We start from the raw sequence: 144179 nt of genomic DNA on the forward strand, positions 1-144179 counted from the left end.
AGAGTAGTACAGTACATTTACAGAACTAATTTTAAAAGTGTCAAATGACAGTACACAAACCATACAAGCCTAGCCACATATAATTGTAATGTAATGTCCTAGGCAGAAAATAGGATTTTAATACCTACCAGTAAATCCTTTTCTCTTAGTCCGTAGAGGATGCTGGGGATGCTTCAAGAACCATGGAGTATAGACGAGATCCGCAGGAGACATGGGCACTTTAAGACTTTAAAAGGGGTGTGAACTGGTTCCTCCCTCTATGCCCCTCCACCAGACTCCAGTTATAGGAACTGAGCCCAGGGAGACGGACATTTCGAGGCAAAGGATTTATTGTTAAACCACGGTGAGCATTTTACCAGCTCACACCTCCAGTATGCCGCAGAACGTGGCCTTCAACAGAACACCAGCCGACGGCATGAAGAATATGCAGCAATACGCTGACATAACCGTAACACAACCTATGTGTGTAAACACAACCAGTAACAGCATAACGCATGCTATGGCCTGAATATAATCAGCAACAGGCTGACTTAAACACAACACACCATGGGGTATATTTACTAAGGTCCCGATTTTGACCGAGATGCCGTTTTTTCTTCAAAGTGTCATCACGGTAATTTACTAAGCAAAAATCACGGCAGTGATGAGGGCATTCGTAATATTTTGGAAGTCCTAGGAAAAAAATCACGAATCAATACACCATCGGTCAAATACGCCTGCAATTTGCTAGAAATCGGGAATTTACTAAAAAGTGCAAAACACAAACACTGCCGACAATAGCCAAACACTGCCGTGATAAAATACAAATCGTGAAAAAGTGCTAAAAAAAAACAGACCTGCTTTTTTATCCCGTGTTTGTATAGGCATGCACGGATCCATGAGATCCGTGCATGTTTTTCAATGGGAAGGGGGGGGAAATGTTATACATTTTCTGAAAAAAAATTGCGTGGGGTTCCCCCTCCTAAGGCAAACCAGCCTCGGGCTCTTTGAGCCGATCCTGGTTGCAGAAATATGGGGGAAAAATGGACAGGGTTCCCCCATATTTAAGCAACCAGCATCGGGCTCTGCGCCTGGTCCTGGTTCCAAAAATACGGGGGACAAAAAGAGTAGGGGTCCCCCGTATTTTGGAAACCAGCACCGGGCTCCACTAGCTGGACAGATAATGCCACAGCCGGGGGTCACTTTTATACAGTGCCTTGCGGCCGTGGCATCAAATATCCAACTAGTCACCCCTGGCCAGGGTACCCTGGGGGAGTGGGGACCCCTTCAATCAAGGGGTCCCCCCCCCAGCCACCCAAGGGCCAGGGGTGAAGCCCGAGGCTGTCCCCCCCATCCAATGGGCTGCGGATGGGGGGCTGATAGCCTTTGTGATAAGTGTTTGATATTGTTTTTAGTAGCAGTACTACAAGGCCCAGCAAGCCTCCCCCGCAAGCTGGTACTTGGAGAACCACAAGTACCAGCATGCGGCGGAAAAATGGGCCCGCTGGTACCTGTAGTACTACTACTAAAAAAATACCACAATAAAGACATTACACACACACCTTGACAGTATAACTTTAATACATCCATCCACACCTCCATATACACATACTTACCTTATGTTCCCACGCAGGTCGGTCCTCTTCTCCAGTAGAATCCATGGTGTACCTGTAGAAAAAATTATACTCACATAATCCAGTGTTTTCGGCTCCTCGGTAACTCCTTTTGTAATCTACGTACTTGAAAAAATAAAAAAACGAATACCCGACCACGAACTGAAAGGGGACCCATGTTTTCACATGGGCCCCCTTTCCCCGAATGCCAGAAACCCACTCTGACTGATGTCTAAGTGGGTTTCCTCAGCCAATCAGGGAGCGCCACGTTGTAGCACCCTCCTGATCGGCTGTGTGCTCCTGTACTGTATGACAGGCGGCACACGGCAGTGATACCAATGTAGCGCCTATGCGCTCCATTGTAACCAATGGTGGGAACTTTCAGGTCAGCGGTTGACCGAAAGTGACCTCACCGCTGACCTGAAAGTTCCCACCATTGGTTACAATGGAGCGCATAGGCGCTACATTGTATCACTGCCGTGTGCCGCCTGTCATACAGTACAGGAGCACACATCCGATCAGGAGGGTGCTACAATGTGGCGCTCCCTGATTGGCTGAGGAAACCCACTTAGACATCAGTCAGAGTGGGTTTCTGGCATTCGGGGAAAGGGGGCCCATGTGAAAACATGGGTCCCCTTTCAGTTCGTGGTCGGGTATTCGTTTTTTTATTTTTTCAAGTACGTGGATTACAAAAGGAGTTACCGAGGAGCCGAAAACACTGGATTATGTGAGTATAATTTTTTCTACAGGTACACCATGGATTCTACTGGAGAAGAGGACCGACCTGCGTGGGAACATAAGGTAAGTATGTGTATATGGAGGTGTGGATGGATGTATTAAAGTTATACTTTCAAGGTGTGTGTGTGTGTTGTCTTTTTTTGTGGTATTTTTTTAGTAGTAGTACTACAGGTACCAGCGGGCCCATTTTTCCGCCGCATGCTGGTACTTGTGGTTCTCCAAGTACCAGCTTGCAGGGGAGGCTTGCTGGGCCTTGTAGTACTGCTACTAAAAACAATATCAAACACTTATCACAAAGGCTATCAGCCCCCCATCCGCAGCCCATTGGATGGGGGGGGACAGCCTTGGGCTTCACCCCTGGCCCTTGGGTGGCTGGGGGGGGACCCCTTGATTGAAGGGATCCCCACTCCCCCAGGGTACCCTGGCCAGGGGTGACTAGTTGGATATTTGATGCCACGGCCGCAAGGCACTGTATAAAAGTGACCCCCGGCTGTGGCATTATCTGTCCAGCTAGTGGAGCCCGGTGCTGGTTTCCAAAATACGGGGGACCCCTACTCTTTTTGTCCCCCGTATTTTTGGAACCAGGACCAGGCGCAGAGCCCGATGCTGGTTGCTTAAATATGGGGGAACCCCTGTCCATTTTTTCCCCATATTTCTGCAACCAGGATCGGCTCAAAGAGCCCGAGGCTGGTTTGCCTTAGGAGGGGGGACCCCACGCAATTTTTTTTTTACATTTAAACTTTATTTTTGTTTTTAACAAAGTGCACAATGAAGCCCAGCACGGATCTCTCAGATCCGGCCGAGATTCATTGTATTAAAGTCGGCAGTGTTTTACAAGTCACTCACGTAAAACACTGCCTAAAAAAACGAATGACATCGACATCGGAAAACCCGAAAATGCAGAATACGGCAGCTTAGTAAATTAGTCGTAATCAATTCAAAAAGTTGCATATTTACACTTTCAATGTCATTCGTGATTGAACTTTGACCTCAAACGGGAAAACACGAATCTTAGTAAATTTACCCCCATGTGTGTAAACATACCCAAAGACTGCAGACACAGTACGCACTGGGACGGGCGCCCAGCATCCTCTACGGACTAAGAGAAAAGGATTTACCGGTAGGTATTAAAATCCTATTTTCTCATACATCCTAGAGGATGCTGGGGATGCTTCAAGAACCATGGGGTTTATACCAAAGCTCTAGAACGGGCGGGAGAGTGCGGATGACTCTGCAGCACCGATTGACCAAACAAGCGGTCCTCCTCAGTCAGGGTATCAAACTTGTAAAACTTGCCGAGACCCATCGGCAGCTGCCCAGGATGAGCCCACCTTTCTGGTAGAATGGGGCTTCACCGATTTCGGTAACGGCAATCCAGCCATAGAATGAGCCTGCTGAATCGTATTACAGAACAAGTGTGCAATAGTCTGCTTGGAAGAAGGAGCCCCAAACTTGTTTGGAGCCCATAGGACAAACAGAGCCTCTATTTTCCCCAAGTCAAGCCGTTCTGACGACTTAGATTTTTAAATCTCTGACCACATCGAGAGACTTCGATTCCGCCAAGACGTCAGTAGCCACTGGCACAACAATAGGCTGGTTTACGTGAAACGATGAAACCACTTTTGGCAGAAATTGCTGAACGAGTTCACAACTCCGCTCTATCAGCATGGAAGATGAAATAGGGGCTTTTCTGAGACAAAGCCTCCAATTCAGATACCCGCCTTGCGGAAACCAAGGCCAACAACATGACTACTTTCCAAGTAAGGAAATTTAACTCAACCTTACGTAAAGGTTCAACCAATGAGATTGCAGGAAACTGCATGTCACGATCCGGGTATCTGGACGCCATTACTTGCCTTTCAGATGTCTCCTGAGGCTGGCTCAGCGTTCCAGGGCCGGATTTAATCTGTAATACTGATGTCCACTTTCTGCTTCCCACTCCTGTCATCCTGAGATGCTGTCACAGCGGCGCCATGTTTACTTCCTGAATGGCGTCTCCTGTCCTCCGCGGCCTCCGCCGCCGTTCCTGTGTTTCAGTATACAGGATATCAGAGTGGCACCTCATGCCAGCCGCGGCCTCCGCTGTTGTCCGCGTGGTTCTAGTATGCAGTCATCAGTCTGGCGTCTCCTGTCCTCTGCGGCCGGCGCCGCCATTGCTGCTAAGTTCTCACATGGAATACCAAACCAACTTTCCCTCCAAGTGACTACATGGGCGCAGCCATGTTGGATTCTGTCACCTGTTCAATTCCCACCAATCCGTTGCTCCATTGTAATCTGCATAATTGCCTAGCCAATCCCTTCCTTGCTGCAGGTATAAGTATTCTGTGCCTGAGAAAGGAAGGCGTCAGTGCTTTGGTTGTCAAACCTAGTTCCAGTCTGTCTGTCTCTCCTGTGGTTGTTTTCCAGGTTCCAGTTCCTGTCTCCAAGCTTCCACTAAAGAGACCCGCTCCAGTCTACCACCTGCGGTGCAGCCTGACTCTCCAGTCCTCTGGGACTCATCTGTTTCCAGCTACAGATTCACCTGCTTCCAGCACTTAGCTTCCAGCAGAGATCAGCTCTTCTTAAAGTGCCGGTATCATTTCTACAGATTTCCATTTACCACCGGTATTATTATTTCACCGCTCTCAAGCTCCATATATCATTTATATTTCATCGCTCTCAAGCTTCATTTATTATTTGGCTGGTTCCATCCAGCAATCCACTCCGTGCTTACATCTGTCTGGTTCCAACCAGTACCCACAGCAGCCACTTTATCTACAGCAGCCCAGCTTCCCTTGGAACATCAGCTGGTATGATCCTGGGCTACCTCCATTACTACAGTCGGGCCTGGTAAGGACTTTCCATCTAGAAGATAATAAGAACTGTCTCATACTACCAGAGCCCTGTGGCCCTTGCCATCCTGTAGTACCCAGGAACTGTGTTATATTTCTGATGATTTTATGTTTCTCTTCTACTACTGCTGTGTTGCATGGAGTTTGTCAAATAAACATCATTGACTTTTATCCTGGTTGTCGTGGTCACGCCTTCGGGCAATCCTTTTACGTGTAACTTACATGTCCAGGGGTCTGATACAACCTCCCAGGTTTCTCTACACCTCAGCCCCTACAACTGAGGCTGCCTCCCGTCAGCTCAGGCCCTCAGTTGTGACAGTAAGCACTGACCATATGAATCCAGCCGGAGACCAGGATCAAGCGGCCAGGCCGATGCAAGAACTGGCAGCCAGACTCGAACATCAGGAGGCTGTACAGGGCCACATCATCCGCTGTCTCCAGGATCTCTCTACTCGGCTGGATGGGATTCAGACAACCCTCCGTGGATCAGGCGCGTCCGGTGCGTCACCCACAGTGACTCCAGTTGTAACCCCACCCACCTTACCCATTTCTGCTCCACGTCTTCATCTTCCAACGCCAGCTAAATTTGACGGATCTCCAAGATTCTGCAGGGGATTTCTCAACCAGTGTGAAATCCATTTTGAGCTACAACCTGGCAATTTCCCCAGTGATCGTACTAAAATTGCCTACATTATTTCTCTTCTCAGTGGCTCAGCCCTTGACTGGGCATCACCGTTATGGGAGAAGTCTGATACCCTGCTGTCCTCCTATACTGATTTTGTAACAACATTCAGGCGCATCTTCGACGAGCCAGGCCGGATAACTTCAGCGTCATCTGAGATTCTCCGTTTACGCCAGGGATCGCGTACTGTGGGACAGTATCTTATACAGTTCAAGATTCTGGCATCCGAACTGGCATGGAACGACGAGGCCCTGTATGCTGCATTCTGGCATGGCTTATCAGAGCGCATCAAGGATGAGTTAGCTACCAGAGACTTGCCCTCTAAGTTGGATGAGCTAATCTCACTATGCACGAAAGTTGATCTACGGTTCAGAGAAAGAGCAACTGAGCGAGGAAGATCATCTGCTCCAAAATCTTCTGCTCCTCCTCCTCGTCAACCGTCTCCATCCAAAGATGAGCCCATGCAAATTGGTCGTTCTCGTCTATCTCCTGCTGAGCGCCGAAGACGTCTTTCTGAGTCTCTTTGTCTCTATTGTGCAGCTCCGTCTCACACCATCAATGCCTGTCCCAAACGTCCGGGAAACTTCAAATCCTAGCTCGCCAGGGAGAGGGCCGGCTAGGAGTAATGATCTCCTCTCCATCTCCTCATGATTGTAACCTCCCAGTCTCGCTTCAAATTGCTCAACGTTACAGGAACGTCATTGCCCTCCTAGATTCCGGAGCAGCTGGGAATTTCATGACTGAAGCATATGTTAAACGGTGGTCCCTACCCACCGAGAGACTTCCCTCGTCCATTTCCTTAACTGCCGTGGATGGCAGTAAGATTTTTGACACAGTTATTTCTCTAAGGACTCTACCAGTTCGTCTGAGAGTGGGAATTCTTCATTCGGAATATATTTCTTTTCTAGTGATTCCAAGAGCCACACATCCAGTGGTTTTGGGCCTTCCATGGCTCCGTCTCCACAATCCATCGATTGACTGGACGACTACGCAAATACTGGCATGGGGTCCCTCCTGTGCTGAGACATGTTTGTTTAAAGTACTTCCTGTTTGTTCTTCCTCCTCCAGGTCGTCTGATGTTCCACCTCCTCCGTACCAAGACTACACGGACGTGTTCAGTAAAGCTTCTGCTGATGTCCTTCCTCCTCATAGGGAATGGGACTGTCCAATTGATCTCATCCCAGGGAAGGTTCCACCTCGAGGCCTAACTTATCCGTTGTCCTTACCAGAGACGCATTCCATGGAGGAGTACATCAAAGAGAATCTGGCGAAGGGTTTTATTCGACCTTCCTCTTCTCCAGCTGGCGCAGGCTTCTTTTTTGTAAAAAAGAAAGACAGTGGCCTGCGGCCGTGCATCGACTACAGAGGTTTGAACGACATTACAGTCAAGAACCGTTATCCTTTACCCCTGATTACAGAGCTCTTCGATAGAGTTAGCGGAGCAACCATCTTTACAAAGTTGGATTTGAGGGGTGCCTACAATCTCATCCGGATCCGTGAGGGTGACGAGTGGAAGACCGCCTTTAACACCCGTGATGGACATTATGAGTACCTCGTCATGCCCTTCGGATTGAGCAATGCTCCAGCTGTCTTCCAGCATTTCGTGAATGAGATCTTCAGAGACATCTTATACCGCCATGTCGTGGTCTATCTAGATGATATCCTTATCTTTGCCAATAATCTAGAGGAACATCGTTTCTGGGTAAAGGAGGTTCTGTCCCGTCTCCATGTCAATCATCTCTGTTGCAAATTAGAGAAATGTGTCTTTGAAGTCAAAACCATTCCGTTTCTAGGTTACATTGATTCCGGTTCCGGACTAGAGATGGATCCTGAGAAACTACAAGCAATCCAGAATTGGCCGATACCCTTAACCCTCAAAGGGGTCCAGAGGTTCTTAGGGTTCGCCAATTACTACAGAAAGTTTATACGAGACTTTTCCACCATTGTGGCGCCTATCACTGCGTTGACTAAGAAGGGCGCTAACCCGTCCAAGTGGTCTGAAGAAGCTATGCAAGCTTTTCATCTATTAAAACAACGGTTCATCTCTGCACCAGTTCTGAAACAGCCCGACATCGACTCTCCTTTCATCTTAGAGGTGGATGCCTCCTCCGTTGGAGTAGGAGCGGTGTTATCCCAGAGGGCTAAAGATGGCCATCTACATCCTTGCAGTTTCTTCTCCCGGAAGTTCTCCCCAGCTGAGCGCAACTATGCCATTGGCGACCAGGAGTTGCTAGCCATCAAGCTCGCTCTAAAGGAGTGGAGATATCTGTTGGAGGGAGCTTCTCATTCAATCACTATACTTACCGACCACAAGAATCTTTTATATCTGAAAAGCGCACAATGTCTTAACCCTCGTCAGGCCAGATGGGCACTTTTCTTTTCCAGGTTCGACTTTAAACTCCAGTTCTGTCCGGGCTCTCAGAATCGCAAAGCCGATGCCCTTTCCCGCTCATGGGAGCAAGAAAATGAGTCAGAGTCTTCAGACAAACATCCTATTATTAATCCGTTGGCATTCTCCACGGTAGGGATGGACTCTACGCCCCCACCAGGGAAAAGTTTTGTGAAGCCGGTGTTAAGGAAGAAGCTCATGCATTGGGCCCATGCTTCCCGTTTTGCCGGACATACAGGCATTCAAAAAACCCTTGAGTTTATCTCTAGGTCCTATTGGTGGCCAACTCTGAAGAAGGACGTCATGGAGTTTATTGCATCTTGCCCAAAGTGTGCCCAACACAAAGTATCCCGCCAGTCGCCTGCGGGGCAACTGGTTCCATTATCTGTTCCCCGTCGACCGTGGACCCATTTGTCGATGGACTTTGTCACAGACCTGCCTATGTGCAACAAGTTCAATACCATCTAGGTGGTAGTTGACCGGTTCACCAAGATGGCACATTTCATTCCTCTCACCGGTCTTCCGTCAGCTTCCAAGTTGGCTCAAGTGTTCATACAAGAGATCTTCCGACTACACGGTCTTCCTGAAGAGATCATCTCAGATCGAGGAGTACAATTCGTAGCCAAATTCTGGCGAAGTTTGTGTCAAGCCCTCCAAGTCAAATTAAAGTTTTCCACAGCTTACCATCCTCAGACCAATGGTCAAACTGAGAGGGTGAATCAGGACTTGGAGGCCTTCCTCCGCATCTATGTGTCTTCCTCTCAAGATGACTGGGTTCAATTACTTCCCTGGGCCGAGTTCTGTCATAACAACCAATATCATTCCTCATCTTCTTCAACACCATTCTTCACTAACTATGGATTCCACCCTAAAGTTCCAGAATTCCAACCGCTTCCAGCAACTTCTGTTCCAGCAGTGGATATCACCTTGCGTCAGTTTGCAAACAACTGGAAGAATGTACGAGCGGCTCTGCTCAAAGCATCGTTCAGGTACAAGAAGTTTGCTGATAAGAAGCGTAGAGCGGTTCCTGCTCTCAAGGTGGGTGATCGTGTGTGGTTGTCCACGAAGAATTTGAGGTTAAGAGTTCCCAGTATGAAGTTTGCACCTCGTTACATCGGTCCTTTCAAAATTGAACAAGTCATCAATCCTGTTGCTTATAGACTCCAGTTACCTCCCTTCTTAAAAATACCCAGGACATTCCATGTCTCTCTGTTGAAACCGCTGATCCTGAATCGGTTTCATTCTGCACTTCCTCCGGCTCCGAAAGTCCAGACTCAACGAGGAGTTGAGTATGAAGTCGCCAAGATTCTGGACTCACGTCACCGTTACGGTCAATTACAGTATCTCATTGACTGGAAGGGCTATGGTCCTGAGGAACGCTCTTGGACCAATGCTTCAGATGTCCATGCTCCTGCCTTGGTCCAGAATTTCCACTCCAAGTTTCCTCAAAAGCCGAAGAAGTGTCCTGGGGCCACTCCTAAAAAGGGGGGGTGGGTGTGCTGTCACGATCCGGGTATCTGGACACCATTACTTGCCTTTCAGATGTCTCCTGAGGCTGGCTCAGCGTTCCAGGGCCGGATTTCATCTGTAATACTGATGTCCACATTCTGCTTCCCACTCCTGTCATCCTGAGACGCTGTCACAGCGGCGCCATGTTTACTTCCTGAATGGCGTCTCCTGTCCTCCGCGGCCTCCGCCGCCGTTCCTGTGTTTCAGTATACAGGATATCAGAGTGGCGCCTCATGCCATCCGCGGCCTCCGCTGTCGTCCGCGTGGTTCTAGTATGCAGTCATCAATCTGGCGTCTCCTGTCCTCTGCGGCCGGCGCCGCCATTGCTGCTAAGTTCTCACATGGAATACCAAACCAACTTTCCCTCCAAGTGACTACATGGGCGCAGCCATGTTGGATTCTGTCACCTGTTCAATTCCCACCAATCCGTTGCTCCATTGTAATCTGCATAATTGGCTAGCCAATCCCTTCCTTGCTGCAGGTATAAGTATTCTGTGCCTGAGCAAGGAAGGCATCAGTGCTTTGGTTGTCAAACCTAGTTCCAGTCTGTCTCTCTCCTGTGGTTGTTTTCCAGGTTCCAGTTCCTGTCTCCAAGCTTCCACTAAAGAGACCAGCTCCAGTCTACCACCTGCGGTGCAGCCTGACTCTCCAGTCCTCTGGGACTCATCTGTTTCCAGCTACAGATTCACCTGCTTCCAGCACTTAGCTTCCAGCAGAGATCAGCTCTTCTTAAAGTGCCGATACCATTTCTACAGATTTCCATTTACCACCGGTATTATTATTTCACCGCTCTCAAGCTCCATATATCATTTATATTTCATCGCTCTCAAGCTTCATTTATTATTTGGCTGGTTCCATCCAGCAATCCACTCCGTGCTTACATCTGTCTGGTTCCAACCAGTACCCACAGCAGCCACTTTATCTACAGCAGCCCAGCTTCCCTTGGAACATCAGCTGGTATGATCCTGGGCTACCTCCATTACTACAGTCGGGCCTGGTAAGGACTTTCCATCTAGAAGATAATAAGAACTGTCTCATACTACCAGAGCCCTGTGGCCCTTGCCATCCTGTAGTACCCAGGAACTGTGTTACATTTCTGCTGATTTTATGTTTCTCTTCTACTACTGCTGTGTTGCATGGAGTTTGTCAAATAAACATCATTGACTTTTATCCTGGTTGTCGTGGTCACGCCTTTGGGCAATCCTTTTACGTGTAACTTACATGTCCAGGGGTCTGATACAACCTCCCAGGTTTCTCTACACCTCAGCCCCTACAACTGAGGCTGCTCCCGTCAGCTCAGGCCCTCAGTTGTGACAGTAAGCACTGACCATATGAATCCAGCCGGAGACCAGGATCAAGCGGCCAGGCCGATGGAAGAACTGGCAGCCAGACTCGAACATCAGGAGGCTGCACAGGGCCACATCATCCGCTGTCTCCAGGATCTCTCTACTCGGCTGGATGGGATTCAGACAACCCTCCGTGGATCAGGCGCGTCCGGTGCGTCACCCACAGTGACTCCAGTTGTAACCCCACCCACCTTACCCATTTCTGCTCCACGTCTTCATCTTCCAACGCCAGCTAAATTTGACGGATCTCCAAGATTCTGCAGGGGATTTCTCAACCAGTGTGAAATCCATTTTCAGCTACAACCTGGCAATTTCCCCAGTGATCGTACTAAAATTGCCTACATTATTTCTCTTCTCGGTGGCTCAGCCCTTGACTGGGCATCACCGTTATGGGAGAAGTCTGATACCCTGCTGTCCTCCTATACTGATTTTGTAACAACATTCAGGCGCATCTTCGACGAGCCAGGCCGGATAACTTCAGCTTCATCTGAGATTCTCTGTTTACGCCAGGGATCGCGTACTGTGGGACAGTATCTTATACAGTTCAAGATTCTGGCATCCGAACTGGCATGGAACGACGAGGCCCTGTATGCTGCATTCTGGTATGGCTTATCAGAGCGCATCAAGGATGAGTTAGCTACCAGAGACTTGCCCTCTAAGTTGGATGAGCTAATCTCACTATGCACGAAAGTTGATCTACGGTTCAGAGAAAGAGCAACTGAGCGAGGAAGATCATCTGCTCCAAAATCTTCTGCTCCTCCTCCTCGTCAACCGTCTCCATCCAAAGATGAGCCCATGCAAATTGGTCGTTCTCGTCTATCTCCTGCTGAGCGCCGAAGACGTCTTTCTGAGTCTCTTTGTCTCTATTGTGCAGCTCCGTCTCACACCATCAATGCCTGTCCCAAACGTCCGGGAAACTCAAATCCTAGCTCGCCAGGGAGAGGGCCGGCTAGGAGTAATGATCTCCTCTCCATCTCCTCATGATTGTAACCTCCCAGTCTCGCTTTAATTTGCTCAACGTTACAGGAACGTCATTGCCCTACTAGATTCCGGAGCAGCTGGGAATTTCATGACTGAAGCATATGTTAAACGGTGGTCCCTACCCACCGAGAGACTTCCCTCATCCATTTCCTTAACTGCCGTGGATGGCAGTAAGATTTTTGACACAGTTATTTCTCTAAGGACTCTACCAGTTCGTCTGAGAGTGGGAGTTCTTCATTCGGAATATATTTCTTTTCTAGTGATTCCAAGAACCACACATCCAGTGGTTTTGGGCCTTCCATGGCTCCGTCTCCACAATCCATCGATTGACTGGACGACTACGCAAATACTGGCATGGGGTCCCTCCTGTGCTGAGACATGTTTGTTTAAAGTACTTCCTGTTTGTTCTTCCTCCTCCAGGTCGTCTGATGTTCCACCTCCTCCGTACCAAGACTACACGGACGTGTTCAGTAAAGCTTCTGCTGATGTCCTTCCTCCTCATAGGGAATGGGACTGTCCAATTGATCTCATCCCAGGGAAGGTTCCACCTCGAGGCCGAACTTATCCGTTGTCCTTACCAGAGACGCATTCCATGGAGGAGTACATCAAAGAGAATCTGGCGAAGGGTTTTATTCGACCTTCCTCTTCTCCAGCTGGCGCAGGCTTCTTTTTTGTAAAAAAGAAAGACGGTGGCCTGCGGCCGTGCATCGACTACAGAGGTTTGAACGACATTACAGTCAAGAACCGTTATCCTTTACCCCTGATTACAGAGCTCTTCGATAGAGTTAGCGGAGCAACCATCTTTACAAAGTTGGATTTGAGGGGTGCCTACAATCTCATCTGGATCCGTGAGGGTGACGAGTGGAAGACCGCCTTTAACACCCGTGATGGACATTATGAGTACCTCGTCATGCCCTTCGGATTGAGCAATGCTCCAGCTGTCTTCCAGCATTTCGTGAATGAGATCTTCAGAGACATCTTATACCGCCATGTCGTGGTCTATCTAGATGATATCCTTATCTTTGCCAATAATCTAGAGGAACATCGTTTCTGGGTAAAGGAGGTTCTGTCCCGTCTCCGTGTCAATCATCTCTATTGCAAATTAGAGAAATGTGTCTTTGAAGTCAAAACCATTCCGTTTCTAGGTTACATTGTGTCCGGTTCCGGACTAGAGATGGATCCTGAGAAACTACAAGCAATCCAGAATTGGCCGATACCCTTAACCCTCAAAGGGGTCGAGAGGTTCTTAGGGTTCGCCAATTACTACAGAAAGTTTATACGAGACTTTTCCACCATTGTGGCGCCTATCACTGCGTTGACTAAGAACGGCGCTAACCCGTCCAAGTGGTCTGAAGAAGCTATGCAAGCTTTTCATCTATTAAAACAACGGTTCATCTCTGCACCAGTTCTGAAACAGCCCGACATCGACTCTCTTTCATCTTAGAGGTGGATGCCTCCTCCGTTGGAGTAGGAGCGGTGTTATCTCAGAGGGCTAAAGATGGCCATCTACATCCTTGCAGTTTCTTCTCCCGGAAGTTCTCCCCAGCTGAGCGCAACTATGCCATTGGCGACCAGGAGTTGCTAGCCATCAAGCTCGCTCTAAAGGAGTGGAGATATCTGTTGGAGGGAGCTTCTCATTCAATCACTATACTTACCGACCACAAGAATCTTTTATATCTGAAAAGCGCACAATGTCTTAACCCTCGTCAGGCCAGATGGGCACTTTTCTTTTCCAGGTTCGACTTTAAACTCCAGTTCTGTCCGGGCTCTCAGAATCGCAAAGCCGATGCCCTTTCCCGCTCATGGGAGCAAGAAAATGAGTCAGAGTCTTCAGACAAACATCCTATTATTAATCCGTTGGCATTCTCCACGGTAGGGATGGACTCTACGCCCCCACCAGGGAAAAGTTTTGTGAAGCCGGTGTTAAGGAAGAAGCTCATGCATTGGGCCCATGCTTCCCGTTTTGCCGGACATACATGCATTCAAAAAACCCTTGAGTTTATCTCTAGATCCTATTGGTGGCCAACTCTGAAGAAGGACGTCATGGAGTTTATTGCATCTTGCCCAAAGTGTGCCCAACACAAAATATCCCGCCAGTCGCCTGCGGGGCAACTGGTTCCATTATCTGTTCCCCGTCGACCCATTTGTCGATGGACTTTGTCACAGACCTGCCTATGTGCAACAAGTTCAATACCATCTGGGTGGTAGTTGACCGGTTCACCAAGATGGCACATTTCATTCCTCTCACCGGTCTTCCGTCAGCTTCCAAGTTGGCTCAAGTGTTCATACAAGAGATCTTCCGACTACACGGTCTTCCTGAAGAGATCATCTCAGATCGAGGAGTACAATTTGTAGCCAAATTCTGGCGAAGTTTGTGTCAAGCCCTCCAAGTCAAATTAAAGTTTTCCACAGCTTACCATCCTCAGACCAATGGTCAAACTGAGAGGGTGAATCAGGACTTGGAGGCCTTCCTCCGCATCTATGTGTCTTCCTCTCAAGATGACTGGGTTCAATTACTTCCCTGGGCCGAGTTCTGTCATAACAACCAATATCATTCCTCATCTTCTTCAACACCATTCTTCACTAACTATGGATTCCACCCTAAAGTTCCAGAATTCCAACCGCTTCCAGCAACTTCTGTTCCAGCAGTGGATATCACCTTGCGTCAGTTTGCAAACAACTGGAAGAATGTACGAGCGGCTCTGCTCAAAGCATCGTTCAGGTACAAGAAGTTTGCTGATAAGAAGCGTAGAGCGGTTCCTGCTCTCAAGGTGGGTGATCGTGTGTGGTTGTCCACGAAGAATTTGAGGTTAAGAGTTCCCAGTATGAAGTTTGCACCTCGTTACATCGGTCCTTTCAAAATTGAACAAGTCATCAATCCTGTTGCTTATAGACTCCAGTTACCTCCCTTCTTAAAAATACCCAGGACATTCCATGTCTCTCTGTTGAAACCGCTGATCCTGAATCGGTTTCATTCTGCACTTCCTCCGGCTCCGAAAGTCCAGACTCAACGAGGAGTTGAGTATGAAGTCGCCAAGATTCTGGACTCACGTCACCGTTACGGTCAATTACAGTATCTCATTGACTGGAAGGGCTATGGTCCTGAGGAACGCTCTTGGACCAATGCTTCAGATGTCCATGCTCCTGCCTTGGTCCGGAATTTCCACTCCAAGTTTTCTCAAAAGCCGAAGAAGTGTCCTGGGGCCACTCCTAAAGGGGGGGGGGGGGGGTGCTGTCACGATCCGGGTATCTGGATACCATTACTTGCCTTTCAGATGTCTCCTGAGGCTGGCTCAGCGTTCCAGGGCCGGATTTCATCTGTAATACTGATGTCCACATTCTGCTTCCCACTCCTGTCATCCTGAGACGCTGTCACAGTGGCGCCATGTTTACTTCCTGAATGGCGTCTCCTGTCCTCTGCGGCCTCCGCCGCCGTTCCTGTGTTTCAGTATACAGGATATCAGAGTGGCGCCTCATGCCAGCCGCGGCCTCCGCTGTCGTCCGCGTGGTTCTAGTATGCAGTCATCAGTCTGGCGTCTCCTGTCCTCTGCGGCCGGCGCCGCCATTGCTGCTAAGTTCTCACATGGAATACCAAACCAACTTTCCCTCCAAGTGACTACATGGGCGCAGCCATGTTGGATTCTGTCACCTGTTCAATTCCCACCAATCCGTTGCTCCATTGTAATCTGCATAATTGGCTAGCCAATCCCTTCCTTGCTGCAGGTATAAGTATTCTGTGCCTGAGCAAGGAAGGCGTCAGTGCTTTGGTTGTCAAACCTAGTTCCAGTCTGTCTCTCTCCTGTGGTTGTTTTCCAGGTTCCAGTTCCTGTCTCCAAGCTTCCACTAAAGAGACCCGCTCCAGTCTACCACCTGCGGTGCAGCCTGACTCTCCAGTCCTCTGGGACTCATCTGTTTCCAGCTACAGATTCACCTGCTTCCAGCACTTAGCTTCCAGCAGAGATCAGCTCTTCTTAAAGTGCCGGTACCATTTCTACAGATTTCCATTTACCACCGGTATTATTATTTCACCGCTCTCAAGCTCCATATATCATTTATATTTCATCGCTCTCAAGCTTCATTTATTATTTGGCTGGTTCCATCCAGAAATCCACTCCGTGCTTACATCTGTCTGGTTCCAACCAGTACCCACAGCAGCCACTCTATCTACAGCAGCCCAGCTTCCCTTGGAACATCAGCTGGTATGATCCTGGGCTACCTCCATTACTACAGTCGGGCCTGGTAAGGACTTTCCATCTAGAAGATAATAAAAACTGTCTCATACTACCAGAGCCCTGTGGCCCTTGCCATCCTGTAGTACCCAGGAACTGTGTTATATTTCTGCTGATTTTACGTTTCTCTTCTACTACTGCTGTGTTGCATGGAGTTTGTCAAATAAACATCATTGACTTTTATCCTGGTTGACGTGGTCACGCCTTCGGGCAATCCTTTTACGTGTAACTTACATGTCCAGGGGTCTGATACAACCTCCCAGGTTTCTCTACACCTCAGCCCCTACAACTGAGGCTGCCTCCCGTCAGCTCAGGCCCTCAGTTGTGACAGTAAGCACTGACCATATGAATCCAGCCGGAGACCAGGATCAAGCGGCCAGGCCGATGCAAGAACTGGCAGCCAGACTCGAACATCAGGAGGCTGCACAAGGCCACATCATCTGCTGTCTCCAGGATCTCTCTACTCGGCTGGATGGGATTCAGACAACCCTCCGTGGATCAGGCGCGTCCGGTGCGTCACCCACAGTGACTCCAGTTGTAACCCCACCCACCTTACCCATTTCTGCTCCACGTCTTCATCTTCCAATGCCAGCTAAATTTGACGGATCTCCAAGATTCTGCAGGGGATTTCTCAACCAGTGTGAAATCCATTTTCAGCTACAACCTGGCAATTTCCCCAGTGATCGTACTAAAATTGCCTACATTATTTCTCTTCTCGGTGGCTCAGCCCTTGACTGGGCATCACCGTTATGGGAGAAGTCTGATACCCTGCTGTCCTCCTATACTGATTTTGTAACAACATTCAGGCGCATCTTCGACGAGCCAGGCCGGATAACTTCAGCTTCATCTGAGATTCTCCGTTTACGCCAGGGATCGCGTACTGTGGGACAGTATCTTATACAGTTCAAGATTCTGGCATCCGAACTGGCATGGAACGACGAGGCCCTGTATGCTGCATTCTGGCATGGCTTATCAGAGCGCATCAAGGATGAGTTAGCTACCAGAGACTTGCCCTCTAAGTTGGATGAGCTAATCTCACTATGCACGGAAGTTGATCTACGGTTCAGAGAAAGAGCAACTGAGCGAGGAAGATCATCTGCTCCAAAATCTTCTGCTCCTCTTCCTCGTCAACCGTCTCCATCCAAAGATGAGCCCATGCAAATTGGTCGTTCTCGTCTATCTCCTGCTGAGCGCCGAAGACGTCTTTCTGAGTCTCTTTGTCTCTATTGTGCAGCTCCGTCTCACACCATCAATGCCTGTCCCAAACGTCCGGGAAACTCAAATCCTAGCTCGCCAGGGAGAGGGCCGGCTAGGAGTAATGATCTCCTCTCCATCTCCTCATGATTGTAACCTCCCAGTCTCGCTTTAATTTGCTCAACGTTACAGGAACGTCATTGCCCTACTAGATTCCGGAGCAGCTGGGAATTTCATGACTGAAGCATATGTTAAACGGTGGTCCCTACCCACCGAGAGACTTCCCTCATCCATTTCCTTAACTGCCGTGGATGGCAGTAAGATTTTTGACACAGTTATTTCTCTAAGGACTCTACCAGTTCGTCTGAGAGTGGGAGTTCTTCATTCGGAATATATTTCTTTTCTAGTGATTCCAAGAACCACACATCCAGTGGTTTTGGGCCTTCCATGGCTCCGTCTCCACAATCCATCGATTGACTGGACGACTACGCAAATACTGGCATGGGGTCCCTCCTGTGCTGAGACATGTTTGTTTAAAGTACTTCCTGTTTGTTCTTCCTCCTCCAGGTCGTCTGATGTTCCACCTCCTCCGTACCAAGACTACACGGACGTGTTCAGTAAAGCTTCTGCTGATGTCCTTCCTCCTCATAGGGAATGGGACTGTCCAATTGATCTCATCCAAGGGAAGGTTCCACCTCGAGGCCGAACTTATCCGTTGTCCTTACCAGAGACGCATTCCATGGAGGAGTACATCAAAGAGAATCTGGCGAAGGGTTTTATTCGACCTTCCTCTTCTCCAGCTGGCGCAGGCTTCTTTTTTGTAAAAAAGAAAGACGGTGGCCTGCGGCCGTGCATCGACTACAGAGGTTTGAACGACATTACAGTCAAGAACCGTTATCCTTTACCCCTGATTACAGAGCTCTTCGATAGAGTTAGCGGAGCAACCATCTTTACAAAGTTGGATTTGAGGGGTGCCTACAATCTCATCCGGATCCGTGAGGGTGACGAGTGGAAGACCGCCTTTAACACCCGTGATGGACATTATGAGTACCTCGTCATGCCCTTCGGATTGAGCAATGTTCCAGCTGTCTTCCAGCATTTCGTGAATGAGATCTTCAGAGACATCTTATACCGCCATGTCGTGGTCTATCTAGATGATATCCTTATCTTTGCCAATAATCTAGAGGAACATCGTTTCTGGGTAAAGGAGGTTCTGTCCCGTCTCCGTGTCAATCATCTCTATTGCAAATTAGAGAAATGTGTCTTTGAAGTCAAAACCATTCCGTTTCTAGGTTACATTGTGTCCGGTTCCGGACTAGAGATGGATCCTGAGAAACTACAAGCAATCCAGAATTGGCCGATACCCTTAACCCTCAAAGGGGTCGAGAGGTTCTTAGGGTTCGCCAATTACTACAGAAAGTTTATACGAGACTTTTCCACCATTAAGGCGCCTATCACTGCGTTGACTAAGAACGGCGCTAACCCGTCCAAGTGGTCTGAAGAAGCTATGCAAGCTTTTCATCTATTAAAACAACGGTTCATCTCTGCACCAGTTCTGAAACAGCCCGACGTCGACTCTCTTTCATCTTAGAGGTGGATGCCTCCTCCGTTGGAGTAGGAGCGGTGTTGTCCCAGAGGGCTAAAGATGGCCATCTACATCCTTGCAGTTTCTTCTCCCGGAAGTTCTCCCCAGCTGAGCGCAACTATGCCATTGGCGACCAGGAGTTGCTAGCCATCAAGCTCGCTCTAAAGGAGTGGAGATATCTGTTGGAGGGAGCTTCTCATTCAATCACTATACTTACCGACCACAAGAATCTTTTATATCTGAAAAGCGCACAATGTCTTAACCCTCGTCAGGCCAGATGGGCACTTCTTTTCCAGGTTCGACTTTAAACTCCAGTTCTGTCCGGGCTCTCAGAATCGCAAGGCCGATGCCCTTTCCCGCTCATGGGAGCAAGAAAATGAGTCAGAGTCTTCAGACAAACATCCTATTATTAATCCGTTGGCATTCTCCACGGTAGGGATGGACTCTACGCCCCCACCAGGGAAAAGTTTTGTGAAGCCGGTGTTAAGGAAGAAGCTCATGCATTGGGACCATGCTTCCCGTTTTGCCGGACATACAGGCATTCAAAAAACCCTTGAGTTTATCTCTAGGTCCTATTGGTGGCCAACTCTGAAGAAGGACGTCATGGAGTTTATTGCATCTTGCCCAAAGTGTGCCCAACACAAAGTATCCCGCCAGTCGCCTGCGGGGCAACTGGTTCCATTATCTGTTCCCCGTCGACCGTGGACCCATTTGTCGATGGACTTTGTCACAGACCTGCCTATGTGCAACAAGTTCAATACCATCTGGGTGGTAGTTGACCGGTTCACCAAGATGGCACATTTCATTCCTCTCACCGGTCTTCCGTCAGCTTCCAAGTTGGCTCAAGTGTTCATACAAGAGATCTTCCGACTACACGGTCTTCCTGAAGAGATCATCTCAGATCGAGGAGTACAATTTGTAGCCAAATTCTGGCGAAGTTTGTGTCAAGCCCTCCAAGTCAAATTAAAGTTTTCCACAGCTTACCATCCTCAGACCAATGGTCAAACTGAGAGGGTGAATCAGGACTTGGAGGCCTTCCTCCGCATCTATGTGTCTTCCTCTCAAGATGACTGGGTTCAATTACTTCCCTGGGCCGAGTTCTGTCATAACAACCAATATCATTCCTCATCTTCTTCAACACCATTCTTCACTAACTATGGATTCCACCCTAAAGTTCCAGAATTCCAACCGCTTCCAGCAACTTCTGTTCCAGCAGTGGATATCACCTTGCGTCAGTTTGCAAACAACTGGAAGAATGTACGAGCGGCTCTGCTCAAAGCATCGTTCAGGTACAAGAAGTTTGCTGATAAGAAGCGTAGAGCGGTTCCTGCTCTCAAGGTGGGTGATCGTGTGTGGTTGTCCACGAAGAATTTGAGGTTAAGAGTTCCCAGTATGAAGTTTGCACCTCGTTACATCGGTCCTTTCAAAATTGAACAAGTCATCAATCCTGTTGCTTATAGACTCCAGTTACCTCCCTTCTTGAAAATACCCAGGACATTCCATGTCTCTCTGTTGAAACCGCTGATCCTGAATCGGTTTCATTCTGCACTTCCTCCGGCTCCGAAAGTCCAGACTCAACGAGGAGTTGAGTATGAAGTCGCCAAGATTCTGGACTCACGTCACCGTTACGGTCAATTACAGTATCTCATTGACTGGAAGGGCTATGGTCCTGAGGAACGCTCTTGGACCAATGCTTCAGATGTCCATGCTCCTGCCTTGGTCCGGAATTTCCACTCCAAGTTTTCTCAAAAGCCGAAGAAGTGTCCTGGGGCCACTCCTAAAGGGGGGGGGGGGTGCTGTCACGATCCGGGTATCTGGATACCATTACTTGCCTTTCAGATGTCTCCTGAGGCTGGCTCAGCGTTCCAGGGCCGGATTTCATCTGTAATACTGATGTCCACATTCTGCTTCCCACTCCTGTCATCCTGAGACGCTGTCACAGTGGCGCCATGTTTACTTCCTGAATGGCGTCTCCTGTCCTCTGCGGCCTCCGCCGCCGTTCCTGTGTTTCAGTATACAGGATATCAGAGTGGCGCCTCATGCCAGCCGCGGCCTCCGCTGTCGTCCGCGTGGTTCTAGTATGCAGTCATCAGTCTGGCGTCTCCTGTCCTCTGCGGCCGGCGCCGCCATTGCTGCTAAGTTCTCACATGGAATACCAAACCAACTTTCCCTCCAAGTGACTACATGGGCGCAGCCATGTTGGATTCTGTCACCTGTTCAATTCCCACCAATCCGTTGCTCCATTGTAATCTGCATAATTGGCTAGCCAATCCCTTCCTTGCTGCAGGTATAAGTATTCTGTGCCTGAGCAAGGAAGGCGTCAGTGCTTTGGTTGTCAAACCTAGTTCCAGTCTGTCTCTCTCCTGTGGTTGTTTTCCAGGTTCCAGTTCCTGTCTCCAAGCTTCCACTAAAGAGACCCGCTCCAGTCTACCACCTGCGGTGCAGCCTGACTCTCCAGTCCTCTGGGACTCATCTGTTTCCAGCTACAGATTCACCTGCTTCCAGCACTTAGCTTCCAGCAGAGATCAGCTCTTCTTAAAGTGCCGGTACCATTTCTACAGATTTCCATTTACCACCGGTATTATTATTTCACCGCTCTCAAGCTCCATATATCATTTATATTTCATCGCTCTCAAGCTTCATTTATTATTTGGCTGGTTCCATCCAGAAATCCACTCCGTGCTTACATCTGTCTGGTTCCAACCAGTACCCACAGCAGCCACTCTATCTACAGCAGCCCAGCTTCCCTTGGAACATCAGCTGGTATGATCCTGGGCTACCTCCATTACTACAGTCGGGCCTGGTAAGGACTTTCCATCTAGAAGATAATAAAAACTGTCTCATACTACCAGAGCCCTGTGGCCCTTGCCATCCTGTAGTACCCAGGAACTGTGTTATATTTCTGCTGATTTTACGTTTCTCTTCTACTACTGCTGTGTTGCATGGAGTTTGTCAAATAAACATCATTGACTTTTATCCTGGTTGACGTGGTCACGCCTTCGGGCAATCCTTTTACGTGTAACTTACATGTCCAGGGGTCTGATACAACCTCCCAGGTTTCTCTACACCTCAGCCCCTACAACTGAGGCTGCCTCCCGTCAGCTCAGGCCCTCAGTTGTGACAGTAAGCACTGACCATATGAATCCAGCCGGAGACCAGGATCAAGCGGCCAGGCCGATGCAAGAACTGGCAGCCAGACTCGAACATCAGGAGGCTGCACAAGGCCACATCATCTGCTGTCTCCAGGATCTCTCTACTCGGCTGGATGGGATTCAGACAACCCTCCGTGGATCAGGCGCGTCCGGTGCGTCACCCACAGTGACTCCAGTTGTAACCCCACCCACCTTACCCATTTCTGCTCCACGTCTTCATCTTCCAATGCCAGCTAAATTTGACGGATCTCCAAGATTCTGCAGGGGATTTCTCAACCAGTGTGAAATCCATTTTCAGCTACAACCTGGCAATTTCCCCAGTGATCGTACTAAAATTGCCTACATTATTTCTCTTCTCGGTGGCTCAGCCCTTGACTGGGCATCACCGTTATGGGAGAAGTCTGATACCCTGCTGTCCTCCTATACTGATTTTGTAACAACATTCAGGCGCATCTTCGACGAGCCAGGCCGGATAACTTCAGCTTCATCTGAGATTCTCCGTTTACGCCAGGGATCGCGTACTGTGGGACAGTATCTTATACAGTTCAAGATTCTGGCATCCGAACTGGCATGGAACGACGAGGCCCTGTATGCTGCATTCTGGCATGGCTTATCAGAGCGCATCAAGGATGAGTTAGCTACCAGAGACTTGCCCTCTAAGTTGGATGAGCTAATCTCACTATGCACGGAAGTTGATCTACGGTTCAGAGAAAGAGCAACTGAGCGAGGAAGATCATCTGCTCCAAAATCTTCTGCTCCTCTTCCTCGTCAACCGTCTCCATCCAAAGATGAGCCCATGCAAATTGGTCGTTCTCGTCTATCTCCTGCTGAGCGCCGAAGACGTCTTTCTGAGTCTCTTTGTCTCTATTGTGCAGCTCCGTCTCACACCATCAATGCCTGTCCCAAACGTCCGGGAAACTCAAATCCTAGCTCGCCAGGGAGAGGGCCGGCTAGGAGTAATGATCTCCTCTCCATCTCCTCATGATTGTAACCTCCCAGTCTCGCTTTAATTTGCTCAACGTTACAGGAACGTCATTGCCCTACTAGATTCCGGAGCAGCTGGGAATTTCATGACTGAAGCATATGTTAAACGGTGGTCCCTACCCACCGAGAGACTTCCCTCATCCATTTCCTTAACTGCCGTGGATGGCAGTAAGATTTTTGACACAGTTATTTCTCTAAGGACTCTACCAGTTCGTCTGAGAGTGGGAGTTCTTCATTCGGAATATATTTCTTTTCTAGTGATTCCAAGAACCACACATCCAGTGGTTTTGGGCCTTCCATGGCTCCGTCTCCACAATCCATCGATTGACTGGACGACTACGCAAATACTGGCATGGGGTCCCTCCTGTGCTGAGACATGTTTGTTTAAAGTACTTCCTGTTTGTTCTTCCTCCTCCAGGTCGTCTGATGTTCCACCTCCTCCGTACCAAGACTACACGGACGTGTTCAGTAAAGCTTCTGCTGATGTCCTTCCTCCTCATAGGGAATGGGACTGTCCAATTGATCTCATCCAAGGGAAGGTTCCACCTCGAGGCCGAACTTATCCGTTGTCCTTACCAGAGACGCATTCCATGGAGGAGTACATCAAAGAGAATCTGGCGAAGGGTTTTATTCGACCTTCCTCTTCTCCAGCTGGCGCAGGCTTCTTTTTTGTAAAAAAGAAAGACGGTGGCCTGCGGCCGTGCATCGACTACAGAGGTTTGAACGACATTACAGTCAAGAACCGTTATCCTTTACCCCTGATTACAGAGCTCTTCGATAGAGTTAGCGGAGCAACCATCTTTACAAAGTTGGATTTGAGGGGTGCCTACAATCTCATCCGGATCCGTGAGGGTGACGAGTGGAAGACCGCCTTTAACACCCGTGATGGACATTATGAGTACCTCGTCATGCCCTTCGGATTGAGCAATGTTCCAGCTGTCTTCCAGCATTTCGTGAATGAGATCTTCAGAGACATCTTATACCGCCATGTCGTGGTCTATCTAGATGATATCCTTATCTTTGCCAATAATCTAGAGGAACATCGTTTCTGGGTAAAGGAGGTTCTGTCCCGTCTCCGTGTCAATCATCTCTATTGCAAATTAGAGAAATGTGTCTTTGAAGTCAAAACCATTCCGTTTCTAGGTTACATTGTGTCCGGTTCCGGACTAGAGATGGATCCTGAGAAACTACAAGCAATCCAGAATTGGCCGATACCCTTAACCCTCAAAGGGGTCGAGAGGTTCTTAGGGTTCGCCAATTACTACAGAAAGTTTATACGAGACTTTTCCACCATTAAGGCGCCTATCACTGCGTTGACTAAGAACGGCGCTAACCCGTCCAAGTGGTCTGAAGAAGCTATGCAAGCTTTTCATCTATTAAAACAACGGTTCATCTCTGCACCAGTTCTGAAACAGCCCGACGTCGACTCTCTTTCATCTTAGAGGTGGATGCCTCCTCCGTTGGAGTAGGAGCGGTGTTGTCCCAGAGGGCTAAAGATGGCCATCTACATCCTTGCAGTTTCTTCTCCCGGAAGTTCTCCCCAGCTGAGCGCAACTATGCCATTGGCGACCAGGAGTTGCTAGCCATCAAGCTCGCTCTAAAGGAGTGGAGATATCTGTTGGAGGGAGCTTCTCATTCAATCACTATACTTACCGACCACAAGAATCTTTTATATCTGAAAAGCGCACAATGTCTTAACCCTCGTCAGGCCAGATGGGCACTTCTTTTCCAGGTTCGACTTTAAACTCCAGTTCTGTCCGGGCTCTCAGAATCGCAAGGCCGATGCCCTTTCCCGCTCATGGGAGCAAGAAAATGAGTCAGAGTCTTCAGACAAACATCCTATTATTAATCCGTTGGCATTCTCCACGGTAGGGATGGACTCTACGCCCCCACCAGGGAAAAGTTTTGTGAAGCCGGTGTTAAGGAAGAAGCTCATGCATTGGGACCATGCTTCCCGTTTTGCCGGACATACAGGCATTCAAAAAACCCTTGAGTTTATCTCTAGGTCCTATTGGTGGCCAACTCTGAAGAAGGACGTCATGGAGTTTATTGCATCTTGCCCAAAGTGTGCCCAACACAAAGTATCCCGCCAGTCGCCTGCGGGGCAACTGGTTCCATTATCTGTTCCCCGTCGACCGTGGACCCATTTGTCGATGGACTTTGTCACAGACCTGCCTATGTGCAACAAGTTCAATACCATCTGGGTGGTAGTTGACCGGTTCACCAAGATGGCACATTTCATTCCTCTCACCGGTCTTCCGTCAGCTTCCAAGTTGGCTCAAGTGTTCATACAAGAGATCTTCCGACTACACGGTCTTCCTGAAGAGATCATCTCAGATCGAGGAGTACAATTTGTAGCCAAATTCTGGCGAAGTTTGTGTCAAGCCCTCCAAGTCAAATTAAAGTTTTCCACAGCTTACCATCCTCAGACCAATGGTCAAACTGAGAGGGTGAATCAGGACTTGGAGGCCTTCCTCCGCATCTATGTGTCTTCCTCTCAAGATGACTGGGTTCAATTACTTCCCTGGGCCGAGTTCTGTCATAACAACCAATATCATTCCTCATCTTCTTCAACACCATTCTTCACTAACTATGGATTCCACCCTAAAGTTCCAGAATTCCAACCGCTTCCAGCAACTTCTGTTCCAGCAGTGGATATCACCTTGCGTCAGTTTGCAAACAACTGGAAGAATGTACGAGCGGCTCTGCTCAAAGCATCGTTCAGGTACAAGAAGTTTGCTGATAAGAAGCGTAGAGCGGTTCCTGCTCTCAAGGTGGGTGATCGTGTGTGGTTGTCCACGAAGAATTTGAGGTTAAGAGTTCCCAGTATGAAGTTTGCACCTCGTTACATCGGTCCTTTCAAAATTGAACAAGTCATCAATCCTGTTGCTTATAGACTCCAGTTACCTCCCTTCTTGAAAATACCCAGGACATTCCATGTCTCTCTGTTGAAACCGCTGATCCTGAATCGGTTTCATTCTGCACTTCCTCCGGCTCCGAAAGTCCAGACTCAACGAGGAGTTGAGTATGAAGTCGCCAAGATTCTGGACTCACGTCACCGTTACGGTCAATTACAGTATCTCATTGACTGGAAGGGCTATGGTCCTGAGGAACGCTCTTGGACCAATGCTTCAGATGTCCATGCTCCTGCCTTGGTCCGGAATTTCCACTCCAAGTTTTCTCAAAAGCCGAAGAAGTGTCCTGGGGCCACTCCTAAAGGGGGGGGGGGGTGCTGTCACGATCCGGGTATCTGGATACCATTACTTGCCTTTCAGATGTCTCCTGAGGCTGGCTCAGCGTTCCAGGGCCGGATTTCATCTGTAATACTGATGTCCACATTCTGCTTCCCACTCCTGTCATCCTGAGACGCTGTCACAGTGGCGCCATGTTTACTTCCTGAATGGCGTCTCCTGTCCTCTGCGGCCTCCGCCGCCGTTCCTGTGTTTCAGTATACAGGATATCAGAGTGGCGCCTCATGCCAGCCGCGGCCTCCGCTGTCGTCCGCGTGGTTCTAGTATGCAGTCATCAGTCTGGCGTCTCCTGTCCTCTGCGGCCGGCGCCGCCATTGCTGCTAAGTTCTCACATGGAATACCAAACCAACTTTCCCTCCAAGTGACTACATGGGCGCAGCCATGTTGGATTCTGTCACCTGTTCAATTCCCACCAATCCGTTGCTCCATTGTAATCTGCATAATTGGCTAGCCAATCCCTTCCTTGCTGCAGGTATAAGTATTCTGTGCCTGAGCAAGGAAGGCGTCAGTGCTTTGGTTGTCAAACCTAGTTCCAGTCTGTCTCTCTCCTGTGGTTGTTTTCCAGGTTCCAGTTCCTGTCTCCAAGCTTCCACTAAAGAGACCCGCTCCAGTCTACCACCTGCGGTGCAGCCTGACTCTCCAGTCCTCTGGGACTCATCTGTTTCCAGCTACAGATTCACCTGCTTCCAGCACTTAGCTTCCAGCAGAGATCAGCTCTTCTTAAAGTGCCGGTACCATTTCTACAGATTTCCATTTACCACCGGTATTATTATTTCACCGCTCTCAAGCTCCATATATCATTTATATTTCATCGCTCTCAAGCTTCATTTATTATTTGGCTGGTTCCATCCAGAAATCCACTCCGTGCTTACATCTGTCTGGTTCCAACCAGTACCCACAGCAGCCACTCTATCTACAGCAGCCCAGCTTCCCTTGGAACATCAGCTGGTATGATCCTGGGCTACCTCCATTACTACAGTCGGGCCTGGTAAGGACTTTCCATCTAGAAGATAATAAAAACTGTCTCATACTACCAGAGCCCTGTGGCCCTTGCCATCCTGTAGTACCCAGGAACTGTGTTATATTTCTGCTGATTTTACGTTTCTCTTCTACTACTGCTGTGTTGCATGGAGTTTGTCAAATAAACATCATTGACTTTTATCCTGGTTGACGTGGTCACGCCTTCGGGCAATCCTTTTACGTGTAACTTACATGTCCAGGGGTCTGATACAACCTCCCAGGTTTCTCTACACCTCAGCCCCTACAACTGAGGCTGCCTCCCGTCAGCTCAGGCCCTCAGTTGTGACAGTAAGCACTGACCATATGAATCCAGCCGGAGACCAGGATCAAGCGGCCAGGCCGATGCAAGAACTGGCAGCCAGACTCGAACATCAGGAGGCTGCACAAGGCCACATCATCTGCTGTCTCCAGGATCTCTCTACTCGGCTGGATGGGATTCAGACAACCCTCCGTGGATCAGGCGCGTCCGGTGCGTCACCCACAGTGACTCCAGTTGTAACCCCACCCACCTTACCCATTTCTGCTCCACGTCTTCATCTTCCAATGCCAGCTAAATTTGACGGATCTCCAAGATTCTGCAGGGGATTTCTCAACCAGTGTGAAATCCATTTTCAGCTACAACCTGGCAATTTCCCCAGTGATCGTACTAAAATTGCCTACATTATTTCTCTTCTCGGTGGCTCAGCCCTTGACTGGGCATCACCGTTATGGGAGAAGTCTGATACCCTGCTGTCCTCCTATACTGATTTTGTAACAACATTCAGGCGCATCTTCGACGAGCCAGGCCGGATAACTTCAGCTTCATCTGAGATTCTCCGTTTACGCCAGGGATCGCGTACTGTGGGACAGTATCTTATACAGTTCAAGATTCTGGCATCCGAACTGGCATGGAACGACGAGGCCCTGTATGCTGCATTCTGGCATGGCTTATCAGAGCGCATCAAGGATGAGTTAGCTACCAGAGACTTGCCCTCTAAGTTGGATGAGCTAATCTCACTATGCACGGAAGTTGATCTACGGTTCAGAGAAAGAGCAACTGAGCGAGGAAGATCATCTGCTCCAAAATCTTCTGCTCCTCTTCCTCGTCAACCGTCTCCATCCAAAGATGAGCCCATGCAAATTGGTCGTTCTCGTATATCTCCTGCTGAGCGCCGAAGACGTCTTTCTGAGTCTCTTTGTCTCTATTGTGCAGCTCCGTCTCACACCATCAATGCCTGTCCCAAACGTCCGGGAAACTCAAATCCTAGCTCGCCAGGGAGAGGGCCGGCTAGGAGTAATGATCTCCTCTCCATCTCCTCATGATTGTAACCTCCCAGTCTCGCTTTAATTTGCTCAACGTTACAGGAACGTCATTGCCCTACTAGATTCCGGAGCAGCTGGGAATTTCATGACTGAAGCATATGTTAAACGGTGGTCCCTACCCACCGAGAGACTTCCCTCATCCATTTCCTTAACTGCCGTGGATGGCAGTAAGATTTTTGACACAGTTATTTCTCTAAGGACTCTACCAGTTCGTCTGAGAGTGGGAGTTCTTCATTCGGAATATATTTCTTTTCTAGTGATTCCAAGAACCACACATCCAGTGGTTTTGGGCCTTCCATGGCTCCGTCTCCACAATCCATCGATTGACTGGACGACTACGCAAATACTGGCATGGGGTCCCTCCTGTGCTGAGACATGTTTGTTTAAAGTACTTCCTGTTTGTTCTTCCTCCTCCAGGTCGTCTGATGTTCCACCTCCTCCGTACCAAGACTACACGGACGTGTTCAGTAAAGCTTCTGCTGATGTCCTTCCTCCTCATAGGGAATGGGACTGTCCAATTGATCTCATCCAAGGGAAGGTTCCACCTCGAGGCCGAACTTATCCGTTGTCCTTACCAGAGACGCATTCCATGGAGGAGTACATCAAAGAGAATCTGGCGAAGGGTTTTATTCGACCTTCCTCTTCTCCAGCTGGCGCAGGCTTCTTTTTTGTAAAAAAGAAAGACGGTGGCCTGCGGCCGTGCATCGACTACAGAGGTTTGAACGACATTACAGTCAAGAACCGTTATCCTTTACCCCTGATTACAGAGCTCTTCGATAGAGTTAGCGGAGCAACCATCTTTACAAAGTTGGATTTGAGGGGTGCCTACAATCTCATCCGGATCCGTGAGGGTGACGAGTGGAAGACCGCCTTTAACACCCGTGATGGACATTATGAGTACCTCGTCATGCCCTTCGGATTGAGCAATGTTCCAGCTGTCTTCCAGCATTTCGTGAATGAGATCTTCAGAGACATCTTATACCGCCATGTCGTGGTCTATCTAGATGATATCCTTATCTTTGCCAATAATCTAGAGGAACATCGTTTCTGGGTAAAGGAGGTTCTGTCCCGTCTCCGTGTCAATCATCTCTATTGCAAATTAGAGAAATGTGTCTTTGAAGTCAAAACCATTCCGTTTCTAGGTTACATTGTGTCCGGTTCCGGACTAGAGATGGATCCTGAGAAACTACAAGCAATCCAGAATTGGCCGATACCCTTAACCCTCAAAGGGGTCGAGAGGTTCTTAGGGTTCGCCAATTACTACAGAAAGTTTATACGAGACTTTTCCACCATTAAGGCGCCTATCACTGCGTTGACTAAGAACGGCGCTAACCCGTCCAAGTGGTCTGAAGAAGCTATGCAAGCTTTTCATCTATTAAAACAACGGTTCATCTCTGCACCAGTTCTGAAACAGCCCGACGTCGACTCTCTTTCATCTTAGAGGTGGATGCCTCCTCCGTTGGAGTAGGAGCGGTGTTGTCCCAGAGGGCTAAAGATGGCCATCTACATCCTTGCAGTTTCTTCTCCCGGAAGTTCTCCCCAGCTGAGCGCAACTATGCCATTGGCGACCAGGAGTTGCTAGCCATCAAGCTCGCTCTAAAGGAGTGGAGATATCTGTTGGAGGGAGCTTCTCATTCAATCACTATACTTACCGACCACAAGAATCTTTTATATCTGAAAAGCGCACAATGTCTTAACCCTCGTCAGGCCAGATGGGCACTTCTTTTCCAGGTTCGACTTTAAACTCCAGTTCTGTCCGGGCTCTCAGAATCGCAAGGCCGATGCCCTTTCCCGCTCATGGGAGCAAGAAAATGAGTCAGAGTCTTCAGACAAACATCCTATTATTAATCCGTTGGCATTCTCCACGGTAGGGATGGACTCTACGCCCCCACCAGGGAAAAGTTTTGTGAAGCCGGTGTTAAGGAAGAAGCTCATGCATTGGGACCATGCTTCCCGTTTTGCCGGACATACAGGCATTCAAAAAACCCTTGAGTTTATCTCTAGGTCCTATTGGTGGCCAACTCTGAAGAAGGACGTCATGGAGTTTATTGCATCTTGCCCAAAGTGTGCCCAACACAAAGTATCCCGCCAGTCGCCTGCGGGGCAACTGGTTCCATTATCTGTTCCCCGTCGACCGTGGACCCATTTGTCGATGGACTTTGTCACAGACCTGCCTATGTGCAACAAGTTCAATACCATCTGGGTGGTAGTTGACCGGTTCACCAAGATGGCACATTTCATTCCTCTCACCGGTCTTCCGTCAGCTTCCAAGTTGGCTCAAGTGTTCATACAAGAGATCTTCCGACTACACGGTCTTCCTGAAGAGATCATCTCAGATCGAGGAGTACAATTTGTAGCCAAATTCTGGCGAAGTTTGTGTCAAGCCCTCCAAGTCAAATTAAAGTTTTCCACAGCTTACCATCCTCAGACCAATGGTCAAACTGAGAGGGTGAATCAGGACTTGGAGGCCTTCCTCCGCATCTATGTGTCTTCCTCTCAAGATGACTGGGTTCAATTACTTCCCTGGGCCGAGTTCTGTCATAACAACCAATATCATTCCTCATCTTCTTCAACACCATTCTTCACTAACTATGGATTCCACCCTAAAGTTCCAGAATTCCAACCGCTTCCAGCAACTTCTGTTCCAGCAGTGGATATCACCTTGCGTCAGTTTGCAAACAACTGGAAGAATGTACGAGCGGCTCTGCTCAAAGCATCGTTCAGGTACAAGAAGTTTGCTGATAAGAAGCGTAGAGCGGTTCCTGCTCTCAAGGTGGGTGATCGTGTGTGGTTGTCCACGAAGAATTTGAGGTTAAGAGTTCCCAGTATGAAGTTTGCACCTCGTTACATCGGTCCTTTCAAAATTGAACAAGTCATCAATCCTGTTGCTTATAGACTCCAGTTACCTCCCTTCTTGAAAATACCCAGGACATTCCATGTCTCTCTGTTGAAACCGCTGATCCTGAATCGGTTTCATTCTGCACTTCCTCCGGCTCCGAAAGTCCAGACTCAACGAGGAGTTGAGTATGAAGTCGCCAAGATTCTGGACTCACGTCACCGTTACGGTCAATTACAGTATCTCATTGACTGGAAGGGCTATGGTCCTGAGGAACGCTCTTGGACCAATGCTTCAGATGTCCATGCTCCTGCCTTGGTCCGGAATTTCCACTCCAAGTTTTCTCAAAAGCCGAAGAAGTGTCCTGGGGCCACTCCTAAAGGGGGGGGGGGGGGGTGCTGTCACGATCCGGGTGTCTGGATACCATTACTTGCCTTTCAGATGTCTCCTGAGGCTGGCTCAGCGTTCCAGGGCCGGATTTCATCTGTAATACTGATGTCCACATTCTGCTTCCCACTCCTGTCATCCTGAGACGCTGTCACAGTGGCGCCATGTTTACTTCCTGAATGGCGTCTCCTGTCCTCTGCGGCCTCCGCCGCCGTTCCTGTGTTTCAGTATACAGGATATCAGAGTGGCGCCTCATGCCAGCCGCGGCCTCCGCTGTCGTCCGCGTGGTTCTAGTATGCAGTCATCAGTCTGGCGTCTCCTGTCCTCTGCGGCCGGCGCCGCCATTGCTGCTAAGTTCTCACATGGAATACCAAACCAACTTTCCCTCCAAGTGACTACATGGGCGCAGCCATGTTGGATTCTGTCACCTGTTCAATTCCCACCAATCCGTTGCTCCATTGTAATCTGCATAATTGGCTAGCCAATCCCTTCCTTGCTGCAGGTATAAGTATTCTGTGCCTGAGCAAGGAAGGCGTCAGTGCTTTGGTTGTCAAACCTAGTTCCAGTCTGTCTCTCTCCTGTGGTTGTTTTCCAGGTTCCAGTTCCTGTCTCCAAGCTTCCACTAAAGAGACCCGCTCCAGTCTACCACCTGCGGTGCAGCCTGACTCTCCAGTCCTCTGGGACTCATCTGTTTCCAGCTACAGATTCACCTGCTTCCAGCACTTAGCTTCCAGCAGAGATCAGCTCTTCTTAAAGTGCCGGTACCATTTCTACAGATTTCCATTTACCACCGGTATTATTATTTCACCGCTCTCAAGCTCCATATATCATTTATATTTCATCGCTCTCAAGCTTCATTTATTATTTGGCTGGTTCCATCCAGAAATCCACTCCGTGCTTACATCTGTCTGGTTCCAACCAGTACCCACAGCAGCCACTCTATCTACAGCAGCCCAGCTTCCCTTGGAACATCAGCTGGTATGATCCTGGGCGACCTCCATTACTACAGTCGGGCCTGGTAAGGACTTTCCATCTAGAAGATAATAAAAACTGTCTCATACTACCAGAGCCCTGTGGCCCTTGCCATCCTGTAGTACCCAGGAACTGTGTTATATTTCTGCTGATTTTACGTTTCTCTTCTACTACTGCTGTGTTGCATGGAGTTTGTCAAATAAACATCATTGACTTTTATCCTGGTTGACGTGGTCACGCCTTCGGGCAATCCTTTTACGTGTAACTTACATGTCCAGGGGTCTGATACAACCTCGCAGGTTTCTCTACACCTCAGCCCCTACAACTGAGGCTGCCTCCCGTCAGCTCAGGCCCTCAGTTGTGACAGTAAGCACTGACCATATGAATCCAGCCGGAGACCAGGATCAAGCGGCCAGGCCGATGCAAGAACTGGCAGCCAGACTCGAACATCAGGAGGCTGCACAAGGCCACATCATCTGCTGTCTCCAGGATCTCTCTACTCGGCTGGATGGGATTCAGACAACCCTCCGTGGATCAGGCGCGTCCGGTGCGTCACCCACAGTGACTCCAGTTGTAACCCCACCCACCTTACCCATTTCTGCTCCACGTCTTCATCTTCCAACGCCAGCTAAATTTGACGGATCTCCAAGATTCTGCAGGGGATTTCTCAACCAGTGTGAAATCCATTTTCAGCTACAACCTGGCAATTTCCCCAGTGATCGTACTAAAATTGCCTACATTATTTCTCTTCTCGGTGGCTCAGCCCTTGACTGGGCATCACCGTTATGGGAGAAGTCTGATACCCTGCTGTCCTCCTATACTGATTTTGTAACAACATTCAGGCGCATCTTCGACGAGCCAGGCCGGATAACTTCAGCTTCATCTGAGATTCTCCGTTTACGCCAGGGATCGCGTACTGTGGGACAGTATCTTATACAGTTCAAGATTCTGGCATCCGAACTGGCATGGAACGACGAGGCCCTGTATGCTGCATTCTGGCATGGCTTATCAGAGCGCATCAAGGATGAGTTAGCTACCAGAGACTTGCCCTCTAAGTTGGATGAGCTAATCTCACTATGCACGGAAGTTGATCTACGGTTCAGAGAAAGAGCAACTGAGCGAGGAAGATCATCTGCTCCAAAATCTTCTGCTCCTCCTCCTCGTCAACCGTCTCCATCCAAAGATGAGCCCATGCAAATTGGTCGTTCTCGTCTATCTCCTGCTGAGCGCCGAAGACGTCTTTCTGAGTCTCTTTGTCTCTATTGTGCAGCTCCGTCTCACACCATCAATGCCTGTCCCAAACGTCCGGGAAACTCAAATCCTAGCTCGCCAGGGAGAGGGCCGGCTAGGAGTAATGATCTCCTCTCCATCTCCTCATGATTGTAACCTCCCAGTCTCGCTTTAATTTGCTCAACGTTACAGGAACGTCATTGCCCTCCTAGATTCCGGAGCAGCTGGGAATTTCATGACTGAAGCATATGTTAAACGGTGGTCCCTACCCACCGAGAGACTTCCCTCATCCATTTCCTTAACTGCCGTGGATGGCAGTAAGATTTTTGACACAGTTATTTCTCTAAGGACTCTACCAGTTCGTCTGAGAGTGGGAGTTCTTCATTCGGAATATATTTCTTTTCTAGTGATTCCAAGAACCACACATCCAGTGGTTTTGGGCCTTCCATGGCTCCGTCTCCACAATCCATCGATTGACTGGACGACTACGCAAATACTGGCATGGGGTCCCTCCTGTGCTGAGACATGTTTGTTTAAAGTACTTCCTGTTTGTTCTTCCTCCTCCAGGTCGTCTGATGTTCCACCTCCTCCGTACCAAGACTACACGGACGTGTTCAGTAAAGCTTCTGCTGATGTCCTTCCTCCTCATAGGGAATGGGACTGTCCAATTGATCTCATCCAAGGGAAGGTTCCACCTCGAGGCCGAACTTATCCGTTGTCCTTACCAGAGACGCATTCCATGGAGGAGTACATCAAAGAGAATCTGGCGAAGGGTTTTATTCGACCTTCCTCTTCTCCAGCTGGCGCAGGCTTCTTTTTTGTAAAAAAGAAAGACGGTGGCCTGCGGCCGTGCATCGACTACAGAGGTTTGAACGACATTACAGTCAAGAACCGTTATCCTTTACCCCTGATTACAGAGCTCTTCGATAGAGTTAGCGGAGCAACCATCTTTACAAAGTTGGATTTGAGGGGTGCCTACAATCTCATCCGGATCCGTGAGGGTGACGAGTGGAAGACCGCCTTTAACACCCGTGATGGACATTATGAGTACCTCGTCATGCCCTTCGGATTGAGCAATGCTACAGCTGTCTTCCAGCATTTCGTGAATGAGATCTTCAGAGACATCTTATACCGCCATGTCGTGGTCTATCTAGATGATATCCTTATCTTTGCCAATAATCTAGAGGAACATCGTTTCTGGGTAAAGGAGGTTCTGTCCCGTCTCCGTGTCAATCATCTCTATTGCAAATTAGAGAAATGTGTCTTTGAAGTCAAAACCATTCCGTTTCTAGGTTACATTGTGTCCGGTTCCAGACTAGAGATGGATCCTGAGAAACTACAAGCAATCCAGAATTGGCCGATACCCTTAACCCTCAAAGGGGTCCAGAGGTTCTTAGGGTTCGCAAATTACTACAGAAAGTTTATACGAGACTTTTCCACCATTAAGGCGCCTATCACTGCGTTGACTAAGAACGGCGCTAACCCGTCCAAGTGGTCTGAAGAAGCTATGCAAGCTTTTCATCTATTAAAACAACGGTTCATCTCTGCACCAGTTCTGAAACAGCCCGACGTCGACTCTCTTTCATCTTAGAGGTGGATGCCTCCTCCGTTGGAGTAGGAGCGGTGTTGTCCCAGAGGGCTAAAGATGGCCATCTACATCCTTGCAGTTTCTTCTCCCGGAAGTTCTCCCCAGCTGAGCGCAACTATGCCATTGGCGACCAGGAGTTGCTAGCCATCAAGCTCGCTCTAAAGGAGTGGAGATATCTGTTGGAGGGAGCTTCTCATTCAATCACTATACTTACCGACCACAAGAATCTTTTATATCTGAAAAGCGCACAATGTCTTAACCCTCGTCAGGCCAGATGGGCACTTTTCTTTTCCAGGTTCGACTTTAAACTCCAGTTCTGTCCGGGCTCTCAGAATCGCAAGGCCGATGCCCTTTCCCGCTCATGGGAGCAAGAAAATGAGTCAGAGTCTTCAGACAAACATCCTATTATTAATCCGTTGGCATTCTCCACGGTAGGGATGGACTCTACGCCCCCACCAGGGAAAAGTTTTGTGAAGCCGGTGTTAAGGAAGAAGCTCATGCATTGGGACCATGCTTCCCGTTTTGCCGGACATACAGGCATTCAAAAAACCCTTGAGTTTATCTCTAGGTCCTATTGGTGGCCAACTCTGAAGAAGGACGTCATGGAGTTTATTGCATCTTGCCCAAAGTGTGCCCAACACAAAGTATCCCGCCAGTCGCCTGCGGGGCAACTGGTTCCATTATCTGTTCCCCGTCGACCGTGGACCCATTTGTCGATGGACTTTGTCACAGACCTGCCTATGTGCAACAAGTTCAATACCATCTGGGTGGTAGTTGACCGGTTCACCAAGATGGCACATTTCATTCCTCTCACCGGTCTTCCGTCAGCTTCCAAGTTGGCTCAAGTGTTCATACAAGAGATCTTCCGACTACACGGTCTTCCTGAAGAGATCATCTCAGATCGAGGAGTACAATTTGTAGCCAAATTCTGGCGAAGTTTGTGTCAAGCCCTCCAAGTCAAATTAAAGTTTTCCACAGCTTACCATCCTCAGACCAATGGTCAAACTGAGAGGGTGAATCAGGACTTGGAGGCCTTCCTCCGCATCTATGTGTCTTCCTCTCAAGATGACTGGGTTCAATTACTTCCCTGGGCCGAGTTCTGTCATAACAACCAATATCATTCCTCATCTTCTTCAACACCATTCTTCACTAACTATGGATTCCACCCTAAAGTTCCAGAATTCCAACCGCTTCCAGCAACTTCTGTTCCAGCAGTGGATATCACCTTGCGTCAGTTTGCAAACAACTGGAAGAATGTACGAGCAGCTCTGCTCAAAGCATCGTTCAGGTACAAGAAGTTTGCTAATAAGAAGCGTAGAGCGGTTCCTGCTCTCAAGGTGGGTGATCGTGTGTGGTTGTCCACGAAGAATTTGAGGTTAAGAGTTCCCAGTATGAAGTTTGCACCTCGTTACATCGGTCCTTTCAAAATTGAACAAGTCATCAATCCTGTTGCTTATAGACTCCAGTTACCTCCCTTCTTGAAAATACCCAGGACATTCCATGTCTCTCTGTTGAAACCGCTGATCCTGAATCGGTTTCATTCTGCACTTCCTCCGGCTCCGAAAGTCCAGACTCAACGAGGAGTTGAGTATGAAGTCGCCAAGATTCTGGACTCACGTCACCGTTACGGTCAATTACAGTATCTCATTGACTGGAAGGGCTATGGTCCTGAGGAACGCTCTTGGACCAATGCTTCAGATGACCATGCTCCTGCCTTGGTCCGGAATTTCCACTCCAAGTTTCCTCAAAAGCCGAAGAAGTGTCCTGGGGCCACTCCTAAAGGGGGGGGGGGGGGTGCTGTCATGATCCGGGTATCTGGACACCATTACTTGCCTTTCAGATGTCTCCTGAGGCTGGCTCAGCGTTCCAGGGCCGGATTTCATCTGTAATACTGATGTCCACATTCTGCTTCCCACTCCTGTCATCCTGAGACGCTGTCACAGCGGCGCCATGTTTACTTCCTGAATGGCGTCTCCTGTCCTCCGCGGCCTCCGCCGCCGTTCCTGTGTTTCAGTATACAGGATATCAGAGTGGCGCCTCATGCCAGCTGCGGCCTCCGCTGTTGTCCGCGTGGTTCTAGTATGCAGTCATCAGTCTGGCGTCTCCTGTCCTCTGCGGCCGGCGCCGCCATTGCCGCTAAGTTCTCACATGGAATACCAAACCAACTTTCCCTCCAAGTGACTACATGGGCGCAGCCATGTTGGATTCTGTCACCTGTTTAATTCCCACCAATCCGTTGCTCCATTGTAATCTGCATAATTGCCTAGCCAATCCCTTCCTTGCTGCAGGTATAAGTATTCTGTGCCTGAGCAAGGAAGGCGTCAGTGCTTTGGTTGTCAAACCTAGTTCCAGTCTGTCTCTCTCCTGTGGTTGTTTTCCAGGTTCCAGTTCCTGTCTCCAAGCTTCCACTAAAGAGACCCGCTCCAGTCTACCACCTGCGGTGCAGCCTGACTCTCCAGTCCTCTGGGACTCATCTGTTTCCAGCTACAGATTCACCTGCTTCCAGCACTTAGCTTCCAGCAGAGATCAGCTCTTCTTAAAGTGCCGGTACCATTTCTACAGATTTCCATTTACCACCGGTATTATTATTTCACCGCTCTCAAGCTCCATATATCATTTATATTTCATCGCTCTCAAGCTTCATTTATTATTTGGCTGGTTCCATCCAGCAATCCACTCCGTGCTTACATCTGTCTGGTTCCAACCAGTACCCACAGCAGCCACTTTATCTACAGCAGCCCAGCTTCCCTTGGAACATCAGCTGGTATGATCCTGGGCTACCTCCATTACTACAGTCGGGCCTGGTAAGGACTTTCCATCTAGAAGATAATAAGAACTGTCTCATACTACCAGAGCCCTGTGGCCCTTGCCATCCTGTAGTACCCAGGAACTGTGTTATATTTCTGCTGATTTTATGTTTCTCTTCTACTACTGCTGTGTTGCATGGAGTTTGTCAAATAAACATCATTGACTTTTATCCTGGTTGTCGTGGTCACGCCTTCGGGCAATCCTTTTACGTGTAACTTACATGTCCAGGGGTCTGATACAACCTCCCAGGTTTCTCTACACCTCAGCCCCTACAACTGAGGCTGCCTCCCGTCAGCTCAGGCCCTCAGTTGTGACACTGCAACACCACATTACGATCCCATGGTGCCACTGGGGGCACAAAGGGAGGTTGGATGTGTAGTACGCCTTTCACGAAGGTCTGAACTTCTGGAAGGGAGGCCAATTCTTTCAGAAAGAAAATTGATAAGGCCGAAATTTGTACTTTAATGGAGCCTAACTTTAGGCCCGCATCCACACCTGCTTGCAAAAAATGGAGCAAACGCCCCAGCTGAACGTCCTCCGTAGGAGCCTTCTTGGATTTACACCAAGACACATATTTTCTCCAAATACGGTGGCAATGCTTTGCCGTTACTTCTTTTCTAGCCTGAAGAAGTGTGGGAATTACCTCACTGGGAATATCATTTCGGGCTAGGATTTGGCGTTCAACCGCCATGCCATCAAACGCAGCCGCTGTAAGTCTTGATACACGCACGGACCGTGCTGTAACAGGTCCCCTCGTAGAGGAAGAGGCCAGGGATCTTCTATGAGTAATTCTTGAAGATCTGGATACCAAGCCCTCCTTGGCCAGCCCGGAACAATGAGGATTGCCTGAACCTTTGTTCTTCTTATGATCTGTATCACCTTCGGAATGAGTGGAAGTGGAGGGAACACATAGACCGGCTGAATCACCCGCGGTGTCACCAAGGCGTCCACCGCTATCGCTTGAGGGAACAATATCTCTGAAGGTTTTTGTTGAGGCGAGACGCCAGCATGTTTATTTGAGGAATTCCCCAATGACTTGTCACTAGAGATGAGCGGGTTCGGTTTCTCTGAAACCGAACCCGCACGAACTTCATGTTTTTTTCACGGGTCCGAGCAGACTCGGATCCTCCCGCCTTGCTCGGTTAACCCGAGCGCGCCCGAACGTCATCATGACGCTGTCGGATTCTCGCGAGACTCGGATTCTATATAAGGAGCCGCGCGTCGCCGCCATTTTCACACGTGCATTGAGATTGATAGGGAGAGGACGTGGCTGGCGTCCTCTCCATTAGAAATTAGATTAGAAGAGAGAGAGAGATTGTGCAGAGTCAGACAGAGTTTACCACAGTGACCAGTGCAGTTGTTGTTAGTTAACTTTTATTTATTTTAATATAATATATCCGTTCTCTGCTATATCCGTTCTCTGCCTGAAAAAAAAACGATACACAGCAGCAGCCAGTCACACAGTGTGACTCAGTCTGTGTGCACTCAGCTCAGCCCAGTGTGCTGCACATCAATGTATAAAAGGCAAAGCTTATAATAATTGTGGGGGAGACTGGGGAGCACTGCAGGTTGTTATAGCAGGAGTCCCCAGGAGTACATAATATTATATTAATTTAAAATTAAACAGTGCACACTTTTGCTGCAGGAGTGCCACTGCCAGTGTGACTAGTGGTGACCAGTGCCTGACCACCAGTATAGTAGTATATTGTTGTATGTATTGTATACTATCTCTTTATCAACCAGTCTATATTAGCAGCAGACACAGTACAGTGCGGTAGTTCACGGCTGTGGCTACCTCTGTGTCGGCAGTCGGAACTCGGCAGGCAGTCCGTCCATCCATAATTGTATTACAATATATACCACCTAACCGTGGTATTTTTTTTTCTTTCTTTATACCGTCGTCATAGTGTCATACTAGTTGTTACGAGTATACTACTATCTCTTTATCAACCAGTGTACAGTGCGGTAGTTCACGGCTGTGGCTACCTCTGTGTCGGCAGTCGGCAGGCAGTCCGTCCATCCATAATTGTATTATTATTATAATATATACCACCTAACCGTGGTTTTTTTTTCATTCTTTATACCGTCATAGTGTCATACTAGTTGTTACGAGTATACTACTATCTCTTTATCAACCAGTGTACAGTGCGGTAGTTCACGGCTGTGGCTACCTCTGTGTCGGCAGTCGGCAGGCAGTCCGTCCATCCATAATTGTATTATTATTATAATATATACCACCTAACCGTGGTTTTTTTTTCATTCTTTATACCGTCGTCATAGTGTCATACTAGTTGTTACGAGTATACTACTATCTCTTTATCAACCAGTGTACAGTGCGGTAGTTCACGGCTGTGGCTACCTCTGTGTCGGCAGTCGGCAGGCAGTCCGTCCATCCATAATTGTATTATTATTATAATATATACCACCTAACCGTGGTTTTTTTTTCATTCTTTATACCGTCGTCATAGTGTCATACTAGTTGTTACGAGTATACTACTATCTCTTTATCAACCAGTGTACAGTGCGGTAGTTCACGGCTGTGGCTACCTCTGTGTCGGCAGTCGGCAGGCAGTCCGTCCATCCATAATTGTATTATTATTATAATATATACCACCTAACCGTGGTTTTTTTTTCATTCTTTATACCGTCGTCATAGTGTCATACTAGTTGTTACGAGTATACTACTATCTCTTTATCAACCAGTGTACAGTGCGGTAGTTCACGGCTGTGGCTACCTCTGTGTCGGCAGTCGGCAGGCAGTCCGTCCGTCCATCCATAATTGTATTATTATTATAATATATACCACCTAACTGTGGTATTTTTTTTTCTTTCTTTATACCGTCGTCATAGTGTCATACTAGTTGTTACGAGTATACTACTATCTCTTTATCAACCAGTGTACAGTGCGGTAGTTCACGGCTGTGGCTACCTCTGTGTCGGCAGTCGGCAGGCAGTCCGTCCATCCATAATTGTATTATTATTATAATATATACCACCTAACCGTGGTTTTTTTTTCATTCTTTATACCGTCGTCATAGTGTCATACTAGTTGTTACGAGTATACTACTATCTCTTTATCAACCAGTGTACAGTGCGGTAGTTCACGGCTGTGGCTACCTCTGTGTCGGCAGTCGGCAGGCAGTCCGTCCATCCATAATTGTATTATTATTATAATATATACCACCTAACCGTGGTTTTTTTTTCATTCTTTATACCGTCGTCATAGTGTCATACTAGTTGTTACGAGTATACTACTATCTCTTTATCAACCAGTGTACAGTGCGGTAGTTCACGGCTGTGGCTACCTCTGTGTCGGCAGTCGGCAGGCAGTCAGTCCATCCATAATTGTATTATTATTATAATATATACCACCTAACCGTGGTTTTTTTTTCATTCTTTATACCGTCGTCATAGTGTCATACTAGTTGTTACGAGTATACTACTATCTCTTTATCAACCAGTGTACAGTGCGGTAGTTCACGGCTGTGGCTACCTCTGTGTCGGCAGTCGGCAGGCAGTCCGTCCATCCATAATTGTATTATTATTATAATATATACCACCTAACCGTGGTATTTTTTTTTCTTTCTTTATACCGTCGTCATAGTGTCATACTAGTTGTTACGAGTATACTACTATCTCTTTATCAACCAGTGTACAGTGCGGTAGTTCACGGCTGTGGCTACCTCTGTGTCGGCAGTCGGCAGGCAGTCCGTCCATCCATAATTGTATTATTATTATAATATATACCACCTAACCGTGGTTTTTTTATACCACCTAACCGTGGCAGTCCGTCCATAATTGTATACTAGTATCCAATCCATCCATCTCCATTGTTTACCTGAGGTGCCTTTTAGTTCTGCCTATAAAATATGGAGAACAAAAAAGTTGAGGTTCCAAAATTAGGGAAAGATCAAGATCCACTTCCACCTCGTGCTGAAGCTGCTGCCACTAGTCATGGCCGAGACGATGAAATGCCAGCAACGTCGTCTGCCAAGGCCGATGCCCAATGTCATAGTACAGAGCATGTCAAATCCAAAACACCAAATATCAGAAAAAAAAGGACTCCAAAACCTAAACTAAAATTGTCGGAGGAGAAGCGTAAACTTGCCAATATGCCATTTACCACACGGAGTGGCAAGGAACGGCTGAGGCCCTGGCCTATGTTCATGGCTAGTGGTTCAGCTTCACATGAGGATGGAAGCACTCAGCCTCTCGCTAGAAAAATGAAACGACTCAAGCTGGCAAAAGCACAGCAAAGAACTGTGCGTTCTTCGAAATCCCAAATCCACAAGGAGAGTCCAATTGTGTCGGTTGCGATGCCTGACCTTCCCAACACTGGATGTGAAGAGCATGCGCCTTCCACCATTTGCACGCCCCCTGCAAGTGCTGGAAGGAGCACCCGCAGTCCAGTTCCTGATAGTGAGATTGAAGATGTCAGTGTTGAAGTCCACCAGGATGAGGAGGATATGGGTGTTGCTGGCGCTGGGGAGGAAATTGACAAGGAGGATTCTGATGGTGAGGTGGTTTGTTTAAGTCAGGCACCCGGGGAGACACCTGTTGTCCGTGGGACGAATATGGCCGTTGACATGCCAGGTGAAAATACCAAAAAAATCAGCTCTTCGGTGTGGAGGTATTTCACCAGAAATGCGGACAACAGGTGTCAAGCCGTGTGTTCCCTTTGTCAAGCTGTAATAAGTAGGGGTAAGGACGTTAACCACCTCGGAACATCCTCCCTTATACGTCACCTGCAGCGCATTCATAATAAGTCAGTGACAAGTTCAAAAACTTTGGGTGACAGCGGAAGCACTCCACTGACCAGTAAATCCCTTCCTCTTGTAACCAAGCTCACGCAAACCACCCCACCAACTCCCTCAGTGTCAATTTCCTCCTTCCCCAGGAATGCCAATAGTCCTGCAGGCCATGTCACTGGCAATTCTGACGATTCCTCTCCTGCCTGGGATTCCTCCGATGCATCCTTGCGTGTAACGCCTACTGCTGCTGGCGCTGCTGTTGTTGCTGCTGGGAGTCGATGGTCATCCCAGAGAGGAAGTCGTAAGACCACTTTTACTACTTCCACCAAGCAATTGACTGTCCAACAGTCATTTGCGAGGAAGATTAAATATCACAGCAGTCATCCTACTGCAAAGCGGATAACTGAGGCCTTGACATCCTGGGTGGTGAGAAACGTGGTTCCGGTATCCATCATTACTGCAGAGCCAACTAAAGACTTGTTGGAGGTACTGTGTCCCCGGTACCAAATACCATCTAGGTTCCATTTCTCTAGGGTTGCGATACCGAAAATGTACACAGACCTCAGAAAAAGAGTCACCAGTGTCCTAAAAAATGCAGCTGTACCCAATGTCCACTTAACCACGGACATGTGGACAAGTGGAGCAGGGCAGGGTCAGGACTATATGACTGTGACAGCCCACTGGGTAGATGTATGGACTCCCGCCGCAAGAACAGCAGCGGCGGCACCAGTAGCAGCATCTCGCAAACGCCAACTCGTTCCTAGGCAGGCTACGCTTTGTATCACCGGTTTCCAGAATACGCACACAGCTGAAAACCTCTTACGGCAACTGAGGAAGATCATCGCGGAATGGCTTACCCCAATTGGACTCTCCTGTGGATTTGTGGCATCGGACAACGCCAGCAATATTGTGCGTGCATTACATCTGGGCAAATTCCAGCACGTCCCATGTTTTGCACATACCTTGAATTTGGTGGTGCAGAATTTTTTAAAAAACGACAGGGGCGTGCAAGAGATGCTGTCGGTGGCCAGAAAAATTGCGGGACACTTTCGGCGTACAGGCAGCACGTACAGAAGACTGGAGCACCACCAAAAACGCCTGAACCTGCCCTGCCATCATCTGAAGCAGGAGGTGGTAACGAGGTGGAATTCAACCCTCTATATGCTTCAGAGGTTGGAGGAGCAGCAAAAGGCCATTCAAGCCTATACAACTGACCACGATATAGGAGGTGGAATGCACCTGTCTCAAGCGCAGTGGAGAATGATTTCAACGTTGTGCAAGGTTCTGCAACCTTTTGAACTTGCCACACGTGAAGTCAGTTCAGACACTGCCAGCCTGAGTCAGGTCATTCCCCTCATCAGGCTTTTGCAGAAGAAGCTGGAGACATTGAAGGAGGAGCTAAGACAGAGCAATTCCGCTAGGCATGTGGGACTTGTGGATGGAGCCCTTAATTCGCTTAACAAGGATTCACGGGTGGTCAATCTGTTGAAATCAGAGCACTACATTTTGGCCACCGTGCTCGATCCTAGATTTAAAACCTACCTTGGATCTCTCTTTCCGGCGCACACAAGTCTGCTGGGTTTCAAAGACCTGCTGGTGAGAAAATTGTCAAGTCAAGCGGAACGCGACCTGTCAACATCTCCTCCTTCACATTCTCCCGCAACTGGGGCTGCGAGGAAAAGGCTCAGAATTCCGAGCCCACCCGCTGGCGGTGATGCAGGGCAGTCTGGAGCGACTGCTGATGCTGACATCTGGTCCGGACTGAAGGACCTGACAACCATTACGGACATGTCGTCTACTGTCACTGCATATGATTCTATCACCATTGATAGAATGGTGGAGGATTATATGAGTGACCGCATCCAAGTAGGCACGTCACACAGTCCGTACTTATACTGGCAGGAAAAAGAGGCAATTTGGAGGCCCTTGCACAAACTGGCTTTATTCTACCTAAGTTGCCCTCCCACAAGTGTGTACTCCGAAAGAGTGTTTAGTGCCGCCGCTCACCTTGTCAGCAATCGGCGTACGAGGTTACATCCAGAAAATGTGGAGAAGATGATGTTCATTAAAATGAATTATAATCAATTCCTCCGCGGAGACATTGACCAGCAGCAATTGCCTCCACAAAGTACACAGGGAGCTGACATGGTGGATTCCAGTGGGGACGAATTGATAATCTGTGAGGAGGGGGATGTACACGGTGATATATCGGAGGATGATGATGAGGTGGACATCTTGCCTCTGTAGAGCCAGTTTGTGCAAGGAGAGATTAATTGCTTCTTTTTTGGTGGGGGTCCAAACCAACCCGTCATTTCAGTCACAGTCGTGTGGCAGACCCTGTCACTGAAATGATGGGTTGGTTAAAGTGTGCATGTCCTGTTTTGTTTATACAACATAAGGGTGGGTGGGAAGGGCCCAAGGACAATTCCATCTTGCACCTCTTTTTTCTTTTATTTTTCTTTGCGTCATGTGCTGTTTGGGGAGGGTTTTTTGGAAGGGACATCCTGCGTGACACTGCAGTGCCACTCCTAGATGGGCCCGGTGTTTGTGTCGGCCACTAGGGTCGCTTATCTTTCTCACACAGCTACCTCATTGCGCCTCTTTTTTTCTTTGCGTCATGTGCTGTTTGGGGAGGGTTTTTTGGAAGGGACATCCTGCGTGACACTGCAGTGCCACTCCTAGATGGGCCCGGTGTTTGTGTCGGCCACTAGGGTCGCTTATCTTTCTCACACAGTCAGCTACCTCATTGCGCCTCTTTTTTTCTTTGCGTCATGTGCTGTTTGGGGAGGGTTTTTTGGAAGGGACATCCTGCGTGACACTGCAGTGCCACTCCTAGATGGGCCCGGTGTTTGTGTCGGCCACTAGGGTCGCTAATCTTACTCACACAGCTACCTCATTGCGCCTCTTTTTTTCTTTGCGTCATGTGCTGTTTGGGGAGGGTTTTTTGGAAGGGACATCCTGCGTGACACTGCAGTGCCACTCCTAGATGGGCCCGGTGTTTGTGTCGGCCACTAGGGTCGCTTATCTTTCTCACACAGTCAGCTACCTCATTGCGCCTCTTTTTTTCTTTGCGTCATGTGCTGTTTGGGGAGGGTTTTTTGGAAGGGACATCCTGCGTGACACTGCAGTGCCACTCCTAGATGGGCCCGGTGTTTGTGTCGGCCACTAGGGTCGCTTATCTTTCTCACACAGTCAGCTACCTCATTGCGCCTCTTTTTTTCTTTGCGTCATGTGCTGTTTGGGGAGGGTTTTTTGGAAGGGACATCCTGCGTGACACTGCAGTGCCACTCCTAGATGGGCCCGGTGTTTGTGTCGGCCACTAGGGTCGCTAATCTTACTCACACAGCTACCTCATTGCGCCTCTTTTTTTCTTTGCGTCATGTGCTGTTTGGGGAGGGTTTTTTGGAAGGGACATCCTGCGTGACACTGCAGTGCCACTCCTAGATGGGCCCGGTGTTTGTGTCGGCCACTAGGGTCGCTTATCTTACTCACACAGCGACCTCGGTGCAAATTTTAGGACTAAAAATAATATTGTGAGGTGTGATGTGTTCAGAATAGGCTGAAAATGAGTGTAAATTATGTTTTTTGAGGTTAATAATACTTTGGGATCAAAATTACCCCCAAATTCTATGATTTAAGCTGTTTTTTAGGGTTTTTTGAAAAAAACACCCGAATCCAAAACACACCCGAATCCGACAAAAAAAATTCGGTGAGGTTTTGCCAAAACACGGTCGAACCCAAAACACGGCCGCGGAACCGAACCCAAAACCAAAACACAAAACCCGAAAAATTTCCGGCGCTCATCTCTACTTGTCACTGCTGCAAAGACCTCTTGATGAAGACACCTCTCTCCTGGATGGAGATCGTGTCTGCTGAGGAAGTCTGCTTCCCAGTTGTCTACACCCGGAATGAAGACCACTGACAGAGCGCTTACATGTCTTTCCGCCCAGCGGAAAACTTTTGTGGCTTCTGCCATTGCCGCTCTGCTCCTCGTTCCGCCCTGGCGGTTTACGTACGCCACTGCTGTTAAGTTGTCCGGCTGAATTAAGACGGCAGATCGCGAAGAAGGTGTTCCGCTTGCAGAAGGCCGTTGTAAATAGCCCTCAATTCCAGAATGTTTATTGCAGACAAGCTTCCTGGCTTGACTATCTTCCCCGGAAACTCTTCCCCCTGAAAGACTGCTCTCCAGCCTCGGAGACTTGCATCCATGGACACCAGGATCCAATCCTGGATCCCGAACCTTCGTCCCTCTAGGAGGTGAGAACTGTGTAGCCACCACAGGAGAGAGATTCTGGTCCTGGAATATAGGATTATTTTCCGGTGCATGTGCAGGTGAGACCCGGACCACATGTCCAACTGGTCCCACTAAAACCACTCTGGCATTTAACCTGCCCGCTGAATGGCCACGTAGGCCGCAGCCATCTTCTTCATCAACGGAACGTATTGATGGAAATGACACTGTTGCAGATCCGATCCGACTCTGGATTCTCAGAGCTCTTTCCACTTGAAAAAACAAACTCTCAACAGTTCTGGATCTAACATTATTCCCAACTCCGACAACCGCTTCGTTGGGATCAACAGTGATTCTGGCAAGTTCAGGATCCAACCACTTTGTTGAAGTACTGTCAGGGAGAAAACAACGTTTTGCACCACTTGTTTCCTTACCTCGCCGTACTCATGAGAGCGTCCCAGTACAGAATAATAATGACTCTTACTATTGAAGGAAAACCATCATACCGCCATCACTCCGGTGAATTGGCAATGACAATCCTGAATAGCAAACCCAGGTAAGCCTAATGCGGAAGAAACCGTACTTAGACCCTCATTTTCCCTTTACCGATAGGATATCCCTGCCCTGAGAGATTCCATCTTGTAGTTCAACTTCTTAAGTAGAAATTTTTGGGATTGTTCTGACCGAGTCGTCCGGCCTCAGAAGCACGAAAAAGCTTGAATAACAGCTTTATCTTTTTTTTTTGTGTGTGTGACCGGGACAGCAGGACAATGACCTGGTCCTGACCCAACTCCTGTATGGAGTCGCATACTACCTCCCTGTCCAGAGGAGAATCGGTAAGGTCTATTTGAAAAATCAGTGAGGGGAATCGTCTGGAAACTCCAGTATGTCCCCCTTAGGACTCTATTCTTAAACTCACTGGTCCATGTCCGTTCCAGGACTGACTGAAGAGTATTAGACGTAGTCCCACCGGTGTGGGCTCCCGCAAGATAGACCCAGCGACATGCTGTGGATGTGGTAGAAACAGAGGATGATTTCTGCTTCTGCGATCTTGAAAGGGCTGCTGACCTCTTACCTTTTCACCTTCCTCTACCTGCAAAGAAAGGGAAAACCGTATCCATTCGGTCGAAATGACTGCATCCTACAATAATGCGTCACCAACCGTTGTGAGGGAACATAGGGCAAGAAGATAGACTTACCAGTGCTATCTGCCGAGATCAACTTTAACAAAGCCATCCCCAAACCAGGTTTCACCTTCATAGGGAAGATACTCCAGTACTTCTCAGAGTCAGCCTCAGCATTCCATGTGAATCCACAATGTCCTCCTAGTCGAGACCGCCATGGAATTGGCCCGCGAACCCAAGAGTCCTATATCACTTGTAGTCGCACGGCAGTATGCTGCAATGATATAGACATGACTCAACTTCAGGAGTACCTTGCATACAACTACTCCCCCATGCGCATGTAATGCTAGTATAATCAACGTACATGCGGACACATAATTAGAGTATTACATATTTTCCTGCATATGATCCTTTGTGACAGAGCCCTGTGCAGAACAGGGGTGACTATTACTTTATTCTATCCATGAGAAGGAATAACTTTTACCTCAGCATTCATTATAAATATTTATATACATAAATATACGGATGGTCTTCTGTATGCCGGCGGTCGGGCTCCCGGCGCTCAGTATACCGGCGCCGGGAGCCCGACAGCCGGCATACCGACACTTATTTTCCCTCGTGGGGGTCCACGACCCCCATAGAGGGAGAATAAAATAGTGTGGTGCGCGTAGCGCGCCACCGTGCCCGTAGCGTGGCGAGCGCAGCGAGCCCGCAAGGGGCTCATTTGCGCTCGCCACACTGTCGGTAAGCCGGCGGTCGGGCTCCCGGCGCCGGTATGCTGGTCGCCGGGAGCCCGACCGCCGGCCAGCCGTAGTGAACCCAAATATACTTTCAAATGCACCTATATACACATATATCTATATATCTATATATCTATATATATATATATATATCCAAAACGTATACATATATCCTTTTGTCAGGAACAGCAGGGTCCCTAATGACGTTAATACGGTTCAATGTGTATGAACAGATACTGAATGCCGATTTTGTGGATCTGATCAGGAAACCTTATGGTCGACATAAGAAACACTATCTGAGTCGATCTCAGGGAGTAGTAACTGGGCAAAATAACTTTTTTGCGATCCCGAGGGGTCTGAGAGAAATCAATTCTATGAATAGGACTCCCTCCATAAATATTATCACATCTGTGATCGTGCCACAGACCTATGTAACTTTACTATACATACATATAGGTATAGTTCTTTCTGATAATCATGTCAATTTTCGCCCAGTCAGATATTGTTGGTGCCGATAGGGTCACCTCCCACGTCTGTCTCTCCATATAGTTTTCGCTCTGGAAAAATATACCTCTACTGACATGTTGACATTAATTTACATGTACCAAGTACTATTAGGAGTCGACAGCGCCGACATAGTCATTCCCTTTGTGGCAGAGCCCTCAGCCTCAGAAATGCTAACACCCGTGTACCAAACACCCACCGACATTACACTGGCTATAAGGGATAGACCCCAGTACAATCTGTCATGGAAACACAGCTCATGATATAGTGCTTTTATTTTTAACTAATATTGCACCAAACAACTGTGCCCCGCTTGTTTTTCACTCTGATCTATACAGTAGTGTTTTGGAAGGACCAGCGTCTCTGTGAGGAGAAAATGGCGCTGGTTAGAGCTTTGAGGCCCCTTGATGGCGCGCTTCAGTCCCGCTTAATTTCATATTTTTTATACTGGCGGGGGTCTGTAATCAGTGCCTAGGCACGCAATACTACTTTTTCCAGTGGCTAACCGGAGGTTTTATGCTGCCCAGGGCACCCTCCCCTGCGCCCTGCACCCTGCAGTGCCGTTCCAGTGTGGGAGCATAGCGCGCAGTGCCGCCGCTGCGCGGTACCTCAACTAGCCATCTTCTGCCGTCACTGAAGTCTTCTGATCTTCCTATACTCACCCGGCTTCTGTCTTCTGGCTCTGTGAAGTGGGTGACGGCACGGCCCCGGGAACAAGCAGCTAGGCGCACCAAGTGATCGAACCCTCTGGAGCTAATGGTGTCCAGTAGCCTAAGAAGCAGAGCCTTTGAACTCAGAGAGTAGGTCTGCTTCTCTCCCCTCAGTCCCACGATGCAGGGAGCCTGTTGCCAGCAGGTCTTCCTGAAAATAATAAACATAACATAAAGTCTTTTCCAAGAAACTCAGTAGAGCTCCTCAGTGTGTGACCAGTCTCTCTGGGCACAGAATCTAACTGGAGTCTGGAGGAGGGGCATAGAGGGAGGAGCCAGTTCACACCCCTTTTAAAGACTTAAAGTGCCCATGTCTCCTGCGGATCCCGTCTATACCTCATGGTTCTTGAAGCATCCCCAGCATCCTCTAGGACGTATGAGAAACATTTATTAATATTAGATTTCATAGCGTAAAACGCATTTGCTTTTCAGTGTAATATTAAGTAAATAAAATACAAATATAGAACTCCAGTTCTGTGTCACCCTAACAAACGGCCGCTAAATTATCTAATATAGGCACAAGAAATGAATGATTCACTGTCAGCTGGAGAGGTGAATCAGTAATTATTCAATTAGAATTTCTAGAGTTGGCAATTGTCATCATCATCATCATCATCATCATCATCATCGTGTTTTTGCATCTCTGCTTCACCAGCTGCAAGTGATACAGCTACTGACAGTTGCAAACACATCTCTGTACAGCTTTACAAATACACAAACACTTACTGTACACAGGCTATGTTAGGCTTGCGCTTGCCCCTCTCCGATTGTAATAAAGTGTAAGTAGTATGCTTTATTGTTAGAATGTCTTGTATAAATCTGTGTAATTTTGGGCCTGATTCAGCTTCAGTTGCAAAAAATGCAGAATCTCAAATCGGGCGATTATCGGCAGACTGCACATGTGCTGCAAAGGAAAAATTGCAATCACAATCATCTGAAATGTGATCACAGGAAGTGACCATTCGTGGGTGTTAACATGGCGTTTGTGGGGTGTGGTTGGAAAAACGCAGGCGGGTTTTGGCCATTTTCAGGGCGTGTATCTGATGTCAGTTGCAATGGATTGCGACTAAAAACACGGTGCTGGTGCGACTGCATTCTCATTATTCTGAGCAGCGCTGGGTCAACCGCATTTGTCGCTGGTACTCGATTTCTGTGTATGCATCGCAATTCTGCTGTTGCATACACAATTTTGCGATTGTATCGGTGGGCGTCTTTTACCTTTCTGGGCGGCTCTTCACATGTGATTTGTAGCAGAAGAAGGATTTAGAAGTTCACAATTTCTGTCTCAGTAGGCTGAATTAGGCTTCTTATGCCAGTATGCCATGTAAACCAGTATGCCATGTAAACCACAATCAATAGCATTAAAAACGTAATACAGTGTAACTTTATATTCCTTTTCTTTTTTTTAAAGAAAAAAAAAAAAACCACAATGTTAAGCGCTTCCTTAATATGGGGAAGTGGGGGTGCACATGGTGAAGCGGGGATGACACGTTTCCTAGCTCATTAAAAACTTGTCAGTGTAAATTGCTCTATGGCTACCCAGAGAATGCATAAAGTAGTGGGATCTCAAAAGAACTCATCAACAAGTAACGGTAATTGCTAATAGGCAGATCTGCATGCAAACAAATGTCCTTGTTTAAGTAATGTCATGCATTCCATTAGTAACCTGAAGCAAATGTAAAGAGATTTGAAAAACTTTGTTAATTTGCTAGATTAATTTTCTCCATAGGCAACAATAAATGACATGCATAAAAAACAATCTACAAGAAAAATAACTATGTAACAGAAATGATTAAATAAGGTTCAATAAACCAGTGCACAAATAGGGGTTGAACTTGTTAAGCTACATTATTAATGAGATAAATAATAAGATACTGTAAGTGCCTGGTATTACAAAGGTATGAGCTAAAAATAGCTATGGGGAAGGGTTCAGTTGAAGTTAAGATTTCATAGAAGGCTACCTTCAATGTGGTCACAAACGTTTATTTGGCTACTTCCTACACCCACTAGTTGCCTGAAGAAAAATATACATCTATATTTATATATTTATATATCTGTAGCCATAGAGTTCTGTAGTTCTCCTAGAGTTCTGGTGACTTCTCATAGATTTCAACATTTGCTGATTGTTGAAAGGTCATGTTCTAGAATATTAAAATCATTTGCACCTCAAAGAAGACTTAATGCCTGAATCATCGGATTGCCAAGCAGGAGATGGGGAGATCCATGGTGGAACCCCCTCTTTGAGCACCCTGCCACCTCCCCTAGGGGGACAAGGATACCCATTCACTGTATACAGGTCCCCACAGGGTCCTCAGGGGCTCATCAGCATCTACTGGAACAGGGCTTATGAGGAATACATCAAACATTGCCTTGCTGATTTGATAGTTTGTCGTTTCTGTGATATATTATAAGGCCTGACTCAGACTGTATACATTAAATACTGATCTACAATATGGGCCAACTTCAGCAGGAGATTCTGGGGCCCACTGCACATACTAGTGGTGGGCATTGGTTGGATAACCATCAATGGTACCATAAGTGATTGACATGAATAGCATGAAACCATTGACATGGGAACCATCCAGAGGTGGAACTACCATTGGTGCAGCAGGTGCATTGCACCTGGGCCCCTGAGGACTAAGGGGCCTTTTTCTGCCCAGACCAGCAATGAGTTATCCCCTGGCACTCCAAAGACCATTGTGAGCAATGCCAGATGAATGGCCCCGTGCCTGTCTGACCAAGTGCCAAACTCAGGAAAGTACAAGGGGCAGGGGTCCCTGTTACAGACAAAGCAAAGGCCGCTGTGTTCCTGCCCTCACCAAGGTACATTCCCCTTGTTTTCCACATGGTGCAGGACACTGTGCTTGTACCCCTGTCATCCACTGTCTCTTCCTGTCACCCTCCCCTATTACCCACTGCCTTCTGCTGTCACCATCTGCCTCCCCTTGCCTTCCGTTGTCACCCTCTGCCTCTCTATGTCAACCTCTGCCTTGCGTTGTAACCCTCTGCCTCTTCCTGTCTACCACTGCTGTGTGGCACATTATGAACTTGAATTGGAGTGGAGGAGGGGGGTACAAATTATATTTTTGCATCTGGGTCCACCACTCACAAGTTCTGCCACTGGAACCATCAATGGTTTGCACCCATTCATGGGTAGTTGTAGTCCTGTATACAAATGCGACCCACTTATTTAAGGGTACAAATTCTTTATTAAGGTAATTGTTTTCAGTGCCTCTGTTTTCCTAACCCGAGCCGTCCTGGCTACATAAACTTTTAAGGCCCTGACTACCTCAAGAGACTTGGAATCCTCCAAGTCACCCGTAGCCACAGGCACCACAATAGGTTGGTTCATATGAAACGATGAAACCACCTTAGGCAGAAATTGAGGACGAGTCCTCAGCTCTGCTCTATCCAGATGGAAAATCAGATAGGGGCCTTTGTGAGACAAAGCCGCCAATTCGGACACCCGCCTCGCAGATGCCAAGGCTAACAACATGACCACTTTCCAAGTGAGAAATTTTAACTCAACTGTTTGAAGAGGTTCAAACCAGTGTGACTTAAGGAACTGTAACACCATGTTAAGGTCCCATGGCGCTACTGGGGGCACAAAAGGAGGCTGGATGTGCAGCACTCCCTTTACAAAAGTCTGGACTTCTTGGAGAGAAGCCAATTCCTTCTGAAAGAATATTCACAGGGCCGAAATCTGCACCTTAATGGAGCCTAACTTTAGGCCCATGTCCACTCCTGTCTGCAGAAAGTGGAGAAAACGGCCCAGGTGGAAATCTTCCGTAGGAGCATTCTTGGCTTCACACCAAGATACATATTTCCTCCAGATACGGTGATAATGTTTCGCCGTCACCTCCTTCCTAGCTTTTATCAGAGTAGGTATGACTTCCCCCTGAATACCTTTCCTAGCTAGGATTTGGCGTTCAACCGCCATGCCGTCAAACGTAACCGCGGTAAGTCTTGGAACACGCAGGGCCCCTGCTGCAACAGGTCCTCCCTGGGAGGAAGAGGCCACGGATCTTCTGTGAGCATTTCCTGAAAATCTGAATACCAGGCCCTTCGATGCCAATCCGGAACAATGAGTATTGTCTGGACTCTTTTTCGTCTTATGATTCTCAGTATTTTTGAGATGAGTGGAAGAGGAGGGAAGACATAGACCAACGGAAACACCCACGGTGTCACCAGGGCGTCTACCGCTAGAGCCTGAGGGTCCCTTGACCTGGAACAATACCTCCGAAGTTTCTTGTTGAGGCGTGACGCCATCATGTCTATTTGAGGAAGCCCCCAACGACTTGTTATCTCTGCAAAAACTTCTTGATGAAGACCCCACTCTCCTGGATGGAGATCGTGTCTGCCCAGCGAAGAATCCTGGTGGCTTCCGCCATTGCCACTCTGCTCCTTGTCCCGCCTTGGCGGTTTACATGAGCCACTGCTGTGATGTTGTCCGATTGAATCAGAACAGGTAGGTCGTGAAGAAGAGTCTCCGCTTGTCATAGGCCATTGTATATGGCCCTTAATTCCAGCACGTTGATGTGTAGACAAGCCTCCTGGCTTGACCACAGTCCCTGGAAATTTCTTCCTTGTGTGACTGCTCCCCATCCTCGGAGGCTCACGTCCGTGGTTACCAGAACCCAGTCTTGAATGCCGAACCTGCGACCCTCTAGAAGGTGAGCACTCTGCAGCCACCACAGGAGAGACACCCTGGCCCTGGGGGACAGGCTTATTTTCTGATGTTTTTGTAGATGAGACCCCGACCACTTGTCCAGAAGGTCCCACTGAAATGTCCTCGCATGGAACCTGCCGAAGGGGATGGCCTCGTAGACCGCCACCATCTTTCCCAGTACTCGAGTGCATTGATTAACTGACACTCTTTTTGGCTTTAACAGGTCTCTGACCATGCTCTGGAGTTCCTGGGCTTTTTCCGTGTCCAGAATCATGCCTAAAAATGATAGCTGAGTCGTTGGAATCAACTGCGACTTTGGCAGATTTAGGATCTAGCCGTGTTGCTGCAGCACTCTCAGGGAGAGTGACACGCTTTTCAGCAACTGATCTCTCGATCTCGCTTTTATCAGGAGATCGTACAAATATGGGATAATTGTGACTCCTCGTCTGCGTAGGAGCACCCTCATTTTGTTATGAGCCACGGCTGTGGCTCATTCCTGTTTTGCATTTTTGTTCTGTATTTTATGTTATACTTCTGTTTATGTTCCCCGTGGGTGTCATGGGGTGCTCGGAGCTCACCCTTAAGGAGGGGATACTGTTATGAACCACAGGTAGTGGTTCATTCCTATTTTATGTTTATAAAGTTGTCTTGCATGCCAGGATTTCCCGTTGCTCTGTTTTAGAATACTCTTGTCTGCTGCCGCTGGTGAGTCTGTGTAATTGCAGCTTGTTCCCATGTGTTTAGCCTCACCTGGCTGCTAATTGCATCTTGTCAGTTTAGAGTCATGCAACAGGGCAGCTGCATGGGATTATTAATTAGGCCTCTCTGTTATATGCTGGCTGTTTGCAATTCACAGATGCTGGTGATATTCCTTGGTTTGCAGTCTGCTTGAAGTGTGAGCTGGTTCCTGTCAGTCCCTGTGTTGATTCCTGTGTCAGTCCCTGTGTCGATTCCTGTGTCTGATCCCGTGTCCTGCTGTGAGGCGTTCCTGCCCTGAGGTCCAGTGGCTTTGCCTGTCCCTGGTCAAGTCTTCTGGCTTCCTGGTGTCCACCGGTCTGTCGTTTGGGATTCTGCCTGTCCTCCAGTTCTGAGAGTCGGTGTCGGCAGCATTAGAAGTTCCTGTCCGTTTGCCAGTATTCGTACCGGTTCCGTGAGTAGCGGCTCTCCCGCGTCCGTTGGCCTAGGCCGCTGTATTCCATTATTGTTTATGTCCCTGGTGTTTTGCAGAGGGTTCTGCTTATGCTGTCACCGCCGGTACACAAAGGTATTGTGTCGGCGTGTGATCAGCATTTCCTTTGTTGTTCTTTTCCTTTGGCGGTTTCTCCGCACATACTTTAGGTTTTTAGTTAGCTTGTAGCCCCTGGCCTGTTTGCTTAGTTAGAGGTCCTCTTGTTATCATTCTGCCTCGGATTTCCCTTTGTCTCTCATTAAGACCGGGGGGCACCGGAGTTGGGCAGACATAATCCGCCCTTCAAACGTGGCTGCCAAGGGCTCAAGAAACCATAGTCTCGCAAGGGATTTCCGATAGCACGGGTGAGACAACAGAGTTAGGGCGCCAGGGGCTATTCCCTTTCCATTTCCCTTTCCCAGCGTTACGTCCTGGTGCTCTGGACTCACTTCATGAACATCTCCCTTGTTCTGAGCACCAGGAACCTAACACATTTCCGCCATCACCTTGGTGAAAATCCTCAGGGCCGTGGACAGCCCAAACGGCAACATCTGAATCTGGTAATGACAGTCTTGTACAGCGAATCTCAGGTACGCCTGATGAGGAGGATAAATGGGGACATGAAGGTATGCATCCTTTATGTCTAGTGATACCATAAAATCCCCCCCTTCCAGGCTGGAGATCACTGCCCGGAGAGATTCCATCTTGAATTTGAACCTCTTTAGATACAGGTTTAGGGATTTTAGATTCAGAATGGGTCTGACCGGGCCATTCAGTTTCGGGACCACAAATAGGGTTGAATAGTACCCTTTCCCCTGCTGTATTAGGGGAACCACGATAATCACCTGCTGTCGACACAGCTTTTGTATTGCAGCTAAAACTATTTCCCTCCCTGGGGGAGAAGCTGGCAAAGCCGACTTGAAAAATTGTCGAGGAGGCACTTCTTCGAATTCCAGTTTGTAGCCTTGGGATACAATTTCTATTGCCCAAGGATACAAATCTGACAGAACCCAGACCTGCCTGAAGAGTCGAAGACGTGCCCCCACCGGCGCGGACTCCCACAGTGGAGTTCCAGCGTCATGCGGTGGATTTTGTAGAAGCCGGGGAGGACTTCTGTTCCTGGGAACTAGTCGTAGCAGGCATTCTTTTCCCTCTACCCTTACCTCTGGCGAGGAAGGACGAGCCCCGACCTCTTCTGGACTTATGCGACCGAAAGAACTGCATCTGATATTGAGGTGTTTTCTTTTGCTGTGGGGGAACATAAGGCAAAAAAGAAGATTTACCCGCAGTAGCTGTGGAAACCAGGTCCGCGAGGCCCTCCCCAAATAAAACCTCACCCTTGTATGGCAAAGTTTCCATATGTCTCTTTGAATCGGCATCACCCGTCCATTGGCGGGTCCACAGGGCTGCCTAGCAGAAATTGCCATGGCATTTGCTCTTGAACCCAACAGCCCAACGTCTCTCGAAGCGTCTCTCATATATAACGCTGCGTCTCTAATATGACCCAAGGTCAATAAAATGCTATCCTTATTTAGGGTGTCAATGTCAGATGACAAGTTATCTGCCCATGCTGCTATTGCGCTACATACCCATGCCGACGCTACTGTCGGTCTGAGCAATGCACCCGTATGTGTATAAATTGATTTTAAGGTAGTCTCCTGTCTGCTATCAGCAGGATCCTTGAGGGCTGCCGTGTCTGGAGACGGTAGCACCACCTTTTTGGACAAGCACGTCAAAGCCTTGTCCACCCTGGGCGAGGATTCCCACCGTAACCTGTCCTGTGCGGGGAAAGGATATGCCATAAGAATTCTCTTGGGAATCTGCAGTTTCTTGTCCGGAGTTTCCCAAGATTTTTCAAATAAAGTGTTCAGCTCATGAGATGGGGGAAGGTTACCTCAGGTTTCTTCTCCTTGAACATGCATACCCTCGTGTCAGGCACCGAGGGGTCCTCTGTGATATGCAAAACATCTTTTACTGCAATAATCATATAATGAATACTTTTGGCCAACCTTGGATGTAACTTTGCATCATCGTAGTCGACACTGGAGTCAGAATCCGTGTCAGTATCAGTGTCTGCTACCTGGGACAGGGGACGTTTATGAGAGCCCGAAGGGCCTTGTGACACAGTCAAAGCCATGAATTGACTCCCTGCTTTTTCTCTGGACTCTGCTTTGTCCAATCTTTTATGTAATAAAGACACATTTGCATTTAAAACATTCCACATATCCAACCAATCAGGTGTCGGCGTCGCCGACGGAGACACCACAATCATCTGCTCTACCTCCTCCTTAGACGAGCCTTCTGCTTCAGACATGTCGACACACACGTACTGACACTCCCACACACACTGGGATATACAATTATGGGGACAGCCCCCCAATAAGGCCCTTTGGAGAGACAGAGAGAGAGTATGCCAGCACACACCCAGCGCCACTGGACACTGGAATAAAATCCCAGACTGTACAGCGCTCTTTTATATGAATAAATAATACACTCACTGCGCCAATTAAATGTGCCCCCCCCCCCCTCTTTTTTGCCCTCTGTACTTGTTCAGCAGGGGAGAGTCTGGGGAGCAGCTTCTCTGCAGCGTGCTGTGGAGAAAAATGGCACTTGTTTGTGCTGGAGGATCAAGCTCCGCCCCCTCAACGGCGGGCTTCGGTCCCGCTCAAATTCTTTATACTGGCGGGGTTTTTTTCAATATACTACCTCCGCAGTATCTAATATATTAGCTAGTGTCCCTTGAGGCGAATATTGCTGCCCAGGGCGCCCCCCCTGCGCCCTGCACCCGTACAGTGCCTTCTGTGTGTGTATGTGTGGGAGCAATGGCGCGCAGCGTTATCACTGCGCGGTACCTCAGTGAAGATCTGAAGTCTTCTGCCGCCTGTGAAGTCTTCTTTCTTCTTATACTCACCCGGCTTCTATCTTCCGGCTCTGTGAGGAGGACGGCGGTGTGGCTCCGGGACGAACAGCGAGAACGACACCTGTGTTCTGACCCTCTGGAGCTAATGGTGTCCAGTAGCCTAAGAAGCAGAGACTATCAGTTAAGTAGGTCTGCTTCTCTCCCCTCAGTCCCACGATGCAGGGAGCCTGTTGCCAGCAGTGCTCCCTGAAAATAAAAAACCTAACAAAAAGTATTTTCAGAGAAACTCAGTAGAGCACCCCTGCAGTGCATCCAGTCTCATCTGGACACAGGATCTAACTGAGGTCTGGAGGAGTGGCATAGAGGGAGGAGCCAGTGCACACCCATCTAAAGTCTAAAGAGTGCCCATGTCTCCTGCGGAGCCCGTGTATACCCCATGGTCCTTACGGAGTCCCCAGCATCCTCTAGGACGTAAGAGAAATAATACATGTTAGTATGTCAGATCTAATGTTTGTACATTACTCAACATACAACCCACACACATACTCTTTACATCCATAGAAAGAAACATCTATGCATAACAACATACATTTTCCAGATCTACAGGCTAAACAACATACACACACTTATGGATGCAAATATTACACAACTTTAAACTGCAAACACACTCATGCGCACACAAATGCTACAGTATGCATTACTTACGTTTGCGAAATCGTGGAGTAACTCCGCCATCAACAGCGGCTGTCTTTGGCGCAGGTCAGACCACCGTCTTTCTAATTGAATGATTGTCCGCCTGCTGTGTAGCTTCACCTTCAGCTTCCTGTTGTACGCTTATGGGAGTTTGAGACATAAGGCCTGTGCACCCTACGTGGCGGTCCATCGCTGAGGTGAGGAGCCACTGCTCCCTGATTGAGAACGCGGCAGCTCGCATGGTGCCAATGGCGTATTAATCATAATTGCAATTATTTATATGCTCTGACTGCTGTTGATTGGTCATCAGCTGTGATGCTCATAAATACAAATAAGCTTTATTGCTATTAATACACATTAACTGTATGGTCCGTGCTCTTGGTTGCAAACGCAATTACGAGTGTATGCTACTGTAAGTTTTGAGTTCGCAAAATACTTACCTAATATCTGTTCCTCACTCAACTAAACATTGCAGGATTGTTGTGTTTGTTTGTTTTGTAACACTGTAAGGGTACAAGGTGCCGTTTCCTGGGGTAAATGGCAGCACGCAGCAGCTGAGGAACCACACAAGTCCAGTTTCTGGTGCAACTGGCCACAGCCAGTTTTATTATACAGAAAATAAAACAAACACCAAAAGAAAATACCTTGCCTGTCCGGCACTAACTAAACACAAGATGTTCCTAACGATCACAAAACAAAAACACAGAGTTCTCCAGTAAACACTGTATAGCTCACTTGTATCAGGAAGCGTGTTTCTCTCACAGAGATCCTGCAGTCTTCCCAGGCAGTCTGCACACATTAATCTGGCTAGAAGCCCTATAAGGCTCTTGCACAGCTGAAAGCCCTGATTAGCCCTCTGTGAAGCCAAAGATCCGAACTGGGCCCAATGTCTGGAACTCACCCTATCTCTCTCTCAGGGCCCTTATCCAGCTTTTCCAGCAAACTGAAAAGGTTCTAACAAAACAAAAGCATTTTCCTAGAAGTTTTCATTTTCTAAAACATGTAAGACAAGAACCTGGGACAAACATACCTGCCCTCAAACACTATCCCAGTGTTCTTGTCACATATCCCCCTCCCCTGTTTCGACCTAGGGGCTGGAACATTTGTAGCCCCCAAACAGAAGATGCAGGACAATGCATCTGCGTTGGCCAATTGTGTACCCGGTCTATGTTCGACAGTAAACTTAAAATCCTGCAACGCTAGAAACCATCTAGTTACACGAGCATTCTTGCCTCTATTTACATACATCCATTTTAAAGGGGCATGATCCATCACTAGTCTGAATTGTCTACCCTAGAGGTAATATCTCAAGGTATCTAGTGCCCACTTAATGGCCAAAGCCTCCTTTTCCACAATGGCATACCTTTTTTCATGCTCATTGAGTTTCCTACTCAAATAAATGATAGGGTGTTCGTCCCCATCTCTGGTTTGGGACAGCACAGCCCCTATCCCTACCTCTGAGGCATCTGTCTGTACCACAAATTCTTTTGAAAAATCTGGTGTTATCAATACAGGTTGTGAACACAAAGCCACTTTTAACGCTTGGAACGCTTTTTCTGCATCAGGGTTCCATTTCACCATATTTGACTGCTTCCCTTTGGTAAGGTCTGACAACGGCACTGCTGTGGTCGCAAAATTGGGAATAAACCGTCTATAGTACCCAGTTATTCCCAAAAAAGCCCTTACCTGTTTTTTATTCACTGGACGAGGCCAGTTTTGAATAGCATCAATTTTATTCAATTGGGGCCTAATCAGACCTCTGCCTATGGTGAAGCCCAAGTATTTGACCTGCTCCATTGCAAGGCAACACTTCTTTGGGTTAGCAGTTAACCCTGCCTCTCTGATTGAGTCCAGTACTGCTTGTACTTTAACCAAATGGGACCCCCAGTCTGTACTGTGAATTACCACATCATCCAAATAGGCAGCTGCATATTTTCTGTGGGGCCTCAAAATTTTATCCATCGCCCGTTGAAAGGTTGCTGGAGCCCCATGCAACCCAAAGGGTAACATCTTATACTGGTACAGCCCCTCTGGAACCAAAAAGGCTGTTTTTTTCTTTTGCGCTATCAGATAAAGGTATTTGCCAGTAATTTTTGGTCAGGTCCAACGTGGTGAGAAACCTGGCTGTTCCCAGCCTTTCTATAAGCTCTTCCACACGGGGAATGGGGTATGCGTCAAACTTGGACACCTCATTTAACTTACGAAAGTCATTACAGAAGCGTATGCTACCGTCTGGCTTCGGGATGAGAACTATGGGACTGGACCACTCACTGTTAGATTCCTCTATGACTCCAAGTTTTAACATGGTTTTAACTTCTTTAGAAACAGCTTCTCGCTGAGCTTCAGGAATCCTATATGGCTTTAAATGGACCCTGACCCCTGGTTCTGTGACAATGTCATGTTTTATTATGGTCGTTCGGCCAGGCAGCTCTGAAAATATCTCCCTATTTTGGATGAGAAATTCTTTAACCTGATTGTTCTGATCAGCTGATAATGTCTCTGACACCTTTACTGCGGGAAGCAACCGAGGTGAAGACACCGAAGGGCAAGGCTCTGCTGACAGAGACAACCTATCTTTCCAGGGTTTGATTAAGTTAACATGGTAGATTTGTTCGGGTTTTCTCTTTCCCGGCTGGTATACTTTGTAATTAACCTCATTCACTTTTTCCCTAATCTCAAATGGACCCTGCCATTTAGCTAGGAATTTACTTTCCACAGTGGGTACCAAAACAAGAACTCTATCTCCAGGAGCAAATTCCCGTATCTTGGCACTCCGGTTATATACCCTCTGTTGAGCACTTTGGGCCTGTTCCATGTGCTCTCTGACAATAGGTACCACGGCTGCATTCCTATTCTGCATTTGTGTTACATGTTCAATAATGCTTCTATAAGGAGTGGGCTGTCCTTCCCACGTCTCTTTGGCAATGTCCAACAGCCCCCTGGGGTGTCTACCATACAACAAATCAAATGGAGAAAACCCCGTAGAGGACTGAGGAACTTCTCTGATGGCCATTAACAAGTAGGGCAACAAACAATCCCAGTTTTTTCCATCTCTATCAACAACCTTTTTTAACATACTTTTTAATGTTTTATTAAACCTTTCCACCAACCCGTCAGTTTGGGGATGGTAGATGGACGTCCTGAGGTGAGTGACCTTAAATAATTTGCACAATTTTTTCATGATCCTTGACATAAATGGAGTACCTTTGTCAGTCAAAATTTCTGTTGGTATTCCCACTCTACTAAAAACCTGCACCAGCTCCCTAGCTATCACCTTGGTTGTGATAGTGCGTAAAGGAACAGCCTCAGGATATCGAGTGGCATAGTCCATAATTACCAGGATATACTGATGGCCCCGAGCAGACTTTAACAAGGGCCCCACGAGATACATGGCTCTTCTTTCAAACGGGACCTCTCTATAATAGGCATGGGAACTAGTGGGCTCCTGAAATGGGGTATAGGGGCATGATACTGGCATTCAGGACAGGAAGAACAATATTCAGACACTTCTTTATAAATCTCTGGCCAAAAGAACCTTTGTAAAACTCTTTCAGTGGGTTTTTCTGCCCCTAAATGTCCTGCTGTAACGTGACTATGAGCTAAATCTAGTACAGTTATCTGATAAGGATTGGGAACTACCAGCTGTTCCACCACATCCTCACCCCTTTTGACAATGTGGTACAAGAGCTCATTACAGATGGCCATGTGGGGATACGTAACCCTGGCACCTGGTACCACAGGTTCCCCATTAACAACCTTAACATTCTCTCTAGCCTTTATTAAGGTAGGATCCTTTAACTGTTCAGACGCAAACAGATCCTTCTTTACCTCCAGGTCAGGCACGCTTTCAGTTCTAACTACTATGTCTCTGTTCCCAGCAAGAGGGTCCTCACTGGACTCCCCATCTGTCACTTCCCCAGCCAAACTAGCAAAAGGCAAAGGGTCAGAAAGTTCCGAAGACACACGTACATCCATAAAATCACCGGTATTATCAACTGGCTATTTACTTCTCACATCTGTTGATAACCGTGATTCCCACAGTTTCCAAAAATGAGGAAAATCCCTCCCTATTATGGCCTCATGCACCAAGGTGGGGACCAGTCCTACTTTAACAATTGCTGACCCACAACAAGTTTCTATATTCACTTCAGCAGTGACATAATGTTGGGTGTCCCCATGTATGCAAGTTACCCCAATAGGTATTTGCTGGACCTTTAAGGGGTTCACTAACCCAGCTTTCACGAGGGTAACTAAACTTCCTGAATCTATCAAGGCCTCTACCCGGTTACCCTCTAAGAACACATCACACATTTGTTTTTCCAGCTCAGGTGAAGGAACCACAGTACAGACTAACCTAGCAAAGAAAGACATTCTGCGACATTCAAAGGCAGCATCACATTGAATGGGTTCTTGCGTGACTGGGCAATTGGCAATAACATGACCTGGCATACCACACCTAAAACATTTAACCACACGATTATCAACCCGTTTGGGCAGCATAGACCATTCTAGCCCCATTGGCCTGTCTCCAGGGCCAGTGTTTACAGTCTCTCCCCTCTTAACCGCCCAGCAACGTTTTCCCACGGAACAGTCTTACCAGTCCTTACTGAAGGGCGCTGTCGGGGATCTATGGGTTGCTTGGTGGTCATCAGTAGTTCCTCTGCCGCCAAATACCTCTCTACCATGTCCACTAATTGGTCAGCAGTATCCGGGTTTCCATGGCTCACCCACTTGCGCAGGACCACGGGCAAAGATCTCAAATAGCGGTCCATGACAACTCTTTCAACCATCTGGGGACCAGTTAATGTCTCTGGCTGTAACCATTTTTTTGTTAGCTGAATAAGGTCATGCATCTGGGAGCGAGGAGGCTTCTCCATGGCGTACACCCAACGGTGCACCCGTTGTGCTCGTACTGACAGCGTGACTCCCAGGCGGGTCAGGATCTCAGTCTTTAGTTTATCATAGTCCCAAGCCTCAGCAGGGCTTAAACCAAAGAACGCTTTTTGGGGCTCACCTGACAGAAAAGGTGCCAGCAGACTGGCCCGCTGTGTTTTTGGCCAGTTCTCACGCTCGGCAGTCCTTTCAAACGTGGTCAGGTAGACCTCCACATCATTAGCCTCTGTCATTTTCTGCAGGAAGTGACTGGCCCGTATAGAACTAGAGCTGGTCGGAGCACTGATGGCCATATCTCCAATCCGGGCTGCAAGTCTCTGCACCACTTCTGTTAAGTCCTCTCTATCCTGACGCTGTTGCCTGTAAAGTTCGTCAATAGCCACCTGCTGCTGTCTCCTATTTTCCTCCATTGCCACCTGCTGCTGTCTCCTATTTTCCTCCATTGCCACCTGCTGCTGTCTGTTGGCCTCCTGCTGAGCCGCTGTAGCTTGCAGCAGGGCTTTGAGCAGTTCCTCCATGTTGACAGACTTTTCAGGCGGCTTTGTAGCTGCTTTCACCCAGGACATATATCAAATCCTCAGGGCGAGTCTCAGTAACTTCACACTGGACTGTATCTGCATAAACCACCGTTTTCTGCAGGCCTCATAAAGCTGCTGCTTTCACTTATGCGCAGAACGGCATGCTCGCATTCTCCACCAAGTTGTAACACTGTAAGGGTACAAGGTGCCGTTTCCTGGGGTAAATGGCAGCACGCAGCAGCTGAGGAACCACACAAGTCCAGTTTCTGGTGCAACTGGCCAAAGCCAGATTTATTATACAGAAAATACAACAAACACCAAAAGAAAATACCTTGCCTGTCCGGCACTAACTAAACACAAGATGTTCCTAACTATCATTAAACAAAAACACAGAGTTCTCCAGTAAACACTGTATAGCTCACTTGTATCAGGAAGCGTGTTTCTCTCACAGAGATCCTGCAGTCTTCCCAAGCAGTCTGCACACATTAATCAGGCTAGAAGCCCTATAAGGCTCTTGCACAGCTGAAAACCCTGATTAGCCCTCTGTGAGGCCAAAGATCCGAACTGGGCCCAATGTCTGGAACTCGCCCTATCTCTCTCTCAGGGCCCTTATCCAGCTTTTCCAGCAAACTGAAAAGGTTCTAACAAAACAAAAGCATTTTCCTAGAAGTTTTCTAAAACATGTAAGACAAGAACCTGGGACAAACATACCTGCCCTCAAACACTATCCCAGTGTTCTTGTCACAGTTTGTTTATATGTGTTTTTTAAAAAAATGGGAAAAAAATAAATTAGTAAAAATCACATCTATGCATCATAAACAAACAACACATATGCAGCAACATTTTCTTAAAAAAGCAAAACATTGTAATGTGTAAAGAAACACATAGCCTCATTGTTATTAAAAACAATATATATGTTGCCAACACAACACTACTTGTACAGTAATGGTGTGCAATAACTCATGACTTATTTTGAAATGTAAAAACATTACAATATGTTTTATGTACAGCCACTAACATTGCTGTTAATATGAATATTTGGAACACAAATGCAGTAATAATGTTTTTAAACAACTTAATATCTACCATCAATTTTGTGTGGAAAGAAGTTTTTTTAGAGTAGCTTAATATTAGAAAAAAAAAAGATTTAACAACACCAATAAACACTTGTCTGACGTGCTCATAACTCAAACATAACTGGAATGTTGTCCACTATTCTGTCCCTAAGGGCATGGCCGCGTTTGGTTTCCGAGCCACGCCTCCATATACGGCCAACCCCTGGTTTCCTCATCCTCTGGGCTCAAACTGAGGTTTTGGGCCAGCTCCACACACCTCCTCACAACAATATTGTGCAGTATTGCACACAGGACCACTATTTACTAACCATTTCTGGCGAATACATGAGGTCACCACCTGTGGAGCCCCCGAAAACTGCCTTTTAGAAGCCCATTCGTGCACTCCACTTGTACTAATTGTATAAATAAAACAATCACAAATATCATACCCTACATTACTTTGGACAACTTTTACTTGTACACATACAGAGCAATAAATATTGGCCCTCATTCCGAGTTGTTCGCTCGGTATTTTTCATCGCATCGCAGTGAAAATCCGCTTAGTACGCATGCGCAATGTTCGCACTGCGACTGCGCCAAGTAACTTTACTATGAAGAAAGTATTTTTACTCACGGCTTTTTCTTCGCTCCGGCGATCGTAATGTGATTGACAGGAAATGGGTGTTACTGGGCGGATACACGGCGTTTCAGGGGCGTGTGGCTGAAAACGCTACCGTTTCCGGAAAGAACGCAGGAGTGGCCGGGGAAACGGTGGGAGTGCCTGGGCGAACGCTGGGTGTGTTTGTGACGTCAACCAGGAACGACAAGCACTGAAATGATCGCACAGGCAGAGTAAGTCTGGAGCTACTCTGAAACTGCTAACTCGTTTGTAATCGCAATATTGCGCGTACGTCGGTCGCAATTTTAAGAAGCTAAGATTCACTCCCAGTAGGCGGCGGCTTAGCGTGTGTAACTCTGCTACATTCGCCTTGCGAGCGAACAACTCGGAATGAGGGCCATTGTAATATGTAATTTGTACTTCAAGATAGATTTTAATACATAGCAAACAAACATTAAACTGCTCATTTATCTTGCACCTTCTAGAAGGTTACATATGTAATAGTCTTGGTTGCTGTAGGCAACATCACATCTTAAAACAAGTTATCATCTTAGTAAATGCAGAAAATAGTGTTTTAGAATGTGCTTCAATATGTACTTACCATTGCCTCATTTCTTGGGGTGTGCGGACAATTGGTCCCACCGCATTCACCGCGTCGGTGATCTATCTCCAGATGCGGTCCTTGGTTCCAGCGCCCAAGCTCTGATTTCTAAAATGAAAATTGACAATGGCTTGTGGGACAAGAATGTCCAACTCCCTCCTGCAAAATGGGGATTGGCGTCTACTCTTTTGCTTCCCTGGCTGTGATGCAGTAGCCTGTGAACTTGCCCCAACTTCCTCTTCAGTTTGTGGGCCTGATTGTTGCGTTTGGGAAGTGGGCCCAGAATCTTCCTCAATTTGCCCCACATCTTCTTCAGCCAGGGTACTGAGACCAGCTTTTTGTTGTGTTTGTTGCAGAGATGGGGTAACTGACTACTGGGTACTGTAATCCTCTTTTCTGCACACCCAGGTGCTTATTGTTGTGCCATTTGGTGTAGTCTTTCTTTTCTTACTCTTTGTCTTTGTGTTATAAATATATTCATTAGGATTTATGAGTAAAAATATTTAAACCCCTTACATTTTGTCCTAAAATAGTGTTTGTTTGTTTTTTATTGTGATGCAAGGTAATGGCTGATTAGTTTTTAAAAACACAATACTATGACTAATTTTTGGGTTACAACAAAAAACCATACTATGAATGTAGTACCTGAAGCATCATTACTGCACGTTCTCTGCCTGAAAAAACGATACACAGTGACTCAGTCACATACCATATCTGTGCTCAGCCCAGTGTGCTGCTGCATCATCTATGTATAATATCTGACTGTGCTCACACAGCTTAATTGTGGGGGAGACTGGGGAGCAGTTAGGTTATAGCAGGAGCCAGGAGTACATATTAAAATTAAACAGTGCACACTTTTTTTCTGCAGGAGCGCCACTGCCAGTGTGACTGACCAGTGACCTGACCACCAGTATATAGTATACTATATTGTATTGTGAATGTCTGCCTGTAAAAGTTAAACACACGTCGTGTGACTTGTGTGGTGTTTTTTTATTCTATAAAATAAAAAACTCATTCTGCTGACAGACAGTGTCCAGCAGGTCCGTCATTATATAATATATACCTGTCCGGCTGCAGTAGTGATATATATATATTTTTTATATCATTATTTATCATCCAGTCGCAGCAGACACAGTACGGTAGTTCACGGCTGTAGCTACCTCTGTGTCGGCACTCGGCAGTCCATCCATAATTGTATACCACCTACCCGTGTTTTTTTTTTTTTCTTCTTTATACATACTACATCTCATTATCATCCAGTCTATATTAGCAGCAGACACAGTACAGTACGGTAGTCCACGGCTGTAGCTACCTCTGTGTCGGCACTCGGCAGTCCGTCCATAATTGTATACCACCTACCCGTGGTTTTTTTTTTCTTTCTTCTTTATACATACTACATCTCATTATCAACCAGTCTATATTAGCAGCAGACACAGTACGGTAGTCCACGGCTGTAGCTACCTCTGTGTCGGCACTCGGCAGTCCATCCATAATTGTATACCACCTACCCGTGGTTTTTTTTCTTTCTTCTTTAAACATACTACATCTCATTATCATCCAGTCTATATTAGCAGCAGACACAGTACAGTACGGTAGTCCACGGCTGTAGCTACCTCTGTGTCGGCACTCGGCAGTCCATCCATAATTGTATACCACCTACCCGTGGTTTTTTTTTCTTTCTTCTTTATACATACATACTACATCTCTTTATCAACCAGTCTATATTAGCAGCAGACACAGTACGGTAGTCCACGGCTGTAGCTACCTCTGTGTCGGCACTCGGCAGTCCATCCATAATTGTATACCACCTACCCGTGGTTTTTTTTTCTTTCTTCTTTATACATACATACTACATCTCTTTATCAACCAGTCTATATTAGCAGCAGACACAGTACGGTAGTCCACGGCTGTAGCTACCTCTGTGTCGGCACTCGGCAGTCCATCCATAATTGTATACCACCTACCCGTGGGTTTTTTTTCTTTCTTCTTTATACATACATACTACATCTCATTATCAACCAGTCTATATTAGCAGCAGACACAGTACGGTAGTCCACGGCTGTAGCTACCTCTGTGTTGGCACTCGGCAGTCCATCCATAATTGTATACCACCTACCCGTGGTTTTTTTTTCTTTCTTCTTTATACATACATACTACATCTCATTATCAACCAGTCTATATTAGCAGCAGACACAGTACGGTAGTCCACGGCTGTAGCTACCTCTGTGTCGGCACTCGGCAGTCCATCCATAATTGTATACCACCTACCCGTGGGTTTTTTTTCTTTCTTCTTTATACATACATACTACATCTCATTATCAACCAGTCTATATTAGCAGCAGACACAGTACGGTAGTCCACGGCTGTAGCTACCTCTGTGTTGGCACTCGGCAGTCCATCCATAATTGTATACCACCTACCCGTGGTTTTTTTTCTTTCTTCTTTATACATACATACTACATCTCATTATCAACCAGTCTATATTAGCAGCAGACACAGTACGGTAGTCCCTGGCTGTAGCTACCTCTGTGTCGGCACTCGGCAGTCCGTCCATAATTGTATACCACCTACCCGTGGTTTTTTTTCTTTCTTCTTTATACATACATACTACATCTCATTATCATCCAGTCTATATTAGCAGCAGACACAGTACAGTACGGTAGTCCACGGCTGTAGCTACCTCTGTGTCGGCACTCGGCAGTCCGTCCATAATTGTATACCACCTACCCGTGGTTTTTTTTTCTTTCTTCTTTATACATACATACTACATCTCTTTATCAACCAGTCTATATTAGCAGCAGACACAGTACGGTAGTCCACGGCTGTAGCTACCTCTGTGTCGGCACTCGGCAGTCCATCCATAATTGTATACCACCTACCCGTGTTTTTTTTTCTTTCTTCTTTATACATACATACTACATCTCTTTATCAACCAGTCTATATTAGCAGCAGACACAGTACGGTAGTCCACGGCTGTAGCTACCTCTGTGTCGGCACTCGGCAGTCCGTCCATAATTGTATACCACCTACCCGTGGTTTTTTTTTCTTTCTTCTTTATACATACATACTACATCTCATTATCATCCAGTCTATATTAGCAGCAGACACAGTACAGTACAATAGTCCACGGCTGTAGCTACCTCTGTGTCGGCACTCGGCAGTCCATCCATAATTGTATACCACCTACCCGTGGTTTTTTTTCTTTATTCTTTATACATACATACTACATCTCATTATCAACCAGTCTATATTAGCAGCAGACACAGTACGGTAGTCCCTGGCTGTAGCTACCTCTGTGTCGGCACTCGGCAGTCCGTCCATAATTGTATACCACCTACCCGTGGTTTTTTTTCTTTCTTCTTTATACATACATACTACATCTCATTATCATCCAGTCTATATTAGCAGCAGACACAGTACAGTACGGTAGTCCACGGCTGTAGCTACCTCTGTGTCGGCACTCGGCAGTCCGTCCATAATTGTATACCACCTACCCGTGGTTTTTTTTTCTTTCTTCTTTATACATACATACTACATCTCTTTATCAACCAGTCTATATTAGCAGCAGACACAGTACGGTAGTCCACGGCTGTAGCTACCTCTGTGTCGGCACTCGGCAGTCCATCCATAATTGTATACCACCTACCCGTGTTTTTTTTTTCTTTCTTCTTTATACATACATACTACATCTCTTTATCAACCAGTCTATATTAGCAGCAGACACAGTACGGTAGTCCACGGCTGTAGCTACCTCTGTGTCGGCACTCGGCAGTCCGTCCATAATTGTATACCACCTACCCGTGTTTTTTTTTCTTTCTTCTTTATACATACATACTACATCTCATTATCATCCAGTCTATATTAGCAGCAGACACAGTACAGTACGGTAGTCCACGGCTGTAGCTACCTCTGTGTCGGCACTCGGCAGTCCGTCCATAATTGTATACCACCTACCCGTGGTTTTTTTTTCTTTCTTCTTTATACATACATACTACATCTCTTTATCAACCAGTCTATATTAGCAGCAGACACAGTACGGTAGTCCACGGCTGTAGCTACCTCTGTGTCAGCACTCGGCAGTCCATCCATAATTGTATACCACCTACCCGTGTTTTTTTTTTCTTTCTTCTTTATACATACATACTACATCTCTTTATCAACCAGTCTATATTAGCAGCAGACACAGTACGGTAGTCCACGGCTGTAGCTACCTCTGTGTCGGCACTCGGCAGTCCGTCCATAATTGTATACCACCTACCCGTGGTTTTTTTTTCTTTCTTCTTTATACATACATACTACATCTCATTATCATCCAGTCTATATTAGCAGCAGACACAGTACAGTACAATAGTCCACGGCTGTAGCTACCTCTGTGTCGGCACTCGGCAGTCCATTCATAATTGTATACTAGTATCCATCCATCTCCATTGTTTACCTGAGGTGCCTTTTAGTTGTGCCTATTAAAATATGGAGAACAAAAATGTTGAGGTTCCAAAATTAGGGAAAGATCAAGATCCACTTCCACCTCGTGCTGAAGCTGCTGCCACTAGTCATGGCCGAGACGATGAAATGCCAGCAACGTCGTCTGCCAAGGCCGATGCCCAATGTCATAGTACAGAGCATGTCAAATCCAAAACACCAAATATCAGTAAAAAAAGGACTCCAAAACCTAAAATAAAATTGTCGGAGGAGAAGCGTAAACTTGCCAATATGCCATTTACCACACGGAGTGGCAAGGAACGGCTGAGGCCCTGGCCTATGTTCATGGCTAGTGGTTCAGCTTCACATGAGGATGGAGGCACTCAGCCTCTCGCTAGAAAAATGAAAAGACTCAAGCTGGCAAAAGCAGTAGCACCGCAAAGAACTGTGCATTCTTCGAAATCCCAAATCCACAAGGAGAGTCCAATTGTGTCGGTTGCGATGCCTGACCTTCCCAACACTGGACGTGAAGAGCATGCGCCTTCCACCATTTGCACGCCCCCTGCAAGTGCTGGAAGGAGCACCCGCAGTCCAGTTCCTGATAGTCAGATTGAAGATGTCAGTGTTGAAGTACACCAGGATGAGGAGGATATGGGTGTTGCTGGCGCTGGGGAGGAAATTGACCAGGAGGATTCTGATGGTGAGGTGGTTTGTTTAAGTCAGGCACCCGGGGAGACACCTGTTGTCCGTGGGAGGAATATGGCCGTTGACATGCCTGGTGAAAATACCAAAAAAATCAGCTCTTCGGTGTGGAACTATTTCAACAGAAATGCGGACAACAGGTGTCAAGCCGTGTGTTCCCTTTGTCAAGCTGTAATAAGTAGGGGTAAGGACGTTAACCACCTCGGAACATCCTCCCTTATACGTCACCTGCAGCGCATTCATAATAAGTCAGTGACAAGTTCAAAAACTTTGGGTGACAGCGGAAGCAGTCCACTGACCAGTAAATCCCTTCCTCTTGTAACCAAGCTCACGCAAACCACCCCACCAACTCCTTCAGTGTCAATTTCCTCCTTCCCCAGGAATGCCAATAGTCCTGCAGGCCATGTCACTGGCAATTCTGACGATTCCTCTCCTGCCTGGGATTCCTCCGATGCATCCTTGCGTGTAACGCCTACTGCTGCTGGCGCTGCTATTGTTGCTGCTGGGAGTCGATGGTCATCCCAGAGGGGAAGTCGTAAGACCACTTTTACTACTTCCACCAAGCAATTGACTGTCCAACAGTCCTTTGCGAGGAAGATGAAATATCACAGCAGTCATCCTACAGCAAAGCGGATAACTGAGGCCTTGGCATCCTGGGTGGTGAGAAACGTGGTTCCGGTATCCATCATTACTGCAGAGCCAACTAGAGACTTGTTGGAGGTACTGTGTCCCCGGTACCAAATACCATCTAGGTTCCATTTCTCTAGGCAGGCGATACCGAAAATGTACACAGACCTCAGAAAAAGAGTCACCAGTGTCCTAAAAAATGCAGCTGTACCCAATGTCCACTTAACCACGGACATGTGGACAAGTGGAGCAGGGCAGGGTCAGGACTATATGACTGTGACAGCCCACTGGGTAGATGTATGGACTCCCGCCGCAAGAACAGCAGCGGCGGCACCAGTAGCAGCATCTCGCAAACGCCAACTCTTTCCTAGGCAGGCTACGCTTTGTATCACCGGTTTCCAGAATACGCACACAGCTGAAAACCTCTTACGGCAACTGAGGAAGATCATCGCGGAATGGCTTACCCCAATTGGACTCTCCTGTGGATTTGTGGCATCGGACAACGCCAGCAATATTGTGTGTGCATTAAATCTGGGCAAATTCCAGCACGTCCCATGTTTTGCACATACCTTGAATTTGGTGGTGCAGAATTTTTTTAAAAACGACAGGGGCGTGCAAGAGATGCTGTCGGTGGCCAGAAGAATTGCGGGACACTTTCGGCGTACAGGCACCACGTACAGAAGACTGGAGCACCACCAAAAACTACTGAACCTGCCCTGCCATCATCTGAAGCAAGAAGTGGTAACGAGGTGGAATTCAACCCTCTATATGCTTCAGAGGTTGGAGGAGCAGCAAAAGGCCATTCAAGCCTATACAATTGAGCACGATATAGGAGGTGGAATGCACCTGTCTCAAGCGCAGTGGAGAATGATTTCAACGTTGTGCAAGGTTCTGATGCCCTTTGAACTTGCCACACGTGAAGTCAGTTCAGACACTGCCAGCCTGAGTCAGGTCATTCCCCTCATCAGGCTTTTGCAGAAGAAGCTGGAGACATTGAAGGAGGAGCTAACACGGAGCGATTCCGCTAGGCATGTGGGACTTGTGGATGGAGCCCTTAATTCGCTTAACAAGGATTCACGGGTGGTCAATCTGTTGAAATCAGAGCACTACATTTTGGCCACCATGCTCGATCCTAGATTTAAAGCCTACCTTGGATCTCTCTTTCCGGCAGACACAAGTCTGCTGGGGTTGAAAGACCTGCTGGTGAGAAAATTGTCAAGTCAAGCGGAACGCGACCTGTCAACATCTCCTCCTTCACATTCTCCCGCAACTGGGGGTGCGAGGAAAAGGCTCAGAATTCCGAGCCCACCCGCTGGCGGTGATGCAGGGCAGTCTGGAGCGACTGCTGATGCTGACATCTGGTCCGGACTGAAGGACCTGACAACGATTACGGACATGTCGTCTACTGTCACTGCATATGATTCTCTCAACATTGAAAGAATGGTGGAGGATTATATGAGTGACCGCATCCAAGTAGGCACGTCACACAGTCCGTACTTATACTGGCAGGAAAAAGAGGCAATTTGGAGGCCCTTGCACAAACTGGCTTTATTCTACCTAAGTTGCCCTCCCACAAGTGTGTACTCCGAAAGAGTGTTTAGTGCCGCCGCTCACCTTGTCAGCAATCGGCGTACGAGGTTACAGCCAGAAAATGTGGAGAAGATGATGTTCATTAAAATGAATTATAATCAATTCCTCCGCGGAGACATTGACCAGCAGCAATTGCCTCCACAAAGTACACAATGAGCTGAGATGGTGGATTCCAGTGGGGACGAATTGATAATCTGTGAGGAGGGGGATGTACACGGTGATATATCGGAGGATGATGATGAGGTGGACATCTTGCCTCTGTAGAGCCAGTTTGTGCAAGGAGAGATTAATTGCTTCTTTTTTGGGGGGGGTCCAAACCAACCCGTCATATCAGTCACAGTCGTGTGGCAGACCCTGTCACTGAAATGATGGGTTGGTTAAAGTGTGCATGTCCTGTTTATACAACATAAGGGTGGGTGGGAGGGCCCAAGGACAATTCCATCTTGCACCTCTTTTTTCTTTTATTTTTCTTTGCGTCATGTGCTGTTTGGGGAGGGTTTTTTGGAAGGGCCATCCTGCGTGACACTGCAGTGCCACTCCTAGATGGGCCCGGTGTTTGTGTCGGCCACTAGGGTCGCTTATCTTACTCACACAGTCAGCTACCTCATTGCGCCTCTTTTTTTCTTTGCGTCATGTGCTGTTTGGGGAGGGTTTTTTGGAAGGGCCATCCTGCGTGATACTGCAGTGCCACTCCTAGATGGGCCCGGTGTTTGTGTCGGCCACTAGGGTCGCTTATCTTACTCACACAGTCAGCTACCTCATTGCGCCTCTTTTTTTCTTTGCGTCATGTGCTGTTTGGGGAGGGTTTTTTGGAAGGGCCATCCTGCGTGATACTGCAGTGCCACTCCTAGATGGGCCCGGTGTTTGTGTCGGCCACTAGGGTCGCTTATCTTACTCACACAGTCAGCTACCTCATTGCGCCTCTTTTTTTCTTTGCGTCATGTGCTGTTTGGGGAGGGTTTTTTGGAAGGGCCATCCTGCGAGACACTGCAGTGCCACTCCTAGATGGGCCCGGTGTTTGTGTCGGCCACTAGGGTCGCTTATCTTACTCACACAGTCAGCTACCTCATTGCGCCTCTTTTTTTCTTTGCGTCATGTGCTGTTTGGGGAGGGTATTTTGGAAGGGACATCCTGCGTGACACTGCAGTGCCACTCCTAGATGGGCCCGGTGTTTGTGTCGGCCACTAGGGTCGCTTATCTTACTCACACAGTCAGCTACCTCATTGCGCCTCTTTTTTTCTTTGAGTCATGTGCTGTTTGGGGAGGGTTTTTTGGAAGGGACATCCTGCGTGACACTGCAGTGCCACTCCTAGATGGGCCCGGTGTTTGTGTCGGCCACTAGGGTCGCTTATCTTACTCACACAGTCAGCTACCTCATTGCGCCTCTTTTTTTCTTTGCGTCATGTGCTGTTTGGGGAGGGTTTTTTGGAAGGGACATCCTGCGTGACACTGCAGTGCCACTCCTAGATGGGCCCGGTGTTTGTGTCGGCCACTAGGGTCGCTTATCTTACTCACACAGTCAGCTACCTCATTGCGCCTCTTTTTTTCTTTGCGTCATGTGCTGTTTGGGGAGGGTTTTTTGGAAGGGCCATCCTGCGTGACACTGCAGTGCCACTCCTAGATGGGCCCGGTGTTTGTGTCGGCCACTAGGGTCGCTTATCTTACTCACACAGTCAGCTACCTCATTGCGCCTCTTTTTTTCTTTGCGTCATGTGCTGTTTGGGGAGGGTTTTTTGGAAGGGACATCCTGCGTGACACTGCAGTGCCACTCCTAGATGGGCCCGGTGTTTGTGTCGGCCACTAGGGTCGCTTATCTTACTCACACAGTCAGCTACCTCATTGCGCCTCTTTTTTTCTTTGCGTCATGTGCTGTTTGGGGAGGGTTTTTTGGAAGGGCCATCCTGCGTGACACTGCAGTGCCACTCCTAGATGGGCCCGGTGTTTGTGTCGGCCACTAGGGTCGCTTATCTTACTCACACAGTCAGCTACCTCATTGCGCCTCTTTTTTTCTTTGCGTCATGTGCTGTTTGGGGAGGGTATTTTGGAAGGGACATCCTGCGTGACACTGCAGTGCCACTCCTAGATGGGCCCGGTGTTTGTGTCGGCCACTAGGGTCGCTTATCTTACTCACACAGTCAGCTACCTCATTGCGCCTCTTTTTTTCTTTGAGTCATGTGCTGTTTGGGGAGGGTTTTTTGGAAGGGACATCCTGCGTGACACTGCAGTGCCACTCCTAGATGGGCCCGGTGTTTGTGTCGGCCACTAGGGTCGCTTTTCTTACTCACACAGTCAGCTACCTCATTGCGCCTCTTTTTTTCTTTGCGTCATGTGCTGTTTGGGGAGGGTTTTTTGGAAGGGACATCCTGCGTGACACTGCAGTGCCACTCCTAGATGGGCCCGGTGTTTGTGTCGGCCACTAGGGTCGCTTATCTTACTCACACAGTCAGCTACCTCATTGCGCCTCTTTTTTTCTTTGCGTCATGTGCTGTTTGGGGAGGGTTTTTTGGAAGGGACATCCTGCGTGACACTGCAGTGCCACTCCTAGATGGGCCCGGTGTTTGTGTCGGCCACTAGGGTCGCTTATCTTACTCACACAGCAACCTCGGTGCAAATTTTAGGATTAAAAATAATATTGTGAGGTGTGAGGTATTCAGAATAGACTGAAAATGAGTGTAAATTATGGTTTTTGAGGTTAATAGTACTTTGGGATCAAAATGACCCCCAAATTCTATGATTTAAGCAGTTTTTTAGGGTTTTTTGAAAAAAACACCCGAATCCAAAACACACCCGAATCCGACAAAAAAAATTCGGTGAGGTTTTGCCAAAACGCGGTCGAACCCAAAACACGGCCGCGGAACCGAACCCAAAACCAAAACACAAAACCCGAAAAATTTCCGGCGCTCATCTCTAATGTGAACACAGAAAGAGGGCCTTTAAAATTAATAAATCTGTTGTGTGTAATGTGTACAATTGTTTGACAAACAACACATGTAGTACATGTGGAGTACACATTTAATATTTGAAAACAAATGTGTAGATTGTGTTTTGCACATATCCAGGGAGTGAGAGGCTACTGTACATACCATTTCAGAGAGAGCAAGAGATGAAGGGGTCTATTCATGAAGCAGTGAAAAAAGTGGAGAAATGAGCCTGCGGAGAAGTTGCCCATGGCAACCAATCAGCTGCTCTGTATAATTGTATAGTATGCAAATTCTAAATATTACTTTAATGCTGATTGGTTACCATGGCCAACTTCTCCACTGGCTCACTTCTCCACACTTTTCACTGCTTCATGAATAGACCCCTCAATGAGATGTTGAGGCATTTTCGGAGAGAGAATTGACAGCATAGGAAAGGAATGAGTTAAACATCTAGTAAGGGGTGGACCTAGCTGGAAGGAAAGTACAGCCCTTTGGAAAAAGGGGAGGGTTAGTATATATAGGGAAGGATAGGCCATTTTGTCTCTCTCTTGTTGGTGAAATTGCCTTCCCGCCCTCCCGCCCTGTTGGTAGAGGTTCTGGCACGGAGTGCCTTGGCATTGAATTGTTGGCTGGTTTTATCGTTGGGTATTTATGGGCGGAAAAGAACGGCAGTTTGTAGTTGTATGGTAAGCTGTAGTGATTTACAGTTTGATGTGGTTTAGGTGCACTCACCTCCATCGACTTATTGACCGCTCGACCACCCGACCGGGAGGCAGCGGTATGGGCACCCATCAGGGTGGGTAGTCACTGTGGGGGTTGAGCTAGAACCTATTACCGTTTTGATAGTTTGTAGTTAAAATAGGATGGTTTTGATTTTAGCATTTTAAGGTTAGCATCAGTTTAATAGAGCCGTTCTTTTTTCTGCCACCATATGCCGGCTGAATCGGCATTTTAACAAAGTTTTCATTTACAGGTTTGCTATGGTTAGGGTCAAATAAATAGCTAGCAATTTTTCTGCCAAATTCAAGTCTCCGTGTCTTTATTTCTTGGTATTAGAGGTAACGAATGCTTTACTTAGAATGAAGGGGTCCACCAAATGTCACTAGGATGTTTAATTGCAAACAGGTGTGTTTGATTTGCAATTATTTGCTGGGAGAGCTCTGACAGGACACCTGTGCTGGGCATTCGCATGCTGTACGCATCACTAGAATTACTCGGCATCTGCGAACGCTCTGTGTGCCCTGACAGCGATTTGCTTTGCAGCGTGCAAAAACCACGCCTGCAGCCCATAGCACACTCCCCCGCAAGACACCCACCTTCATGCCCTTTTCGCTAGCCTGAGAAGCCATGCCCCCGCACCGCCTTCACCACGCCTCTCTGTCATTGCCTGTCTACGTTCACAAATTTCATGTGTATGCCTGCACATTTGTCGCACGGCAAGGCCAGCACATGCGCACTCGTGACTTTGCGCATGCACATTCAACAACAAAAAACGTAGCTTGCGATGCAATTTGTAGCAGTGATCAGGTCCGAATTAGCCTTCATCATGTGCACTGCAGGGGGGAAGGCAGATATAACCATACTTGCCTACCTGACCCTCTCCATGAGGGAGAAAATGCTCTGTTCCTGGAATTTCCTGGTAATGATGATTGCCATCATCTGTGCTGAGCTAGTTAATTGATAAGAAAGGTGTTTCACCACAGGTGATGGCAATCATACATTACCAGGAAAGTCCAGGAACAGAGCATTTTCTCCCTCATGGAGAGGGTCAGGTAGGCAAGTATGGGGTGTGTTCAAACTGAAATCTAAATTGTAGTGTAAAAATAAAGCAGCCAGTATTTACCCTGCACAGAAACAAAATAACCCACCCAAATCTAATTCTCTCTGCACATGTTATCTGCCACACCTGCAGTGCACATGGGGCCTAATTCAGACCTGATCGCTGCTGTGCATTTTCACACAGGTCTGAACTGTGCATGCGACGGCTGTCTCAGCCCTGCGATCGCCTCTGCATGATTGACAGGCAAAGGCGGTTGCTGGGCGGGAGGGGGTGGGCCAGCAGCATTTGGCCACCATTTTGGGGGTGCAGTCAGGGCAATGCAGGCATGCCCAGACTGTTGGGGGGGGGCGAGCCGCGGTGGCTACGTGACATCACACGCAGCCGCTGCGACTCTCACAGCGACGATTAGCTCCTGCCAGCGCGCAGGAGCTGTGCTGGCAGGGAGCTACTCCTAAAGTACAAAAGTATCGCCGCTGTGCGATGCTTTTGTACTTGTACGGGGGTTCGGGCCTGACATGCGGGGTGGACTAGCCCTCTGCTGGGTATTCCCCCCCGCATGTCTGTGTGACTGATCATAGATTACGATCAGGTCTGAATTAGGCCCACTGTTTGTTTTATGTTCTGATCTTGAAAAAAGCCCATTTAAGAGTCGAAATGTTGGTGTAGCACAATATTGTGTAAAAGATGCAGCAAGCTGAAAAATGCAGATTCTGGAGGTTTGGCTGGGTACTGCATATGCACCAAGCCCCGGAATGTGATACGTTTCGGGGCTTGGATGCGGTGGTCAATGTCATCTTCAGATCATACTTGCCTACCTGACCCTCTCCATGAGGGAGAAAATGCTCTGTTCCTGGACTTTCCTGGTAATGTATGATTGCCATCACCTGTGGTGAGCTAGTTAATTGATAAGAAAGGTGTTTCACCACAGGTGATGGCAATCATACATTACCAGGAAAGTCCAGGAACAGAGCATTTTCTCCCTCATGGAGAGGGTCAGGTAGGCAAGTATGCTTCAGATGGCGTTGTCTTACAGAAGCCTATGGGCTTCTATCGCACTACCCCTTCTGAGAGGGATCCAAATGGATCCCTCCCAGCACCCACTGTGGGGTGTGTGCAGGCGCATGTTCAGATGGACTCCCGGGTCATAAACCCGGAAGTTCACACATCGCAAAGGACAGCTCTTACTGCAAAAGCTGTCCTTCATGATGTTCTTCATGTATATGGCATTAGTAAACGCCACTATGCCAGGGACATGCGGTCAGGTAAATGGCTCAGGAGGCACAGGCTAGCACCAGAGCCAGGTTTACATGCAATATATGAGCCAAAGGGTACATCTGGGCATTATACACAGGTGTAGCAGTATAAATGCCTGGAAATTTTGTGAGTTTTGATTAGAGATGAGCGGGTTCGGTTTCTCTGAATCCGAACCCGCACGAACTTCATGTTTTTTTTCACGGGTCCGAGCGACTCGGATCTTCCCGCCTTGCTCGGTTAACCCGAGCGCGCCCGAACGTCATCATGACGCTGTCGGATTCTCGCGAGACTCGGATTCTATATAAGGAGCCGCGCGTCGCCGCCATTTTCACACGTGCATTGAGATTGATAGGGAGAGGACGTGGCTGGCGTCCTCTCCATTTAGATTAGGAGAGAGAGAGAGAGATTGACCTGAGGCTGATACTGTAGAAGAGAGTGCAGAGTTTAGTGACTGACCACAGTGACCACCAGCAGTGCAGTTGTTTTATTTAATATATCCGTTCTCTGCCTGAAAAAAACGGTACACACAGTGACTCAGTCACATACCATATCTGTGTGCACTGCTCAGCCCAGTGTGCTGCATGCCTGCATCATCTATGTATATATTATATATCTGACTGTGCTCAGCTCACACAGCTTATAATTGTGGGGGAGACTGGGGAGCACTGCAGTGCCAGTTATAGGTTATAGCAGGAGCCAGGAGTACAAGACAGTCACATACCATATCTGTGTGCACTGCTCAGCCCAGTGTGCTGCATCATCTATGTATATATATTATATATCTGACTGTGCTCAGCTCACACAGCTTATAATTGTGGGGGAGACTGGGGAGCACTGCAGTGCCAGTTATAGGTTATAGCAGGAGCCAGGAGTACATATTATATTAAAATTAAACAGTGCACACTTTTGCTGCAGGAGTGCCACTGCCAGTGTGACTGACCAGTGACCTGACCACACTGACCACCAGTATAGTTAGTAGTATACTATATTGTGATTGCCTGAAAAAGTTAAACACTCGTCGTGTGACTTCACTTGTGTGGTGTTTTTTTTTTTTATTCTATAAAAAACTCATTCTGCTGACAGACAGTGTCCAGCAGGTCCGTCATTATATAATATATATACCTGTCCGGCTGCAGTAGTGATATATATATATTTTTTATATCATTATTTATCATCCAGTCGCAGCAGACACAGTACGGTAGTTCACGGCTGTAGCTACCTCTGTGTCGGCACTCGGCAGTCCATCCATAATTGTATACCACCTACCCGTGGTTTTTTTTTCTTTCTTCTTTATACATACATACTACTACATCTCTTTATCAACCAGTCTATATTAGCAGCAGACACAGTACAGTACGGTAGTTCACGGCTGTGGCTACCTCTGTGTCGGCACTCGGCAGTCCGTCCATAATTGTATACCACCTAACCCTAACCGTGGTTTTTTTTTCTTTCTTCTTCATACATACATACTACGACATCTCTTTATCAACCAGTCTATATTAGCAGCAGACACAGTACAGTACGGTAGTTCACGGCTGTGGCTACCTCTGTGTCGGCACTCGGTCCATAATTGTATACCACCTAACCGTGGTTTTTTTTTCTTTCTTCTTTATACATACATACTACGACATCTCTTTATCAACCAGTCTATATTAGCAGCAGACACAGTACAGTACGGTAGTTCACGGCTGTGGCTACCTCTGTGTCGGCACTCGGCAGTCCGTCCATAATTGTATACCACCTAACCGTGGTTTTTTTTTCTTTCTTCTTCATACATACATACTACGACATCTCTTTATCAACCAGTCTATATTAGCAGCAGACACAGTACAGTACGGTAGTTCACGGCTGTGGCTACCTCTGTGTCGGCACTCGGCAGTCCGTCCATAATTGTATACCACCTACCCGTGTTTTTTTTTTCTTTCTTCTTTATACATACATACTACTACATCTCTTTATCAACCAGTCTATATTAGCAGCAGACACAGTACAGTACGGTAGTTCACGGCTGTGGCTACCTCTGTGTCGGCACTCGGCAGTCCGTCCATAATTGTATACCACCTACCCGTGGTTTTTTTTTCTTTCTTCTTCATACATACATACTACGACATCTCTTTATCAACCAGTCTATATTAGCAGCAGACACAGTACAGTACGGTAGTTCACGGCTGTGGCTACCTCTGTGTCGGCACTCGGCAGTCCGTCCATAATTGTATACCACCTAACCGTGTTTTTTTTTTCTTTCTTCTTCATACATACATACTACGACATCTCTTTATCAACCAGTCTATATTAGCAGCAGACACAGTACGGTAGTTCACGGCTGTAGCTACCTCTGTGTCGGCACTCGGCAGTCCATCCATAATTGTATACTAGTATCCATCCATCTCCATTGTTTACCTGAGGTGCCTTTTAGTTGTGCCTATTAAAATATGGAGAACAAAAATGTTGAGGTTCCAAAATTAGGGAAAGATCAAGATCCACTTCCACCTCGTGCTGAAGCTGCTGCCACTAGTCATGGCCGAGACGATGAAATGCCAGCAACGTCGTCTGCCAAGGCCGATGCCCAATGTCATAGTACAGAGCATGTCAAATCCAAAACACCAAATATCAGTAAAAAAAGGACTCCAAAACCTAAAATAAAATTGTCGGAGGAGAAGCGTAAACTTGCCAATATACCATTTACCACACGGAGTGGCAAGGAACGGCTGAGGCCCTGGCCTATGTTCATGGCTAGTGGTTCAGCTTCACATGAGGATGGAGGCACTCAGCCTCTCGCTAGAAAAATGAAAAGACTCAAGCTGGCAAAAGCAGTAGCACCGCAAAGAACTGTGCGTTCTTCGAAAACCCAAATCCACAAGGAGAGTCCAATTGTGTCGGTTGCGATGCCTGACCTTCCCAACACTGGACGTGAAGAGCATGCGCCTTCCACCATTTGCACGCCCCCTGCAAGTGCTGGAAGGAGCACCCGCAGTCCAGTTCCTGATAGTCAGATTGAAGATGTCAGTGTTGAAGTACACCAGGATGAGGAGGATATGGGTGTTGCTGGCGCTGGGGAGGAAATTGACCAGGAGGATTCTGATGGTGAGGTGGTTTGTTTAAGTCAGGCACCCGGGGAGACACCTGTTGTCCGTGGGAGGAATATGGCCGTTGACATGCCTGGTGAAAATACCAAAAAAATCAGCTCTTCGGTGTGGAACTATTTCAACAGAAATGCGGACAACAGGTGTCAAGCCGTGTGTTCCCTTTGTCAAGCTGTAATAAGTAGGGGTAAGGACGTTAACCACCTCGGAACATCCTCCCTTATACGTCACCTGCAGCGCATTCATAATAAGTCAGTGACAAGTTCAAAAACTTTGGGTGACAGCGGAAGCAGTCCACTGACCAGTAAATCCCTTCCTCTTGTAACCAAGCTCACGCAAACCACCCCACCAACTCCCTCAGTGTCAATTTCCTCCTTCCCCAGGAATGCCAATAGTCCTGCAGGCAATGTCACTGGCAATTCTGACGAGTCCTCTCCTGCCTGGGATTCCTCCGATGCATCCTTGCGTGTAACGCCTACTGCTGCTGGCGCTGCTGTTGTTGCTGCTGGGAGTCGATGGTCATCCCAGAGGGGAAGTCGTAAGCCCACTTGTACTACTTCCAGTAAGCAATTGACTGTTCAACAGTCCTTTGCGAGGAAGATGAAATATCACAGCAGTCATCCTGCTGCAAAGCGGATAACTGAGGCCTTGACAACTATGTTGGTGTTAGACGTGCGTCCGGTATCCGCCGTTAGTTCACAGGGAACTAGACAATTTATTGAGGCAGTGTGCCCCCTTTACCAAATACCATCTAGGTTCCACTTCTCTAGGCAGGCGATACCGAGAATGTACACGGACGTCAGAAAAAGACTCACCAGTGTCCTAAAAAATGCAGTTGTACCCAATGTCCACTTAACCACGGACATGTGGACAAGTGGAGCAGGGCAGGGTCAGGACTATATGACTGTGACAGCCCACTGGGAAGATGTATGGACTCCCGCCGCAAGAACAGCAGCAGCGGCACCAGTAGCAGCATCTCGCAAACGCCAACTCTTTCCTAGGCAGGCTACGCTTTGTATCACCGGTTTCCAGAATACGCACACAGCTGAAAACCTCTTACGGCAACTGAGGAAGATCATCGCGGAATGGCTTACCCCAATTGGACTCTCCTGTGGATTTGTGGCATCGGACAACGCCAGCAATATTGTGTGTGCATTAAATCTGGGCAAATTCCAGCACGTCCCATGTTTTGCACATACCTTGAATTTGGTGGTGCAGAATTATTTAAAAAACGACAGGGGCGTGCAAGAGATGCTGTCGGTGGCCAGAAAAATTGCGGGACACTTTCGGCGTACAGGCACCACGTACAGAAGACTGGAGCACTACCAAAAACTACTGAACCTGCCCTGCCATCATCTGAAGCAAGAAGTGGTAACGAGGTGGAATTCAACCCTCTATATGCTTCAGAGGTTGGAGGAGCAGCAAAAGGCCATTCAAGCCTATACAATTGAGCACGATATAGGAGGTGGAATGCACCTGTCTCAAGCGCAGTGGAGAATGATTTCAACGTTGTGCAAGGTTCTGATGCCCTTTGAACTTGCCACACGTGAAGTCAGTTCAGACACTGCCAGCCTGAGTCAGGTCATTCCCCTCATCAGGCTTTTGCAGAAGAAGCTGGAGACATTGAAGGAGGAGCTAACACGGAGCGATTCCGCTAGGCATGTGGGACTTGTGGATGGAGCCCTTAATTCGCTTAACAAGGATTCACGGGTGGTCAATCTGTTGAAATCAGAGCACTACATTTTGGCCACCGTGCTCGATCCTAGATTTAAAGCCTACCTTGGATCTCTCTTTCCGGCAGACACAAGTCTGCTGGGGTTGAAAGACCTGCTGGTGAGAAAATTGTCAAGTCAAGCGGAACGCGACCTGTCAACATCTCCTCCTTCACATTCTCCCGCAACTGGGGGTGCGAGGAAAAGGCTCAGAATTCCGAGCCCACCCGCTGGCGGTGATGCAGGGCAGTCTGGAGCGACTGCTGATGCTGACATCTGGTCCGGACTGAAGGACCTGACAACGATTACGGACATGTCGTCTACTGTCACTGCATATGATTCTCTCACCATTGAAAGAATGGTGGAGGATTATATGAGTGACCGCATCCAAGTAGGCACGTCACACAGTCCATACTTATACTGGCAGGAAAAAGAGGCAATTTGGAGGCCATTGCACAAACTGGCTTTATTCTACCTAAGTTGCCCTCCCACAAGTGTGTACTCCGAAAGAGTGTTTAGTGCCGCCGCTCACCTTGTCAGCAATCGGCGTACGAGGTTACATCCAGAAAATGTGGAGAAGATGATGTTCATTAAAATGAATTATAATCAATTCCTCCGCGGAGACATTGACCAGCAGCAATTGCCTCCACAAAGTACACAGGGAGCTGAGATGGTGGATTCCAGTGGGGACTAATTGATAATCTGTGAGGAGGGGGATGTACACGGTGATATATCGGAGGGTGATGATGAGGTGGACATCTTGCCTCTGTAGAGCCAGTTTGTGCAAGGAGAGATTAATTGCTTCTTTTTTGGGGGGGGTCCAAACCAACCCGTCATATCAGTCACAGTCGTGTGGCAGACCCTGTCACTGAAATGATGGGTTGGTTAAAGTGTGCATGTCCTGTTTTGTTTATACAACATAAGGGTGGGTGGGAGGGCCCAAGGACAATTCCATCTTGCACCTCTTTTTTCTTTTATTTTTCTTTGCGTCATGTGCTGTTTGGGGAGGGTTTTTTGGAAGGGACATCCTGCGTGACACTGCAGTGCCACTCCTAAATGGGCCCGGTGTTTGTGTCGGCCACTAGGGTCGCTAATCTTACTCACACAGTCAGCTACCTCATTGCGCCTCTTTTTTTCTTTGCGTCATGTGCTGATTGGGGAGGGTTTTTTGGAAGGGACATCCTGCGTGACACTGCAGTGCCACTCCTAAATGGGCCCGGTGTTTGTGTCGGCCACTAGGGTCGCTAATCTTACTCACACAGTCAGCTACCTCATTGCGCCTCTTTTTTTCTTTGCGTCATGTGCTGATTGGGGAGGGTTTTTTGGAAGGGACATCCTGCGTGACACTGCAGTGCCACTCCTAAATGGGCCCCGTGTTTGTGTCGGCCACTAGGGTCGCTAATCTTACTCACACAGTCAGCTACCTCATTGCGCCTCTTTTTTTCTTTGCGTCATGTGCTGATTGGGGAGGGTTTTTTGGAAGGGACATCCTGCGTGACACTGCAGTGCCACTCCTAAATGGGCCCGGTGTTTGTGTCGGCCACTAGGGTCGCTAATCTTACTCACACAGTCAGCTACCTCATTGCGCCTCTTTTTTTCTTTGCGTCATGTGCTGATTGGGGAGGGTTTTTTGGAAGGGACATCCTGCGTGACACTGCAGTGCCACTCCTAAATGGGCCCGGTGTTTGTGTCGGCCACTAGGGTCGCTAATCTTACTCACACAGTCAGCTACCTCATTGCGCCTCTTTTTTTCTTTGCGTCATGTGCTGATTGGGGAGGGTTTTTTGGAAGGGACATCCTGCGTGACACTGCAGTGCCACTCCTAAATGGGCCCGGTGTTTGTGTCGGCCACTAGGGTCGCTAATCTTACTCACACAGTCAGCTACCTCATTGCGCCTCTTTTTTTCTTTGCGTCATGTGCTGATTGGGGAGGGTTTTTTGGAAGGGACATCCTGCGTGACACTGCAGTGCCACTCCTAAATGGGCCCGGTGTTTGTGTCGGCCACTAGGGTCGCTTATCTTACTCACACAGTCAGCTACCTCATTGCGCCTCTTTTTATATTTGCGTCATGTGCTGATTGGGGAGGGTTTTTTGGAAGGGACATCCTGCGTGACACTGCAGTGCCACTCCTAGATGGGCCAGGTGTTTGTGTCGGCCACTAGTGTCGCTTAGCTTAGTCATCCAGCGACCTTGGTGCAAATTTTAGGACTAAAAATAATATTGTAAGGTGTGAGGTATTCAGAATAGACTGAAAATGAGTGGAAATTATGGTTTTTGAGGTTAATAATAATATGGGATCAAAATGACCCCCAAATTCTATGATTTAAGCTGTTTTTTAGTGTTTTTTAAAAAAAACACCCGAATCCAAAACACACCCGAATCCGACAAAAAAAATTTGGTGAGGTTTTGCCAAAACGCGGTCGAACCCAAAACACGGCCGCGGAACCGAACCCAAAACCAAAACACAAAACCCGAAAAATTTCAGGCGCTCATCTCTAGTTTTGATCAGGGATGTGCGGAAAAGATAAGCATAAACTTTTTACTCCAGAATTTTAGCTACAAACAATGATTAGAATAATGCAAAGAAGATATTTCTAACATATTCTTTGTATTTTTCATATACTTTATACATTCAAAACTCTGTCATAAATGTTAGTATGACAGGAAAGGCTCTGCCTCACCCCACTGCACATCACTGCACTATTCATGCGGAGAGTGGCGCGATGCACAGTATTTTCACCTATTCCCACTACTGGATGTCCACAACACTCACGTAGCGGGAATAGAACCTGTGGCGAGCGCAGTGAGGCACCGAGCCCGCAAGAGACTTCATAGCGCTCGCGCCCCTGCCAGCATTATGATGGTCAGGATCTTGGTGTTGGTATTCTGACAGCTGGGATCCCGTACCCAATCCTTATATATATATATATATATATATATATATTAGCTGTTCTACCTGTTCCTCACACAAGAGTTTCTGATTTTCATGGTTGTAAATATAACTGAGTGTTAAAAATTTTGTAAATCTATAGAGATGTAAATTTGAGATGTCTTAATGTAAGTAAATATTAATCCATGGTTCTTGGCATTACCCAAGGAGCACCCGTAGCAGATATACGGTATAAAGTGACAGGACCATGTTTGAAGTTCTACACACTGGAGGTGCAATCCAGATTTTGATCCGATAGTCCGTTTGGGCGTTATCGTTAAAGCCATGCATCTGTAATTACGTCATTATGTTAACCCCTTTTCATTCCCTTAGGGGAGGTTTTTTTTAAATTCTAATTACGTAGTTTTCCTATTTCCCACCTGCAGAATACCTATGTTAAATTTAATCGTCCTAACATATCGGGAAGTAAGAGAATTAGCGATGAGTGACTGAGTGAGGGCTTTCTCATTTTTGTAGTTTACTAAATGCTACACACTGGAGGTGCAGTTCAAATTTTGATCCAATTGTCCGTTTGGGCGTTATCGTTCACGCAACGCAAGCCACGCATCGGTAATTATGTCATTATGTCAACCCCCTTTTCATCCCCTTAGGGAAGGTTTATTCAAATTCTAATTACGTAGTTTTCCTATTTCCAACCTTAAGAATACATTTCTTAGATTTCAACTTCCTAACATATCGGAAAGTAAGAGAATTAGTGATGAGTCAGTCAGTCAGTGAGTGAGGGCTTTCGCATTTCTAATATATATATATATATATATATATATATGTATCTCACATCGAACAAGCAGCGGCACTCGGAGACTTTATCATGGTGAAAAATCAAGTGTGAAATTTAATCCATATCACAGCAAGGCCAACGTTTCAGGGCTTGTTAACCCCTTTGTCAAGGTGACTCACCTTGACAAAGGGGTTAACAAGCCCCGAAACGTTGGCCTTGCTGTGATATGGATTAAATTTCACACTTGATTTTTCACCATGATAAAGTCTCCGAGTGCCGCTGCTTGTTCGATGTGAGATACATATGCAATATTTCCAGAGGGCACCGGAGCTAAGCAAACGCTGAAGGGTGAGTGCTGGTCCAACAAACAGTATGTGTTTTTATATATATATATATATATATATATATATATACACTGCTCAAAAAAATAATGGGAACACTTAAACAACGCAATGTAACTCAAGTCAATCACACTTCCGTGAAATCAAACTGTCCACTTAGGAAGCAACACTGATTGACAATCAATTTCACATGCTGTTGTGCAAATGGAATAGACAACAGGTGGAAATTATAGGCAAATAGCCAGACACCCCCAATAAAGGAGTTGTTCTGCAGGTGGTGACCACAGACCACTTCTCAGCTCCTATGCTTTCTGGCTGATTTTTTGGTCACTTTTGAAAGCTGGCGGTACTTTCACTCTAGTGGTAGCATGAGACGGAGTCTACAACCCACACAAGTGGCTCAGGTAGTGCAGCTCATCCAGGATGGCACATCAATGCGAGCTGTGGCAAGAAGGTTTGCTGTGTCTGTCAGCGTAGTGCCCAGAGCATGGAGGCGCTACCAGGAGAAAGGCCAGTACATCAGGAGACGTGGAGGAGGCCGTAGGAGGGCAACAACCCAGCAGCAGGACCGCTACCTCCGCCTTTGTGCAAGGAGGAACAGGAGGAGCACTGCCAGAGCCATGCAAAATGACCTACATACAGCAAGCCACAAATGTGCATGTGTCTACTCAAACGATCAGAAACAGACTCCATGAGGGTGGTATGAGGGCCCGACGTCCACAGGTGGGGTTTGTGCTTACAGCCCAACACCGTGCAGGACGTTTGGCATTTGCCAGAGAATAAGAGAATACCAAGATTGGCAAATTCGCCACTGGCGCACTGTGCTCTTCACAGATGAAAGCAGGTTCTCACTGAGCACATGTGACAGACGTGACAGAGTCTGGAGACACCAAGGAGAACGTTCTGCTGCCTGAAACATCCTCCAGCATGACCGGTTTGGCAGTGGGTCAGTAATGGTGTGGGGTGGCATTTCTTTGGGGTGCCGAACAGCCCTCCATGTGCTCGCCAGAGGTAGCCTGACTGCCATTAGGTACCGAGATGAGATCCTCAGACCCCTTGTGAGACCATATGCTGGTGCGGTTGGCCCTGGGTTCCTCCTAATGCAAGACAATGCTAGATCTCATGTGGCTGGAGTGTGTCAGCAGTTCCTGCAAGACGAAGGCATTGATGCTATGGACTGGCCCGCCCGTTCCCCAGACCTGAATCCAATTGAGCACATCTGGGACATCATCCACCAATGCCACGTTGCACCACAGACTATCCAGGAGTTGGCGGATGCTTTAGTCCAGGTCTGGTAGGAGATCCCTCAGGAGACCATCCGCCACCTCATCCGGAGCATGCCCAGGCATTGTAGGGAGGTCATACAGGCACGTGGAGGCCACACACATTACTGAGCCTCATTTTGACTTGTTTCAAAGACATTACATAAAAGTTGGATCAGCCTGTAGTGTGTTTTTCCACTTTAATTTTGAGTGTGACAACAAATCCAGACCTCCATGGGTTAATAAATTTGATTTCCATTGATAATTTTTGTGTGATTTTGTTGTCAGCACATTCAACTATGTAAAGAACAAAGTATTTAATAAGAATATTTCATTCATTCAGATCTAGGATGTGTTAATTTAGTGTTCCCTTTATTTTTTTGAGCAGTGTATATATATATATATATATATATATATGGCTATAGCAAAAGGATGGCAATCCAAACTAATAGCAGTGAAAAATATACGTTATGGTAAGAACTTACCGTTGATAATGGTATTTCTCCTAAGTCCACAGGTTCCACAGGATAACAATGGGATATGATGGAGCGACAGTGGATTGGCACCAAACAATCAAAAGCTTTCAGGCCTCCCAGGATGCAACGGGCCCGTCCATATATTCCAAAAGCACGAGGCAGGAGCATCATGTAGAGTTCTAATCAGGTGAGAAGAACACACATGCACACCCTTCCATACAAGAAGGAAGAGGTTAGTGAGTAGAAGGATCCTCAAATCAGGTGCGTCAGGGTGGGCTCCCTGTGGAACCTGTGGACTTAGGAGAAATACCGTTATTAACGGTAAGTTCTTACCATAACGTATATTTCTCCGGCAGGGTCCACAGGTTATTCACAGGATAACAATGAGATTTCCCAAAGCAATTTAGAGGTGGAGATGCTCCTGATTGGACAGGAGAACCTTGCGCCCGAATTCAGCGTCATGAGAGGCAAAAGTATCCAAGGCATAATGTCTAATGAATGTGATAATGGAAGACCATATGGCTGCCTTACATATCTGTTCTGCTGAAGCACCATGTTGTGCTGCCCATGAAGGACCTACCTTATGAGTAGAGTGAGCAGAGACATTAGCCGGTACAGGGAGATCAGTTTGAGAGTATGCTTCTGAAATCGTCATTCGAAGCCATCTTGCCAGCGTCTGTTTAGTAGCAGGCCATCCTCTCTTGTGAAATCCGTAGAGAATGAAGAGAGAATCTGTCTTTCTTATGGCACTGGTACGATCCACGTAGATCCTTAATGCCCGGACCACGTCCAGCGACACATCTCCCGCAGAAAGTCCCGATACCTGAAAAGCGGGGACTACAATTTCTTCATTAAGGTGGAATTTAGACACCACCTTAGGAAGATACCCAGACCTAGGTCTAAGAACTGCTTTATCTGGATAAAAAATCAGAAAAGGAGAACGTCATGACAGTGCTCCTAAATCTGACACTCTTCTAGCTGATACCATAGTCAGTAGAAAGAGAACTTTAGCTGTCAACCATTTAAGATCCACTTTATTAAGTGGTTCAAACGGAGAAACTTGCAAAGCTTTGAGGACTAGACTTAAGTCCCAAGATGCTGTGGGAGGAACAAAAGGAGGTTGAATGCACAGCATTCCCTGGAAAAAAGTACGCACATCCTGTAAATTGGCAATTTTCTTTTGGAACCATACAGTCAATGCGGATACTTGCACTCTCAAGGAAGCCACCTTCAAACCTTTATCCATTCCTGCCTGAAGGTAAGCTAAGACCCTGGAACTCTGAAGGATTTTGGGTCCATACTTCTCTTACTGCACCAATGAATATAGGCCTGCCATATTCTGTGATAAATGCGAGCTGAGGAGGGTTTCCTTGCTCTGAGCATTGTTTGAATTACCTGTTGTGAGAATCCTCTTGACTTCAGGATAGAGGTTTCAAGAGCCACGCCGTCAAAGACAGTCGATCCAGATTTCTGTGATAACAAGGACCCTGCATTAGTAGATATGGACGTTGAGGGAGCAGAATTGGAGTATCCACCGGCAATCTCTGCAGATCTGTGTAGCAATGCCTTCTGGGCCAAACCGGAGCTATTAGAATCACGGCACCCTTTGCTTGCTTTATTTTCCTCACCACCCTGGGTAACAGGGTGATCGGGGGAAACAGATATGCCAGATGATAGTCCCATTTCACTGACAAGGTGTCCACAAAGCTTGCTTTGGGATCCTTTGTTCTTGACCCGTATGCGGGCACTTTGTTGTTCAGACGGGATGTATCTCTGGCAATCCCCTCTCGTCTACTAGATTCTGAAAGACTTCCAGGTGTAGAGCCCATTCGCTTGCCTGAATGGCGTGTCGACTGAGAAAGTCCGCTTCCCAGTTTAGAACTCCCGGAACAAATACTGCGGACAAGGCTGGGAGATGGAGTTCTGCCCACTTTAGAATGTGACTTACCTCCTTCATTGCTGTTTGGCTGCGGGTTCCTCCCTGATGGTTGAGGTACGCTACTGCCGTTGCATTGTCCGAGCGGATCTGGACTGGTTTTCCTTGAAGAGTGTCCTTTGCCTGAATCAGTGCCATGTATATGGCCAGGAGTTCTAACAGGTTTATTGGCAGGCAACTTTCTTCTGTGGTCCATTGTCCCTGGAACCATAATTTTCCGGACACTGCTCCCCAGCCCTGTAGACTGTCATCTGTTGTCAGGATCTCCCAATCTGATATCCAAAAAGGTCTCCCCTTGTCTAGATGGGATGTCTGTAGCCACCAGGCTAATGACTTTCTTACCTTTAATGGAAGTACCATCGTCTGTTTCTTAATTGTCTGATGTACTCCATTCCATCTGGCCAGAATCAGACGCTGCAGAGGCCTCGAGTGGAATTGCGCATACTCCACCATGTCGAATGTTGACACCATCAAACCCATCACTCACATTGCTGCGTGAATTGATACTGTTTAACTGTGTAACAACTCCTGAATCTTTGACTGTACCTTGGATATCTTGTTCCGAAGTAAAATTACCTTCTGCAGACTTGAATCCAGTACAGCCCCCAAGTGAGTCATACGTTGTGAAGGAACCAGAGAAGACTTTGCCCAATTTATGAGCCACACGTGCCTCTGCAGACATGTTATTGTCTGTTGGAGATGGCACAGGAGCAATTCCTGTGATTGTGCCAGGATTACAGGTCGTCGAGGTATGGAAAAATTCTTATCCCCTGCCTGCGGAGATATGCTGCCATAACCACCATGATTTTGGTAAAAACTCTGGGCTTGGAACTGAAAATCCTGCTGGAGGATGGCAAACCTGTGATAACACTGATGGGACAGTGCTATAGGAACATGTAGGTATGCATCCTGTATATCCAGGGATACCATATAATCCACTGGCTCCATGGCCAAAACTAAGGAGCGTAAGGTCTCCATGTGGAACTTCAGCATCCAAGTATATTTGTTTAGCATTTTGAGATTGGGAATGGGCCGAAATGACCCATTTGGCTTCTGGATCAAAAATAGGTTGGAGTAAAAACCCTGCCCCCGTTGCGTCGGGGGTACTGGAATGACTACTCCTGACTGAAGCAATTTCTGAACTGCTTCTTGCAAAGCCCTGGCCTTTGTCTCTACCCGAGACGGGCTGGTGCAGAAGAACCTTCACGGAGTATGCTTCTTGAAGGAGAAAACATAACCTAGAGATACCGCTTCTTGCACCCAGGCATCTGTCGTAGACTGTTGCCAAATCTGTGCAAACTGAAGAAGCCGGCCCCCTACCCTGGGATCTCCCAGGTGGAGGCCCGCTACCCTCTGGTAGCCCAATGCTTTTTTTATTTACCAAACTTATTGTATTTGGGCTCTTTTCCCTTTGGTTTTCCTTGAGACCGAAAGGGCTGGAAGCTCGGATCCCTAGGTTTGGGGTTATATGTGGAAGGAAACTTGACCTTCTTGGAGTCTGCTTCTGACTCCAGAATATCTGTCAATTCTTTACTAAAAAGAATATTTCCCGAAAAATGCAAAGATTCCAAAACTTTCTTGGATTCTGAATCAGCTTTCCATGTACGTAACCAAACTGCGCAGCTATCGTTGAGGCTGATGCCCTGGAAGCAATAGTACCCATATCTAATGCAACTTCTTCCAAGACTACTGCTGCTTTTTTAATATGGGCTATATAAGATTTTTGCTCTCTAGAAGTTGATGAAAAATCACCTTCTAACGCATCAGCCCAGGCAGCCACTGCCTTTGCTATCCAAGCTGAAGCCATAGCTGGCCTTATGACTGCTCCAGACAGGGAAAATATAGTTTTTAGAAAACCATCCACTCTCCTATCTGTGACATCATTTAAAGATGTTGATGGCAAAGGCAATATAGATTTTCGCACTAATCGAATGACGTGCGTATCTACCTTAGGAGCTACCTCTCTTTTCAAACAGTCCCCGGCTGGAAAAGGATAATTAGAATCCCATTTTTGGGGAATTCTATATTTTTCGTTGGGTGTTGCCCAAGCCTCTTCCATAATTTCCATCAGCTGGTCTGACCCTGGAAACTCAGTCTTAACTGTCTTGGGAAGTTTAAACCAGGTACCTTGGTTTTTAACACAGGCAATGTTGAATCTTCTAAGGACAGAATGACCTTCATCGCTCTAATTATTTCAGCTACATCCACTGAGCTGAGAACTTCCTCCTCCTTCTCGTATACAGAAGTAGGGTACATAGAGCTTTCATCATCCGATGAATCATCATGTGTAGCCTGTGAAGGTGAAGATTTACTCACCATCAGTTTATCAGCTTGTTTCATTTGAGAAGCTGGTGGGGGAAATGATATACCGTAGGAAGCTGCATGTATGGGTACCCTATACCTGGTACCGAAGCTGTAGGAATTATCTGTTCAGCTATACTGGACAAAGTCTGTGCAAACATAGCCCAAGGTGGATCCATCCGTGCCTGATGATGTACAGGGATCTGCCTTGTGTTTTGCTGAAAAGCAAAACAATTTGCACATAAACTATCCTGAACCAGATCCTGAGAGGATAATACAGTTTTGCAAGACAAACATGATATTAGTGTTGCTGTAAGTGTATGTAACGACACAGCCGACGCGTCGTGTCGCACAGTCGTAAAATACACGTGGGTACTTTCCTAGCCCTGGTCCTACCCATGGACTCCACTAATTGCCGATATGTTATTAATTATATGCTAGGCAATATTGTATTTTGTTATTATATTGTACAGTTATATTTATCTGTTATATTGGAAACATGTATTTTATTTGGTTATACTGTGTTCAGTGTGTGTAATTATTAACAGGAATAAGTCTATGCCAGAGTGTTATTTAACATGGTAAACAATTCATTGTAAGGTAAGTCCCCTAGCTGTACAATCAGATGTGATTAGGAGGAGTAGGTTCAGTAGTAAACAGGTTATGTATGGAGCCTGCAGGTAATCTGATCACATACACCCCATTGTGTACAGGAGCCCAGACACCTCGTCTCCTCTGTGACCTCCTGACTGACCAGCTTGTGTGATGAATAGACAGGGGAGGATATAACAAGAGTGAGCTCTTCTGGTGAGGGTGAGATCTACACAGAAGGTCAGAGAGTGGATGTACCTCTGGAGTGGAGACACTGACTAGGCATTGCGGTGCCGTCAGTGGAAAAGGGCACTGTGTGAGCTGGTATCCCAGACCAGGGGACACAGAACTACTGCTGGCATGTGACATCAGGAGACTGTAATTCTAAACTACTGTGGGGACTTAGTAAGTTAGATACCATCCTGGCTTGCAATTATTAATGTTATTGTGTACTGTGTGTGTGTATTTTTACAATAAAGGGCATTTGCCACTTTACTAAACTGTTTACCTGAGTGATCAGAGAATCCGTATCCTCACAGTGTACCTTCGTCACCTTTGCCGCTCTTAGACATGATAAATAATCAGCACTTTCACAGTGTACTACACAATTTGTGACTGTAATCACTTTAACCTTCTAAAGTGATATCAATCTGACCCTACCCATGCATCAGCATTAAGGATCAGAAGAAACTAACTGACAAACATATATTAAAGTCAGCAATCATACTAGCAGTCAGTCACATGTTATATATTAGTCATATGAGCATATCATCAACTACAAACACTTTTTAAAGTATGTAGGCGAACATTTACTGAATCCTGTATAAACAGATCTTAACGTATTCAGATGCAATGCGAAGAAATCCACAGTAAATGTACACAGCCTCATATGCAATAGGCACTTAACTATTCATACTTGACAAAGTAGATAGAAATTTAGTGCTGTATAGCCCGTACTCAGTAGAGTGGGATATAAGGAGACTCACCTCACTTCCAGTGATCGATCAATACGTTAGCGAACGCTGAGTGGATCCAGATGCTACTAGTGTACACTGCCGCTCCAGGAACCTATAGCGGACACAAGCGCTATGTAAACACAGACGCACCGGTCTTATGGTAACGTTCAGTGAACACAGACACAGTGATCACGCAGCTGCCTATGCTGCTACCGGATCTCTTGTGGTAGCGCTTAGTGAACACTGACGCAGCGGCCTATGCTGCGACTGAGTCTACTCGTGGTAGCGTCTGAGACAGAAGCAAGGAAACAGTTCATGGCGGGAGACTCGACGGAACTGGTCATGAACCGGGGGGAGGGGCGACCAGGAGAGCGTCTGACTCCCCACTGCTGACATCAACCCTAGGGATCGCGGCCTCACGCTATTCCTGGTGCCTCTGATCCCTAAGGCCTATCACTGGAGCACCCGTGGTCAGCTACTGTTTGGTAGTCTCCTCCCAAAACAGTGCGGCTGTGTCCGTATTCCATCTACTAAACGGAATCGATGCCTTACCTTCCCTCCGTGCAGCCTGGTAACGTCTGATAGACCTGCTAGTATATCCGACACAGACGCCCGCCGAAACAGCACTGTACTCATGGGTAAGCGTTGTTGTGACCTGGCGGAGAGTTGTTGGAGCGACTCTTTCCAATATGCGTATAAGACGCTGTTTGGAAAGATCACTCAAAAAAATCCGTAAGACTATAAAAATAAAATAAGAAAGCTTGGGCTGCTTAGTGAAACAGCAGCCCTCTGACCATGGTCCGGCTCCTGCCGCACCAAACAAAAAACTGATTTGCCTGAGCTAGTGGGTGGGGATATATGGACGGGCCCTTTGCATCCTGGGAGGCCTGAAAGCTTCTTTATCATTTGGTGCCAATCCGCTGTCGCTCCATCATATTCCATTGTTATCCTGTGGATAACCTGTGGACCCTGCCGGAGAAAATTATAGTATCAATACCTATACAATACCTATTTTGTGCTAAAACTCAATGGTAGATAAACGTGTCAGAGTTTGGTTATAGGTAGGTGCACCGGAAATTTTTCGGGTTTTGTGTTTTGGTTTTGGATTCGGTTCCGCGGCCGTGTTTTGGATTCGGACGCGTTTTGGCAAAACCTCCCTGAAATTTTTTTGTGGATTCGGGTGTTTTTTTTACAAAAACCCCTCGAAAACAGCTTAAATCATAGAATTTGGGGGTCATTTTGATCCCATAGTATTATTAACCTCAATAACCATAATTTCCACTCATCTCCAGTCTATTCTGAACACCTCACACCTCACAATATTATTTTTAGTCCTAAAATTTGCACCGAGGTCGCTGGATGACTAAGTTAAGCGACCCAAGTGGCCGACACAAACACCTGGCCCATCTAGGAGTGGCACTGCAGTGTCAGACAGGATGGCAGATTTAAAAAATAGTCCCCAAACAGCACATGATGCAAAGAAAAAAAGAGGTGCACCAAGGTTGCTGGATGGCTAAGCTAAGCGACCCAAGTGGCCGACACAAACACCTGGCCCATCTAGGAGTGGCACTGCAGTGTCAGACAGGATGGCAGATTTAAAAAATAGTCCCCAAACAGCACATGATGCAAAGAAAAAAAGAGGTGCAATGAGGTAGCTGTGTGGCTAAGCTAAGCGACCCAAGTGGGCGACACAAACACCTGGCCCATCTAGGAGTGGCACTGCAGTGTCAGACAGGATGGCAGATTTAAAAAATAGTGCCCAAACAGCACATGATGTAAAGAAAAAAAGAGGTGCACCAAGGTCGCTGGATGGCTAAGCTAAGTGACCCAAGTGGCCGACACAAACACCTGGCCCATCTAGGAGTGGCACTGCAGTGTCAGACAGGATGGCAGATTTAAAAAATAGTCCCCAAACAGCACATGATGCAAAGAAAAAAAGAGGTGTACCAAGGTCGCTGGATGCCTAAGCTAAGCGACCCAAGTGGCCGACACAAACACCTGGCCCATCTAGGAGTGGCACTGCAGTGTCAGACAGGATGGCAGATTTAAATAATAGTCCCCAAACAGCACATGATGTAAAGAAAAAAAGAGGTGCACCAAGGTCGCTGGATGGCTAAGCTAAGCGACCAAGTGGCCGACACAAACACCTGGCCCATCTAGGAGTGGCACTGCAGTGTCAGACAGGATGGCAGATTTAAAAAATAGTCCCCTAACAGCACATGATGCAAAGAAAAAAAGAGGTGCACCAAGGTCGCTGGATGGCTAAGCTAAGCGACCCAAGTGGCCGACACAAACACCTGGCTCATCTAGGAGTGGCACTGCAGTGTCAGACAGGATGGCAGATTTAAAAAATAGTCCCCAAACAGCACATGATGCAAAGAAAAAAAGAGGTGCACCAAGGTCGCTGGATAGCTAAGCTAAGCGACCCAAGTGGCCGACACAAACACCTGGCCCATCTAGGAGTGGCACTGCAATGTCAGACAGGATGGCAGATTTAAAAAATAGTCCCTAAACAGCACATGATGCAAAGAAAAAAAGAGGTGCACCAAGGTCGCTGGATGGCTAAGCTAAGCGACCCAAGTGGCCGACACAAACACCTGGCCCATCTAGGAGTGGCACTGCAGTGTCAGACAGGATGGCAGATTTAAAAAATAGTCCCCAAACAGCACATGATGCAAAGAAAAAAAGAGGTGCAAAAAGGCCGCTGGATGGCTAAGCTAAGCGACCCAAGTGGCTGACACAAACACCTGGCCCATCTAGGAGTGGCACTGCAGTGTCAGACAGGATGGCAGATTTAAAAAATAGTCCCCAAACAGCACATGATGCAAAGAAAAAAAGAGGTGCACCAAGGTCGCTGGATGGCTAAGCTAAGCGACCCAAGTGGCCGACACAAACACCTGGCCCATCTAGGAGTGGCACTGCAGTGTCAGACAGGATGGCAGATTTAAAAAATAGTCCCCAAACAGCACATGCAGCACACATATGGATAGTATACTTGACGACACAGAGGTAGAGCAATGGACTACTGTACCGTACTGCTATATATATACTGGTGGTCAGCAAAATTCTGCACTGTCCTCCTACTATATACTCCGCACAACTACAACGCAGCACAGATATGGATAGTATACTTGACGACACAGAGGTAGAGCAGTGGACTACTGTACCGTACTGCTATATATATATATATATATATATACTGATGGTCAGCAAAATTCTGCACTGTTCTCCTACTATATACTGCGCACATCTAAAATGCAGCACATGTATGGATGGATAGTATACTTGACGACACAGAGGTAGAGCAATGGACTACTGTACCGTACCTGCTATATATAAACTGGTGGTCAGCAAAATTCTGCACTGTCCTCCTACTATATACTACGCACAACTACAATGCAGCACAGGAATGGATGCATAGTATACTTGACGACACAGAGGTAGAGCAATGGACTACTGTACCGTACTGCTATATATATACTGGTGGTCAGCAAAATTCTGCACTGTTCTCCTACTATATACTGCGCACAACTCAAATGCAGCACAGGTATGGATGCAAAGTATACTTGACGACACAGAGGTAGAGCAATGGACTACTGTACCATACTGCTATATATATACTGGTGGTCAGCAAAATTCTGCACTGTCCTCCTACTATATACTACAATGCAGCACAGATAATGAGCGTTTTTCAGGCAGAGAACGTAGATATTTTCAGCACACTGAGCACAGATATTTGCAGCACACTGAGCACAGATATTTGCAGCACACTGAACACAGAAACTGAGAGAACGCAGCCACGTCCTCTCGCTATCATCACCAATGCACGAGTGAAAATGGCGGCGACGCGCGGCTCCTTATATAGAATACGAATCTCGCGAGAATCCGACAGCGGGATGATGACGTTCGGGCGCGCTCAGTTTAACCGAGCAAGGCGGGAAGATCTGAGGCTGCCTCGGGACCGTGTAAAATGGGTGAAGTTCGGGGGGGTTCGGATCCCGAGGAACCGAACCCGCTCATCTCTAGTTATAAGGCAATTTACTAATTTCTGCTAATAGGCTGCAGATCCCAAAAAGTCCTTTGCTAGAATGGACCTAGACTTGTTTATGAAATGGGTAGTTTTGGGGATCGCCCAACTTAAAATGGGATATTTCCGGTTTTTATTTTCAAAAAATGTTTTTTACTCAATTAGTAGTATGAATGAAGACTAGTTAATATATTCCTCTGATGCAGTCCACGCTGAGACCATTAATTGGAGTTCACCCAAAAATATAATTAAACCACTTTCTATTTCTTATTAACAGTTTTAATCTAAAATCACATATAAATGACATAGTAAAACTTTTTTTTCACAAATTCACATTCATATCATGACCATTGTGGGATAGATGTTAGACACTTGTCAACTCTAAAATGAACAAGCTCACTGAAGTCAGTTTGGCCCACTATGGATCATGATGATGGCCCACTTTTTAATCGTGGTACTGTACACTGATCTTGCTTCCTTAATCTCAAACGCATTCTGGGTAGGTTAACCTACTTCCACATGTTGCATATATTGGACCTTATTCAGTAAGGATGGCAAATTCTGTTGTTTAGCAGAATGTGCAATCCTTTCACGTGCATGCTGGGGGCTGGCCATAGCAGGGCAAGGCTGTCCAGCATGCTAACCACCGCCCCCCATCTGTGACCACGCACTAATTGCAATCGCAACGCAATTAGTGTGCGGTTGCAGAAATTAAGGAAGCCTCCTGCCAGCGCAGGCTGGCTGCGACGGCAGGAGGCCCACTGCCATTTGTGTGACATCACGCAGCCGTCTCAATAACGCTGCCACCACGCTCCTGTTTGTAAGCCATTGCCCCTGCAATGCCTTGGAAATGAAGCGTTTCCGTCCTTGCGAATGCCTCTGCCTGTCACTCAGGCAGAGGCGTTTGCAGATACTGCGTGTCACCTGCATTAAATGTGGGCACATGTGCAGGACAGGACCTGCGCATGCACCCGTATAGCCATTGTAATAATTGCAGTTGGATTGCAAATTGCGATCCAACCTGAATTAGGCACATATTCCTCCCCACAGCACAACATTAATGTTTTACCATTACATGCATGTTTCTCTTATTACTACAATACAAACACCGGTCTTCAGATCTTCACATCTGGACTGGATTGAAGCATGAGTGGTTATGCTGTCTGTCTAATTTCCAAAGGGAAGATTTTAGTGATGTCAGAACAGTAAAGAGAGTGGATAATGTATATGCTGACTTTGTCAGTAAACCATTGTCAGCAAGTGGGATACATATATTATACATAAGCTATCTGCATATGAGAATACAACAGTTTCTACACAGTCTGCAAGCAGTGGCCACTCAGCAGTAGGAGTATTGCCATTAGACTTCACAGAAACCTACACAGGACAGTGTAGCCACCTGCATACAGCAATACAGCAGATCCAGCACAATCAAGCATCTATAACTTAACATCATATCTATAAAACAAGGTCCCAAATCTGTGGTTCCTCAAAATCCTCAACTGTCAGTAACACAGCCAATCTTGCCCACGCAAAAGCTGAAGCCGCGAAAGTACGGGCCAACTTTGCTGCTGCAAGAAATGCAATTGAGAATAGAGAAAACATGCTTGGAAGCAGAGAAATCATGTATGAAACAAATAAATCACATCTGGAAGCAGAAAAAGATATGGAGAATAATGGCTTAGATGGAATTATGGAGAAGCTTGCTGCAGAGAAGGAAGCAGCGACTGCATAGAGTGCTTGGAGATTGCAGATCACCCTTGTATAAAAAGAATCAATATATTTGAGGACAGGGCTGCCATCAGAAATTGGGGGGCCCGGGACTGACAAAATAGGGAGGGCCCCCCACTGTAGAATAGCACCAGTTGTGTGTGTGTGTGTGTGTGTGTATTATATACACACACATGCATGCATACATACATGTGCACTGTCCGTAGGGCCCGGGATGCTGATGCCTCTGCCTACCCGCCTGCATCCCCCGCTGTTCTGCTGCTCTCCTCCGTCCTCCTGCAGTAGTATTGAAAACGTCCCTCCCAAAATGGCCACGGCCACAGAGAAGATAGTTATTCAAGATACTAGAGGGCTCCTCTAGTATCTTGAATAACTGTCTTCTCTGTGGCGGCGACCATTTTGGGAGGGAAGTTTTCAATACAGAGCTGCTGGAGGGTCGGAGGACAGCGGCAGAACAGCAGGGAAGACCGCGAAATGGCAGGGACGGTGGCAGGCGGGCAGGTGGCTGCATGAGCATCCGGGGCCCTCCTCTCTCTGTCAGAGAGGCTGGGCCCGGGACAGCTGTGCCCCCAGCACCCCCTGATGGTGGCCCTGCTTGAGGAAGAGCTTGGATCCCAGGATTCAATGCAACGTACATCAGAACATGTCTATCAAGTCTCCAAAACAAGCAGCAACCCTCCACCAGTACCAGGTATGCAATCAGACTTCAGTGAATAAAGCCAAACACGCTGTTCAGTGCCACCACATGTCAGTAACCAACTGCACATTTACAAACAAGATACCTCTACACAAAATTAACCCGTGAGGGACAACTCTCCCCCAAGCCAGGTGGTTGGATTTGCAAACTGCAACAAAGGCACAGCCTCATGCACACAAGGGCCTATATTTACTAATAATCCGAGTTTGACCGATTTGTGTTCCCAACACGGGAATTCACTAAGCACAAATCTCGGCAGTGTTTGGGCTATCCGTAATGGTTTTAACGGCAAAGTTCAAAAATACGAATGAATAGACCATCGGTCAAACGCGGCTGTTATTTCATACAACACGGGTATTCACTATTCATTCGTATTTGGGTGTATTTTTTTGCGATTCGTTAAAAAAAGCGGCAAAAAAATAGACCTGCTTTTTTCAAGCGTGTTTACATGTGTTGCAACTTACAAATCACTCACACCTGAATAAGGATGCCTATAAAAGGATCTTCGGCCCATTTCAATCCACCTACACTCAGAAATGGCAGCAGGACTGTGGGCCAGTGATCTTTTGTGTGCTGTGGGATTCATCAGACTCAGACATTAGCCTGTAAGTAACCAGGGCCAACAAACTGAACATGGTCAGCAGGTTGTACAGGTTCCGCGGAGGCTGCGCAGGCCTCGTTTTTTTAGGGGGGCGTTTAAACTTGAACGCATTGTCCGATGATACAGTCATACAGATGTTCCGTCTAAATTGTAACAACATTTTCCGTCTGTATGACCTTGTCAAACTGGGCCTAGACCCTGAGATAGCACGCTCTCGCTCTGTCTCAGGCCTGCACAAACTCCTGGCTGTGTTGCACTTTATGGCTACTGGCAGCTTTCAGGCTGTGTTTGGGGATGTCATAGTAATCTCACAGCCCTCATTTTTGAGAATATTAACACAGGTGATGTATACCTAACTACCTCCTCTGTTTTTTGTTTGTTTTAATTTCTCGGTGGCCAGTTCTGTCCTACAATCTCATGTTTATTTTTCTTTCAAATATATACACAGGTGTTGGCTGTTTTGCAGCCCCACATCGATGCCTCAATCTGCTTCCCTACCCAGGAGTCTCAGTGGCATGCCGTCAGGGTAGATTTCTATGAGCTGGCTGGCATGCCCAATGTGCTGGGAGCCATAGATTGCACACACATTCAGCTCTGACCACCTAGGGGCAGGCAGCACATCTATACTAATCGACATCTAGAGCACTCCACAAATGTGCAGGTGGTTTGTGATGCAAATCTCAAAATAATGAGTGTTGTTGCTGGTTACCCTGGGGGCTGCCATGACTCCTTCATCCTCAGTCAGTCATGCCTCTTTGATGATTTTGAGGATGGACAAATGCCAGATGGGTGGCTGCTGGGTATGTAATTTGATGTGTAGGCCTGCGTCTACTTTGTCCAAATACAGGGGCAGATGTATTAACCTGGAGAAGGCATAAGGAAGTGATAAACCAGTGATATGTGCAAAGTGACAAAGGCACCAGCCAATCAGCTCCAATATGTAAATTATCATTTAGGGACAGATTGCCCGCTGCCTTTATTACCTTGCACATATCACTGGTTTATCACTTCCTTATGCCTTCTCCAGGTTAATACATCTGCCCCACAGTGTGTTACTTATGTGTTGCTGTATCTTAACATGAATCACGTTACTATATCTGTCTTTTAGGTGATGGAGGATATGGCTGTTTCTCTTGGCTTCTAACTCCATTGTCCCGACCTGATACCCCTGCTGAACACAATTACAATCATGCACAAAAGTCCACGCGGAATGTGATAGAAAGATGTTTTGGTGTGCTGAAATCTAGGTTTCGGTGTTTGGATAAGTCTGGTGGCCTTTTGTTGTATAGTCCCTTGAAGGTGACTAAAATTGTGTTCTGCTGCTGCTTTCTTCATAACATGTGTTTGCAACAACATCTGCCACATGTTGAGGAGGAGGATGAAAAAAGCAGCCAGCAAGCAGAGGAATTAGAGACATCTGGTGATACTTGGAGTACAGATGTAGGGAGGCAGGTTAGGCAAGACCTCATAAATCGTTATTTTTAAGTTAAGTTTTGTTTGCTTCTTTCATTTGTTGTGTAAGCCTAAATATGTTTCCCCATTTTTCAATTAAAAACCATTACTCAGAATGTGTCTGTCTCCTTGAGACATACAAATATACCCTCGCTTTATGCTATACAAATGTAGCATGTGTATTGTGTTTATTTAAAAACTCAAAACAACAGATTATGAGTTGTATGCATGAAGTCTGGATAAGTGTTAATAAACTTGGATTGAAAATTTATTACAAGCACACATAATCCACATAGTAATTTATTTTGTGTTTTACTTTATGATTGTGTGTAACGTCCTAATGCACAGGTTCTCAAACTCGGCCCTCAGGACCCCACACAGTGCATGTTTTGCAGGAACCCTGTAGAAGCACAGGTGTATGAATTACTCACAGACACATTTTAAAAGGTTCAAAGGTGGAGCTAATTATGTCACTTGTGATTCTGTGAGGAGACATGCAAAACATGCACTGTGTGGGGTCCTGAGGCCTGAGTTTGAGAACCTGTGTCCTAATTAAACACTCCTCCACATATAATATGTTAGCCTTGAGGAATACATGTGTCCCTATGTGTGATGCTCCATCGTATTTAAGGGACACAAACTTAGTCTCATCCAAAATAATTTATTTCGTAATGTTTGCTGAAGTAAACTTGCTGATTTGTAAGTATATGCACAGTTTGCCACATATATACATTATTATGCACATTATTTGTGTTTTTTTTTTTAAATTCAAATTTCTTTGTTTCTGCATCATGTGTAAGAAACTGATTACTCATTTTTAAGACACACAAACATGGCCCAACAATAATGACATTCATTTTGGCACTGAATTATCTAAATTCAATCACAACATATTAAAACCTTTTTAGGCAACTCAATTGTGTTATTCTTGTAATGTTGTATAGAGAAGAAAGGTAAAATAGTTAACAATCACATTGTAATTTGTATTGGATGCATAATATAAGATTGATTGGAATCTAGAAAGCGTAATGATTAGAAAAAAATCAAGTGGTCTGGTTACTTCCTGCTAAACATATTCTGCCTGGCTGGCAATTATTGTGTCTGCAGGATATGAGAATGATTGGAATCTAGAAAGAGTAATGATTAGAAAAAAATCTAGTGGTATGTTTACTTCCTGCTAACACCTATGTGCAGCTCAAACAACATTTCCCTCCTCCAAAAAAATTCAAAGATGGTAAAGAATAAATGTGCGTACAAATTTCCTGTTGTTGTTTGTACCACTTATAATTAATGATGTTGTACAAATTGTCAAGGAGCTAAGTGTTATATCTATTTTGCCAAACATACACTTACTAAGTATTTTGATTTACTTCTCTGAAATTATAAATGTGAGGTTTATTTGTTAATTTTTTTGGGTGGCTGCTTGTCCTGCCCTTTGCCTTTACCACTGTTATGTTGGCGTGCTCTGGTGGAGCGTCTTGGTGGTGATGACAATGGCGTGATATTTGGAGTAGTCGTACCAGAACTGCTGCTTGTTTGCTGTTGGTGAATGGATCTGAGTGTTTCATTGAGGTTAGTGAGGGTGGCATTGAGTTCACGTGAAGCAGCATTTTGATTGTCTACAATTCGGAATAAAGTTTCATTTATCTTTTTATTGTTTTGAAAAATGTTCATATAGCTTTGCTGTTGTCTGTGCTGTTCTTCCATTAGTCTGTGCTGTTCTTCCATTATGCGCTGTAAGTTGCCCATGACCTGTGTAATGTCTGCACGCATGAGTTCCAAGGTATTGCCAATTCTCGTGGTTTGTTCATTTTGTCTACTCATATTTCTGGTTATTCTTCTGAGGTGACATGGTAGGCTTGCAAACATTTGTGTCTGCTTATGCAGGCAATCTTCATTAGTGGCCTGCTGTCTAGCCCAAATGTTCCAAAACACATGATCAGGTGTTACTGGTGTTGTTGGGCTGTGTTGTGGTGGTGGTGTGCTTTGCTGTGGTGGTGTACTCACAGGTGCTGGGGGGCTGATTCCTTGGCTTAATGGCTGCATTTCTTACATGATTGTCTCATCCATGTCACTGTGTTGCTGTTACCAGGACTAGAAGCTGTAATTTTGAAAAAATATACGTTAGCTATCCATATGTTTGATAAATTATAACAAATCACTAAACATGGAACACATGTCATTGACTGTTGCTTTCAGATATCCTGCCTAGCAACATCATCACTCATAACTTAAATACATACATATGCCTGTTTGTGGCAAATGTGTCTGGTTACTTCATTGTGAAAGCAAACACATTAGTTTTATTGTAGATCAGACATACTCCACCATAAAAACACATTGTAATCCATAATGTGTTACCTTTATAGCTTTTCAAAAACAAACATAGTAATGTTTTTATATGTATTTGGCAATGTTAGGTCAAACACACATGTGAAAATTTGTTAAACAATCTTACTATTTTCCAAAATTACACATGAGTTTCTGTGGCAGCATCTTACACACAATGTGCTACTGTATGCCTGAAGTGGACATACATATCTTTACAGGATGTGGACAAGGTCATTTTGCTAGGATTCCATTTCATGTTTTACTGACTTCGGTAAGTATATCAGATTTTGATGTGTTTTGACTTAATGCGTTTAAGTAAAAGTTTTATTACGATCTGAAATTTATTAAATTTATTTCAGTTTGATACTCACAATCAAGATGAGGAGAGTGTGGTTCACATCTTGGAGGTGTGTCCAAAATTTGGAGTGGGGGGACCGAACATACTGTCAATAATCTTCGTGGCGGGGTATCCTGCTGTGGTTGGCCCTGGACATCAGACCTTGCTTTCTTTGCTGCCACATGTTTTTTTTGGTGGTGTGTTACAGAAGTCCGACTTCTGCTGCTCCAGACTTCTTTTGATGGACCTAGTATTGAAAGTTAAATTTTGTTATGGCCATTCCTTTACAAACATACCCTATACTACAATGGACACTTTCCCTGCTTCTGCAGCGTCATCATCATCAGATGTCATGGGAGTTACTGTAGGACGACCAGTACTGCTTTTTTCCAACACTGTAAAACCAAAATAAAAAATCATGTATTCATGCTATTGTTGATACATCCACCCATTATGCTTATAAACATTAATTCTTAAAAAAAATACTTGTTTTTTTTTATAAAAAAACATAAGGGCCGTAAACAAAAAAAACACTACATAAAACAATAAACATTGTCCAATAGCCATATGCACTATGGAAAGTGCAACACAGGAAAACATGTACAGGACACAGACATAGGACACAAGTAAAAATACATACACTACCAACCAAAAACACACACACACACATCTTCATTTTGTAATGAAAGGAAAAAATTTACAGATGCAATATAGAAATTGCTCTGGGATGTGGCACTCCAAACACACATTACCACTATATGAGCCAAACAAAAACAAACCCCCCCCCCCCCCAAAAAAAAAAAAAAAATTAAAAATAATTAGACTGCAGTGTTGTGTCAGGGTGCAAATACAGACTCAAACTGAACAAACAAATAGTGGGTTTTTTTTTTAAATTATTACATTCAGTACTAATGACATTACACATGTAAGTGGTTTCCAAACCACTTTCAACTACTCCAGCCTCTAACATAACAACCACTGTTTTTGCTACATTGCACTTGGATAACCTAAATATAAAACATAGTCCAAATTAAAAACATAAAAATGTGCAAAAGGAAAACATTATTGCTGGACAATTCAATGACACACCAAGTCCAAACTACACATGGAAAATATACAGAAAAAAACACATGACATACAATAAAGTAAGATGTTACATTGGCTTTTGTAGAAAACATTACAAAAAAAAATGTATTTGCTGACACACACTTGAAGATGGGAGTAAAATGCAACGTCACATGACACACATTTGAAAAAAATTAAATAAAACAAAAGTAAGGTCATAGAATGTTAATGCAAATACACATGCTCACCATTCTTCCTGGGCCTATCTGAATCCCTCCCATGGGTTGCAGAGACTACTTCAGGAGGTATTACACTCCGCATGGGCTCCTCATACTCCAGATATCTTGCAATATAGGGCTGCCCACCACCAGTTTTTTGAGCCGACTTCGCCTCCTTGGCCATTTTGGACTTGACACGTCGCTTTATGTCATAGTACCATTTGCGGCACGTGTCCTCCGTCCGCTTGACCACCCCCTCACTATTGACAGCAGCAACAACTTTCGCCCACAACACCGTCTTCTTCCGTGTTGGCACCTTGGCGGACTCAGGCCCAAATAGCTGCCGCTGATACTTTATCAGCTCCCGCACCAATGCCACATTTTCTGCATAACTAAACTTGACATTCCGCCCAGTCTTAGTAGTGGTGCGTGGATGCGGAGCTCTCTGACTGTCACTATCACTGTCACTTGAGGCTGCTGCAGCAACCTCACCCACCTCCTCCACCTCATTAACCTCAGTCACACTCACCTCCTCCACCTGACCGACCTCCTCCCCCTCACTCACACCCTCCACCTCACCCACTTCTGAGTCACACATAATTGTGAGTCTAAACACTTAACACAGAAAAAAAAATACAAACAACACACTCCTCCACTACCACTGCACAAATCACACACACACACACACACACACACACACACACACACACACACACACACACACACACACACACACACTGACAAGGGACTATACATAAAAAATACTTGGACAAAAAAATTAGACAAAACCACAAAAAACAAGACTACAAGAATGACAAGACTACTTTCAAACACAATACTACACTCAGAAATCGCAAACAACACTCCTCACCAAACCAAAAACTCACCTACCTCCACAGCACAACCTCCCTCCTCACCACTAACTAAACCCACGAGGTGCGGACAGTTTGGGGCGTATTTATATGGTTGCGCACAGACACTCCTACATCTGAAACACAACCAATCACGAACGGGGATGAAAAACGAAACTAAAAGTGAAAATGCGGCCGGGGTTTAAAAAAAAACCTGTCGTGTTTAACTTAGAAAATAAACCAGCAAAAACAACAAAAACACGTACGCAAACGACAATGACGGCCGTAAATGTGCCAAAAAAAAACAACCGACTGGCATCGATATTGGAAAACACGAAAACCATAAAGTCGACTGCTTCGAAACTTTGCGTATATAGGCCCTCATTCCGAGTTGTTCGCTCGGTAAAAATCTACGCATCGCAGCGATTTTCTGCTTAATGCGCATGCGCAATGTCCGCACTGCGACTGCGCCAAGTAAATTTGCTATGCAGTTAGGATTTTTACTCACGGCTTTTTCATCGTTCTGGCGATCGTAATGTGATTGACAGGAAATGGGTGTTACTGGGCGGAAACAGGCCGTTTTATGGGCGTGTGGGAAAAAACGCTACCGTTTCCGGAAAAAACTCAGGAGTGGCCGGAGAAACGGAGGAGTGTCTGGGCGAACGCTGGGTGTGTTTGTGACGTCAAACCAGGGACGACAAGCACTGAACTGATCGCAGATGCCGAGTAAGTCTGGAGCTACTCAGAAACTGCTACGAGGTGTGTAATCGCAATATTGCGAATACATCGTTCGCATTTTTAAGATGCTAAGATTCACTCCCAGTAGGCGGCGGCTTAGCATGAGCAAATCTGCTAAAATCCGCTTGCGAGCGAACAACTCGGAATGAGGGCCATAGTTTCAAAAAGTTGCATGAAAATGCACCCGATACAAAACGAGTTAAAACACTACATACACAAACACGAATATTAGTAAATATAGGCCAAAAATGTTGTATGATACAGGCCAACTGGAACCAGACAATCATAGTAGCTATGACTGCACACCACTTACCCACCATGTAAATGCACTAACTGCATATCCAAGAGCCAACCAAGACAAACTAGACTCTGCTTATACACCTTTCCTACCAAACCTCTGACCCAGGATATTGTTGGGGCAACCTGGGTCCTGGCATGGTGTGAAAGGATCTACCTGAGTTGTGTGTTCCGGGTCCATTACTTGGGTTGCACCAAGGGTCAAACCCGGGACCTGGGTAGTCTGCAGTGTGGAAGTGTCACCTGACTGGATAACCCGGGTCTTGTAAAAAAAAAAGCAGAGAGCTGTTGCTTGGAGATGATGTTTCAAGTAGCTGTGACACGGCTTGAAACCGTGTTCAATAATCCAGGTTGGACCTGGGTTATAAATCTGAAAGGGGTATAAGTTTCTTGCACGACAGGAGCTAGTAACAAAAAGGACTTTCACAGTTCAATGATCATGCTGAGAGCTTCAGAGCCTGGTAATCCTCTTTCCAAAATGCAATCAGAGACTTAGGGGTAAATTTACTAAAGTTTGATTTTGGGCGATTTGATAGTTTTTTTTTTGTGATTTCCCATCGATCTTACGAGTCAGATATTTATAAAAGGAAAAATTAAAGGCAAATTGCAGTTGAAACACGACTTCCAATTCGATGCAATACACTATCAGGCCAAACATTGTATCCTTAACATGAGGCCTAATTCAGATCTGATCGCAGCAGCAAAATTTTTCTCTACTGAGCCAAACCGGGTTCACTACGATATGCCGGCGGTCGGGCTCCCGGCGACCAGCATACCGGCGCCGGGAGCCCGACCGCCGGCTTACCGACAGTGTGGCGAGCGCAAATGAGCCCCTTGCGGGCTCGCTGCGCTCGCCACGCTACGGGCACGGTGGCGCGCTACGCACGCCACACACGCCACACTATTTTATTCTCCCTCCAGGGGGGTCGTGGACCCCCACGAGGGAGAATAAGTGTCGGCATGCCGGCTGTCGGCATGCCGGCTGTCGGGCTCCCGGCGCCGGTATGCTGGTCACCGGGAGCCCGACCGCCGGCATACTGAAGACCACCCTGCCAAACCATGTGCACTGCAGGGGGGCAGATCAAAGGCGTAGCTACTAGAGATGAGCGGGTTCGGTTCACAGAGAATCGAACCCTACCGGACTTTGCCTTCCGAGTTTGGTTCCAAGTTAGGGTTTTCCCGCCTGACTCGGAAACCCGAACGCGGCAAAACGTCATCATCCCGCTGTCGGATTCTCGCGGGATTTGGATTCCATATAAGGAGCCGCGCATCGCGGCCATTTTCACTCCAGTCTCAGAGAGTGTATTGAGAGGACGTGTCCTCAGTGTTCAGTGTCTGTGTGGGGGCGGGAAAGTGGGGTGGCGAGTCTGGTGCTGTGTTGTGCTGTCCAGTGTAGTCAGTGTATTGTGCTGCATCAGTCCAGCCAGTCACAGTGTTGGTGTCATCTGCTGCCATATATCCAGTGTAGCTGTATAAAGTGGTGCTGTGTTGTGCTGTCCAGTCCACTGTAGTCAGTGTATTGTGCTGCATCAGTCCAGCCAGTCATAGTGTTGGTGTCCTCTGCTGCCATATATCCAGTGTAGCTGTATAAAGTGGTGTTGTGTTGTGCTGCATCAGACCAGTGGTAGTGTCCTGTCCATCAGTCATTCAAGTGACAATATACGCTGCTGCTATATGTCCACTGCTGCCGTATAATAATTATAACAACAACCACAAGTCCCTTACAGTGTTGTTGTGATGTGCTGCATCAGACCAGTGGTAGTGTCCTGTCCATCAGTCATTCAAGTGACGATATACGCTGCTGCTACATGTCCACTAATGCCGTATAATAATAATAATAACAACAACCACAAGTCCCTTACAGTGTTGTAGTGTTGTGCTGCATCAGACCAGTGGTAGTGTAAAGATGTGCCCTGTGGGCACATCCATGTTGCTGTCTCTAGCTGGGGACAGCGCTGGGGCAGCTTGTCTGTCCCCAGCGCTGGGTGCGTGGCGGCGGGTGTCCGGTGCAGGGATTACCTTTTTCCCTGCACCGGACCAGAGACTGCAGGGGCGTTTGAATCTTGGCGCCCTCCGGGAGCCAATCGCGGCTCCCGGAGCGGCAGCCAATCGGAGAGGGACGCGGCGAGCCAATCGGCGCTCGCCGCGTCATAGGCCCCGCCCCCGGCGTCTGACGTCAGACGCCGGGCGGGAGCCTGAAGAAAAGGGCGCGCCGAAGAGCGGCGAAGAAGACAGGCGGGAGCGGAGGTCAGCGCGCGCGCGGAAGAGCGTGAGGAGAAGGCCAGCGTTCGGGCTCCGGGAAGAAGATGTCCAGCGGCGGCTGGACGCGGAGCAACGGAGGCGACGCCGCTGGCCAGGACGGGTCAGCGGCAGAAGACGGTGCCGGAGGCCCCCGGATTAGGTGAGGCCTCAGGGAGGCTATCCTTCCCCCTCCCCTTTTCCTCCCTCGACCACCAGGGACGGGCATTAGGCCCGAGGGCACAATTCAGGCACTAGGCCTGGGGCGCAGATAGGAGTTTGGGGTCACTATTTTATTAGGTGGTTTGGGCATTAGGCCCAAGCCACCCTCCCTGTGGCACAGTTAGGCGGGCATTAGGCCCGGGGGTGTATTTTGGCCGATTAGGGATACGATAAGGTGACCTTGGGCACAAGGCCCAGGTCACCCAACGGGCAGCAAGTTAGGCGGGCGCTAGGCCCGTGGGCGAAGTCAGGCCTCCGGCCTGTGTGCAGTTAGGGGGCGCTAGGCCCAGTGAATCAGTGTTTCCCCGAGGTGAGTACAGGTGGCCCTGGGCGCTAGGCCCAGGCCACCCTGAGGTGTTAAGTAGGCAGGCCCGCTCGGCCTGAGCCCCTAAGGAGAGGGTACGGTAGGTGGGTGAACTGTGCGGCCCCCACTACTGGGTGTTCTGAGTCGGGTAGATAAAGGGACCGTACCGTCGCTTGCATTGTGTATCGTGATGTATGTTACCGTGCGGGGCGATGTGTGAGCTCGTTAAGTGTGTTAGTTTTGTTGCACCACACCCACAGAGCTAGTTTGAGGGCTCTGCCATTGTAGTTAGTATAGGGTGTGACACTAGGTTAGAGTTAGGCCCTGCACGGCTGTTTGCTTGTTTGTTTATCTCCTTACAGGGACCTGTAAGAGAAGAAGACGTTCGCAGTGCGAAACTGACGGTGAGTAACATCTGTGTGCGTTTGTCCCTTGTCTGTCCCCGAGCGCCGGAATCGGGATTGCTCACGGACGTGAGAATCCTTTTCATCACACTACGTGCGAGAGCGCGAGTGTGTGAAATCTGGGTGGCTGAGGCTTTGTGCCGGTGATGACCATTCACCCAACCGGTGAAGGTCGCGGTCACCCCTGGGGTATCCCCTGTTCCAGTGGAAGAAGGGTCGATACCCCCTTTAAGGTAAATTATTCTCTCCTCAGCTCGGTCGTCGGTCAGCTCCGAGAGGGAATCGCTGTGTCCGGATCCGACTGAAGATTTCCAGGTCTGTTGGAGGTTCCGGTACCTGAAGGTGAGAGAGAGCGGCGCCTGGTGAGTACAGAGTCTACACCTGCACGGCAGCAGGCACCACACGCACCGCAGCCGCACCTCTCACACTTGGCGTAGTCGGCAGGATAAAAGAGACCGGATCACGGACACGATGTGGAACGCCACCAAGAAGACCTCCCTGCGGACGGCTCCGGAGAAGACTCACCCCCGGATGTGTGCGGACCAGAGCGACTGGGTGACGGTGTCTGGGGCAGACATCCTGAAGATGGTGCAGCGGTCGGTCCAGCGTGGAAAAGAAGAGCGCCGGGAGAAGGGGCTCAAGAAGGCCGCTGTGACGCCCTGCAAGAAATGTCGGCAAACAGGGCACTTTGCCAGCGAGTGTACTTGGCGAGAGACGTCCCCAAAGAAGGTGGTCCAGGAAGCGGACCGAAGACGTCAGCAGGGCCAAGCGAAGAAGGAGTCCTGGTATTTGCTCTGCGGAAACTACGGGCATGAGCACAACAGTTGTCCTTGGGACGAAGAGTTGAGCGAAGACGAGGTTGATTCCCGGTGTGAAAGCTGTGGAGATCCCCGACATCGGCTCCTGGAATGTCCATGGACGGAAGACAGGACGGACTACGAGGCCACGGTGAAGCAGATGACGGAGTCTCGTCAGCAGCTTTGGGACCGGGTGGCTGCAGAGCCTGTGTGTGCGCTCTGCGAGGCGAGAGGACATGCGCTTCCTGATTGTCCGTGGGATGAAGACCGGATGATTGCGGATGGTCGCGCCCAGAGATGGGAGGAGGAAACCAGGGAAATGGAGCGGAAGGCCTTGCTGGAAGTTAGTTCGCAGGTGCCCGTTTCCTCTGAGCCGGAACCAACGGGTGAAGATTCCCCAGTGAAGGAGGTGGACCAGGAACCCGTCTTGAAGAAGGTGGCAGTGGCCCTCCCTTGTTGGAAGTGTCGGCGACCAGGACATGCGGCCAGTGAGTGCCCCTGGGAAGATGCCGCGGACCTACTCTGTCCCAAGAAAGTGACCCCAGTAAGGCAGAATCCTTTCCCGCATGAGGCGGAGGTGGACGACTGGGAGGTGAAGAGACCACGCTGCGAAGAAAAGCATGAAGACCCAGTGACTGAGACGTCAGGAATCTCCCCGCGATGGAACCGTCCACGACCAGGACGTGCGGAACAGGAGTGTCCTGGGTACCAAGAGATGCCAGCGGAAACGAAGCAGTACGCTGAGGAAGTAAAGAATCCAGCGGAAGCGAAGGAGTACGCTGAGGAAGCAGAGGTGCCAGCGGAAGCGAAGAAGTACGCTGAGGAGGAAAGTAATACCCCAGTCCAGATATCTGAGGAGAACTCGGACTACGGTGAGCTGTCCGCCGACGAATCCCTCCAAGAACAGACGGAGGACGACTCTGGCATCGGAAGCGCCGACGAGAGTGACTGGCAGGATCGGGTGGAGTCGTGCTCCCAGTTGAATGCCCTCCATGAAGAGGAGGAGATAGTCCTGGAGCAATACCTGCCGGAAGTACCAAGTTGGACGGACGTATGGGGAGAGGATCGTGATGCCGTGGGAGGACCCGTTCCAGAGGAAGACACAGGACCTTTGGAGATGCCCCACGAGGAAATTCGACATATGATGGCTGTTGCCCGGGAGGAAATAGATGCCCCGGAGGATTCCGCTGTTGGGTGGTGGTCGGTACCACGCCCTGAAGACAGGGACGATGTCCCAGACGAGCTGGAAGGCCAAGAGTGGGGGACTGCTGTCCCCGTGGAGGAAGATTCCCCTTGGTGGCCCACGTTGAGCGACCGTGGGGAGATGCCACTTCCCCAGAGGATCCACCGATGGAGGTCAGGAGGAACGAAGAAGAGGAACCCGGAGCTGGAGGTGGAAGGATGTGGGGTCACAGCCTGTCCGGGCTGGACCCTTGAACACAACCTCGCCGGAGGGACCTCGGAATTCCCTGACCCGCGGACAATGGAAGTCGTGAGGAACTTTGTAGGGACTACAAAGGAAAAAGGGGGGGGAAATGTAAAGATGTGCCCTGTGGGCACATCCATGTTGCTGTCCCTAGCTGGGGACAGCGCTGGGGCAGCTTGTCTGTCCCCAGCGCTGGGTGCGTGGCGGCAGGTGTCCGGTGCAGGGATTACCTTTTTCCCTGCACCGGACCAGAGACTGCAGGGGCGTTTGAATCTTGGCGCCCTCCGGGAGCCAATCGCGGCTCCCGGAGCGGCAGCCAATCGGAGAGGGACGCGGCGAGCCATTCGGCGCTCGCCGCGTCATAGGCCCCGCCCCCGGCGTCTGACGTCAGACGCCGGGCGGGAGCCTGAAGAAAAGGGCGCGCCGAAGAGCGGCGAAGAAGACAGGCGGGAGCGGAGGTCAGCGCGTGCGCGGAAGAGCGCGAGGAGAAGGCCAGCGGTCGGGCTCCGGGAAGAAGATGTCCAGCGGCGGCTGGACGCGGAGCAACGGAGGCGACGCCGCTGGCCAGGACGGGTCAGCGGCAGAAGACGGTGCCGGAGGCCCCCGGATTAGGTGAGGCCTCAGGGAGGCTATCCTTCCCCCTCCCCTTTTCCTCCCTCGACCACCAGGGACGGGCATTAGGCCCGAGGGCACAATTCAGGCACTAGGCCTGGGGCGCAGATAGGAGTTTGGGGTCACTATTTTATAAGGTGGTTTGGGCATTAGGCTCAAGCCACCCTCCCTGTGGCACAGTTAGGCGGGCATTAGGCCCGGGGGTGTATTTTGGCCGATTAGGGATACGATAAGGTGACCTTGGGCACAAGGCCCAGGTCACCCAACGGGCAGCAAGTTAGGTGGGCGCTAGGCCCGTGGGCGAAGTCAGGCCTCCGGCCTGTGTGCAGGTAGGGGGCGCTAGGCCCAGTGAATCAGTGTTTCCCCGAAGTGAGTACAGGTGGCCCTGGGCGCTAGGCCCAGGCCACCCTGAGGTGTTAAGTAGGCAGGCCCGCTCGGCCTGAGCCCCTAAGGAGAGGGTACGGTAGGTGGGTGAGCTGTGCGGCCCCCACTACTGGGTGTTCTGAGTCGGGTAGATAAAGGGACCGTACCGTCGCTTGCATTGTGTATCGTGATGTATGTTACCGTGCGGGGCGATGTGTGAGCTCGTTAAGTGTGTTAGTTTTGTTGCACCACACCCACAGAGCTAGTTTGAGGGCTCTGCCGTTGTAGTTAGTATAGGGTGTGACACTAGGTTAGAGTTAGGCCCTGCACGGCTGTTTGCTTGTTTGTTTATCTCCTTACAGGGACCTGTAAGAGAAGAAGACGTTCGCAGTGCGAAACTGACGGTGAGTAACATCTGTGTGCGTTTGTCCCTTGTCTGTCCCCGAGCGCCAGAATCGGGATTGCTCATGGACGTGAGAATCCTTTTCATCACACTACGTGCGAGATCGCGAGTGTGTGAAATCTGGGTGGCTGAGGCTTTGTGCCGGTGATGACTATTCACCCAACCGGTGAAGGTCGCGGTCACCCCTGGGGTATCCCCTGTTCCAATGGAAGAAGGGTCGATACCCCCTTTAAGGTAAATTATTCTCTCCTCAGCTCGGTCGTCGGTCAGCTCCGAGAGGGAATCGCCGTGTCCGGATCCGACTGAAGATTTCCAGGTCTGTTGGAGGTTCCGGTACCTGAAGGTGAGAGAGAGCGGCGCCTGGTGAGTACAGAGTCTACACCTGCACGGCAGCAGGCACCACACGCACCGCAGCCGCACCTCTCACAGTAGTGTCCTGTCTATCAGTCATTCAAGTGATGCTATACACTGCTGCTACATGTCCACTGCTGCCGTATAATAATAATAACAACCACAAGTCCCTTACAGTGTTGTTGTGTTGTGCTGCATCAGACCAGTGGTAGTGTCCAGTCCATCAGTCATTCCTGTGCCGCATATAGGGCCCAATTCTGAGTTGATCGCAACAGCAAATTTGTTAGCAGTTGGGCAAAACCATGTGCACTGCAGGAGGGGCAGATAAAACATGTGCAGAGAGAGTTAGATTTGGGTGGGGTGTATTCAAACTGAAATCTAAACTGCAGTGTAAAAATAAAGCAGCTAGTATTTACCCTGCACAGAAATAAAATAATCCACCCAAATCTAACTCTCTTTGCACATTATATCTGCCCCCCCCCCCCCCCCGCAGTGCACATGGTTTTGCCCAATTGCTAACAAACTTGCTGCTGCGATCAACTCAGAATTACCCCCATTGTCTTATATAACTCCCAAAAAATAATGGAGAACAAATATTTTAAGGACAAAATAGGGAGAGATCAAGAAGAACCACTTCCTCCTAGTGCTGAAGCTGCTGCCACTAGCCACGACATAGACAATGAAATGCCATCAACGTCGTCTGCCAAGGCCGATGCCCAATGTGATAGTAGAAGGCGTGTAAAATCCAAAAAGCCAAAGTTCAGTAAAAAGAGCCAAAAAAAGAAATGTAAATCGTCTGAGGAGAAACGTAAACTTGCCAATATGCCATTTACGACACGGAGTGGCAAGGAACGGCTGAGGCCCTGGCCTATGTTCATGGCTAGTGGTTCAGCTTCACATGACGATGGAAGCCCTCATCCTCCCGCTAGAAAAATTAAAAGAGTTAAGCTGGAAAGAGCACAGAAAAGAACTGTGCATTCTGAGATGGTACCAAAAATCCCCAAGGAGAGTCCAAGTGTGTTGGTGGATGCGATGCCTGACCTTCCCAACACTGGACGGGAAGAGGTGGCTCCTTCCACCATTTGCACGCCCCCTGCAAGTGCTGGAAGGAGCACCCACAGTCCAGTTCCTGATATTGAAATTGAAGATGTCACTGTTGAAGTACACCAGGATGAGAATATGGGTGTTGCTGGTGCTGAGGAGGAAGTTGACGATGAGGATTCTGATGGTGATGTGGTTTGTTTAAATAAAGCACCGGGGGAGACACCTGTTGTCCATGGGACGAAGAAGCCCATTGTGATGCCTGGGAAAAATACTAAAAAAGCCACCTCTTTGGTGTGGAATTATTTCTCCACAAATCCGGACAACAGGTGTCAAGCCGTGTGTTGCCTCTGTCAATCTGTAATAAGTAGGGGTAAGGATGTTAACCACCTAGGAACATCATCCCTTATACGTCACCTGCAGCGCATTCATCAGAAGTCACTGTCAAGTTGTGAAACTGTGAGTAAGAGTGTAAGCAGTCCACTGACACCTAAATCCCTTCTTCCTCCTGTACCCAAGCTCCTGCAAGCCACACCACCAACTCCCTCAACGTCACCTTCCTCCTCAGTCAGGAACGTCAGTAGTCCTGCAGGCCATGTCACTGTCAAGACTGAGGAGTCCTCTCCTAACCGGGATTCCGCCGTAGGATCCTGGAGTGGTACGCCTGCTGTTGCTGCCACTGCTGTTGCTGCTGGGAGTCGATCGGCATCCCAGATGGGAAGTACTTCCAGTAAGCAATTGACTGTCCAACAGTCCTTTGTGAGGAAGATGAAATAAGACAGCAGTCATCCTTTTGCAAAGTGGATAACAGAGGCCTTGACAGCTATGTTGGTGTTAGACATGCGTCCGGTATCCGCCATTAGTTCAGTGGGACTTAGAGAATTGTTTGAGTTACTGTGTCCCTGGTATCAAATCCCATCTAGGTTCCACTTTTCTAGGCAGGCGATACTGAGAATATACACAGACGTCAGAAAGAGTCACCAGTGTCCTACAAAATGCGGTAGTATCCAGTGTCCACTTAACCACGGATATGTGGACAAGTGGAACAGGGCAGACTAAGGACTATATGACTGTAACAGCCCACTGGGTAGATGTATGGCCTCCCACAGCAACAACAGCAGCGGCACCAGTATCAGCATCTCGCAAACGCCAACTCGTTCCTAGGCAGGCTACACTATGTATCACCGCTTTCCGTAAGAGGCACACAGCTGACAACCTCTTACGGAAACTGAGGAACATCATCGCAGAATGGCTTACCCCAATTGGACTTTCCTGGGGATTTGTGATATCGGACAACACCGCCAATATTGTGTGTGCATTACATCTGGGCAAATTCCAGCATGTCCCATGTTTTGCACATACAATTAATTTGGTGGTGCAGAATTTTTTTAAAAATGACAGGGGTGTTCAGGAGATGCTGTCGGTGGCCCGAAAAATTGTGGGCCACTTTCGGCATTCTGCCACTGCGTGCCGAAGACTGGAGCGCCAGCAAACACTCCTGAACCTGCCTTGCCATCAACTGAAGCAAGAGGTGGTAACGAGGTGGAATTCAACACTCAATGTGCTTCAGAGGATGGAGGAACAGCAAAAGGCCATTCAAGCCTATACATCCACCTACGATATATGCAAAGGAGGGGTAATGCACCTGACTCAAGCGCAGTGGAGAATAATTTCCGTCTTGTGCAAGGTTCTCCAACCCTTCGAACTTGCCACACGTGAAGTCAGTTCAGACACTGCCAGCTTGAGTCAGGTCATTCCCCTCATCAGGCTTTTGCAGAAGCAGCTGGAGAAATTAAAGGAGGAGCTAAGACGGAGCGATTCCGCAAAGTATGTGGGACTTGTGGATGAAGCCCTTCATTCGCTTTGCCAGGATTCAAGGGTGGTCAACATGTTGAAATCAGAGCACTACATTTTGGCCACCGTGCTCAATCCTAGGTTTAAAGCCTACGTTATATCTCTCTTTCCAGCAGACACAAGTGTGCAGAGGTGCAAAGACCTGCTGGTTAGTAAATTGTCAACTCAAGTGGAACGTGACCCGTCAACAGCTCCTACTTCAATTTCTCCCGCCACTGGGGCTGCAAGGAAAAGGATAAGATTTCCTAGCCCACCCACTGGCGGTGATGCAGGGCAGTCAGGAGCCAAAGCTGACATCTGGTCCGGACTGAAGGACCTGCCAACGATTACTGACATGTCTACTGTGACTGCATATGATTCTGTCACCACTGAAAGAATGGTGGAGGATTACATGAGTGAAAGCATCCAAGTAGGCATGTCAGACAGTCCGTATGTATACTGGCAGGAAAAAAAGGCAATTTGGATGCCCTTGCACAGACTGGCTTTATTTTACCTAAGTTGCCCCCCCTCCAGTGTGTACTCCGAAAGAGTGTTTAGTGCAGCCTGTAACCTTGTCAGCGATCGGCATAGGAGGTTACTTCCACTAAATGTGGAGAAGATGAAATGAATCAAAATTAATTATAAATTCCTCCCGGAAGACCTTTACCAGCAATTGCCTCCAGAAAGTACACAGGAACCTGTGATGGTGGATTCCAGTGGGGACGAATTAATACTCTGTGAGGAGGAGGATGTACACAGTGAAAGGGGTGAGAAATCGGAGGATGAGGATGAGGTCGACATCTTGCCTCTGTAGAGCCAGTTTGTGCAAGGAGAGATTGATTGCTTCTTTTTTTGTGTGGGCCCAAACAAACCAGTCATTTCAGCCACAGTCATGTGGCAGACCCTGTCGCTGAAATGATTGGATTGTTAAAGTATGTATATCCTATTTATACAACATAAGGGTGGGTGGGAGGGCCCAAGGACAATTCCATCTTGCACCTCTTTTTCTTCTTTGCATCATGTGCTGTTTGGGGACTAGTTTTTTAAGTGCCATCCTCTCTGTAACTGCAGTGCCACTCCTAGATGGGCCAGGTGTTTGTGCCGCACACTTGTGTCGCTTAGCTTGTCCATCCAGCTACCTCATTGCGCTTCTTTTTTTTCTTTGCATAATGTGCTGTTTGGGGACTAGTTTTTGAATAGTGCCATCTTGTCTGCAACTTCAGTGCCACTCCTAGATGGGCCAGGTGTTTGTGCCGCACACTTGTGTCGCTTAGTCATACAGCCACCTCTGTGTAACTTTTAGGCCTAAAAACAATATTGTGAGGTGTGAGGTGTTCAGAATAGACTGGAAATGAGTGGAAATTAATGTTATTTAGGTTAATAATACCGTAGGAGCAAAATTAACCCCAAATTCTGTGATTTTAGCTGTTTTTAGGTTTTTTTCAAAAATCATCCAGATCCAAAACCAAAACACGAAAGGGTGGTTTTGGCAAAACCAAGCCAAAACCAAAACACGGAAGTGGAATTAGAACCAAAACCAAAACACAAAACATGAAAAGTGCCCGCCCCACATCTCTAGTAGCTACCATAGATGCAGGGAGTGCAGGTGCTATGGGTCCCTGTCACAGTTACTTGTGTTACAGCATATACATTTTTCATCATTGGTAGATACATTGGAGCCCTTATAAACTTTTGCCTTGGGGTTTGCAATATATCTAGGTATGCCCCTGGACCTGCTCATTGTAATGTGGTATACAATGAGCTAGAAGGCATTATACTGTTACATAATATGAAGTGGGGCACTGTAATGTGGCACAACATGAAGTGGAGGCACTATATTGTGGCATAATATGAACTGGGGACACTAAAGCGTGGCATAATATGAACTGGGAGCACTATAGTGTGGCATATATTTGAACCGGGGACACTATGTCATAATATGAACTGACTATACTGTAATGTGACATAATGTGAATAGGGCACTACTATGGTTCATAAAATTAGCTATGGCACTATTGTGGGGCATAAAATGAACAACTGCTGCAGAGCGGTGTATCTTTAGAAGCATTGGGACAGGGGCCCCTTCAAAATGTTGCTGTGGGGCCCACAAAGTTCTGGCTATGCCCCTGGGACAGATATAACATGTGCAGAGAGAGTTAGATTTGGGTGGGGTGTGTTCAAACTGAAATCTAAATTGCAGTGTAAAAATAAAGCAGCCAGTATTTACCCTGCACAGAAACAAAATAACCCACCCAAATCTAACTCTCACTGCACATGTTATATCTGCCCCACCTGCAGTGCACATGGTTTTGCCCATTAGAGAAAAATTTTGCTGATGCGATCAGGTCTGAATTAGGCCCTTGGACACAGATACAAATCACAGATTTACAAAGTAAAATTTATCAAAGTCACCCCAAAATCATTAGACATGATCATGATGGTATGCAGCCACTTCATCAACAACCACTATGTCGACATTCATAATGTTGATGCCAGAATGTCAACAGTTATAATGTCAACATGGGAAAATGTAAATGTCATACATTTTGTCATCTGGAAAATGTCAACATGGACAAAATGTCAACATATGACATGTCAACATAGTGAAAATGGAGAATTTAGAGATAGGGTTAATGGAAATATCTGAATCTTGACATAAAGTAATATACAAAACCCATCATGTCTGCCTTCTTCTGCAGGGAGGTGTAGTGCTTACCAATAAAGATAATGACATGCAGGGCCGGTGCTAGGGTGTTTGGCGCCCCCCTGCAAATGATAAATTTGCGCCCTCCCTCCCATACATAATAAAGGGACATCGCTCGATATATAACAGTAGTGCCCCTAGTAATGTTATGCAGTAGTGCCCCTTGTACACAATGCCCACAGTCGTGTTAGTCACACACATAATGTCCAAAGTAGTAGTGCCTCTTACACATATGTTCACAGGAGGGGAGAAAGGGGGGATTGTGGTACCCACATGGGAGATCAGCGCCGGGTAGACTGGTGATTGAAGAGCTGCTTCACTCTGCTGGCGCCACTGTCATCATACAGGTGCAGGCAGCAGGGAGGAGGAGAGAGGAGGGAGGGAGTTGACACCGGAAGAGCCCCTTCACTCTGCTGGCGCCACTGTCATCATACAGGTGCTGGCAACGGGAAGGAGGGGGAGCAGAGAGAGGGAGGTAGCGGACGACAGAAGAGTCCTTTCATGCTGCCGGCACCGCTGCCACTATACAGGTGCCGACAATGGAGAAGAGGGGGAGGAGGGAGGGAGGTAGCTGATGCCGGAAGAGCCCTTTCACGCTGCCTGCACAGGTGCAGACAGTGGGGAGGAGGGGGAGGAGAGAGGAGGCAGGGAGGTAGCGGATGCCTGAAGAGCCCTTTCATGCTGCCGGCGCCACTGCCACCATACAGGTGCCCGCAGCGGGGAGGTGGGGGAGAAGAGAGAATTGAGGGAGCTAGCTGATGCAGGAAAAACCCCTTCACACTGCCAGCGCCACTGCTGTCATACAGGTGCTGGTAGCAGGGAGGAGAGAGGAGGGAGGGAGGTAGCTGAAGCCTGAAGACCCCTTTCTTTTACACTGCCGGCGCCACTGACATCGTACAGGCGCAGGCAGCAGGGAGGATAGTGGAGGGAGGGAGGTAGCTGACACCAGAAGGAAGGTTGCACCAGCCCTGACTACACCCTAAAACATAAAAATGCAAACTTCAAAGTACACATCACTGACAACACTAAAATAACAACATAATACCCATGCACCCGCCCAATCCAACTACAAGTTGCATTAATAGACACCCCCCACCCAATCCCACCCCATATACTTACCTATACTTACCTCAGCAGGAAGAACTTGAAAGATCTCTGGTCTCTGCACAGTGTGTACACAATACACTACGAAGCTCAGAAGACTGGAGACAGCCCATGGGTGAGAAAAGGAGGAGGAAGGGACTTGGGGATGAGACTGAGCAGGGATACTGAACTGGTATAGAAGGGAAAGGGGCAGAGCCTCAGGGCAAGGAGACTAGAAATAAGTTAAAGATGAGATGGGGCGGAGCCTCGGGGAAGAAGGGGTGGAGCATCGGTATGGGCTGAGAGTGTAACTGACATCGGGAGGGGGGCAGGGTGGTCTAGTCTCTCACAGGGGTGTGGTATTGAAAGTCGACAGTAACTAGGTCGACAATGTCTAGGTCGACCACTATTGGTCGACAGTAACTAGGTCGACAGGGTGTATAGGTCGACAGGGTCTTTAGGTCGACATGTTCTAGGCCGACAGGTCAAAAGGTCGACATGAGTTTTTAATGTTATTTTGGTGTCGTTTTCTTCGTAGAGTGACCGGGAACCCCAATTAGTGCACCGCGTCCCCTCGCATGGCTAGTTACTGTCGACTTTCAGTCCGGATCCCCTCTCACAGGCAGCACAGTGTACACACTGACATGGGGCACCAGCCAGTCAGCTACAGTAGCGCCAAGAAATGGGGGGAGGGTACAAATTACCTGGGCCCAGGTCTGATGGAGGGGCCCAGTGGGGACCCAGGTCACCCCCCATCCTTACCTGGAAGCAGCAGCTACAGCTTTTCTTCTCAGTCCAGCACACACTGCTGTGTGCAGTGCTGCAGGATGCATGCCTCCTGTGATTAGGCTATGCCCCCTGAAAAGTACCTGGGCTCAGCCAGGCTCTCAACTGCCCTAGCTGGGGGAGGAATACCATGCTCCTGTGAATGGGTGCTTCTCATGTGCTAGACACGCCCACAAAAAGGTGTGGCCATGCCCCCAGCATGCTGCGGTCACATTCCCTTTGGGGAGGCCCAGGCAGTTGTTGTACCGGGGCCCAGGATTTCTCTTGGCAGCCCTGGTCAGCTATAGTACATTATAAAAGAGGGACCCTGTGTGAGAGCAGCATCTGGCCAGTGCTAGTATGTCCCCCGTGCTCACCCTGCACAGTGCGGTGCCACTAGTTCTAGATCCGCAGCCCCTTGCCAGAAACATCTGTGGGCGGGTTCTCCAGTCTGTGTGGATGAATTGTGATTTCTTTATGCTGCCACCGCCGCTGCCTCTAATACAGTAGGCACAGCATAGCAAGCAGCAGCAGTCATGTACAACAGCAGAGCATGGAGAGCTCCTCTCCATTCCAGCGCCTCCCTGCTTTGCTGAGCGGGTAGCGCCGGCTCTGATGACATGAAATTATCAGCAATAGCACACTTACTAGCTATGGGGAATTTGGATGCTAATGAGGAGTAACAATAACAGCAACTTTCCAAGCATCTCAACAGGGTGTGGTATAGAAGATCTACAATGTCTAGGCCGAATGTCATTAGGTCAACCCCATATGGTCAACATGCATTAGGTCGACACTGGCAAAAGGTCGACATGGACAAAAGGTTGACCTATGAAAGGTCGACACCAGAAAGGGTTGACAGGTACAAAGGGTCGACACATGAAAAGATTGTCACTGGAAATGGTCAACACAAAAAATGCTGACACAACAGTTAAAAAAAAAATTGTTGTTTTTACCGTCAGAGCACAGGGAACCCAAATTAGTGTACCGGTTCCCTGTGCTCTGGTGTAGGTGTATTGCTTGCCAAAAGGGTGCAATAAAGGATGTATCTCCTTCTGCCCTGGCACTATGGTGTGTCCTTTGACAGCCAGTCACATAGGAAATACTGGAATATCATTTTCCTGGAAACTATTTGTCAATGACTAGGGTGTATCTCAGCAAGTTTTAAATGTTTCTGAAGTGTCGAATAAGTTACACTTCAAAAACCCATGTGGTAGCTACAATAAGAATCAATTATTCCTTTTCTTTGCTTGGGTGCCCAAGAGTAAAATACTGACATACAGTATGCATCAATACAGCTTTCAGAGTAACAGACTGAGAATAAAAATGTAGAAAATACTAACAGTACAAAAGCTGTTTCCACATTAACATTTACTACCTGTTAGAGCTTTTCCTGTACAATACTAATATTTTACTAAATAATAACAAATCCCATCTCTGATCTGATCTAAGACTGCCAGACTGGAGGCAATAACATAAGCAGAGAGTTGGCTTCCTGTAGCAAGCCACTACCTGCCTTTCTCTTACGTCCTAGGGGATGCTGGGGTCCACATTAGTACCATGGGGTATAGATGGGTCCACTAGGAGCCACTGGCACTTTAAGAGTTTGAGAGTGTGGGCTGGCTCCTCCCTCTAACCAGACTCAGTTTAGAAAATGTGCCCGAAGGAGCCGGTCACAGCTAGGGGAGCTCCTAGAGCTTCTTTAGTTTTATAATTTTTCTAAGAGTTAGTTTAGGCACAGGGAGGCTGCTGGCAACAGCCTCCCTGCTTCGTGGGACTAAGGGGGGGAGTAGTGTCCGCACTGATGGGTTTTGAGCCACTATCTCCGCTGACAGGACATTAGCTCCTGAGGGAGCAGGCGACCGCTCACTTTCGCAGCATGCCGCCACCCCCCTACAGAGCCAGAAGATTTTGGTGGAGAATGAGTCACCGGTTCCCCAGGCAAGCGGGGAGCTGGTGTGAAGATGGCGGCAACAGGGTGGGAGTGCAGTACTAACTGCGCTCCGGAACTCAGCGGTACAATTTAGGGATGTGTGGTGAGCTAAATAGCTCAGAAGGCACTGGCTAGCACCAGAGCCAGATTTACATGCAATATATGAGCCAAAGCGTATATCTGGGCATTATACACAGGTACAGCAGGATAAACTCCTGGAAATTTGGTGAGTTTTGATCAGAGATGTGCGGAAAAGTTAGCCAGGTGAGGCACTGCCTCACCTGCCATAGACTTTTTACTCCAGATTTTTGGCTATAAAAATTATTAGAATAATACAAAGAAGATATTTCAAACATATTCTTTGTATTTTTCATATACTTTATACAGTCAAAACTCTGGCACAAACGTTAGTATGACAGGAAAGGCCCTGCCTCACCTGCCTCACTCCACCGCATGTCACTGTGGGTACATAGTGCGGTGCTGTGAGGGGCACCTTGAGCCAGCGCCGATACCCTACACTGGTCAGCAAGCCTGTCAGGGACCCAGGTTCACTGCCAGCAGAAATTCTCAGGCCAGTATAAAATAATGAAGGGCGGGAAGCAGTGCCATGTCCAGGGGGCGGAGCTTCTCCTCAGAGCGGACCCAGCAGCGTTCAGCGCCATTTTCCTGCCTGCAGTTCCTGTACACAAACGCTGACAGGGAGAGCTGTCCCTCCAAGTGTCAAAGTCAGAAAAATATCACGCTGCACGTTGCCATATATGCACTTCATGCGTGTGCACGCTGCATATTTAATCAAAATAATGTATTTTATAAGTCAATATTCCCCTGAGTTCAACAGGTATCAGTGGGTCTCAAGATGGCTCTTAGACCTTAGAGATTCCCATTTGCATGTTAAAAGGGCTTCACATGTTCTTATGCATAGTTAAGCACAGGAATAGTAATTGAAGATTAATTGTATTCCGAATCAGTTTCTGTCCCGCAGACGGAATACAATAGCCTTTAATTACACTAAGCTTTGAGATTCAATGAGGAGGGCCAACACCTGTGTTTACGAATGGGGCTGGATTTGTCTCCAGAAGAATGATTGCTGGGATGTCATTGTCTCAACTGAAAGTGGACAGTGAGACAGTATTCGCCAAACAGTAGCTTCCCACAAGACAGGAATTTGAAACAAGTGCATAACCAAGATCACATGGTCAGCTCTGCTCACTGATACAGCTAGCCCACATGCTGTGAAAGACACACACTTCCTGTGGTTGACACACCCCCACAGCTGGAATGCAGGTATGATATACCCACTGGAAATCACAGGGCACACTCACTCACTCACTCACTCACACAGCTACCTTGCACCCAGAAGCATGGCTGGCACATCACCAGGAGTGACCTCCTTACGAAGGCTAAGTATTGAATTCACATGGCTTAATGGCATAGAATAGTTTAAATATGTGTTTGTGGTAAAGTAGTTGTGAAATGATTGGCATAGAATAGTTAGTTTGGAGATACAAATGGCTTAAGGTTAATGATGCTTGTGCAGTTGTGTGATTGTTGGGTGTTTGGGATGATTCTCTATGAAATCTGTAATGAATTGGAACAGTAGACAATCTGTAGCATAGCATCTCTGGTATACATTTATGGATGGTGATTTATAACAGATTATAGTAGTTTTACATGATACATCTTGCTGAAGGTTAGAAGTCAAAACATACTTCCTTTTGTTACTGTAGTCATGTGCTTGTAGCAATAGCAGGCTGATACTTGTGGGTACCTGGTTATTGAGATACTGTGTTGGCTTGAAATTGTGAAAGGTGAGTTAGGTGGTTTGGAATTGTAAAATCAGAACATATGCATTGTGTTGAGGCTTGGACATTTTGGAATATAGTGGAGTCTTGTGTCTTCTGCTATGTGATTGTGGTGTAGCAGAGAGTGCCATGTGTTTGGACTTGCAAATCTAAAATGGCTGCTAGCATTCCCTTTTAAATCATATGTTACAGACTTTGGAATCATGGGAGTTTTTCCCAAAATGGAGTCTAGCTTCTGTCCCATGCGGTATTGTAGGGACCATTGTGTTGTTGCTGGGTGTTGTGTATATAGGGACAGCCAGCCTGGGTGAGCTCAATTTTTCTCTCCACAAAGGGTCTCAGCATTGACTAACTGCGCAGCGATTGTTTCTCACATGTGTAAATTCTCTGCAGACATATTGTCTCTTATTTTATGTTATAAGCCATTCTCTCTCTCTCCTTCCCCCTTAAATGTAATTGTATCTGTATTGTATTTTATGTGTAGTTATCCGGTTAGGTATTTTATGTTATCTTGGTAGTGTATAACTTGTATTGTATTATTCTTTTGCAATTGAACGTTCATTCATTTCCTTAAAAGGCGTTAGACCCTTAGACCGGTATTTGAGTGTTTATTATGTTGCTAAGAGGTTCTCTGAGCGTCACCTACGCTCATACAGCTTTTAGACTAACAAGGTTACACTGTGTTGCATTTACACCTTATCACTGCACAAGGGTTTACAGTATAAGTACATTGTATAAGGTATAGTTATTAAAGTTTAATTCTGTAAGTGTCTGCGACGCCTGTGCTCACACCCTGTGCACAGCGTCTGCTACACTAAGGGCGTACCCTTGCGGTACCTTTTGCGCCAATTGCGTACTGTGTCTCTTAACCTTTTAAAGTGTTTTAAATAGGATAAACATATAGGCTTTGTCAATTGAGGGCTCCTCCGGTCTTCACATATCTGCACTAGGTAATTTTAGCAGACATTATCGGTCAGCAAAGGGCGGAAAGGTAGTATCCCTCGTTAAACCGTTTGGAGGTCGGGGATACTGCAGTGCTGACCAGATAAGCGTCTGCTTCACTTGGTAAGGAGTGCTGAGGGAATTCGGGAACTGGAAGGTAGGAACAGTACGTTATTGTCTTTGTAAATCTGGTTTTTATTTCTATTTGGTGCCAACTACACACGCAGATTGGATGGTTTGTCTGTTTAAATAGGTTTAAAAATTATTTTTAATCGCTCTGCATAGCGTGATAACTAAAAGGAGCTGGCATGATGATTTTCTTTGTGACAAAAGGTCTGTCCCCCATTTTGTGTAAACCTCATGGATGTGGAAGGGGGAGGAGCAGCGGCCATTTTGGGAAGGTCAAATTTTTTTTTTCTAAAGCGGCTGATTTTCAGTTGACTCAGGAAATAATCAGCCATCCATTGTCAAAAAGAAATCATCATTTAATGAGTTTTTTTTTATTTATGCATTTATTTAATCTATATCATAGTCAATCATAAGTAATAGTGATTGGTACTTATATGTAATATCTATATGCGTGTGCTTACATCAATGTATGTTATTAGATTAAATTTAGAATTGCATGTTCATTTGTGTATTTTCACATCTCATTCTCCTGATTGCCACATACCATTGGTAAAGCGCTGAGACATTTGTTGTTATTAATAGTTAAAAGATAAAAAGTAATATAAAAGGGTATAATTGTAAAAGGCACGCACACAGTCTCGCCTAAGAATACAAGGGAGATTTGGGTGGTGTATAGTGAATGATTACTGTTAAAGATCATTCACATTGATAAACGTGTAGTGTGTTACTGTGGACGTACTTGGGTTGTGTACACGTGTCCTTACAAGGGCAGGGCGTACGCAACGCAAGGGTCAACGCACGGAGCGTATATTACGCAACGGAGCGTACGGATACGCCCACATAATACAAACCGCACGATAGTATTGTTCTAGTAGGTGATAAGGAAATAACGCGATAATAACACAGATCTATCTCAAATCCAAAAGTTTAAAGTTAAAAGAAAAAAAATAAGAATTTACTTACCGATAATTCTATTTCTCGTAGTCCGTAGTGGATGCTGGGGACTCCGTCAGGACCATGGGGAATAGCGGCTCCGCAGGAGACAGGGCACAAAAGTAAAAGCTTTAGGATCAGGTGGTGTGCACTGGCTCCTCCCCCTATGACCCTCCTCCAAGCCTCAGTTAGGATACTGTGCCCGGACGAGCGTACACAATAAGGAAGGATTTTGAATCCCGGGTAAGACTCATACCAGCCACACCAATCACACTGTACAACCTGTGATCTGAACCCAGTTAACAGCATGATAACAGCGGAGCCTCTGAAAAGATGGCTCACAACGATAATAACCCGATTTTTGTAACAATAACTATGTACAAGTATTGCAGACAATCCGCACTTGGGATGGGCGCCCAGCATCCACTACGGACTACGAGAAATAGAATTATCGGTAAGTAAATTCTTATTTTCTCTGACGTCCTAAGTGGATGCTGGGGACTCCGTCAGGACCATGGGGATTATACCAAAGCTCCCAAACAGGCGGGAGAGTGCGGATGACTCTGCAGCACCGAGTGAGAGAACTCCAGGTCCTCCTCAGCCAGGGTGTGCCCCTGACCAAGTAGCAGCTCGGCAAAGTTGTAAAGCCGAGACCCCTCGGGCAGCCGCCCAAGATGAGCCCACCTTCCTTGTGGAATGGGCATTTACATATTTTGGCTGTGGCAGGCCTGCCACAGAATGTGCAAGCTGAATTGTACTACACATCCAACTAGCAATCGTCTGCTTAGAAGCAAGAGCACCCAGTTTGTTGGGTGCATACAGGATAACAGCAAGTCAGTTTTCCTGACTCCAGCCGTCCTGGAAACCTATATTTTCAGGGCCCTGACAACATCTAGCAACTTGGAGTCCTCCAAGTCCCTAGTAGCCGCAGGTACCACAATAAGCTGGTTCAGGTGAAACGCTGACACCACCTTAGGGAGAAACTGTGGACGAGTCCGCAGCTCTGCCCTGTCCGAATGGACAATCAGATATGGGCTTTTGTGAGACAAAGCCGCCAATTTTGACACTCGCCTGGCCGAGGCCAGGGCCAACATCATGGTCACTTTCCATGTGAGATATTTCAAATCCACAGATTTGAGTGGTTTAAACCAATGTGATTTGAGGAATCCCAGAACTACGTTGAGATCCCACAGTGCCACTGGAGGCACAAAAGGGGGTTGTATATGCAGTACTCCCTTGACAAACTTCTGGACTTCAGGAACTGAAGCCAATTTTTTCTGGAAGAAAATCGACAGGGCCGAAATTTGAACCTTAATGGACCCCAATTTGAGGCCCATAGACACTCCTGTTTGCAGGAAATGCAGGAATCGACCGAGTTGAAATTTCTTCGTGGGGCCTTCCTGGCCTCACACCACGCAACATATTTTCGCCACATGTGGTGATAATGTTGTGCGGTCACCTCCTTCCTGGCTTTGACCAGGGTAGGAATGACCTCTTCCGGAATGCCTTTTTCCCTTAGGATCCGGTGTTCAACCGCCATGCCGTCAAACGCAGCCGCGGTAAGTCTTGGAACAGACATGGTACTTGCTGAAGCAAGTCCCTTCTTAGCGGCAGAGGCCATGAGTCCTCTGTGAGCATCTCTTGAAGTTCCGGGTACCAAGTCCTTCTTGGCCAATCCGGAGCCACGAGTATAGTTCTTACTCCTCTACGTCTTATAATTCTCAGTACCTTAGGTATGAGAAGCAGAGGAGGGAACACATACACCGACTGGTACACCCACGGTGTTACCAGAACGTCCACAGCTATTGCCTGAGGGTCTCTTGACCTGGCGCAATACCTGTCCAGTTTTTTGTTCAGGCGGGACGCCATCATGTCCACCTTTGGTCTTTCCCAACGGTTCACAATCATGTGGAAGACTTCCCGATGAAGTCCCCACTCTCCCGGGTGGAGGTCGTGCTGAGGAAGTCTGCTTCCCAGTTGTCCACTCCCGGAATGAACACTGCTGACAGTGCTATCACATGATTTTCCGCCCAGCGAAGAATCCTTGCAGTTTCTGCCATTGTCCTCCTGCTTCTTGTGCCGCCCTGTCTGTTTACGTGGGCGACTGCCGTGATGTTGTCCCACTGGATCAATACCGGCTGACCTTGAAGCAGAGGTCTTGCTAAGCTTAGAGCATTGTAAATTGCTCTTAGCTCCAGTATATTTATGTGGAGAGAAGTCTCCAGACTTGATCACACTCCCTGGAAATTTTTTCCTTGTGTGACTGCTCCCCAGCCTTTCAGGCTGGCATCCGTGGTCACCAGGACCCAGTCCTGAATGCCGAATCTGTGGCCCTTTAGTAGATGAGCACTCTGCAGCCACCACAGAAGAGACACCCTTGTCCTTGGAGACAGGGTTATTTCCAGCAGATCCCACTGAAAAGTTCTTGCGTGAAATCTGCCGAATGGAATCGCTTCGTAAGAAGCCACCATTTTTCCCAGGACCCTTGTGTAATGATGCACTGACACTTTTCCTGGTTTTAGGAGGTTCCTGACTAGCTCGGATAACTCCCTGGCTTTCTCCTCCGGGAGAAACACCTTATTCTGGACTGTGTCCAGAATCATCCCTAGGAACAGCAGACGTGTCGTCGGAGACAGCTGCGATTTTGGAATATTTAGAATCCACCCGTGCTGTCGTAGAACTACTTGAGATAGTGCTACTCCGACCTCCAACTGTTCTCTGGACCTTGCCCTTATCAGGAGATCGTCCAAGTAAGGGATAATTAAGACGCCTTTTCTTTGAAGAAGAATCATCATTTCGGCCATTACCTTGGTAAAGAGTCAGACCCGGGGTGCCGTGGACAATCCAAACGGCAGCGTCTGAAACTGATAGTGACAGTTTTGTACCACGAACCTGAGGTACCCTTGGTGAGAAGGGCAAATTGGGACATGGAGGTAAGCATCCTTGATGTCCAGGGACACCATATAGTCCCCTTCTTCCTGGTTCGCTATCACTGCTCTGAGTGACTCCATCTTGATTTGAACCTTTGTATGTAAGTGTTCAAATATTTCAGATTTAGAATAGGTCTCACTGAGCCGTCTGGCTTCAGTACCACAATATAGTGTGGAATAATACCCCTTTCCTTGTTGTAGGAGGGGTACTTTGATTATCACCTGCTGGGAATACAGCTTGTGAATTGTTTCCAATACTGCCTCCCTGTCGGAGGGAGACGTTGGTAAAGCAAACTTCAGGAACCTGCGAGGGGGAGACGTCTCGAATTTCCAATCTGTACCCCTGGGATACTATTTGTAGGATCCAGGGGTCCACTTGCGAGTGAGCCCACTGCGTGCTGAAACTCTTGAGACGACCCCCCACCGCACCTGTTTGTACGGCCCCAGCGTCATGCTGAGGACTTGGCAGAAGCGGTGGAAGGCTTCTGTTCCTGGGAATGGGCTGCCTGCTGCAGTCTTCTTCCCTTACCTCTATCCCTGGGCAGATATGACTGGCCTTTTGCCCGCCTGCCCTTATGGGGACGAAAGGACTGAGGCTGAAAAGACGATGTCTTTTTCTGCTGAGATGTGACTTGGGGTAAAAAAGGTGGATTTTGCAGCTGTTGCCGTGGCCACCAGGTCCGATGGACCGACCCCAAATAACTCCTCCCCTTTATACGGCAATACTTCCATGTGCCGTTTGGAATCTGCATCACCTGACCACTGTCGTGTCCATAAACATCTTCTGGCAGATATGGACATCGCACTTACTCTTGATGCCAGAGTGCAAATATCCCTCTGTGCATCTCGCATATATAGAAATGCATCCTTTAAATGCTCTATAGTCAATAAAATACTGTCCCTGTCAAGGGTATCAATATTTCCAGTCAGGGAATCCGACCAAGCCACCCCAGCGCTGCCCATCCAGGCTGAGGCGATCGCTGGTCGCAGTATAACACCAGTATGTGTGTATATACTTTTTAGGATATTTTCCAGCCTCCTATCAGTTGGCTCCTTGAGGGCGGCCGTATCTGGAGACGGTAACGCCACTTGTTTTGATAAGCGTGTGAGCGCCTTATCCACCCTAAGGGGTGTTTCCCAACGCGCCATAACTTCTGGCGGGAAAGGGTATACCGCCAATAATTTTCTATCGGGGGAAACCCACGTATCATCACACACTTCATTTAATTTATCTGATTCAGGAAAAACCACATGTAGTTTTTTCACACTCCACATAATACCCTTTTTTGTGGTACTTGTAGTATCAGAATTATGTAACATCTCCTTCATTGCCCTTAACAAGTAACGTGTGGCCCTAAAGGAAAATACGTTTGTTTCTTCACCGTCGACACTGGAGTCAGTGTCCGTGTCTGTGTCGACCGACTGAGGTAAAAGGACGTTTTAACGCCCCTGACGGTGTTTGAGACGCCTGGACAGGTACTAATTGGTTTGCCGGCCGTCTCATGTCGTCAACCGACCTTGCAGCGTGTTGACATTATCACGTAATTCCTTAAATAAGCCATCCATTCCGGTGTCGACTCCCTAGAGAGTGACATCACCATTACAGGCAATTGCTCCGCCTCCTCACCAACATCGTCCTCATACATGTCGACACACACGTACCGACACACAGCACACACACAGGGAATGCTCTGATAGAGGACAGGACCCCACTAGCCCTTTGGGGAGACAGAGGGAGAGTTTGCCAGCACACACCAAAAACGCTATAATTATACAGGGACAACCTTTATATAAGTGTTTTTCCCTTATAGCATTTTAATATATATAGTCATATCGCCAAATAAGTGCCCCCCCTCTCTGTTTTAACCCTGTTTCTGTAGTGCAGTGCAGGGGAGAGCCTGGGAGCCTTCCCACCAGCATTTCTGTGAGGGAAAATGGCGCTGTGTGCTGAGGAGAATAGGCCCCGCCCCCTTTCCGGCGGGCTTCTTCTCCCGTTTTTCTGAGACCTGGCAGGGGTTAAATACATCCATATAGCCCCCAGGGGCTATATGTGATGTATTTTTAGCCAGAATAAGGTACTATCATTGCTGCCCAGGGCGCCCCCCCCCAGCGCCCTGCACCCTCAGTGACCGCTGCTATGAAGTGTGCTGACAACAATGGCGCACAGCTGCAGTGCTGTGCGCTACCTTATGAAGACTGAAAAGTCTTCTGCCGCCGGTTTCTGGACCTCTTCACTTTTCGGCATCTGCAAGGGGGTCGGCGGCGCGGCTCCGGGACGAACCCCAGGGTGAGACCTGTGTTCCGACTCCCTCTGGAGCTAATGGTGTCCAGTAGCCTAAGAAGCCAATCCATCCTGCACGCAGGTGAGTTCACTTCTCTCCCCTAAGTCCCTCGATGCAGTGAGCCTGTTGCCAGCAGGACTCACTGAAAATAAAAAAAAACCTAACAAAACTTTTACTCTAAGCAGCTCTTTAAGAGAGCCACCTAGATTGCACCCTTCTCGGCCGGGCACAAAAATCTAACTAACTGAGGCTTGGAGGAGGGTCATAGGGGGAGGAGCCAGTGCACACCACCTGATCCTAAAGCTTTTACTTTTGTGCCCTGTCTCCTGCGGAGCCGCTATTCCCCATGGTCCTGACGGAGTCCCCAGCATCCACTTAGGACGTCAGAGAAAAAACCTTCTCTATTGCAATTCTTCTGGGTTAGGCTAATACTGAATGAAAGGATTTCTGTGCAGAAATAAAAATTAAAGTGTACATGTGGTAAGAGTGTGTGTATATATAAGAATTCTCTTTTATTACGGAAGCGGGAACCATAGGCCAGTAGAAAGAGATACACCAGCGAGAGTGATATCGTGGGGTGGCTTGGGAGGCGTCCCTTGTTAGACTCGACACATTAATGAGCAGTAGAGTCTGCTGTACATAACAGACCAGGAGGTCACAGACCAGGAGGTCACAGACCAGGCACAGACCAGGAGGTCACGGACCAGGAGGTCACAGAACAAGAGGTTCAGGTACAGCAGACTAGAAGTAGAGAAGCACAACCGAAGAGGGGTTGGTGCGAGACCCATATAGGCCAACAAAGCTCAAGGCTGAAGGAATTCGCAGCAGAAATTTTCGATTCCACTGATCGTTCCGCACATAAGATTAGTTGCTTGTGTGCAGATACGATTGTACCGCATGTGATTGTGTGCATTAGCGTGTCTTGAATTCAGAAGAACGCTACTTGCACATTGTTAACGTGATTTGTGTAATTTTTTTTATTTTAAGGGAAGTAGCCTGATCACTCAGGGACATTCCAGCGACTGACACTTGCTGGGGAGGGTAAGACACTCCCACGCGCCCGAGCAAGTAGACGTACTTAGGTGCCCTAGGCTGGGTACGGAACCTCTGGGAACTTTGGTCGCCGTATTGGCCAGCGTGGACGGGAGTTAAGTGGGCGGACCTTCGGAGCAAAACCCCCACCGCAGCCTTACCCCGGACATTTTGGTTTTCTGTAAGGGTTGCCGAAGACCCTGATTGGAAGTCAGAGGTAGCGAAAGCAACACCTGCAGAGATGGGGGCCACTTGTTCAGGTAAGGGGCGATCAACCCAGGTTCAGGTTGATTTGAAACCGATCAATCAGGTCGGCAAGGTAATGTGTGAGAAATCAGACCAAGATGGTCATCACACAGAAATATTATGCAATGAATGGGAAAGGATGACTGTGCATGACGGGGAAAAGTTTCCCTGGGTAGGTAGTTTTAATCCAGAAGTATTACAGAATTTAAGGAGAAGAGTGTGTCTGATTAAATCTTCAAAAAGGCGTATTAGACATTATGATGATTTAAAATTGTGGCAACAGGAAAGTGAAATGCAAAGAAATTTAACTTACATATCTGACTCTCATCTTGAGAAGAGAGACATGGCAATGGAGAGGATTATGGTTGCAGAGAATGGCGCAATGGTGTACGATAAAAATGCACCTAGTAACTGTATTAAGAATGAAAGTAACAAATGTAATAATGTTTATAAAAATGAAAGTGTCAAAATTACAAATGTTAACCTGTGCAAGTCGCACCCCATGTTAAACTCCCCTCAGGATTACCAGCGAGAAGGTGAAACCAACACGATGTCAACACTCTACCCAGCAGTCATCATACGAGACACCCAGAGGGACACGGCCAAGTTGGTAAAGGCAATAGCAGAACCCCCTAACGGAGGGTCAGGTGAGGTCGTGTCAACAGGTAAGTACGGTATTGTATGTTACTCACAGACAAATGCATCTTACACCAAAGAGTTAACACAAAATAGCGTAATGGAACAAAATCCTGTCAGGGTGAACACAATATATTAAAACAAATGTACACTACAGGAAAGTAGCAGTTTATGTGTTAATAAATGGTTTAAAGGAAGTATTAAGAACGAGTATACAAGCCTCTCTACCTAACTGGAGAAATAACTCAGTAACTGCATTAAGGAACTACGCTGTTGGGCATGAGCAAAACATCATCAAGCACAGGGAAACAAAGAAGCCCCAGATCCCTGTGGGTAAGTCAAAGGTGAAAAGGTGTTATAATTGCCAGAAGGAAGGTCATTTTGCAAGAGATTGTAGACCAAGAAGTAGACCAAATTCATATAAACCCCCTAGACAAAGATATGAGCAGAGTTATGACACACCAAATTGTAATCAGGGATCACATAGGAAGGAGTTTGGGCCGCACCTGTAACATGCAATCAGGAAAGGTGATCATTAGGACTGATAGTAAGCCTGAGGTTACAGTTAATGAAATGGGAGGTCAGTTCCTTGCAGGCACAAGGACGGCCGGGTAGACGTTGTAATTTATCTGTAAATGTTCTTTTCCCCATCTCTGACGTTCATCGGCAGGACCCAAATATCACATAGCTATTTGGTCCTTGCAGAAGTCTACCAAACCCCAGTATGACCTACCAGCATCGATGTATCCTGGCCAGATACAAAGGGTAGGTATGGAAATACTGGTGGGAGAGACTATGCAGGGATACCATTGGACATGTAGATGTGACAGCCTGAGGGTGAACGGAAGATCTGATAATGTTTTTTTTTTGTTTGTTGCTTAATGAAAAATGTGATGAATTGTTCTCTCTCGTTTGTTTTTTTTTTTCCTCTCTCTCTTCTCACTCATGTTTTCATGTTTTAAAGATGGTATGTCACACATCAGTTAGACAAATGGTAATGCAAGATTTTTGCTCCTTACAGAGAGATCGCTGATTTTGAAGGAATATTGCATCACCGGAGTGATCGTTTGGAAGACTGAGAGACAGCACCTTTGAGATGACAGCAGAACAAGAAGAACAACAAGACTAGAGAACTAATTATCGTAACAAGTTTCTCTCCCCCTCAAACTGTTTTCCTGTACCCCCATTACAAATTTCTCCTTTCTCCTCCTGTAAGATGGACTCGCCTCAAGAGACTGTGAGCCGTGTTTTCATGTTGACCCTGATGTTGACCAGAGCAGTTTGTTTCGGTGAGAGTACCAGTGAGGTCGAGAAAGGATCCAGAAAGGTTCTGATGACAAAGATGGAGGCGTAAATTTCCAATAACAACACAATCACCGAGCAAAGGCGAGTACCGGAAAACGATCTAGCAGCCATGTTATTTGTAGACAATTGTGAAGGATTGTTAGCTGAAGAAAATTGCATCTGTGGACATTGTGATAGCTTAGTTGAGGATGGGTGCATCAAGAAATGTCAGTCCAGTTTTGACGTTAACATGGACCGGCATCCATTGGGTGGCTATCACTCATTGGTGGGTAGGGTGTTGAATCGGACGGATTGTTGGGTATGCTCTCAAGTACCTCAAGGCCATAGCAAATCAGGATTAGTACCATTTCCTTTAACGATAGGGGAGGTACTTGAGTTAAGTGGTGGGAGACCGGTGGACAAGAGGTTTAATATCTCTAGTCCTCCTAGTTTGAAGCTCCACCAATACCATGTGGATAGGTCCTTAGTGTGTTTTAACATTTCCAATCCCCGAAAGCCGGGAAATTGGGAAGTGTCATGGAATAACCAAACCATGACCTTTTCATATAGAGCCGATAGAATGCCTACAGATACAGAGCTCATACGCCACATAGCCGATAGTGGAAAATATTTCCGATATAGGTATACCCTAGGAAGTAGGATCATGAGAGTTGGAGAAGTATCACCAGGATACTGTGCACATATCATACAATCGGATACGTGTACCAGACAGATGGGAGAATTAGGGTTAGGAGAGTCCACATGGAAAATGTGTAACATGGTAATGACATATTCAGTCCCATATGTTCTCCCCGATGATGCATATTTCATATGCGGGAGAAAGGCGTATGAGCGACTTGCCCCAAACTCAGAGGGATTATGTTATATTGAAAAAGTACCGCCTGAAGTAATGACTGTATCGCATAACAAAATTGATTTGACTTACGACCCAACCATTGAAACCACGCTGTGATAAAAGGTGATTCCACGACCTGTTTCTTTCACCCGTTTCTCCTTTGTTTTCCTCCAAGGTACAAGGACTCGCTTGGAAGAAAAATTTGACAACCTTTTACACAGACAACTGATGGACTATGCCATAGACCCCCCTGTTAAGGCAGAATATTTATCTTATATAAAACCCTTTGTGAGGTCTAAGAACACTGTACGCTATTTACGTATGAAGTACCGTAAGGGTACGCTTGTTGCGTAACAATCGCTTAGCCGTGGTCGAGACGCTCAAGCGTCACGTTCGCTCACGGCCAAGAGATCACAGTCAGGCACGCTATTGGCTGCTGACTAACGTAATGGTTCACTATAGCGTAACGGACGCTGTATCGGGAGCGGGCTGCTCGAGCGATACAGACGCTCACGAGAATACGCTGTTGGTATCGGACACACTTATGGGTGAGCGACTACCGTAATGCTACGCTATCAGCGTAGCGGACGCTCGAGACCATGAGGAGATCACGAGCGGCGCTGACGCTCACAATGTTAAACCTTTAAATCTAAACCATAAACAGTATATTATGCAGTAAAACCTTAGTGTAGTGATAGTGTGTAGATGCAACCTTGTGTAACCTGATTAACTTAAAAGCTGTTTGAGCGTCACCGACGCTCTGAGAATACTAGACACTATAAGAAATACACAGATACCTGGGCTTAGGGTCCAACGCCTAATATATATATATTATGAATGATATACTTGCAAAAGAATTAATACAAATACAAATCATACACTACAATATAACATAGACTACCTAACCAGATAACTACACAGGAAATACAATACAATTACTATTTAAGAGAAAATAAGAGAGAAAGAGGAGAGAGAGAGAGAGAAACTGGCCCACAATAACAAGAAGATCAATATAGTTGCGGAGAAACACTTACGCACAAAGGAAACGATCGCATGCGCCTCTGGACATCCAGCTCCCGATTTTCAGCAATGATAACCGTTGAAGAGTGAGTTGGATGTGATCGGCTTGCCTATTTATGCCCCACACACAATACAATTCAATGGTCCCTACAATCTCATTGTTCATTGGACACAGGAATTCGGCTTCGCATTATAACAAAAGGTCATAGGTTGATTCATACAGGTGGGCTGTGACTGCTTCCAACTGTTCAGGTGGGTGGGATACTGAGTTTCCCGCCGCATGACTAAATAAGAACAAATAATAGTAAATGGACATAAACTTCTTATGTCCATAACTATTCGCACGAGCGATTAATCCGCTCCAAACCAACACCGGAATATTGCTATTTAAATACTCTTCCGATGGGTACCAAACACCACTGTATGACCCCTGTTAGACCCTTCGTACAATACAAAGAGGGATCTCTCTGTTCAGGAACATGCTATATTAACTAAACTTTCAGAATCTATCAAAGGGACCATGATCTACAAAATACATTATTACTGAAAATATGTAACGATTGAGTCGCACGCTACGATCACATAAACTCTACCGTAAATACGCATACCGTGCGCCTGCGGGTGCCCGCGACTGTGAGTATGCGCACGCACGGGAGAGCGCACGCATGCGCAGCGCGGACCAGAATGAGGTGCAAATATGGCAGTGTGTATAGAGATATTTTTCTGACTTTGACAGTCCACCCTTTGGCAGTCAATAATAACTGCCACCTTCTAAAACATTTCAAAAGAGAAAAATATATGTCAGGGGTTAATACATTTACATGGTTGGGTAGGGGAGGAGAGGAGAAGGTAGGAAAAGGGTATGACCTAGTGAGATAGCAGAAGCATGTGTGTATGAATCCGTGCTTGGGGGTCATGTATCATCGTGCCGTACGTGTTTTAAATCAAGCTTCGAGGTATTGCGAAGTATACATGTGAATTCCTTCTTATCCCGTGGTACGGGTCTGTGGATGGGCTGTCAAACTTTACCGAGCTCTTTTCGGCTTTGGTTGTAACAAAATGGGGAAGCACATTTTAGTTGATGATACATGAATGGGGGAGATATGTGATTGCTGATATCTGTGCCTGTATTCCCTATCGACTATGTGTGTCATTACCTGAGGGTTGTAGAAATGAAGAAAAGACATAATTACGGTAAATGCGGTGGTATTCTATGTCAGGTAAATGTACAGTCGTCGATTGAGGTCTTGTTTGGTGTCTGTTGAATGCAGTCTTCTTTGTGCTTTTGCTCATAAGGTGCGAGCAAAGCTGTCAATGTCCATAGATTTACAAAAGTGTTGGGCTAGCGTAATTTTAAAATTTCTAGGGAAACTGGGGATCCATGGCATAGTTCATCAAAAATCTGTGTATCAGGTTGTCAAACTTCTTCTTTAATCCCTCTGTTGTCTGTATATCGGCTCATCAAATTCCTCGTCCAAGTGGGTCTTGTTACCTTGGAGAAAACGGAAAAACAGGTGAAAGAAACGGACCGTAGAAATCGCATTTTCATCACATCATTGTTTCTACATTTGGGTCGTAAATCAAGTCCATTGGAATTACAGTTTCCTCACTCCTCAAACTCATTACCCTTGTACGATGTTTGCACTTCATTAAAGCCTGACGGCATCTAAATATCAATCCAATCGATATGACAACACCTAAGATACATAGGAGAAACTTCCCAACATCCATTATGACTCCTTGAGCCCATTCTCCCAAACCAGAAAACCAATTTCGCGGGTTCAACCATGACACCCAACCAGTCAGCTCATTACCTACAGCAGCAAGAGTGAGATTGTGTCTCCTGCGAAATTCTCACTTCAATTGGAGAATATCGTCCATCTTTTGGTCTATGACCTCGA

The sequence above is a fragment of the Pseudophryne corroboree genome, chromosome 1 (genome assembly GCF_028390025.1).
Source record: "Pseudophryne corroboree isolate aPseCor3 chromosome 1, aPseCor3.hap2, whole genome shotgun sequence".
NCBI lineage: Eukaryota > Metazoa > Chordata > Amphibia > Anura > Myobatrachidae > Pseudophryne > Pseudophryne corroboree.